Here is a 144179-nt window from a genome sequence, read left to right on the forward strand (position 1 = left end):
GATAATGTTTTGCAGTTACAAACTGATATTTTTGCATTATTTTGTATCTGGAATCGATATTTGTTAGAACAAATGGATGGGTAATACAGTTCCCCTGGCTAAACATATATTTAGAAAAAGAACAAGAGAAATGCCTGTTTTTGTTGTTAAATGTTAACTATCTGAGCCTTGTGTTGATTTAATTTTCAACAGGTCTTCATAATGATGACCCATGCAGGTACTTTCTGGGAAAACAAATATACTCCAAATCCAAAAATGCAACAGACACAGAATCTTAATGCAAAATAACTTTTCATGGTTGATCTTTTTCCTACCCTAGTAGACAGGTTGGTTTGTTACAGGTTTATTCTATGCCATATAAATCCTTTGGTGGGAGAATCATTTATTAGTATGTGCTGAAATGTTGCCTTTAGAATTACAAATGTTAGCACTAATTCTCCTTAGATTTATGTTTTTTGGTGATGAGGGAGTTTAGATATAGTAGAACCCCAGATTTACGAACACCTCAGGAATGGAGGTTGTTCGTAATTCTGAAATGTTCGTAACTCTGAACAAAACATTATGGTTATTCTTTTAAAAGTTTACAAATGAACATTGACTTAATACATCTTTGAAACTACTATACAGAAGAAAAATGCTGCTTTTAACTCTCTTAATTTAAATGAAACAATCACAGAAACAGTTTTTCCTTAGCTTGTCAAATCTTTTTTAAACTTCCCCTTTATTTTTTAGTAGTTTATGTTTACACAGTACTGTAATGTATTTGCTTTTTGCAGGGTCTCTGCTGCTGCCTGATTGCATACTTCTGGTTCCAAATGAGGTGTGTGGTTGAGTGGTCAATTCGTAACTCTGGTGTTGGCAACTCTGAGGTTCTACTGTATAACCATAACATGGGTAGTCTGAGTTTTTCTTTAAACTTTCTATGCTTACATGACTTGGAAGCTTCAGCAGAATGCTGTACTTCAGAGGCATAGTCTGTAAACAACTAAATGAGAGATTTTTCCACCTACATACCTTGGTACTTCTAACGTAGCAGCTGTGATTTAGGATAGCAAATATTTTACATAGTATTTTGATTAGACAATATATATCATCTTAAATTCCACTCCTATTCAAATCCTACTAGATGATTGTGTACAGAACCTCATTCAAAGCCCATTAAAGTCAGTGGAAAAAGTCCCATTACCTTCAGTGAGTAATCAAGCTCATAAAATGGAGCAGCTGAAGTAAGTAGTAGAAGCAGCAATACTAATTTTGTACAGTGCATTTGATAATGTTGCCACATTACAATAAATAGAATTCAGCTCCTGAAATGAAAGGCTTTTTTTGCACTTTTAATTAGGCAGTTTTAGTGGACTTCAAAATCAGTATAAACACAATGAAACATACTAAAGGGCAGAAAATGTTGAGATGTAGTTAGAAGAGAAACCCTAACTAAAACTCTGTCAATACTGGGAAGTGATTGACTGTAGTCTTCATCTAGAAAAGTATACCTGAAGGCAAGAATAGAATCTGCATAATCCAAAAATGTTTTGATGAGGAAGTTCAGGACTTCTTCCAAAATTTTAGGAAAGGATGGGAGTAAGCCAACCAATGGCCTGTTCCAATACTAAAGGAAATTGGGAAAAAAAAGCAGTTTAAATGATTGCATATTTGGAATTTTTCTACAAGCTGGGGGAGAGGGAGACTTGTATTTTCCACCCCCAACCAATCTTTCTACAGAAAGAGTAGTAAGGCCACTGCCTCTTAAGTATTTTTGGAAAATTTGAGTTGATGCCAGCTTCATGTCACACCAGCTTCTCTGTATGCTTGGGAAATCTCCAGCTGTCTACTGAAGGCAACTTTAGGACCATTTGTGCACCTGGAAGAATGTGGAAGACCTAGCAAGGCTGAAGATCTGTCTCAAGGTCTTTAATTTCATTGTCATATTGCTAAAGGAATCTATGCCATACAGGGGGCAGGGCTCAACATTTTAGGGGAAAGTTTCCTTAAGCTTTTTCTTCTTCCACTCAACTACCGTTGGAATGTTTATTTCTGTCTTCTCATCTGTGTGTCTCTCTCTAACCTTTCTTGCTTCCTGTATTTTTTTCTTCCCTTCTTTACCTTCTCTTAGCTTCTTTCATTTTCCCATCTCCCTCTGCTACCATTACTTCACTCTGTTCCTCTGCAAAGACAGAGAAACCCCATAACACAATGTACATGGGATGATGCTCTTTCATCATAGTGCTGTTCAGGTTATACCAGCAGTAACAGTTTAGAATTTATGAATTAATCCTGAATTGTTTGGGTTTTTTTAATTTATATTGATTATATGACAGGGAGGCAACCTCAATTCAGAGTTATTTCCCCAGTATACCCTTGTTTGAGTGAGTGAAAAAATTGTCTGTGAAACTGGGTCCAATTCAAATATTTGAAGATGACAAAGAAAAGGTCTTAATCTCTGTAGAATTTTAGAGCAACACTGAAATACTGAAGGTAAATTAGCATGTGTGATCTAACTCTGCCCTCTTTTGAGAATGCTTTATGACAATCCTTAATTACATATTCACTACTTTTTCTTACACATAACATAATATGCAATTTTATAACCTTAAATAGATATATGTAGCATCTTGTAACATTTCATTCTTGTATGTTTTCAGTACTGTCACTGTAAGAAGAGTGCCAAATATCTTGGTCTTTTAATATGAATTCTCTTTTCTCAAAGTATTAAAGATATGCACTTCAATAATTTTGTCAGCACATCTGTACTGTAGTCATTGTTAGGTTTAGTTGTAGGTGTCTGAAGATTTACTTAGAGGTTATCTACACAGGAAGGTTTTACCAGTTGTAGAGATATAACCTCCCATGCGGACACACTTATTCCAGTAGAAGACTGGAATTTTTCAATTTAGCTTAAACCCTTTCTTAAGTGACATCAGCTAAACAAACAAACAACCGGCAACAAAAAACACTTATATTGTCCACCTGAGAAATTCTATCAATTTAATTTATATCTGTTTAAATTCATATCTTGGGTTATACCAAAACAATTTTCTCAGGTAGACGAGGCCTTAAATGGTCCTTATATGTCAGCAAATTTTGACTTTTACTCTCTTACTGCTCAGTAAATTTGGGGGTAAGTACACTTTTCTGTGTACCCTTTTTTATATAAACAAGTTTCATGGACTTTGTTTTTCTGGTATACACAGAATAGGACACAGTGTAGTTAGTTATATATCCAAAGAAGCAGAGCTAAGATTATGCATGCAATTGGCATTTCCTAACTTTTGAGCCCTTTGCTGTGCAACCTTAATGTTTGATTATTATTGCTGATTATAGAATATAAATAAGACTTACACGTATTTTATATTGAATATCTTTTTATTGCACTGTATAAGGCTTAATGGATTATTTTCCATTTCTCATTTTTAAATTAAAAGATCCAGCTTCCTGTTTTCCTTATCTTGAGCAGTTGTCTATCTGAGCCCTTATAATTCCTAAAACAGCCTGTTGGAGAGGAATTTAGTAAAGTGGCTGAGAAATCTGACTTCTGCTTAATCTTTCATCTCACAAACAAACATTTAATCCTAAATAGCTGAAAACAGACTATTTTTAGATTCTAATTTAGACAACATTTCAAGATTTGTTTTGTCATAGCATGGTGGAAAGTTGGAAAGGATGATAGCCAACAGAAACCCTTCGGGGATACTAATCCATTAAGAATCATTCTGCATTATATATTTTAGATTTATAACAAGATGCTCTGGCTGATAACATGGACATTGGACTATTTTAAGTCTAGGCTACTATCTTATAAAATAAAAGGCTACCTCATGTATGCAGAGATCAGAAGTTTGTTACTGAAACATTGCAACCTTTGATGATGATTCTCTTCATCCAGTGGCATTGTATGGAAAATAATTGATAGAACCAGTAGAAATGCTGATGGCGCTTCAAACTAGGTCATAAGCTCTGTCGGCCAGTGTGGGCTTGGAATGTTACAGAGGAAGTTCATTTAGCTCCTTAACATGGACATGGGGAATAAATAACACTTTGTGTTGCTCTTTACTGATCCCGCTAATCTTTACTTTAGGGTGTTAATGGGTTCTGAAGAAAACCAATGTATTCATTCTCCAGGTGGAAAGGGTTGTTGTAACACTGGGCTTTGGAAGAGGAAGCAACGGGAGGAAATAGGAAAATCTTGCAGAGACCTCCCTCTCCTATCCTCTCATATCAAATCACCTTAGTATTTTTGCAGTGTTATGGACAATCAATCAAAATGTTTTACATGACAAATATAATTCTGGCTTTCTAACCTCTTTTGGAATTTTAGGTAATAAAAATAGCATTGGGGAGACTTAAATGGAGGAAATAATTGAAGATATAAAGTTAATATAATTTTACGGCCCTTTAATATCCCAGTGCACCTTAAAAATTACTGTGTGTGTTGATCTCATTACCACTGAAGTGTTGCCACATCTGAGGTACAACATTGCAGTTATTTAACAGTGCACCACAACATTATGTAATATTTTAGGACAAAAATGAAACAGAATATACAGCTGAAACTGTAGGTGTGGGATGGTTAAAGATTAAGTAGGCAGAAAGTAATTTCAAATGTTTATCTAACTGAATGCACACTTTGTCTTCCAGAGCCATGGTGTCATGGAAAGGGATATACTTCTTACTTACACTGTTCTTGGCGAGTTTTTTTGGAAGTATTTTCATGCTCAGTCCTTTTCTACCTTTGATGTTTGTCTCCCCGGCCTGGTATCGCTGGATTACTGACCGCATTGTGGCCACCTGGCTCACACTCCCAGTGGTAAGTGGCAATGTGAGTGTAATTATTATAGGGGGAGCTGTTAATATCCCTATATTTAAGTTGCCTAACACTTTCCTTTTTAAAGGATTCTTGTGAAGGTTTTTTTGTTGTTGTTGTTGTTTTTTTAAAGATTCTCTAACACCTCACCTAGCACCCAGCCTAGGTTTTAACTAGACCAAATTGGCACATATAAAAGGCAGTGAGCCTTGTTTACACCAGACTTTTAAAACAGCATAGTTAGCATGTTAGCAAACATCACAGTTTAAATCCTAGTCTAGACAAAGCCTTAGTGTGAAGTCTCCACCCCATTCCCCAAAAGAACTTCATTCTAAGCAGATGTCCAGGAACAATTTTGAACTTTTGTTCAACTTAACTAAAAATGAAGTTCTTCTATATCAGAGTTCATTGTATTATCCTGGATTTCGCTCTTTGTACCATGGGAAGATGGAAAATATCTCCCTTGTAGTATTGGAAAATATCCCCCTTGTACATATAGCATATCAAACTTTTAGTATTACTGTCAATGAAAATACAGTTCAGTTAAAGCTTCTCTCCTTTTTAGCACTTTTATCCTTTAGTGATTAATTCCCACTTTTCCTTTTTTTCTCTCCTCTATATCCCCCCCCACACACCCCCAAAGCATTGCAGCTGCAATCACAACAAGTGGATATCTGATCATGTGACTGTTCTTTTTTTTCTTTAATCTGTTTTGTGTTTTGAAAAAAAATGATTTGCTCAAGGATTGTATGAAGGGACATGGTGGAGTAGCTCAGAGAATCAAAGAGCATAGAGTATAATAGTCATTAACTTAAGTCAGTGATGCTGATTGGAAAAGTACTAGTGGAGTACTACTGAACAGGTGTGTTTTACCACAGAATTTATTAGAGAGGGTCTCTTTGGAGACAATCTGCTCCCATGTCCCAGGCTCCTAAGAATCATTGTTTGGTACATGAGGGTGACCTTTGTTGTTCTTAGTTTAATTCTTTTAGGATTTACACAAGCATTTTAATTCCGCCAGCCAAATTACAGAGGCAGATAACATCAGCTCAGCAAAAGGAACCTTGCCCCAGAAGTGACTTTCTCCTCAGTTACGCCCTATGTACATTATAGCTATAAGAGTCAGGGGACCAAGTAACAACACACTTTCCCCTGATTCAGTTACAATACTGAAAGTTACTGTGGACAAGACTGAACTGGGCTATAGCTGAGCTTAAACAATAAATCAGTTCTTTTGCTCTTTTGTGCCCTTTTCCCCAGTTTGTGTTGTCTTCTGAGGGCATTTGCACATACAAATGTACTATTTGATGTTCCTTAATTGTGAAGAGGCTTTTTTCCTTCAGGTGATAAACAGAATCTCAGGAGGTCTTTTTGAAATAACATATCTATCACTATTTTGCTGTTTCCAATGCATCCCTTTCTACCCTTGGAAGATTAATATATTTCTTGCATATAGATCAGTTTCAATTTTTTCTGCCTTAAAGTATTTGGGATGTTTTATGTGCAACTTGAAGTTTATTTATTCTTCCTGCCATTACAAGGATTATTACAATGCTACAAAATCAGGAACTAAAAATTAACAGCTGGGCAAAAAATAAAATAAAATGCCAATAACAGTTGAATAGTATAGGCCAGTTTAATCTTTTGTGGACATGTTGGAAATTCAGTTGATAGTAATAATGTCAGAAGTTTGACCCTGTGCTTGTCTACCAGATTTCTTAAAATAGCTAACAACAAACTGGGTACCAAATTTCCATTCAGTTGCAGAGGACAGTTAATATTTCTGTGTTTGGAAATCCATAAACGCTCCCAAGTCTCTGTAGCAGGTTTGCGCTGGACCCCCTTGCTGCGCAGGTCCTCTGTGCCTACAGGCCACTCACAGACATCAGCTTTGTGCTCCCACCAGTGCTCTTTATTCACAACTTAATACCCACCATCATCTAGCAATATATAGTCTGGCCTACCAGCTCCTGGGGCCTCACTGCTCCAGCCACTGATCAAGGAAGCTCATCCTCCCCCTGTGGCTTCTCCCTTTGCTTATTGTTTGCCCCCCTCTGCACTTCCTTCCAGAGAGTCTTTATAGTGCCTGGCTAACAAGTCCAGCAGCTGCTCCTCATCAGCCCACTCTGTGCAGGATTACTCAGCCTTTTCTAATTCCCTCCAATTAGGACACCAGTACTATTTGAGTACCAGGATGTGGGTGGGCACAAGCCAGCGCGCAGCTAAAAGCCCCTCCCCCAGTGTAAGAGGAGGAGCAACTGAATCTGGACTCAACTAATTACGGGGGACAACGAATGAAAAAATGGACGGGCGTGAAGGTCAAAGGGCTAAATGGAAGGAACTGGAAGGGAACACTGAGCAGAGAACCCCGGAGAGTGCCCACTGCTCCTCAAAGGTAGCCAAGGAGTCAGCGGATGCAGCCCAGAGGAACTCTGCTCGGAGATGTGATCGGACAGAGGAACGGAAGTAGGCGCCACAGTCGCAGAGGTGCTTTTCTTCCTAGGGTGTAGATGGCCATCTTGGCCATGTTGAGGAGGAGGTTGCCGAGGAGGTCCCACGACTTTGTGGGGCTGTGGATGGGGTGCGCGTAGATAAGTAGGTGTGGGGAGAAGTGCAGCCAGAATCTCAGGAAGAGGTTCTTCAGGAGCCAGAATAGGGGCTGCAATCTGGCACGCTCCAGATAGATATGTTCCAGGGTCTCCCTCACACCGCAAAAGGGACAGGTTTTGGGACGGTGGGTGAACCACACCAGGTACACACCTGTGCTCACAGCTCCATGAAGGAGCTGCTAGCCGATATCCTCGGCGGGCCATGGAACCAAGGTGGAATACAGGCTGGCCCGCCGGGGTCTGTCACCCTCGATATGTGGTAAGAATTCCCACCATTTGGTGTCAGGGCAGGACATGAGGGTGAGGAAATGGAGAGTGTGGAGCACAAGTGTGTGGAGATGTGCCTGTGGGTGCGGCTCAGAAGCGTGCCAGCTGCAGATCCCGCAGCTGGCTTGGGGTGTGCGGAGGAGGCAGTCAGGGGGGCTCATGGGGTAGGGGCCCGATGAAGAGGTCCGGAGGGCCTGGGGGTGACCGGCGGGCGGGGAGCGCCCTTCTTCAGGACCCACTCAAGGTAGGCTTGAATAGCAGAGGGCCAGGCTGACCTCACCTCCTGGAGTACACGCCGGGGGGTTTGAAGGGTGGAGAGCCCTAAGCGCCGACCCAGTGCTTCGGGATACACCCAGTCCCCCTGATCGTAGTCCAGGAAGTCTCCGATCTTGGTGATGCCTGCCAGGACCAGCCTCTGGCGCACCAAGTAGGACTCCGCCACCTGTACACTGAGATGGGAATTGTGTAGCAGGGGCTCCGTGAGGAGATCTGCCCCCTCGGCAGCCGCCATGGACCTGGTTGCAGAGACCAGCCTCCAGGTCCGGAGGTGGTCCTGGTAGGAGACCAGCAGCTCAGAGAGGTCTTGTGGAAGACCCCTTGGGTGGAGAAAAAAAAGCTGCCAGTCATATCAGAGCCCTCGGAGGCGACGGAGGAAGGTGTGCACCAGTGTGCTCCACGCCAGACTACCTGTGCTATAAAGGAGCTTCTGTAGGGCCTGGAGGTGGCTGCAGATGCAGTACAGTCCCTGTCTCCCTTCCTCAAGGGAGAGACTCAGGACCCCTACAGAGACCCAGTGCCGTCCTGGCCAGAAGAACTTCAGAACTGTCTTCTGGAGGTTGGGTAGGAAACTCAGGGTAGGGACCAGGGTGTTGAGTCGGTGCCAGAGCATGGACAAGATCAGCTGGTTAAGCACCAGCGCCCTCCCCCGCAGGCACCAGAGCAGTCTTATCCACCTCCGGAGCCGCTCAGCCGCCCTGCCCTCCAAATCCTCCCAATTCTGTGGTGAAGGATGAGTGGCAGAGAGGTACACACCCAGATAGAGCAACGGATGCATGCTCTACCAGATGGCCTGAAGCATGGGTGGGAGGGAGCTCACCCACCACCCAGCCCTGACCTTCAGGCCAGAGCTCTTGACCCAGTTGACCAGGGTGGAGGAGGCTGCCAACTAGATGGCTTGGCAGGCCTCCACCCGCACCAGGCTGTCAAGGTACTGGAGCACGAGGAGCACCTCATCGGCATATGCTGACAGCACCTCTGGCTCGCGGACACCGTTAGGACTCCAGCGGCAGGTGGCTGAATCAGCCTGGTTTCTCCCAGCACCCTGTCACAGTCTCCAATACTGACTGATATAGCTGCTTTTAAGATTTTTTCTTCCCCTAAAAAAAATCCTGTCCATTTTTAGAATAATTTTATGTATTAAAATTATGATTGAATGGCAGCTTAATATCTAGTAATAATGCAGTGTAGGTAGAAGTAGAGCTGAGCACAAAATTGATTTTTTTGGTTCAGGGACCAAACCAAAATATAACTTGGTTTGATTTGAACCAAAGCTGAATTTTTCTCACTATTTCTCACCAAACCTAACATGCAAAAACTTTGTTTCGGGTAAAATCCAATGTTTTGTTCAACTCAAAACGTGTGTGTGTGTGTGTGTGTGTGTGTGTGTGTGTATTTTTTTAATTAGCTACATTTCAAAATGAAAAACATTTTTTACTTTAAAAAAAAATCCACTTTTTTTGGCTGAAAACATTTCCCTACCGGAACAAAACCAAAACTTTTAGAATGTTTTTATTAAAACAAAATGTTTGTTTTTGAATTGAAACTTGAGCTTTTAGATTTGGGAAGTGGGTCCTTGTTTGTCCTGGTGGTTAGGGTACTGGGCTGGCATGTGGAAGACCTGTTCTACCTGAGTCAAAGCAACATTTTTCATCTCAGATCATTCTGAATCCCAGGCCAGTGCCCTAACCACCAGAATGTGAGACTGACCGTCTTTGCCCAATCTATCTAATGAAAACTTTGCCAAAATGGATACATATTCACAGGAGGTCACATGATCCTTTCTCAAGAATTCTCTTTTTTGGGATATATCTACATCTCCAGGTTTCAAATATTGCCTCACTTGCTGTGAACCCTTTCCATAAATGATTGAATTCCTGCTGTATCTGCTGCCTCAGGAATATGCATGTAGCATCTAAGTGCAAAATTTGCACTAGCTTCAAGAGCCACTCAAGGAAGGAGTTCTGACTCCTTACGATGGAGCATGGTCTTCATCCTGCATCAAATCCAGCCTTGTACACGTTCCTGCCCATGGACATCAGCCACCAAGTATCCACAGTGCCCTGTCAACTTCCATGCCTTGCTTGATCCCCCCTCCTCCAACCCTCCTGGTCTTTGAGGGATAGACCTACAAGCAAATCTGGAAAACCTTCCTCCAAGAGGAGTGGGACCAGTTCTCCTCAGAGAGACCACAGCAGGGTTTACCACACCAATGACCCCACACCCTGCAAAGTCTTCCACAGAGGCTTCAATCAGTCTCAGTACTGTGGAATCTTCTATATCTAAGTTCTCATCTGCTTCCAACGTATACAATGGCTACCACTCAGTACCGAAGCCCTCAGTGCCATTGAAATTTGGATGAGAGACTACCAATCCTCAGCACTCTGCTCAGTATACTCTACTTCTTCTGCAGCTTCATTGGTACCTAGACCATTGCTACAGCAGATTCTTGAACAATCAGTACAGTGCTCAGTATTTCATCCCTCTATGGCTGAGACTTACCAGGTCACCGTGCTGGCTCACCTAGTACTTCAAGAGTTCAGATTCTAAAGGGATCTGCTTATTTCTGAGGACCCTGAGTCTCTTCTATTGAGTTCAAGATTCCTGGTACCAGAACCAGCATTATTCCGATACTCCACCTTTCACTGAGTCTGCCTACCTCTCTGTGATACCAATTCATTCGGAAAGACGGGTGGTTCCTCCTTCATCATTTGTCCCTCCACTGGACTATGAATAGGAAGATTCTTCAGATTCCTAGATTTCTGGACAGGGTTCTGCTGACTACCTACATTTGGCTGTCTGAAATCCAACTTCTTCTTCCCCGGATGAAGCGATCATTCCCCACTATCTCACATTGATGATTTCAAACACTTTCAAGATCCAATGAAGAGGGCAGCACACAGCCTTCAGACCTATTAGAAGAAGTGCAGGAGACATCGCACAAATTGCTTGACATCTTGTAGATACCATCATCAGCATAGGTTGCCTTCCCTATAAATGAAGCACTATTAAAATCTTCCACGTCCATCTGGCAGACTCCTGCAGACTAGTATTATGTTCCTCCAGCTCCCTGACGGCTAAAAGACCAGACAAAAAGTATTATGTCATAGCTAAGGGCTCAGAGTTTTTATTTTCCCACACTGAACCAAATTCTCTAGTTGTGGACACAGTGAATGAGTGTCATAGGCAACACCATTTGAAGACAACACGCTATGAAAAGACCACAAATCCCTGGAGTATATGGATGCAATAGTTATTCTTCTGCTACTTTACAATTTCAAATTGCTAACTTTCAGTTGATTCTGGCAAAACACAGTCATATTTATTAAACTAAGTTTAGTTCTTTTATAGAACAGCTACCACGAGAATAGAAAGAACAATTCCAATCCATCATTGCAGAAGGGCAGCTCTTAACTAGAACAACCCTGCAATCATCTCTGGATGTAGCTTATCTGGCAACTCGTTCCATTGCTATGGCTATAGTAATGTGCAGGGCATCGTGACTTCAGTGCCTTTCAGTGGTCTAAAGTCATTCAGTGACCCCATGTATAATTCAGTGCATACTTTGAAGGGACTCCAGAGCAACCCTTCTCTTGCCAGATATATGTATATATACCTGCAAATAAAAAGGCTTATTTTATCTCAGGTGGCTCATAGATCACCCCCTTCTCAATTCTTCAGTTTCCATAAATTGTTAGAGCACCTAGGGAAGGAAAAAAAAACAGATTTCAAAAGGGATAATCTTCAACTGCTGCAGGAACTTTGATTCAGCTATCAACAGCCAAATGTTCCTTTTGACTCTTTGGTCAAGGGCCACAAGCATGCCGATTTCAGACTTTTGTTGCACCATCTTACCCCCATACAACTTTCCACCTTTTGGAAATGGTCTCTCCCATTTTCATATCTCAGGGGAGGAGATTACCTCCAACAGATAGGTCTTGGAGGTTATAACTTTGGGATACTGCATTCAGTTCCACTCCATAGCTCCTTCCCCATCCCTTTTCAGGGACCCCTTTGAAGCAAGAGGTTCAATCTGATCTCTGTTTAGGAGCAGTAGAACCAGTTCCCACTCAACACAAGGAAAGAAGGCTTTATTTCAAGTACTTCTCGGTTCCCAAAAATAAGGACAGATGGAGACCAATTGTACCTTGGTCAAGATGGTGACACTCTCAGCCTTCATTCCATTTCTGGATCCTGGGGACTACACAGTATGCATATTTTCATATCACAATAAAACCTTATCCCAAGAAATTTCTGCACTTCATGGTGCGGAAGGACCATTACAAGTATCTGGTCCCTCCCTTCAGGTTAGACACTACTCCCAGGATATTCACAAAACTCATGGCAGTGGTGGCTTTACAACTCAGTGGGGAATAATAGTCTTCCTTTCCCTTGCTGATTGGCTTCTCCAGGGATGTTCCTACATCATCAAATTGGCATTATTCAGTACTATGACTCATTAAACAGTCTTGGTTTCCAGCTCACCTTCATGAAGTCCTCCTTTCCACTGACACAGAGGATAGAGTTTACAGGGGCCATTCTGGACGTCACCACAGACAGAGCTTACTGCCAGACAACCGATTCCTTGCACAGTCAGATCTGATCACATGAGTTCAGATCACTCCTCAAGCTACTGCCAGATCATGCCTGCAACTTCTCAGGCATGTTTCTGCATGTACTTTCATCATGCTTCATACTCAACTGCATCTGCATTGCTTCCAAGTCAGATTCAGGTCAGTTTAAACACCCACCCGGGACAGTCTAAACAAGCTGCTCTGTATCCCCTGTCATATTCTACTTTCCCTTGAAGGATGGAAGAATCCAGAGAATTGTGGGTCCCATTCAAGTCCCTCTACCCACTCATGCTGGTTTCCAATGCATCCCTCCTTGGATGGGGAGCTCATCTTGAGGACCATACTATCCAGGCCCCAAGAGTCCACCTCAGACTTCGGTGTTCCAGAACTTGGTTGTCAGGTATACCTGTCTGTACTCATATCCATGATTTAAGAACAATCATTCTGCATGATGACAGACAGCAGGGTATTATATAAATCAGCAAGGGGGAAGCAAGATCTTCTTCCCTCTCCATGGAGGCCATGAAACTACAGAACTGGTGCATAGCCCATGATAGTCTGATCTTAGCAGCCTATATATTCAGTCTTCAAAACACCATAGTCGATGACCTCAGTGGGCACTTCACTCAAGAGCATGAGTGGGAACTAGATTAATCTGTGCTCAGACAGATTTCTTACCTGGAGATTTCTGAAAACCGATCTTTTCACCGCCACAGGCAAATAGAAGTGTGTGCAATTTTGTTCAAGGGGAGGCTTTAGTCACCAATCTCTGGATGAAATGCCTTTGTCTTGTCCTGGACAAAGAATCTCTTATACACATTTCATCCGAGGCTGCTGATCCTCGCAGTTCTATACAACATCAAATGGGACAAAGTGACAGACTCCTTGATTGCATCCACCTTGGATTGCATCCGAGACAGGTTTGGTTTCCTTACCTCCTTCTCCTCTTCTCTCGACCAACCATCAATCTTCAGCTCACCCCCTGCCTTCTTAGCCAGGACTCAAGGAATGTTCATCATTGCAACCTGAATGCGTTGTGGCTTGAAGCCTGGTATCTAGATGGTTCTCCGAGCAAGAACTAGCTTGCGCCACAGAAGTTCAGGAGGTTCTGCTGAACAGTACAAAAGATTATACCAGAAACACTTACTTCAGAAATGGAAAAGGCTTTACCATGGATGTATCACCATAGTTAGTCTCCTGTTGACTGTCACATCTTTAAGATATAAAAAAACTTACTTCTGAAGAGAGCAAGACTTTCTTTGAGTTCCTTTAAAATGCACCTACCTGCCATCATAACATTCCATTCTCTAGTACAAGGCTTCTCTAGTACAAGACTCACTCTGCAAAGTCAAGACTTACCAGAGTCTATTGAATCTCTTCTCTAATGTTAGACACCTACTCCCACCTGGGACTTAAACTAAATGTAAGTGTTTTTATGAAGTCACCCATCATTGAACCATTAGTGACGGCTCGCTTCTGAATCTCTTCATGAATACCACATTCCTAGTGGCTAGTAGGGTTGGAGAACTGGGATCTTTAATGACTGACTGATGTGCTGTCTTCTTCAAAGATTGTTTGAGCACATCCATTCTTTTTACCCAAAGTTACTTTGGATTTTCATATCAGTCAATTCATCTCCTAGTATTCTACCCCAAGACTCATCAGTCAAAACAAGAAGCTATCCTAACTTAGATGTGAGGAGAGCATTGGTTTATTATCTGGACAGGACTAGACCTTTTTGATCCTCTCTGAGGTTGTTCGTTTCTGTTGTGGACAGAGCTATAGGGGTTTCTGTGGCTACACAGAGGCTTGCATACCAACCTGTTATGTGGATGCTAATGTACCGTGCCTCCTAAGGTCATCGCTTATTCCATTATACTGTACTTCACATCTGTGGGCCAGCTAAAGGGTATGTCTGTTACAGAAATATGCAAGACTGCTGCATAGACTTTGATTCACACTTCCTTGAAACACTGCCTTGATTGATGCTGCCTTTGGCTTTGTAGTCCTTCAGACAGCCTTAGACCAAGTTCCAAATAATCTAACTCCTTCAAAGAGTGTTGCTAGGGAGTCACCTCAAGTGGAGCACCCGTAGGGACCCTACTCAAAGAAAAAGAGGTTATTTAACTTGTATAGTATCTGAAGTTCTTCGAGATGTGTGTCCCTATGTGTGTTCCACTACCCACCTTTTTTCTCTTCTGCTTTGCATTTTCATCTTCAGGCTTTGTGGAGCACCCGTAGGGACCCTACTCAAAGAAAAAGAGGTTCTGAAGTTCTTCGAGATGTGTGTCCCTATGTGTGTTCCACTACCCACCTTTTTTCTCTTCTGCTTTGCATTTTCATCTTCAGGCTTTGTGGTGGAGAAAACAGAAGGCAGTTCACCTGCATGGTCCTGTATATCCTTGGTACAGGGCAGGAGGACGTGTAGGATTCATGCATGCGTCGAATACACACTTTTACTGAAAATCTCTGATTGAAGGCAAATGAAGTGCATGCATACCTCAAGTGACAAACTCATAAAGAGACACATATTAAAGAATTCCAGTTACTACACAAGGTAGAAACTTGTCCTTTTGGCAAAATTTCATTTAGTGGAAAATGTTCCAACCAGCTCTACCAAGGTTTATCAGTTTCTAATCACTTGTTAAAATGGTACTTTCTTGGGATGTGGAACTCTGCAGTTGAACTGCTCTAAGCCCTGTAGACAGTGCTCTGACCTCCCAACCTTCCCTAGTTGCTTTTGCATGTTCTCTCCTTCTCCCCTTGCTCCCAACAGTTCCACCTCCATGGATGTTATGGTTTATAATTTAATGTATTGAGACCATATGGTTGGAAAAGTAAGGAATGCTTGCTTTGCACAGGAGTTTCTAAAACCACATGAACTTTTACCTCTCAAAGCATACAAAAGTTACAGATCTTTAGATAAAACAACAAAAATGTATGCACTTACTCCAGTGAATTTATGTTCACTCTTTAGTGTGAGTCCTTAGGTCCAGTCTGAGTGTCAGATGAGTAGGTATCACTGCTTCTTGCAGTCCTTCTGTTGTCTGGTGGTGGTAATCTAGGGAGAGAAACTCAACAGATCCTGTCCTTAAGTAAGGCTTTTATCTTCTCGGTCATGTGACTAATTGACCAACTTCAGAGTCCCACACAGCTGTATGGCTTGGAAATCCCTACCCCTGAATCCCACTGGGAAAACTAATTTCCTTAAGCCTCAAAACTCCTTATAGTAAAACCATTATTTTAGGTTGAATTTCTTTGGGAAGCCCATCATCGTTGATGACTCTCTTGTCCCTGATACCTCTGGACAGTTACATACACACTCAAAATGAGAGTCACATTCTTTAAAACGATTGATATAATGTCATGTGAAGGTCACAATTGGATACAGACATAAATCAATTAATCACCGTGATTTCCCATTCCCAGACTCATTTTCTGTCTTCATGTCTAGCCATTCTTGCGGATGAGGGTGAAGCATCCTATTATGTTGACCCTTCTGCCATGACAATGGCACATTCTAGAGCCCTTCAATGCTGTGCTATTATTAATCAGTCAGTCACTCAGATGATACATGAGGCACTTTCCCTTTCCTGCTAGAGAATTTTTGCCCTGCAATGCTCCAGACTCTGCTGGACTATATTTAGAATGTGCATTTTGATTCCCAAGTATCAGTGCAATACAATATTGGGTTCACAACTCATTTTAAAAAATTATTTTTAGGCAAAAAAGGTATTCATATCTGACATCTGGATCAGCCAAGAGTGGCTATTTGAGAAGTGCTGATTATTTATTCCATCTCTTTAATTAGGGACAATGGCTGACAGCTGTTGTGTAAAAACATGACTGACTTTCAATAAGAAAACAGTTAAGGAAAGCTTGTTGTTTTCTAGTGAAGTTGTGTATTAGAAAATTTGTCATTGAACATTTATTTCTGTTGTCAATGGACTTAACAGACTTCCTTCCTTCCCTCCCTATCTCCCCCCCCTCTACAAGTGGAAAGTCATAATAGCAAAATATTTCTTCTAGGCCTTGCTGGAGATGGTGTTTGGTGCAAAGGTGGTTATAACAGGTGATGGCTTCATCCCTGGAGAAAGAAGTGTCATTATCATGAACCACCGGACACGAATGGACTGGATGTTCCTATGGAACTGCCTGCTGCGATACAGCTACCTCAGACTAGAAAAAATCTGCCTCAAGTCCAGTCTCAAAAGCGTTCCAGGATTTGGTAGGTAATCTCCAGTTTTAATGGATAAAAGAACCTTAGTAATAATATACAATATTTCACTTTTCTAATACCACTGTAGCCTCATCTTCAAGTTCTATTTCAATGTTAAGAGCATCATTTTCCCACCTTGTACAAATGCACTTGTCATCATCTTGTTTTATCAACTAACATATGATACCAAAAAGGTGTGTGTGTCTGTGTGCGTAGTTGTGTGTTTTTTGTTGTGTTGGGTTTTTAAAGTTTCCTCTAGATAGGTCAGAAATCAGTGTCCTTTCTAATAGTTGTAGTTTTAACTCGTGACAGAAATACACTGTATAGGATAGGAAATAGCTTAGTTTTGTCCTTTTGTTTGTCACTGTTACAGTGATGTAGGCCAGAAACTGGTCTGGACTGAAGATACTGAGCAGAGAAATGTATTTCAAATGAGCCAAAAAATTGTCATGCAAGCAGTTTCAGAATAAATATGCAGGTTTTCTGAAATAAATAAAATGTAAAAAAGATATGTTTATTTTTTAGATTTGTTTGACATCTCACACAAAATTATCCTGTACAGGAAATGTATCAGATTTCTGAAGTCGAAAGAGTAACCTAATTTGTGATTTGCTTTTGTCAGTCCATTTACCTGCACAGATAATTTTTGGCAGTGGTGTGTATAGTTCTGGTAATAGTGAGTCACCTGCTGAACAGTAGAAGGAACTCTCATATCGTGCCACACCAAAATTACTTTTTTTTTTAAAATCATGATTTAAATAAAATGATTGTGAGAGCGCAAGGGACATTTTCTACTAATTTATATGAATTCTATGGTGGAGTAAGTTTTGGACCTAAATAAAATATTTATCTTTTAAGTTACAAGAAATCGGGATATATTTGATACATTTTGTACTCATGTATTGCACTACAAAAGATTTTTGAATTTTTTTTCATAATTTGAACAATTATTTGGAAGTAACTTAGAATGGCCATACTTTTACCTTCAAATGACAGCTGCACTTGCTTATTTGCTGCTGTGATATTTACCTATGGAATTTTAGGACATAGTCCATGTGTACAATATGCATGTGGATCCACAGTAATCTCCCAGTTAAAAGAACTGTATATATTTTTATAACATTAGAATTCCCTAAGCATACATTTAAAGGACAAATCCTGAGGTTGGAGGTTATCCATGCCTTTCAGGTTGAGGCCCTAATATAAGAGTAATGTTTCTCAGCGAACCAAAAGCCTAAGAGGCTATTAGGAAATAGCATTCAAAGTAGTTTTCGGCTCTTTTCTGCAGTGTACAAAAACTCCACACATCTAAATGTTCTTCTTCGAGTGCTTGCTCATATCGATTCCATTCTAGGTGTGTGCATGCCTCTGTGCATGGTTACTGGAATTATTTTCCCTTTAACCACAGGACAAGCTCCAGCGCCCCCTAGAGTCCCGCCAGCCCTACGCCCCCTCAGTTCCTTCTTTCTGCCCATGACAGTTGCTGGAACTGTTCTGCTTGCTTTTGCAAGTGTTCCTTTCGTACCCTAGTGTTAGCTAGTTTGTTTATCGTTAATTGTTCTTTATTAGTTAAGTAGTTGTAAATAGTTGATAGTTAAGTTAGGAATAGTCCCTACTGGGGCCTTTGCCCGGGAGCAGGGCATGTCCCCATCTCCGGTTTCAAGCCCTGTGTCTCCTGCAGCAAGCCCTTCCCTCCTAGTGACCCCCACGACAGTTGTCTAAAGTGCCAGGGGGAAGCTCACAGGAAAGAGAAGGGCAAGATCTGTAAGGCTTTCAGGCCACAGACCCAAAAGAAGAGGGAAAATCTGCCTGAATGCCATGATGATGGAGGCAGCACTAAGACCAGCCTCCGAGCCGGCATGATCTACCTTGGTGCTGAACACTGTGTCAGGACAAAGTGCCCAGTTGGCACTGGCCCCGCCATGGCACTGGACCTCTTCCTCTTCCCCATCAAGAAGGAAACAGAGGAAGCAGTGTTCAGATAGAGATTGCTCCCCTACACTGAAAAAGTCCAGGGAAGCGTGGTCGAGTGTGGGACCCATACTGGAGCAACCGGCTGAGGGTCAGCAGGAGAGGGGATTGCCGCCGAGAAGTGCGACCCCGACAAGAGAGCCACCTCCGACTCCTGAATGCAGAAGGGGGCCTCTTCAGATTATGATGCCATTGATGCCAGAGGCATTCCAGGCGACGAGGAACCTGATGGCTCTGCCTTTGCCACCTTTTCCTAGGCCCCTGGTGCCATCAAAGGAGAAGGCTTCAATCTCCAGGAGGAAGTCCACGATGGGCCCCCCGCAATGGCTGCATTGCTCCCCTGAACAGAGGTGTCCATCCCTGAGGACCAGGTCACCGCATAGGGAGTCATTATCACGGCACCGGTCTCTGAGGGGGCATCCCAATCCCCATCTCTGGGGCATTCCTCAGCAGTGGAACACCACATCAGAGGTTGTCTCTGTCGTTGTCACAACACCGATCATGGTCTCCAGCACTGAGGGCCCTGTGTTTGGACGGATGGCGCCGATCCTGTTCGTCCTCGAGTAGGCATTCGCTGGATCGGAGTCGACGCTGTTCCTGCTCCCCAGTACCGAGGAGTTTGCCCCTACCAGCACAGTGCAGAACCCAGTCACTGGTGAGAGAACCATCGCCTAGAGGGGGCAAACGACACCGTAAATCTTCAGTCTCAAGGCACTGATCTTCGATGCGGCACTGGTCCCGCTCATCCTCTGGGCATGGATCTTCGACAACCCAGCGCCGGTCGGGCGAGATCACTGTCCTTGCACTCCCCAACACTGAGGTGGTACTCGGGTCGGAGTGCTGCTCCTCCATTCTGTTGTGCCACACTACAAAGGAGCAAGCTGCTGCCCTCCCCATGGTCGTCCAGCAGCGAGTCAGTTTCCTCCGGGGAGGACGGGCAGTCTGCCACTTGATCGGGGCAGTGCCATCCTCCAAAGACACCGGAGCAAGTTTCCTGCCCTGCAGTTCCTGGTTGGCCTCCGGGCCAGTGGCTGGCACAGTGGCCATATTGGGGACGCTGGGAATTTCAGTGGCCTCAGGCCCTTACTCATATAGGTCCCATGGGGTGCAGTCAGTGCCAGTGGTGCCCCAGAGGGGGCTCACAAGTCGGCGTCAGAGAAGGACTCAGACCCTTAAGAGGGGACATCGTCAGTAGCTCCCCATCAACAGGAGGGGATGCCGCCGTGTCCTGTGCCAGCTCAGTTCTTGTTGTCTTCCCCAGACGAAGCAGTCGCGTCGGGGCCATCTGTGCCCCTGGATGATTTTCGGGCCCACCAGGAGCTCCTTAAGAGGGTGGCCTCGAATTTGGGTTTGGAGGCAGAGGAGATCAAGGAGGTCTCGGACAACCTTTTTGATGTGCTGGCAGTGGCAGCGCAGGCTGGGGTCACCGTACCTGTACACGAAGGGGTGCTCAAAGTAGTGAAGACCCTATGGCAGACGCCATCATCCATGGCCCCAACATCTAAAAGGGCAGAGAAAAAGTGCTATGTTCCCACCAAGGGATTTGAATATTTGTTCACTCCCCCTCCCTGGATTCCCTGGTGGTGGTGGCCGCCAACGAGCATGATAGGCAGGGCCAGTCTAGCTCAACTCCCAAAAATAAGCACAACAAAAAACTGGACCTTTTTGGGCGGAAAATTTATTCAATAGCAAGCCTGCAGTTTTGTATTGCAAATCAGCAGGCGCTCCTGGGTAGATACAATTATAATCTTTGGGACTCCCTCAAGAGTTTCAGGGAGATCCTGCTCCAGGAGCAGGCACTGGACATTGCCACCATCCTTGAGGATGGTAGAACAGTGACTAGCCCTGCAGGTGGCTTCCGATGCGGCGGATTCAGCTGGGAGGGCCATGGCCTTGGTGAGCTGTATGCATTAGGGCTCTTGGCTGCAGTCTTCTGGACTGTCACAGGAGGTGCAGCAGTCCATTCAAGGCCTCCCCTTCCATGTGTCTACTCTCTTCTCCGACCAGACTGACACCAAATTACACGGTCTGAAGGATTCGAGGGCCATGCTTTGTTCCTTGAGCCTTTATACACCACAGGCCTTGAGGCGTCAGTTCTGCTCCTAGTAGCACTCGCAGAGATACCAACCTCCTCATTTTACCCCCTATAGAAGAAGGGACAGAGATAGGGGGTCTAGGAGGCGCCGGGTGACTGCAAGTTCCAGCCCAGCTCACCAGCCAGGGCCTTCCAAGCGCTCTAACAGTCAGCACCAATCCTTTTGAAGGTGTGCCCAAGGATGGCATTCCAATCTTGAGACAGAATCCTCCTTCCTGTCCATTCCTCAGTCATCTTGCTCCCTTCCTGTCTGAATGGGCCAAGATAACATCGGACCATTGGGTCCTTGGCATAATCTCGGCAGGATATGTCCTGCAGTTTTCTTCCCCCTCTCTTCAGAACCCTCCCTCCCCGTCCCTCTTCAGGGACCCCTCTCACAAGCAACTTCTCGTATGAGAGGTGGAGAATCTTCTCGGTCTAGGAACTATAGAGGAAGTTCTGGCAGACATGAAGGGGAAAGGATTTTACCCCCAGTACTTCCTCATTACCAAGGTGAAAGGGGATCTCGGCCCATTCTAGACCTGCATCGTCTCAACAAATATCTCAAGAGACTGAAGTTCCGCATGGTCTCCCTAGCCTCCATCATCCCTTCCTTGGATCCAGGAGATTGGTATGCCATCATCAATGCATACTTCCATATCATGATCTTTCCTGGTCACAAATGATTTTTCCACTCCATCATGGTCTGCTCCCACTACCAGTTTATGGCATTACCCTTTGGCCTCTTTTCTGCCCTGAGAGTGTTTACTAAGTGCATGACAATGGTGGCTGCGCACCTAAGATGTCAGGATGTGCAGATTTACTCGTACCTGGACGACTGGCTGATCAAGGGCGGGTCTCAGTCTCGGGTCCAAAACAGCCTAGGCGTCATATGTACCACATGTTGCTGTCTGGGGCTGTTAATAAGCCAATAGAAATCAACATGAACACCGGTGCAGCAGATAGAATTCATTGGAGCGGTTCTGGACTCCACGCAGGCCAGGGCGTTTCTGCCCCAGCCTCGTTTCGAAGGCATGTCAGCCATTACTACTCACCTTCATGAGTGCCCCATCACAACAGCCAATTCTTGTCTGCAGCTGCTGGGCCATGTGGCGGCTTGCATATACGTAGTACAGCTTCCACGCCTAGGGCTCAGGCTGTTCCAGTCATGGCTGGCCTTGGTGTATGCCCCGAGCAGGTACTCTCTGGACCGAGTGGTCATGGTTCCCCCCTGCATCCTGTCTTTTCTGGGACGGTGGCAGGACCCTCCCTCAGTGCTACAGATCATGCTGTTCGAGGAACTAACCCCCTCGATCACATTGGTGTCGGATGCTTCAGATTTGGGGTGAGGGGCCCATATCAGCTCCAGCCACAGTACTCAAGGGGTTTGGTTGCAGGAGGAGCGAGAGATGCACATAAAAGTAAGGGAGCTATGGGCGATTCGCCTGGCTTGCGGGGTGTTCCTCTCCTTCATCTCGGGCAAGGTAGTGTGGGTTCTGACAGACAACACCGCTGCCATGTACTATATCAACAGGAGAGGGGAGGCCTGCTCATCGGCCTTTTGCAAGGAGGCAGTATGTCTTTGTAACCTTGCAGTGAGCCACAATTTTCACCTCATAGCCTCTCACCTTCTGGACATCAAGAACAACGCAGCAGACCACCTCAGCAGGTCCTTCTTACCCTGCCAAGAGTGGTCACTCCACCCGAGGGTAGCTACTATGTTCTTCCAGAGGTGGGGTTCTTCCCAAGTGGATCTGTTTGCGTCCAGTCAGAATAAGAAATGTCTCCAGTTCTGTTCTCTCTGTGGCCTTGAAGAGGGGTCACTGTCCGATGCCTTTCTCTTACAGTGTACGGGGGTTCTGATGTACGCATTCCCACCCATTTCGCTGCTGCACACAGTCGTACTGAAAATCAAGAGGGATAGAGCGGATGTTATCCTGATCACGCCGGCATGGCCTTGCCAGCATTGGTTCAGCATGCTGCTGGATTTGTCAGTCACCTCCTCTCCCCCCCACTGGAGTTGCCCTGGTGGCACTATCTCCTCTCCCAGGACCAGGTCAATTGCTGCACCCAGATTTAGAGTCCCTACATCTGACTTCATGGCTGAATCCAGAGGAACAGGCCTGTTTGTCTCAGGTTCAGCAGATTCTGTTGGGCAGTAGGAAGCCTTCCACTCGTGCTGCATACCTAGCCGAGTGGAAATGGTTCACCTGCTGGGCAACGTCCATGAAATTCCGCCCGGGCACTCATTGATTCAGCCTATTCTAGATTACTTGTTGCACCTTAAACTTCAAGGCCTGTTATTGCCTCATTGAGGGTTCACCTAGCAGTCATCTCAGCCTTTCACTCTGGAAGGTATCCTTTCTTGTAGCAATTACCTCAGCAAGAAGAGTCTCTGAGATTAGGGCACTTATCAGAACTACCATACAAAACCTTCTATATAAGGACAAGGTCCAGTTATGGCCTCATCCTGCTTTCTTACCCAAAGTGGTGTCTCAATTTCATTGTAACCAGGATATATTTCTTCTAGTGTTCTTTCCCAAGCCTCATGGCTCGGAAAAAGAACAGAGATGGCACATGCTTGACGTTAGGCGGGTGTTAACTTACTACATTGGACACACTAAGTCGTTCCGGAAGACTACACAACTTTTTGTTGCAGTGTTGGATAGGATGAAAGGCTAACCTGTCTCCGCTCAGTGCATTTCCCCCTGGATAACTTCCTGCATTAAGTTTTGTTACGAGCAGGCAAAGGTGCCTCTACCGGGTGACATCACAGCCCACTCCACCAGAGTGAAAGCTTCCTTGGCGGCTTTTCTGGTTCAGGTACTGGTTCAGGACATCTGTAGGGCAGCCACTTGGTCATCGGTGCACACTGTCACATCCCATTATCCCATCGTCCAGCAAGCATGGGATGACGCCAGCTTCGACAGAGCAGTGCTGCAGGCAAGCTCATCTGTGAACTCCGGGCCCACCTCCAAAGTACTGCTTGTGAATCACTTAGAATGGAATTGACATGAGCAAGCACTTGAAAAAGAAAAGACGGTTACTTATCTTGTAACTGTTGTTCTTCGAGATGTGTTGTTCATGTCCTTTCCGTTACCTGCCCCTCGTCCCCGCTATCGGAGTAGATGGCAAGAAGGAACTGAGGAGATGTAGGGCCGGCAGTGCCTGATACACCGTGGCATATGCGTGGGACTCCAGGGGGCGTTGGAACCTGCCCTACGAGTACTGCTAAAAGGTAGAAAATTCCGGTAACCATGCATGGAGGCGTGCACACACCTAGAATGGAAAGGACACGAGAAACACATCTCGAAGAACAACAGTTACAAGGTAAGTAACCGTCTTTACTCTCCAAAATAAATAGCAGTCTCTTGTTCCGTTACAAGTTCAGAAACAGTAATTTATTTTTAAATAACCTGGAGCTAACAACATACTAATCAAAGCAGGAGATTTCAGTTAGGGTGCATCCTTACACCATTATTTTGATGATTTGACTTTAATATAACATTGTAGCAGGATAGAAGATTCAAAGACTGCATAGGAGTACAAGGCTCCCCTGCTGAGCCAGCCTAAGTTCAGATGCTTTAACACTGCAAAAAGATGTGGAATACTTACTGCTGACACGTGCAAGCAGCCACAGGTGGATTTTGTTAGTTCCAATGGTAATGTAAGGGGGCAGAGAGAACTAATGGCTAACATAGAGGAGGTTCTGCAGGGAAATGTGAGGAACAGCCAAGTTTGGGAAGAGCTTAATTTAAAGGGTACAATTCAAGTTTTAAGCCAAACTCCTGGAAGTGGGGAATTTTGGACAATTCAGGGTGTGTGCCTATGTGGAGAAGGGGTTGGTCTGTTCAAAGCAGGATAGGCACTGCACGTCTTTCCAAATAGCTTGTCAGAACTCTCCCTCATTCCTCCCCATTTTACAAATAACTAGTTACTTTGGCATATTTTCATTAATGGATGATGAAAGACATATAAAAAGGAAATTAATACAGCAAACCAATGTGTTTAATGAGTTACGGCTATAATAGGGGACACTCCATGCAACCAAAACCTTAAAAGTAAGGAAATAAGAAGTTAGGTCTCCAACACCCTTTGCAACCTTCACATTGCCTATACTTTGGAGGTTGGTAACACACTCAATAAGGCATTCACTTCCATCTCAAACCGATAAAGAGCGATATATACCCCCATCTTAATCAAGCTCTTGTTCTTAAAGCAAAACCGTAACTCTTTCTTCATACTCTATTATACCAAGAAATTGAACTGCATGAGCTATACATGAGCTGCAGAAGAGGAACTAATGTTCTTTGTGTACATCAATCTAGAAAAGATATACTTTGCCATACTGTGCACCGCTTCCATTCACCAGTGCCCTGTAAGAAGCACAGGTCCAACAGAGGACACTCGCCTACCGTGCGGCCTATCGGAAAGGACGTTGGAAAATCACAACCCCAGATGCACTCGGAGCAAGGGTCTCTGGGGCCGTCAACTGCAGCTCTGCAGAGGACACCTGCGACCTCGGTGAGCGTGGAATCCCCAGCAAAGGACAGCGAGGTGTAAGCGCTGGATCTCCCCTCCATGCCAGATACATTCGAGGCGGCACAGGACCTGATTGCCATGACAGCACAGAAGTCCCCCGTCTCGGGGGAGAGGGTGCTAGACCTAAGACCTCTGGCACCGCAGGTTGCAGCACCATCTATAGGCAAGCCCCCAATGATATGGCGCCGATCGCCCTCATCCAGGCACCGGTCACCTACGCCTTGGCACCAATCACCCTCTCCTCTGCACCGCTCACCTGTACCTCGGCACCCATCGCCCTGTCCTCAGTGCCAGTCACCTGTGCCTTAGCATCGATCGCCCTTTCCGAGATACTGGTCACCCGCGCATCGGCACTGATCACCCTCTCCTCGGCACCGGTCCCCGTGCCTCTGCAACATTCTATGATCACATCTAGCTTGGCACCACCTTGGTCTCCGCGATCAGAATCCAGATCATTGGACTTGGAGGCAGACTCTGGCACCTCGAAGTGGAGTAGGCGCAGTCGGGGAGGTGACTCTACAAAGAGGATAAAGGACAGGCACTCCCCGTGGACCTTGGCCTATGCAATGGCAGATGCCCCAGCAGTGGCCGTTCTGGACTCCGAGGGCGTACCACCAGGCACAACGGTTGCAGTCTAGAGGTCCCTATGTGGTTTCCTCAGAGAGGAAGAGAGCCAAGCATCTGGCATCCCGGAGCATAGAACTCTGCCACGCACCAAGGTCGGTGGGTGCAGGGAGATAGTGCTGTTGGTGGAAGCTGGTGTGGTGCACAGTGCCAAAGAGGAACCTGGCACCAAAGCAGACTCTGACACCAGTAGAGAGGTCCTGGACAGGTAGGACCTTAGTGGCCAGGACATCACTGAGATTGATGTTGGACCCAGGGCCTCGTCTTCCTCCCCGGATGAAGCGGAAGTGGGGACATCGACCACCATATCCCCATGGGCAACATGTACCACCAAGAACTTTTGAGAAGGGTGGCTCAAAACTTAGGCCTACAGGCAGAGGAGGTCCATGAGTTGGTGGACCCAATGGTGGACATTTTGACACCAGAGGGTCCTTCAAGTATGGCATTGCCTCTAATCAAAACAATCCAGTACACAACAAAGACACTGTGACACCCTCCCCATCCCGTCAACTGACATTATTCTGTCATGATGACCAGGCCTTAGATGTCTCTCCTATAGACAAATAGTTTTAACTTATAGTTTTGAGGAATTGTGACATGTTGTCTTCCAGCAATTAGATCAGGAGCTGCTACACTTAATTACTTTAGAATTATTTAAATTATGAGAGTTAGGGAGTGTAAGCTGAAAAATGTACTCTAGTATGAAGCACTGTCTTTGCAATGCATCTGTTTACAACAGAAGCAGATACAAACCAGATTGTTTTCCTGAAGAGAAACTTTCACACTACTCTAAAGTTGTGTGTGAGGCAGAGGAATTAGAACTTTTAAACAAAAAGCAGACGACTTTGCCTGTAACTTTTTGTATGCCTGTTTTGAAATATTGACGTAATGTTTGGAAAACATTTCTGTTTCCTTTGCTGGATCATCTGGTAAAGACATATTATCATAGAAGATTAGGGTTGGAAGGGGCCAGAAGGTCATCTAGTCCATCCCCTGATCAAAGTAGGACTAACACCAACTAAATCATCTCACCCAGGGCTTTTGTCAAGCCGCACCTTAAAAACCTCTAAGGATGGAGATTCCATCACCTCCCTACGTAACCCATTCCAGTGCTTCACCACCCTCTTAGTTAAAAAGTTTTTCCTAATATCCAACCTAGACCTCCCTCCATAGCAACTTGAGACCATTGCTCCTCGTTCTGTAATCTGCCACCACTGAGAACAGCCTAGCTCCATCCTTCCTGGAACCCCCTTTCAGGTAGTTAAAGGCTGCTATCAAATCCCCTCTCATTCTTCTCTTCTGCAGAGCAAGCAAGCCTAGTTCCCTCAGCCTCGTCTCATAAGTCATGTGCTCCAGCCCCCCTAATCATTTTTCTTGCCCTCTGCTGCACTCTCTCCAATTTGTCCACATCCTTTCTGTAGTGGGGGGCCCAAAACTGGACACACTACTCCAAATGAGGCCTCATCAGTGCCAAATAGAGGGGAATAATCACTTCCCTTGGTCTGCTGGCAATGCTACATCTAGCCAGCTTTCCTCCATCTTATAGTCCATTTATCCAACCCATACTACTTTAACTTGCTGATACTGTTGCAGAATACTGTTGGAGACCGTATCAAAAGCTTTGCTGAAGTCAAGGTATATCACGTCCACTACTTTCCCCACATCCACAGAGTCAGTCATCTCTTCATAGAAGGCAATCAGGTTGGTCAGGTTGAATCCATGCTGACTGTTCCTGATCACCTTCCTCTCTTCCAAGTGCCTCAAAATGGATTCCTTGAGGACCTGCTCCATGATTTTGCCAGGAACTGAGGTGAGGCTGACCGGTCTGTAGTTCCATGATCCTCCTCCTTCCCTTTTTTGAAGATACACACTATATTTGCCTTTTTCCAATCGTCCGGGACCTCCCACATTTGCCACGAGTTTTCAAAGATAATGACCAATAGCTCTGCAGTCACATCAGCCAACTCCCTCAGCACCCTCGGATTTATTGCATCCCGGTCCCATGGACTTGTGCATGTCCAGCCTTTCTAAATAGTTTTGAAGCTGTTCTTTCAGCATTGAGAGCTACTCACTTCCTCCCCATTCTGTGCTGCCCAGTGCAGTAGTCTGGTAGCAGACCTTGTCTGTGAAGACAGAGGCAAAAAATGCATTGAGTGTTTCAGCTTTTTCCACATCATCTGTCACTAGTACCCCATTCTGTTAGGAGCCCACATAACTAGGGGATTTTAAATATATACCACAGAAAGTCTGCACAAACCGCACTGAAGAATAAATACTTCTGAAATGTCTTCCATACAAAGATCTCTACGCATTTTAGAAACATTAAGGACTCAAGTCTTCCAACAGTCCGATGTGATAGACATGTATTTATACACACACGCACACCATTTTACAGATGGATAAACTGGTGTGTGTGGAAGTTAAATGATTTTCCCAAGATAACACAGCAAATCTATCAGAGCTAGGACTAGAATTTTTCCGGACTCCCTTCCTTTCTTTTAGCACTTGACTATGCTTCCACTTCGTTGACCAACCTTTGGCCCAGTTACATCCAAGTATGGTGGTTCTGTAGTGGCCTGAACATGATGGTCTTGCAGAATGGAAACAGACGGAATCAATGCCTGCTCTGTGGGACCAAGGTGCAGAGTCACAGGGCATAGATTGCTTATTGTATAAAATGCAACTGTCAAGATAATACTGTCAACGTAATTTTAAAAATATATACTGGAAACAAGGGGTAAAAATAGCATTTTATGTATGACTCTGGTGAAAAGACTAAGGTAATGGGGTAGCAAGATGGTGCTCTACCACTAGACACCTAGAAGTGATACGAGCACTCTTGACTTATGCATTTTCTCTCTCAGCTAATTGCCGAGTTATAATTTATTAAAGGAATGGACCAAGTCAAATGAGAACTGTTCAATTTATTATATACCTATTAACTGTACATTAGAGATAAACTTGGTAAAATTATTTACCATAAGCTGATACTCTGTATTACAAAGATTGGAACAAGAAGCATTTCTTAATTAATGACTTACATGCATTAAAAAAGAAAAATAATTTAAGAATTGAAATGTTTGTGATTTGATTATTGAATTTAGAGCTGACACTAACTAGAAGAAACAGCTAAATGTCTGCATTGAAGTGGCTTTTCAAACCTATTTTTAACATTCTTGTACTGATAAAAACTTGAAGTAAATACAGAGCGACCTCTGTCTTCCTGTCTCAAAAACCACTCAATAACATTTTTTCACTATAACATTCTTCTGTTTGGCAGAGCTTGTTCTTTAAAAATGGCAAGTATAAAAGCTGCTTTTATTTTTAAATGAAAGAGATCCATAGTTGTTCAACATTTGTCTTGTAACTATTGGTGCAATGAAACAAATTACATATATAACTATTAATGAACCACTGTTATGATCAATATTTTTATGCACAGAAATCAGGCACTTGCAAGTGATTCCTACCAGTCTTTGTACATACGTGGTGGTATTACATCAAAGGCACCAACTAGCCATTGGGCTAGTCCTGTACAAACTTATAGTTACTTCTGTAAAGCGCTTCTGATTTGAAACAAGAATCAACAAGTGTGTGTGACAAATAATAGAAGGGAAAGAAAGAGAGAAGATGACTGACAGTGATAAGATCCCACAGTTACATAAGTTAGTTCTTTGCATAACTTCATATTTCAGAATCACTTATTTAAGGGGGAAACATTTTTGAATTGAGTATCAGCTGCCCCACAACTGAGTGCTTCTTGGTTTTCTGGGTTTCATATAGACCTCATGGAAGACATATCTTTTGAGGGATTTGAAAGCAAAGAGAATAGTGGCTTTATAGATTCATTCTGCGAAGACTTTCCATGCGTAAGGGATAGCTTGGAAGAAAGTATGGAGACATTTGAGAGACAATTGGTCAGCTAGTTCAAGACTGGCATCATTGAATGGAGGATGAAGGTGTGAAGTATGATAAGAAAAAAGCAAATAGTTAGAATGAGGCAGAGTTGAGTAGAAGCTTGAATGTGAGGATTAACTTGTATGTTGCTTTAAAAACGTATGGAGAAGAGAAATGACAGGATTTGAGCACAACTTGGATCTGTGGCTTGCTGGAGAAAGTGGAATCAGATGATTCCCTGGCTATGGATCTGAATGTTAATGTTAACAGTGCCAGAGAATAGGCAGAATAGAGAGGATTTAGGAAGATATGTGCTATTTTATATAGCACATTTAAAAATGTAAGGTTGTGTATCATGTTATAGTTGTAGTTCCTGTAGGAAAACACAACTTTTAATTTCCTGCCATGTTTTCTGGTTAAATATCAACAATAAATGTTGCAATAGACTTTGGCATTTAAAAAAAAATTTAAATCTGTTTTTGAGACCCTTTCTTAAAAATGTTCAGTCAACTTTAAAAAATGACTGGCTGATTTTTACCAAACTTCTCCCCTCTTTGTGCCCCATTCTCTCCTCTCACCTCCTCCCCTCAAAAAAAAAAAAATGTTTGGACTTAGAACAAGCATGAGAAATTTCATCCTGAAGTATGTTTTGTCCCTGTCCCCCTTCCTCCTTGAAAATTATGTTTTGGGGAGGAAAGGCACTTTGAAATTAAAATGTTTCCTCAGCCGTAACTATAGAATTGTTAATGTAATGTTGTGTAACTACTGGAGAGTTATGTAAGCTTAAGTTGTTTTATTTCCCTCCACCCCCACACAGGTCCCCAGAGCAAAAGTACACTTCCTATATACAGTATATTTCTCCAATTCTGTAGTAGCATTTCCTGTCCCTTGCATGTGTGATCATGTGTCAGACTACATTATGCAGTCAAGCCACAATAAAACCAAGATAGGTGTGAAACATATACTATGAGTATATGCATGCTACTTAGCGTAGCAAAAAACAAAGGTTAAATGTCTTTAATTAAAATTACCCTGGATTTGAAACCAGTATCTATCTTTTGAGCCACAAAAAGCTGATTAAAAAGGGCACTGTGGCCAGCTGCTGCATGTTTCTACGATGCTAACCAGATAGCAAGCTTGAAGGAGGGTTATATAATCTATGTTGGTGAATGCTTTTGAGTACATTTGTGAGTTGGCATTAGTTATCAGAAATGTCAGGTATTACAGGCATAGTATTTGTTTTGGTGAAGAAATGGAATTTCATTGGTTTGAACTAACTTCCCTTTTTGTCTCTGTTCCATATTTTTCCAATTATCTTTCTTGTGAACTTAAAAACCAAAAGGCAAGCTTTTGCTTTTCCAGTAATATAAATATTGACTTTTCAGACTAGCAAAATTCCTGTTGTCCAGAAGCCCCAGACAACCAAAAACAGTACCAACAACTAAAATGTATTTACTGCCTATTAGACAATATGTTGAACTAAGCTTTACAAGTGACTGAACAGAATGTCTCATCTCAGACTTCAAATGAAAAGGTTCTTCCGACTTGTTTATTTTTAAATACCACTTATCATTTTGCACATTATTGAATTCCTCCTATAGGTCTGCCCATCCAGTTTCACCCCATACTACACCTTGTGTGTTTTGCCTATTATATATGTGTTCTCCCTCTGGTGCAATATGGACACACTTGCCTTCACATGACACAGACAAGAAAACCAAGTTGGCAAATTTTCACCTTGCTTATTTTTAGAGTGGGTTTTCTGTCTCTTTTGTAGACTGTACTTTTAAACTGCAGGCAAAGATCTAAAACCCTCCCAGATCTGCAGAACATTTTGAGTTTCAGGCACAGCTAGTAACATCCACATAACTTCCAGGGCCCAAGCTGCCTGGAGGAATTGGTGGGGAAGGTGTAATGGCAATTTTTCTCCTTTCTCCCTCCAGCAGTTAGTGGGACTAGAGCTAAATCTCTGCTAGTAAGTTGCTGAGTCGAGTAAGTATCAGTGAGTCTCCGAAGAGGGCTCTTTCTTTGCCTCTAGTTTCCCTCAGACTCAGTAGCTGTGAGAAATCTTGGTCTGAATAACTCAGACCTGACAAGCTAGTTTCAAGACTCATGGTACCACCCAATATAACAGTTTAATAAACTGAAGTTTTTGTATCAGTTGATGCAGTGGTGGCAGTTGCTGAACATTAAATGTATGAAGTGTGTTGGCTGGAATAATTAGGTAAGAGTGAAAACCACAAGAAGCAAAATAGCAACATTTTTCTTTCATTAAGGTGCCTCTTTCCATTTTGTCCCACCAAGCCTATTACTGCCTCAAAGGGCATATATTCCCAGTTTTGCATATGTTGGGTTTGTTTGTGTGCTGTTGGTTTTTAGAACTTGGGAGCAATTTGAAACTCCCACTTTCTTAGTAGGGTTGACCTATAAATGGCCAGATACAACTTGCAACGTCTTATCTTGTAATACTCTTCCTCCTTTTCATTTGTTGTCACTTTGTGTCAAAATCAAATCACACAGTTGATGTTAGTCACTATGTTGGTCAGTGACAGAAAAGTGTAATAATGCAAATAATATTGGGCAGCATTTTGTGGAGCAATATCAATTAGTTTTTCCCTCTTCTGCACATTGAATGTCCAGTTTTGGTATCAGTTTATTTGATGTATAATATCATATACCAGAAGTGTGAAAAATCCCCTGAGACATGTAATTAAACTGACTTAAGTCCCTGTATACACAGTGCTTGGCTGATGGAAAAATTCTTCCGTCGACCTATTTACCACTTCTTGGCGAAATGGATTACCTATGCCAATGGGAGAACCTCTCCTGTCGGCATAGGTAGTGTCTAATCTACACTGAAGCACTATAGTGATGCAGCTGCAACACTGCTGCTGTAGCTCTGTATTGTAGACATTTACTACAGCAACAGAACGGGTTCTTCTGTCACTATAGTAAATTCACCTCTCTGTAAGGTGGTGACTAATTCTTCTGTTGAACTTGTGGTGGCTACACAAGGGCTTGGGTCGGCTTAATTACATCTCCCAGGCATGTGAATTTTTCATACCTCTGAGCAACTTAGTTAGGCCAATTTATATTTTTGGTGTAGACCAACCCATAATCTTAATGTGGGTGACAAAAGGGGAATGGCATATGTAGGAACCCACTTCAAAACTGTAAAGGAGGGGGATGTATTTTTGAATTTGTGCTTGAGAAGTGCTGGGAAACATCTGAAATATTTGCACATACTAGCAGATATTATTCCTTTTACAGCTGTAAACAAACGCCATTTAAGTGACTTGCCTAAAATCACAGAGAGAATGGTGGAGCTGGGCATGTAATCCAGGAGGCTGATTCCTAGTTCAATTGTCTAAACCAGTGGTTCTCAACCTTTCCAGACAACTGTACCCCTTTCAGGAGTTTGATTTATCTAGTGTACCCCAAGTTTCACGTCACTTAAAAACTACTTGCTTGCAAAATCAGACGTAAAAATACAAAAGTGTCACAGCGCACTATTACTGAAAAATTGCTTACCTTCTCATTTTGTCTATATGAAATTTTAGTTTGTACTGACTTCACTATCCTGTCAAGTATGGACCCTTTGTGGCATGTGCAATATGATGCTGTTACAAAAAAGATGGCATTTCTTATGAAATGCCATATATTTGCATGCACAATTTTTCTTCAGTACTTGGGAATTAAAAGTTTAACTTCATGGATACAAGCAAATGAAAAACATGCAATGAAATGTTACTAAATATATGTATATTGTTAAACTTACTCTAGGTTGGGCAATGCAGGTAGCTGCCTTTATTTTCATTCAGAGGAAATGGGAAGCTGACAAGTATCACTTTGAAGAGATGCTGGATTATTTCTGTGATATTCATGAACCACTGCAACTCCTCATCTTTCCCGAAGGAACTGATCTCACAGGTAAATTAATTTTTGTTTCCTCTTGAATGTAATTAGATAGAAATTCTTGTGTATTAAGGAAATAGTTTCAAAATGTAAAAAAGTAGCATGTGACTATTTATTCTCATGAACATTACGTGTTAATAGATAATCTAGTATACCACTATGTTTTAAATTAATATTATATATTACTTAATTTGGGGTTTAACCAATCTTTCTGTATTAAACATTCCTACTTCAGATGAGTTTGGTAAACTCCTGTTAAAATTTTCAGTGCCATTTGGATGTAGGATACTTCAAACAGGAGAGCGTGTTTTTTAAAGTCTGACAAGATTGTGAGGCCTTGAGTAAGTCACTTAGCCTATCTGTTCTTGAGTTTTCTCCACTGATGGGGTTAATAATTCTTATCTCCTTCGTAAAATGCTTTCAGACCTAAGGAGGAAAAAGTGCTAGATAAGTGCTTATTACATTACTTTTCTCTGTCTAGTGCTACAGGAAAAAACTGCATCAGAATATCGGATGTAGTTGTTCTTCTATGAGTGCTTGCTTATGGCCATTCCATGCTAGGTATGTGTGTGCTGTCCTGCACAGTTGCCAGAGATTTTTCCCTCAGTGGTATCCATTGGGCCGGCTCTGGCGCCCTCTAGAGTCACATACATATGTGCCAGTATAAGGGGCACTGCTAGCCCTGCGCCCTCAGTTCCTTCTTAGTGCCCAGGATGATTGCTGTAACGACCCTTCTTGCTGTGGCAAGGCTTCTTTCCCAGTGGTTTTGACTCTTTACTCATATTGTGTAGTTTTTGCACTCAGTGTATATAGTTCTTAGCTAGTGTTATTGCATATAGTAGTGTGAATAGTCGTCCTCGTTGTTAAGGGAATAGTTGTCCTCATCGCTGGGCGTGCCCCGGTCCCCAGACTTCAAGCCATGTGCCTTTGGTGACAAACCAGTGCCAGTGAGTGACCCGCACTCTAGCTGTTTAAAGTGTTTGGGGGAAACTCACATTAAAGACAAGTGCCATATATGCAGGGACTTCAAACCTCGCACTAAGAAGGACAGGGACATTCAGCTGAAGTCTTCTCATGGTGGCAGCCCTCAGACCAGTCTCAGAGCCTAGCCTATTCAAATCAGCACCAAGCACTTCAACATCCATGCAGTGTGCTCCTTCGGCATCGAGCTCTTCCCAGCATCATTCACCATCTCCAGTGCTGAGGAAGAAGCACAAAAAGCAGCACACTGAGAGAGGGCACTCACCAGTGCAGACGAGGGACAAGCAGGTAGAAGCTAGTATAGTGAGACCCGTGCTGGGCCACTCTTCTGCCCCCGAGCCAGCAATGGCACCATTGACTCCGCTAGGGTGTTGAATCCAGTGCAGGACATGCTGCCGACTCCTGGAAGCGGCTGCAGTATCAGTGGTCTGATGGTCTCCTTGACCTCAGAGGCCTTCCAAGTGGCAAAAGACATCTTCATTCTTCTGGTTCTGCTGATGCTTGAGGGGGCAGCCACCAGCCCAGGCAATGGAAGCCAGAAGGGAACAGGGAGCATCGAGCTCCTTCCTGGCACCGCCACCCATGGCTCCCTCTTGGGTCAAACCAGCCATGGTCCCAGCGCAGCAGTCACCAACTTGTCATCAGCTCCCAGACCCCTGGCACCATGTGGACAATTCAACCATGGTTCCAGAGGGAAAACTCCTCCTCAGAATCCAAGGGAGAAATTGTTGCTTTGCCCAGGGCACACCAATGCTATCCAGCCTACATGCCACCGGACTTCAGCCCTGGCCCTGCTCCCGGCACCTGGCAAGCGGGCCACTGGTCAATTCAGTGGCCATACTGGAACCCCTGAGGGTTTCCCTTGGTATTGGGCCCCTCCTCCCACCTCTCCTCGGTGGCTTTGGTGAGGCAGGCCCCCCTCCCCTCCGGTACCAATCCCAGAACCAACGCCCAGGAAATGGCTCCGGTGGAGCTGGAGGAAGAGGAAGGAGCCCCTCTTTTGGAGCAAGCCTCCTCCACATCATCCCCAGATGAAGCCGTTGCAGGTCTCAGTAACCTGCTCCGGCAAACCTGGGGCTAGAAATTGAGCAGCTCAAGGGATCTAATTCAGCAGCTCCCTCCAAAGTGGCCTTGCCCTTCAGTGAGGCAGTAATAGGACAAGTCAAGGCCCTATGGCAAATGCCTTCTTCTCAAAGAGGGCAGAGAAAAAGTACTCTGTACCAGCGAGCGGGTTTGAATACCTGTACTCTCAAACCCCTGTGGAGTCACTGGTGGTTGCTGCAGCAAATGAGCGAGATAGACAGGGTCAATCGAGCACTACCCTGAAGAGTAAGAACAGAAAGAGACTAGATCTTTTCAGGAGGAAAATGTATTCGACGGGTAATGCTCCAACCAGCAAGCATTGCTCAGGAGATACAATTTTAATCTTTGGGACTGCTTGTCTAGGTGTAAAGATTCTCTGCCACAAAAAGTGAGACAGGAGTTCATGGCACTCCTCGATGAGGGTAAGAATGTGACCAGGAAGTGTGTACTTCCTATATGCTGCCTATAGGAAGTGTACTTTTGCTTTGGGGACCTGGAGTGGGGATAAAGCAATTTAAGCGTACATAATGGTCCAGTAGTCACACAACATTACATTAACAATTCTCTTTTTTTATCTTTAGCCAACACCAAAGCTCGCAGTAATGAATTTGCTGAAAAGAATGGACTTCAGAAATACAAATATGTCTTGCATCCACGAACTACTGGTTTCACTTTTGTAGTAGAACGTCTAAGAGAAGGTAACATCTCTTCGGATACGTATTTACTTTTCTCATAATCTCGGGAAAGCAAGATAATTGACTTTAATAAACTAGCTACTCCAAAACAGTATTAGAAATGCAATAGATACCCAATATAAGATGACAACTTTCTTGTTTTCTGCCATGATTATGGTGTTTGCAGTGTGATGAGATTAGAGGCAATCTTGTGTTTATAAGATATTAATGTAATTTAGAACATTCACAGTGAGACAAGAAACCACTCCCTTGCACCATAGTTTTTAATACTGTAGATTGGTTAGTGATCCAGTGCAGGAAAATAACTCTGGATATCCCTAAGTAAGGCTAGCCTTAATGTTTGTACCTATCCTTAACCCTGGGGGTGGATTATGAATAATAATATTTATTTGCATTGCAGTAGCACCTTGGGGCCCTAGTCAGTGATCACAGCTCCACAGTACAAACACATAACAAGACTGTTTCTTGTTCAAAGGCCTTCTAATCTAACTATGAAATGAGATGCCAGGTGACTACTATAAATAATCAAGGGGAGCAGAAAACAAAAGACCACTATGAGCAACATAAGCAGTGGATCAGAGCACACTATTGTTGAAATTTTAGTAGGCATCTTAGGTTTTTGCATACTTTGCATGTGCTTCGTCTAACTTGTAGTAGTATGTAGTTTACTGTTACATACACTATTTAAAGGTTTGATTTGCTTAAAACGTCCCACAATTATGTCTTTCTTTACTGTATTAATACTATTACCTTTGGATTCTTTTTAAAGCAATATTTTGAACTTGAAATCTAGTCAATTAAAAATTTAAAATAATTTCAGATTCTATACTTTGCTCTGTAGTCACCTTGCCAATCCTTGTGGTTTCAAGTTATTTTCCTATCTTAAAAAATTGTTTTTCTTTCATGTTGCTGTGTAAAAGATGTGCACAATCAGGGCAACTGATTATAAAGGAAAAACACTGAAAATGATGTTATACAAAGTTCTATCAGATGTACAACATGGGAGAAGAACTTGAAAAAACTAGTTTTTCTTTGATGTTTCAGATACTGTCATTTTAAGCGTTACTTATGTTCAAACAAATGAAATGTGAAGTTGAAATATCACTCCAAGCTGGCTATTAATATTACACTCTCATGTATCTGTAAGTACATCTACAGTGCAGCTGGGAGGTGTAATTCCCAGCCCAGTTAGATGTACATGTGTTAGCTCTGAGCTAGCATGCTAAATAAATAGCAGTGTGGTTATGGCAGCATTGGGGATGGCTATGGGTATCCGCCGGAGTGCAATCCCTTCTGAGATCCTAGGTATGTACTTAGATGGCTAGCCCAAGCTGCTGCCCTTGCTGCTGTGTCATACTGCTATTTTTAGCACACTGGCTAGGTCTGAGCTAGTGCATGTATGTCTATCCAAGCTGAGAATTATACCTCCGAGCTGAAGGGTAGATGCACCGTGGGTGGGGGTTAAGGGAGCTGCTCAGCCATTAGGTAGTCTAACCTAATATTTCCAGTTATAAAATACTTATTTTCAGTTGCGTAGAATGGTGAGGAAAATTTAGACCACCTAACATTAAGGTGCTAGCCCTTTCTTACCTGTTTCCACACAATTGTAATGTATAGTAGTTATAATAACCCCAGAAATAGATTTGCATCTTCATTATTTCTGGTGATTGCGAACTGAAGGATGATGTGCGATTTTAAATTGGGGAGGTGGTGATGGAGACTTAAACATCATGTTTGTCTTTGAAAATAGTCTTGTGCCTGGATAACTACTTTAATGCCCCATGGTTTTCCTGTGAATAGATTTTGGCTCATGGCAGTTTTCCATTCCTCAGGCTGAAATGCTTTCACTTCAGGCATAAGTATATTATTTAGCTTCAGAATAGGTCAGTGAAGAGGGGGAGAAATGTCATGAAGTTTAATTGCTTTTTTAACTTTGAAAAAATTAATTTAATTTGGCAAGGACCCTGATTAATATGCTTTGCAAACTGTATTATGAATGAATTATTTGTTATGTTATAGAAATAGCTGTTTGTGACTTGCGTACTTGGAGAAGAAGCTGAAATAATAACCCTCAGGAAAATGTTGCTCACATCCTTTTGTATGAGTTTGGGTCTTAATGTGAGGTTTTTCTGAATTGTAATATGAGACAACTTACTGATGCTAATTAATAGCATTTTATGTGCTGAAGGTGGCTGCACCCCCAAAATAATGTGAATGCACTTTTTCCAGCATGGTCCTAACTTTCAAACTCTCCTGGTTTCCCCATATCTCTCCTATGTAGCCGTGACTTAGCTCTGCTTTATCTTATGTGCTCCCCATGGGAAACTGTTGCTAGTGTGGTTTCTGACTCCTTGCTTGGATTATGGGGAACCAAGCGAATCCAACACAACATTCCTTAGCTGCACCAACAGTAGGCTGCCAAGTGAGATTGTTCCAGCAGGGCAGCGTCCCCTCTGATCCTGAATGTGTCACCTTTGTTACATATCCCAATTCTTTTGTAGTTACAGGAAGTGACCTTGAACTCACACTCAGATCCAGACCCTCATATAACCTGAAGATTGCAGATAATTAACGTTTGGTTTTTGTCCTGATCAAATTCCAAGAGGAGGGAGACATCTTGGTTATACTACTGTTTATATTACTATTTTCCTCAAGTAGTAGTAATTCCATTCCTGTAAATTTAAGTATACCCTAGAGTAAATATAGACAATTAGTGTGCATTAGTGCATAATTAATGGTATATCCAATAAAGTGGTGACAGCAATTACTGTTGCTTTTGAAGCATAAGGAAGACTTAAATTTGATTCTGAATTGATTCTTAGAGAAGTGTTTTCAGTTTTCTGCTGCTACTCAATAGTAATTATAAGCAGAATGATATAGTACAACTTTAGTCACTCTTTTTCTGTGCATCTTAAGAGAAGATGCAGTTGCAGAATTAGGATACTGAAAGTACTGAAGGAATGCTGAGAATATATGTCCTGTGTGCTGCTAGTTTTAATTTTACATGGTGACTGTCACATGAAGATAAATGAGTAAGGTGGCAGCAGAAAGTTTTATGAGAAATAAATAGGTGGAAAAAAGAAGTTTGGAGTATAACTAGAATATACGTCTTTCTCATATTCAAATAAAGATAATTCTCACCTTCAAATAAAGAAAAATCATCTGTATCCTGGTAGTAATAACAGTATTCTTAGTTATGTCTGAGTCTCAGCAGTAGCTAATCCAGGTTTGTTGTAGCCTGCAAGAATCTTTGTTATGAATAGCACTCAAGATGATATATTAACTTTTCTTCCTAAAAGGCCATATCTGGGAATTGATTCTGCAAGATGCGGAGAACTCTGGACCCCATTTAGCAAAGCACTTAAGCATATAGTTAAATTTAAGCATGTAAACAATCCCATTGCCTGTTCATGTGGTTAAAGCACATGTCTGAGCATTTCACTAGATGGGGGCCAGAATTCTCAGTACTATGGAGGATCCTTGTTGAGTGGACTAACCACTGAAATACTGTCTGCCATATTCAAAACACAGTGGCTAGAAAATTCAAAACAGCAGAGGAAAGCCCATTGGTCCAGTGAAAAAATTGATGCAGCAGCCTTTTTATTATTTTCCTTCAGTCAACACTGCCAGGTTTGATATTTCTAAGAAGTCTGTTTCATGAATTCTAAATTAGGTTAAAAATGGAATTTTAAAATTACAAATTTCCATTTTATTAATCCAAGATGTTACTAACAGAAGAAAAGGATTTTCTTTTACAGATAAATTGTACTATTTTTCATCTTATATGTACTGTTTGCCTTTTGTAATTCACTTGACTTGCATAATAAAAAAGAGTAGTCAGGTTTACTTTTCATTTTAAAGTTCTTGCATAAACAATGCTGGAGTATTTGTTTTATTTAAATCCAGATAAAACTATTTACACAGAATTATATTTTAATAAAATGAAGATATTTCTATGTGTTTTTGTAAAACCTTTTTAATCAGAACTAAATTTTGAGCCTAAAGTACATGACAGGCAAAATGTTGAGGTAGGAACTTTAAAACTGCTCAGCGCTGGACTACATCTGCTCCTATTGAAAGCAATGTGAATTTTACTGTTGATTTCAATAAAAGCAGAATTAGGCCAATGCTTAGTATTTTTGAGAATCCCAAGCACGTGTTGTGCTTGTGTGTGAGAGCAAGAAAATCAGCTCCTAATAGGAACCATAATGAAATCTGTAACTGATATTTCATTGTAAGCCCCAGTTTTGGGTCCCTTCTAAATTGCTCCCAAAAGTCCTTCCTGCTAAGAAGCTTTGAACGGGTGGTCTATCTGAAGAATATTTTGGAAGAACTTGGATTGAGTCAGAAAAATTTCTCTCATAAAATATGGAATTTTGAAAATGAAATGTACAGAAATTCATTCTTTAAAAAAAAAAAAAAAAAAAAGAATCCTTTATAGCGCTCTCTTTCAGAAACTACTTGACGTTTTGTTTTGTTATTCTGCTTCCAAGATCTAGTATGTGGGGCCACTTCTGAAAAGGTAGAAGTATACTTTTGAATATAGGTTATTGGGTCCTGTTGTTTTGTATAAAGCTTGTCTAAAGCCAAGTCACATTGAAAGCTCAGCTAGCTAAAATGCTCAATTTCAAGGAGATTGAAAGTCATAATAGTTGATTTTGACTTCTGTGTTGTCTAGTTTCATTGAATTACATGTATTATCTTGACATAACATCTATAATTATTGTAAAATAGTCTGTCAGAATAAAATGGCTGTGCACAAATGTTTTCTTAAAACAGCCAAATGGTTTTTAAATACTTTCTGAAAACTCAGGCAATTCCCAGATACAGTTTAAGACATAGTTCAGGATGGAAATAAATATTATGTTAAAACATCATTAGTATATAGTCATTATTAAAAATATGAATAGATAGTTTATGGTTAAGTTTTACAAACAACCTTAACTGACAGTGCTCATCCTTTACCTGTCCATCAACAATCCCTCACCACCATAACATGTTCCTCACCACATTTCAATACCATAGACCCTCAGTTATCAAACATTAAATATAGTAAAGCATAAAGATTCATAGCTGATGGGATTACCTCAGGATTTCAGCTTCAAATTTTAACTCTGGTTCATACTATAACTGACATGAACATGCTACAAATAAGATCTTCCAACTTCCAAAAACGCAAGAGATCAAATTTAACAAGTGCCTCCTTCCACTTCATCTGCTTGTCGACAGCAAGAAACATCAACATCTCACCTATCTCCCTACAATCAGTTCAAAACCAAATTCATTTTCAGACAAAAATACTTTTATCTTGTATACATAAGCACTCATATGTTCAGAAATGAAAGTTGGTATCTTCTGGTGTCTTCACCTGAGCAATAATTTAATTGCCTTTCAATAATAGCACTGAATGCCTACGTATGAAGAAAAGTGTTCTTGCCCAATATATTTGGATAATTATATGCAGAATGTGACGCCAAACGTCTGCACTGCAGTTAAACAGCCCCTAGCCAGCCATGGGTTTTTAGTTTCAGTGTAGACATAGTCTTTGAGCCAAAACCTAAAAACATCTCTTGTAAACTTGCCCTTAACTTAAATAAATCTTACAACTTTATCTAGTACAGGTAATTGTTAATAATTCTGGGTCATTACTTACTAAATAGTTGTGACAACTCTGTTATTGTTTATCTTGTATGGTGTGATGTGGAGTGCTCAACCAACTTGAAAGCATATGCATACAAATGGAACCTGACTGATAATCACTATATTCACTTTCCAGGACGTTAATTTAAGGTGTTTATTTTAACATGTAAAGTCCTAAATAGATTGTCTACCTGTCTGTGGCACCGCCTCCATATATTTATGCCATACTTCAGTCCATGGTCAGCAGAGTCATTCAAGCAGGAACCCTTTTGTAACAGAGGAATTACAGAAGGTTGTTCCCATTAAGCGACCCTCAGATTTGGAATTCACTAATAGGACTTTCATGTCTTGAAACAGCCAAAATATTCTGACCTTCAGAATATGGTGCAGAGCCTGTTTTCTTACTCAAGCTTTTGGAGAGAGATGAGTATAAGAAATGTTATTGAGGGCATGATGGTGCTTTAATGGGAAATATTAACTTTGTCTGTGGATATAGCTCTAGATAGTCATTTTGTGATTTTAGAGAAGCTTCTGGTCTTTGTTTCAATATGTCAAAGGCAGAGAGCCTAGGATGTAAGACAAAATTGGAGTGCATTTACCTTTTAGAATGTTAGTTTTAAAAGGAGTACTATTACACTTTTGGATTTCTGTATATTTCAGGAGAAAATGCTGAGAATGTATATAACATTAAATATTTTTCTATTTTGGTAAATATCCAAGGTTTATTTTCCCTCCAAGTAAATATTGGATGGGGCACATAAAACTTGATACCACAAGAGAAGTCGGTATTTGCTTATTGAACAACATCTTGTGAGGTGCGAATCACTGAAATCCACTAATTACAGCAGGCACTTGGCAGTTTGCAGGGCTATGCCCATTTTTATGTACAGATAAATTAAGGCACAAAAGGTGTGATCAGATCAACGTTCCACAGCAGGTTAAACTTGGGAATTCTGCAGAGAGAGATTCATTGTTCAGTGAAAGCTGGGTCATTTTTTACGATAAACAGATTCCTGACTCCTGAGGTGGTGGTATCCTGACCCCAAAACTCCCATTTACTTCAGTGAGGCTAGGATTTTACCACAATGTCCCACTCTAACCACTAGATATATGTATGTGCAGGAGAATTCCTCAGTATGGGCTCTGGCCCACTCATGGGAACTGGTCAGTTTTTGTAGAAGCTGAAATGAGTCTATTTTGAAAATAAGAAAGTGCAAGTGGATTCATGAGAATTTTTTAGGTCCCCTGTCTGCTCAATCCAGCTTCAAGTAGAGTTTTTCCTGAATCCAGCAGGGTTGCAGGACTAAGCAAAGTTTCCCCTGAAGTGACTCCCAGCCACTGCCCAAAAGGCAGAGAAACTCCCCTCTTCCTTCTCTATTCTCAACACTCCTTGTGATGGTAGCCATGCAGCATTGAGTCACTAACAAGAACAATGAGAAAAGGTGTTCAAAGGTTTGAGAACTATTAGTGTACAGCATACAAATATTGCTCTGAATAAATATTCCTCTATAATTTCCAAGTAGAAAGTATTGCATTAGAGCTGTAGTGTATGTCATCATAATTGGATTGATGCATATTTAAGTGCTGGAACTGGGGCTGTAAATGGTATTGCCTTTGATATATAAATATCTGCATGCAAATTGGAACTTGCACGCCTGTTACGTCTTCTGTTTTAGTAGAAGACTAGTAACAGATTAGTTCATAAAAAAACAAGGACCTTGTTTTAAAAAAAAATCAAATTATCATTAAGTATGTCCATGAAATTCACTAAAGTGGAAAATACAAAGCAGACTGTTGTGCTTTATTACAAACATTGAAAATTGTCTGAATAATCTGAAGAATAGGAGGATTTAGCTTTCCAGGTTTGCCAGTTAACTGTTGATAGTTTTTATGTCTTTCTAACAACTTTGTTAAATTTTATTGATAGCATATTTTGCATTTGGTACTGCTACTTGTAAATTAGATTGCTTTGGCCTTTAACACAAGAAGAATTTAATAGTTAAGAAATTGTCTTGAAGCCATACAGATTTTTTTTTAACTAAAGATAAGAATAGCCATCCTGAGTTGAAAAAGGTCCATCTACTCCACTTTTTTTCCTGACCATTTATTTTTAAATGGAGACCACAGTCACTATTATTAACCCAAGAAGAGGTAAAACAAACTGATTTGCCACCTGGCATTTCAGTTACTCACAAGTTATGATTCGTACATAAAGGAAGTCCAAGAGCATTGCTTCAGGAGGCGTATTTTGATTGATTCTACAATGAAATCAGTACCCGCTATTTCAGAGGAAGGTGCCAGAAACTGTCACAGGATGACACTGGCCCTTTAAAAGGGAGCAGGGTCAGTGCACCTGGGCTGATTCTGCTCACCAGATTGGCCTTTAAAAGATGGTCCCCCGGGCCCTGGGAGAGAGAGGAGATAACAGTGAGAGAAATCCAGGGAGTAAGACCTAGGAAGCTGCAGAAGGCAAGAGCAGCAGTAATGCCAGGGTCTTCTGGGAGAGGAGGCAGTGAGAAAATCAGAGGTATTGTTCTGAAAAAGGGCCTCCAGGAAGAAAAGCTCTGAGTGCTGGTGCAAGAGCAACAGGACTGCCAGACTCCCCTGGGGAGAGGAGGCAGTGAGAGCCTGAAACTGGTAAGGGGAAACATCCCTTGGGATTGGGTGAACTGAAGAACTGTGGTGTTTCTTTGGACAATAAAACTGCCTAAAAGAGACTGTGGGTGTGACAATAGATCTTTTGCAAGATAGGGCGAAGCCCTGCTTTGTTACTCTACTGTAAGCAATTAAGGGATAATCAGTGCACTGGAAAATCTCTCCCCAACCCCCAATAATTAGAAGTTGACTTATGCGCTGAAGCATGAGGTTATATCTTTCAAAAATCTTGTTTTGTTTTTGTTTAGTATTTACTGTTATAACTGGTTTTACTTGTAATCCATATACTGTCTAAATCTTTTAGGAATCCAGATAATCTCTTATTCTCAATTATATCTTGTGTGGGAAAACTGTTTCTTTCCTTTTAGCAGTTTTGAATTTGACACCTCTTTAAATTTCCTGGAATATCCCCTTCTTGTATTATGAGAGGATAATTAAAAGTTTCTAAACTACCTCTTCTTTACTGTCCATTAATTTGTGTAGTTTTATCCTCTCTACTCCTGTCTGCTTCCTTTCTAAGCCAGTCTCAGTCTTTTCTCACACATTTCATAAGAGAGTTTCCCCATATCCCTGTTCATTCTCGTCACTGGTCTCTGAATTGCCTCTGTTTTTGCTGAATTATTTTTGAGAGCTGAACATAGTACTCCATTTGAGGGTGTAATATTGATTGATATGACTTTATATTGTCAGTAATATTTGCAGTGTATGACTGAAGCCCTTTTCACATTTCTTCTTCTTGCACACTGAAGGAAAATAATTGTCTGCTTGACCACAGTTACTCCATTTTAGTTTTCTTTAGTGTTCTGCTTTCTGCTGAAGATTGCCCACCCCCTCCTCTTTTGCTCTTACAGTGCTTATTTTGTGCCAGGGTCAGAGAAAAGTTTCCTAGAAGAAGCAAGTAGATAGCCCCAACTGGTTTCTGCTAGTTATACAGCCTTGAGAGATAGACCAGGCAACTCTGATAGATAAGCTGAAATCTTCTGATAACGTGTTTTTTGTTATGCATACCTTTATAATTAGAAGAAGTAGAAAAGTGTAAGCCAATAGCAATGGTAGTAATAATTTTGAATGTACCTATAAGCATTAAGAATTTATGCATATGTAATTCCTTTGTCTATGTTTGTATAAATATGCAAAAGAGCATGCCTTCCGGGTCTCACACTGACCACTTGCTGGGAAGTGTCTGACCTCTGCAGAAATAAAGTTTGGAGACTGCCCAACTACCTGCGTGGATCTCTTTTTGGTGCAGGATAAACGAACCTCAATTGGAATCTTTTTCCAACAACACACATTTTAGATGCTCATCAGAAGCTTTGTAGACTTTATTGTAGAATCAATCAAAATACATCTCCTGAAGCAATGCTCTTGGACTTCCTTTATGTATGAATCATGGCTTGTGAGTAGCTGAAACGCCACGTTGCAAATCAGTTTCTGTTTATCTCTTCTCGGGTTATTAATAGTGACTATGGTCTCCATTTAAAAATAAAATCAGCATTTACCAGCAGTTACCACACTAATATTTAAGACTGTATATTCAGAATAAACACTATATATGTATATATAGTAATGTTGATTTTTTAATTGCTTCATCTGGAGGTCTGGGAACATTACTAGTCAAGTCATGTAAAAGTGGGCTGCTTGGTTGGCTGCAGCTGAGGTCAGGAAAACTGATGATTAATCTCTTAGAAAGAGAAAAGATTTTTTTCCTCTATGCCTCCAACTTCATCCTCTCTTCAAAATATTAACAAAAGGCAGGTTGTTTATGGCAGTTTATGCTATTAGGAGGGTTGGCGTGATCAGTTGAATGGGAGTAAAGGTATGTAACAATTCTTGTATAACTTTGGTCAAGGCTTATCTCTTGTGTTAATTAATCTTGATATTCACCTCAGTATAGGTCATCTGTTTCAAAGATTGAGTCTGTCAGTAAGTTTTTCTACAGTAGCTGTCATAGCGGTATAGTAAGATGAAGTACAGTAGTATCTTTAAAATAAATGAATACATACCTTGGCTTTCAGCATCCCATTGGGAAGTGGACCCTCCAATAGGTTGCAGAACATCAGTCTTTTTTGTGAGTTTATTTACAGCAACACCTTATTGTCTGACTCTGTCCTAATGAAGTTTACTAGAATGTACTCAAATTAGTCTTAAGGAGACATTTTGACAAATAGAGTAGCTATTTGCTGTCAGGGAAGACAATAGATGAATCTTCCACAGCGTTCAGCTTTGTTCATTTTTCCCCTTAGTAGGCAGCTGCTACTCTATCATCTTGCAGATTGATGGTGGTAGGATACAGTGATGGATTGAATTATTGCTGGAGTTGAGATTATTTCAGCTAAATGGAATAATAATACTATGGTAGAAAGGATATATTTCCCCCAGTATCACCAGAAAATCTACCAAGACTTCCTTTGTATTGAGCTTTGATCATTATTAAGGCAAAACAATTGTTCTTCTAGTGCTTGCTCATATTCATTCCATTATAGGAGTGTGCACGCCTCCATGCACAGTTACCAGAACTTTTTTCCCCTCAGCAGACCCCGTAGGGCCAGCTTCAGCACCCCCTGGAGCCCCACGCACATGCCACGGTATATGAGGCGCTGCCAGCCTTACGTCCCTTCAGTTCCTTCTTTCCGCCTGTGACAGATGCTGGAACTGCTTTTACTTGCATCGCAGGTGCTTCATTCCCCATTGTTTGAACTTTTATCATTGTTTGTATTAATTAGGTAGTTAGATTAAGTAACTGTTAATAGTGGTAGTTAGATACTTAGGGTAGACCTGTCAGGGACTTTGCCGAGACCGGGTTATGCCCCGTTCACCGGGCTTCAAACCATCTGCCTCTTGCGGGAAGGCTTTCCCGCTAAGCGATCCCCACAACAGCTGCCTGAAGTGCTTGGGGGAAGCCCATCATAAGGAGAAGTGCAAGATCTGCAAGGGTTTCAAACTAGGACTCAGAAAGACAGAGAACTCTGCTTGAAAACCTTGCTCATGGAAGCAGCGCTCCGGCCGGCCTCCGAGCCAACCCGCTCCAATTTGGCACCACGCTGCAACTCCAGCATAGAATAAGAAGCGGAAGTAGCGCTCAGAACATGGTCACTCCCCCGCACCATCCAAGCAGGTGGGGTTGAGCACTGAACTGCACCAGGGCCGGACCACGGAGACCCACTTTCCAGAGCCAGCGTTTCCAGTCAGGGAGCCACCCCCGACTCCTGGGAGGAGAGGAGCCCCTCTGCACTTAGCAGCACCATCGACACCAGAGGCCATTCAGGTGGCAAGAGTCTTGTTGGCTTTGCCTCTGCCACCTCCGCCCCGACCTCCACTGAGGGAGAAGGGGCCAGTGTTGCAGGGGAAGCCTACGCTGGGACCCTCTGAATGGCTCAAGAGATCCCCAGTGTGGGGAGGAAGATCTCTGGCAGGCCGGTTGCCTAGAGTGGAGCAGCGCTGCTCCCCTAGAAGTCATTCCAGGTTGGGATCGTCGAGCCGACCTGCATTGAGTGGGAAATGAAGTCGCTCTCCTGACGCCGGTCTCGATTCCCGACACTAGGAGATGTCCACCCCAGGAGATGGCAACAATTGCAGTCGTCTGCGGGGCACCGCTCCCTAGACAGAACCTGCTGTTCCTGCTCTCCAGCACCGAGAGTTCGCCCGCACCAAGATGGTGCTGAACCCAGTCATCAAAATCCGACTCGGCACCAAGAGGCAAGCGGCGCTGCAAGTCCTCATACTGAGACAATGCTCTGGAACTGGTCGCGGTGTCAACGTCTGACCTCGTCGGCGTCAAGTTTGGCGGTGTTGAGAGGACGCTCTCCAGAGTGACAGAGCACCTGAGGATTGGGGCACCGCTCCCCTCCCCTCTAGCTCAGTACTGTACAGTGGGAGCCTCTGAGACAGCCCCACCATGGTCTTCTGATTGTGCCTCAGTGTCCTCCCTGGGGGGGTAGTTGCCAGGCGAGTCACCATCAACAAAAGGTGCCAGAGTCCCCCAGTGCAGATAGCACCCAGATGGCCTCAAGAGCAGTGGCCTCCCCAATGGCCGTATTGGGGCCACTGAGGTTTCCCAGTGGGACCAGGACCATGGTCCATCAAGTCCTCTGGTGTGCAGTCAGTGCCACCGGTACTGGGGAAGGGCCACCATTTGCCCTTGGACAACGATTCGGATCCACAGGAAGGGACTTCTGTGGGGACCGCTCGTCGATGGGAAGGGGTGCCACCTCCCGCTGCGCCTCTCCAATCCTCCTCCTCCTCACGGATGAAGCAGTCTCCCAGGGTCACTCAGCGCCCCTGGATGATTTTAGGGCACACCAGGAGCTGCTCAAGAGGGTGGCCTCTAACTTGGGGCTGGAGGTGGAGAAGCTAAAAGAGACGTCGGACAGCCTTTTTAACGTCCTAGCAATGGCTAGGTAGCCCTCCCCGTCCATGAAGGAGTGCTCAAAATAGTGAAGGCCTTGTGGTAAACTCCCTCCTCCATAGCCCTGACATCTAAAGGGGCTGAAAAAAAAATATTACACCCCAGCCTAGTGGTTTGAATACCTGTTCAGCCACCCCTCCCCTGGGACCCTTTTGGTGGAAGCTGCCAACCAGAGGGATAGGCAAGGGCAGCAGGGGTCTACACTGAAAAACAAGGATAATAAAAAGCTTGACTTGTTTGGGAGAAAGATTTATTCCATGTCAAACCTACAGTTTAGGATTGCCAATCAGCAGGCTCTCCTGGGCAGGTAGAATTGTAACCTTTGGGACTTGCTGAGATGCTTCGCTGCTGCTCTGCCCCAGGACCAGGGTACCACAGTGGCTAGAGTAGCTCCCCAGGCATCCTCGGATGCAGCTGATTCAGTGGGCAGAGCCATAGGCTCCGCCATCTGCATGCACAGATGCTTGTGGCTCTAATCCTCTGGGCTGTCTCAAGAGGCCCAACAGTCCATCCAGGACCTTCCCTTTGATGGATCAGCCTTGTTCTCGGACCAGACGGATGCGAAGTTGTACGGTCTGAAGGACTCAAGGACTACGCTCCACTCCCTGGGCCTTTACATGCCGCAGACCTGTAGGCATCAGTTACGTCCCCAGGGACAGCAGCAGCAGAGATATCAGCCACGACTGTTCACGACCTATAGACAGCAGGACAGAAATAGGGGGTCTAGGAGATGCCATCCACCCCCAAGTTCCTCCCTAGCCTCTCAGCAAGGGTCATCTAGGCAGTCAGGCAATCAAAGAAGGCCCTTTTGATGGTGCCCCCAGGAGTGGTGCCCCAGCCTGTTTCCTGGATCCCTCCCACCCCTTTTTAAACTGCCTTCCAGTCCGAGTGGGCCAAAATTACTTCGAACTAGGTCCTTGTGTCTGCAGGCTATGCCCTCCAGTTCATTTCTTCCCCTCCCAACAACCCTCTGCCTCCGTCCCTCTTCAGGGACCCCTCTCATGAGCAATTCCTCATTCAAGAGGTAGAGACCCTCCTCCACCTGGGAGCAGTGGAAAAGGTCCCTCAGGATGTCAGGAAGAGAGTTCTACTTGAGATACTTCCTTATTCCCAAAGCAAAAGGGGGTCTAAGGCCCATATTAGACCTGCATCGTCCCAACAAATATCTCAAGAGACTCAAGTTTCTCATGGTCTCTCTAGCTTCCATAATCCCATCCCTAGATCCAGAAGACTGGTATGCCGTCCTCAATCTCAAGGCCGCATATTTTCATATATCTATTCTCCCCAGCCACAGGCGCTTTTTTCACTTCATGGTGGTCGGCTCCCACTACCAATTTACATCTTTATCTTTTGGCCTGTCCTTGGTGCAAGGGTGTTTACCAAATGCATGGCGGTGGTGGCTGCACACCTGAGGTGAAAGGGGATACAAATTTTACCCCTACCTAGAAGATTGGCTAATCAGAGGCAGGTCCAGGTCCAAGTTCAGAACAGTGCGAGCCTGACATGCGCCGCTTGCTGCTGGCTGGGCCTGCTGGTAAACAAGCAAACGTCCATGTTAACTCCTGTGCAGCGCATAGAATTCATTGGCGCGATCCTGGATGCTTCCCAGGCCAGAGCCTTCCTGTCCCAGCTGCACTTCGAGGCAATGTCCTCCATTATTGCCCACATGCAACAATGCCCTACGACAACAGCCAGACATCGCATACAGCTGTTAGGACACAAAGCGTCCTGCACCTATGCGGTGAGGCTGGCTTGCCTGAAGCTCAAGCCACTTCAATCATGGCTGGCATCAGTGTACATTCCGAGAAGGTACCTTCTGAATCGGGTGGTACAGTCCCCTCTCCCCCAGGTCCTAGCCTCCCTAGACTGGTGGAGGACCTCTCGGGCAGTGTTAAGGAGTGTTCAGTTCAAGAAGCTAATCCCCTCAGTTACCCTGATATTGGACACCTTGGACATACGGTGGGGCGCCCATATCAGCGCCGACCTCAGCACACAGGAGGTCTGCTCGAGGGAAGAGAGGCACCTGCACATCAATGTGAAAGAACTGCGTGCCATTCACCTGTCATGCTGAGTGTTCCTCTGCTTCATTGCGGGCAGGGTGGTACAGGTGCTGACAGACAATACAGCAGCCATGTACAACATCAACAGGCAGGGGGGAGCCCGTTCTTCAGCCCTCTGCAGGGAAGCTATCCCATCTATGGGACTTTGTGGTGAAACACTATTTTCACATGATAGCCTCTCACCTCCTGGGAGTGAGGAACAATGAAGCAGACCACCTCAGCAGGTCGTTCTTACCCCACCACGATTGGTCTATACACCTAGAGGTGGCGTCTATGATCTTCCGGAAGCGGGACTCTCCCCAGGTGGACCTGTTCACGTCAGCGTGGAACAAGAAGTGCCCACAGGTTTGCTCTCTCCGTGACCGAGAGGCAGTATCGATGTCCGACTCTTTCCTCCTGCAGTGGTCAGGGAGCTTCATGTATGCGTTCCCACCCTTTCCCCTCCTGCTCAGAATCCTGCTGAAGATCAAGAGGGACAAAGCTGACATTATCTTGATCGCGCCAGCATTGGTTCAGCATGCTGCTGAACCTCTCAATCGCCCTTCCTCTGGAGCTCCCGAGACGGTACAATCTCCTGTCCCAGTATCACGGTCGCCTGTTGCACTCGAACCTGGACTCCCTGCACCTCACGGCATGAAGGCTTTGAGGCTGAGCGAAGATGAGCAAGCTTATTCTGCGCAAGTCCAACAAGTCCTGCTGGCTAGCAGAAAGCCTTCCATAGAAGTCGTGTATCAGGCTAAGTGGAGACGGTTTACCTGCTGGACAGAGTCCCAGGGTATCCCGCCTAGTGTCTCGCCAATACAGGCAATCCTGGAGTATTTGCTATAGCTAAAGCTCCAAGGACTGGCTGTGGCCTCCCTGAAGGTTCACCTAGCAGCTATATCGGCCTTCCATCAGCCACGAGAGGGGAGTTCTCCCACCCGATGACAATTAGGTTCCTGAAAGGGGTGGAGAGGCTCTATCAGCAGGTCTGTGACCCAGTGCCTCCCTGGGATCTCAACCTGGTCTTTTCACATCTCACAGGGTCCCCCTTTGAACCCATGGCTTCATGCCCTCTGCTACTGCTTTCCTGGAAGGTGGCCTTCCTGGTGGCCATCACCTCGGTAAGGAGGATCTCCGAGATTAGGGCGCTGACCTCAGAGCCCCCTAAACTGTATTCTATAAAGATAAAGTCCAATTGAGGCTGCACCCAGCCTTCCTGCCCAAGGTGGTTTCCCAGTTTCATTATAACCAAGGTATTTTTCTCCCCGTGTTTTTTCCCAAATCACACAGGGGAGGAGAGAAAGTGGCACTTCCTAGATCAAAGACAGGCCCTGGCCTTCTACATTGAGCGCACGAGATCGTTCCAGAGATCGACGCAGCTCTTCATCACAGCAGCAGACCAGATGAAAGGCTCACCCATCTCCAACCCAGCGCATCGCCTCGTGGAAAACTTCCTGCAGCGAATTCTACTACAAGCAGGCAAAGGTGCTGCTTCCAGGAACCATCACAGCGCACTCAATCAGAGCTCAAGCTTCGTCTACAGCCTTCCTAGCGAGAGTGCCTGTGCAGGACATCTGCAGAGCCGCCACCTGGTCGTCAGTACATACCTTCATGTCCCACTACGCCATTATCCAGCAGGCGCGGGAAGACATGGGCTTCAGCAGAGCAGTGCTGCGGGCAGCTCATTGGTAACTCCAATCCACCTCCAACAAATTGCTTGTTAGTCACCTATAATGGAATGGACATGTGCAAGCACTTGAAGAAGAAGAGAGGGTTACTTACCAGTAACTGCTGTTCTTTGAGATGTGTTGCTCATGTCCATTCCATGACCCCCGCCCCCATCCCCGCTGCCGCAGTTGGCAGAAAGAAGGGACTGAGGGGGCGTAGGGCCAGCAGTGTTTCATATACCGCCGCATGTTCTCCAGAAGGCACCGAAGCCGACCCTACAGGGTCTGTTAAGGGGAAAAAAGTTCCCGTAACCGTGCACGGAGATGTGCACATACTATAATGGAATGGACATGAGCAACACATATTGAAAAACAGCAGTTACTGGTAAGTAGCCCTCCCATTCAGCCACAGTTCTCAAGTAGAGAGGAGGCTAAATGCACTTTCTCAGTGCTAAAGATAATTGTAGTTTCAGTTGGAATAAGGTGCTTACACATGTCTTCATTAGATCAATAGTGCCTGTAGAAGCTAATGGTGCTCATCCTAAATGATGATTCCCCTATGCCAGAGGTTCTCAAACTGGTCCATAGACCACTGATGCTCCGGAGACCAGGCTACTGCTAGGTGCTGGCTATTCTCATTTTCAGCTGCTAAATTGTATTAAGACTGCTACAAGTATATTGCATACTTCTCCTGATATCACTTTTTCACATAAATAATTTCTGTAGTTGTTGCGAAGATGTTATGTAACCATGAATGGGAAGAAGGATGTGATAATATTTCATTGAAAATGATGTCCACACTGTGAAAAAGTTTGAGTCTTTGTACAATGAATATTTCCCCAAAAATCTGTATCCAAGCAAATACTAAAATGAATGCATTAATAATCTTATCTACAGCAACGTTTGTCTTAAGTATCGTGTTAGTGGTTTGTTTTTCTATCCTCCCTTTACTCTCAATGCATGGAGAAATTAGCCTTGTGTTATCCATTTCGGAGATGACTCACATCCTTGAGTTTGACAATCCATTTGCAGAGCTCTACTGCAGAGATGTTGAGGGCAATGGCACATTCATGTTGCCTGAATGTTGCTATGGGTACTGGAATTGAAAAGCCAAAAACATAGAGGGCAGGGGAGCTTGGGAAAAGGTTACAATCAAGTATAAACTTTTTTAAAATAGATTTTTATCAAAACAGAAACTTCAACATAAATTCAACTCTTTACCTAGTTCACCACCTCATACGGAATCTGAAATATTGTCATCTTCTGACTTTTTTTACCAATCTTTTTCTGAACTTCAGATAATTTGTTAGTGCTGGAGTGCAATAAGAAAAATAAGGTCTTTTTCAGGGTGTTCTCAGCAAAGACTAGTAAGCATGAGAGCAGTTTTCCATACTATATGTTGCATAAGCATGCTTACTATGGTGCTTATGTGAAGCACAGTGCAATAGGAATAATAGTTTATATTTATACATCACCTTGACTTCTAAAGTAAAGTGTTTTACGGACTGTGATGGCATATAGTTTGTGCATGAGTCTTCAGCAAACATTCATCATTCATCTTAATTTCTATTTTCTACACAACGGTTTCTGGTTATGAATCAGAGGATTGGAGTTTATATATGTTTTACTAGTAAAGGGGCCATGCCATGTTCTTTGTCTCCCCCAGTCTACATTGTTAAAAGCAAATGCTCACAATTAAAATACAGATTTCTATTTCCCATTAACATGTTTAGACCTGTACAGAAATATTCATATTTTTGTTTGTATTGCTAATCATTGACCTTGTAACATAATATGTTAAGTGGTTTCTGTGAGTTATCAAATCGTTTTAGGACTTTTGGTCCAAGGAACATTTTGTTTGATTCATCCCAGTAGTCAATTACTAATTATACCACACATAATGCAAACAGCTCAGTGTGTGTGTGTGTGTGTGTGTGTGTGTGTGTGTGTGTGTGTGTGTGTGTGTGTGTGTGTGTGGTTGGTCTGTTTTGGGGGACTGTTTTGTTTTTTTTTGTTGTTTTTTTTGCGGTAGGTTACAGAGTGTAAAAATAACAGCCAAACCAATAAAAGATTAACTCTTTATTTAAACGGAGGTCTTACGAACATAGTTATAATGGTAAATGAAAATATAGTAAATTCTACTAAAAAGTGTGATCATATTGTCACCAACTCCTGTTTCAGATGCCTTGATGGTTTGTTTGGTTAGTGCTAGCTCATATGATGCAGCTTGACACTTCCAGGAATACCTAGGATTGTACTTCTTAAATATGATCCTGTCAAAGTACAGGTATTTATAATGCACAATAATAGCATTCTGTACAGCTGTGTAGAGGGCAGTGATCTACAAAAGAGATGCTTAAATCAGACCTTAAGCAAAATGAATACATTATATTAATAAGTTACATATGGACCTAGTCACATACAGGAAAGCTATAATAAGAGTATAGTTGTTTCACCTAATAACATGTTTGGCCTTGTCTGCATTTAGCCTTTTCTTAATTTCCCAAAGCAAAGTTAGACAAAACTGGTTAAAACGCTAGGTACAGTCTACAATAATGCAATACAATAATAATAACAATAATGTAATACAATTAGAAGATGATGGGTCAATTTGTTTGCCCTGCCCTTTGAGGCATTATCTCCTGACTCACTGCTGACCAAGAAGAGTGGAACATTCAGAATAATGGCTGTTCTGCCAAAAGACTATTAACCTGGGCCATTATAAGCTAGGCAGAACCATTCTCCTTAGTTATGTGGCAGTTTTTCTATGTGAGTGTATTGATGCCTTTTGAGTCAATGACATTACATTTTTTACTAATGAGTTTATATTTCTCCTTCTCCATGAGTTGGTTAAAAGACCACACAGTACTGTTCTGGAATAGTCAACAAATGACCAGAGCCTGGCAGTCCTAGAAGCTAAAATTAGGGTGGGGTGGGAAGGAATTAAAATTCCAATCACACCTATCCACACGGGCAACAGAGATGAAGAAAGAAGAAGAAATTAAAGTAAATGGGACGTGTGCTCCTATATCTATTAGGTGCTTTTGAAAAATCTTTCCCCCAAAGGAATCCGCATCCACGTGTTCTCCAGGGTCACGCATGATGTCCCTTTTGCTTGGGATCTCCACATGACCCAACCCCCACTATTCGTCAACCCCCACCTTTCTGAAAATGCCTTTGTTCCAAAAGTCCTATAAACTCCAGTGTTAATGAATTAGGAGACTGAAAATTAAAATGCAAGCACAAATCAGGGAACAAAGGAAGGCACATGCTCAACTGCAAGTTGGATCCAGTTTTTATTATTTCCCATCCCTTGTTTATACTTCATTTAGATAGCAAACTCTTCAAGGTGTGGATTTTGTTTTCATATGTCTGTAAAGCACTTAGCACATTGTTGGTATGAATAAAATATAATTATTTGTATTGTGTAGTGGCAAGAGATAGCCAACAGTCCAGATCAGAGTGCCAATCACAACCAAAGACGTAGAATTTACAGGTCATTAATATGACTTAATGGTAGAATCTGCAGCACTGCAAATATTTAATAAACCTTTTAATAATAAATTCCAACTCATACTGAGAAGCAGTGGAGATCCATCAGCATTTATGATACCTGTGGTGTTAATGAATGCAGTTGATTTTCCCCATACACTTTAAAATATATAAATATTTCCATTTCATAATAGCAATATGGGAGTGCTTTTCCAGGGGATTACTTGTAATTGGTATGAAATGGACCAGATCTCAGAGCCTACAGAAATTCCAGGCTCCAGTATGTGATGCTCCATCTTCAGTCCAAAAGGTTGGTAGTCTCCAGGGCTTCACTTCTTTTAAAGGTAAAATGAAAAAAGAAAAAAAAAAAGTTGAACATTTAGATTGCATAGTTAAGCATTCAAAAGTCAGAAATTTCAAAAGTTAAGATTGAACTCAGTTCTCTTGTGTTGCACGCATTTGAATAGTCTTTAATGAAATGATCGTAATCTTTTTTTTAAAAATACTCTGCCTGACGTAAATAGATCAGCACACAAATACACACATCATATTTTGTAGTACTAAGTTGCTGGGGAAAGGTTGTGTGGTTTTTGTATTTGATCATGTAGTGAAGATTGGTATCATGGGGGGCAGAGTTAAGATTGTGCTTTCCATTTTACTCTGATGTTCCTTTCTTTGGAGTGATTAATTATGCAGCATTAATGTTCCCTTAAGGTAAGTTTGTGTTTAATTTCCTAAGGCATTAAAAGTGAAAAGTAAACTTAGATGGAAGTGTTTTAAATCTTCAAGGCTTTGGAGCACTGCTGTCTTCCAAAAAAACAAAGGGACCAAGCAGAGTCCATAAGATGGAACTATTTCCATGGCATTATATGGAAATATTTAGATAGGGCTGGATTTGAAAAACAAATTTATTTCCCACCTATGGTATAGCATGCGATTAAGAGGCTTTAGGTAGATTTGGATGGGAATTCAGTTCAGTCTGAAAATGCCAGTTCATGTGAAACCTGAAATGTTTCATAGTAACATATCAGGTTTGAATTTTTGATGAGACAAAGGCAGCATTCCAACAGAATCCTGCTTGGTTTCCTACTAGCCTTCTAGGTTGGGGAACCAGGACTTCCAAAGTCCATGGCAGCCCCATCATGGGAGACCCTGGAGCTTCCCTGCCATGTGGAGCCGAGAAACTGAAAGTCCTGGGATGAGTTTCCAGGGTCTGTGGTTCTAGGGCAGACCTGCCATGTGGAGTGCTTCAGGCCACAGACTCCAGGGCTTCCAGACTGCCAAGCTAGCTGGCTTCCTGGGCTTTGCTGACTCTTGCAGTATGGCAGCGCAGGAAGGCATCCTGGGATCTCCAGTCCAGGACAACCTGCAAGCAGGGCTACCCTAGAGTTACAGATCCAAGAAGCCCTGACAACTTATGAGTGAAATTGACATGATTCTTGTCAGTTTCATGCTGGCCAACACTAATAATAGACATGAAACTGACATGTATTATGTCAATTTCACTCAGCAGCTGCTGGAGTTGTTTCAGAAACACTGTGTCCATGTTTCTGAAACAAAAACATTTTAGAATTTCTGGTTCATGGGAAAGTTGCTGGTGAGTATTTGCTTCAGGTTGGGGGGCTGTCTGTAAGCAAGGTTAGGTCTCCTCCGATGGCTTGAGCAAGTGAGGGATCATCTGCTAGAATAGGTTGTAGATCCTTAATGATGTGTTGGAGAGATTTTAGCTGGGGTCTGTAGGTGATAGCCAGTGCTGTTCTATTGTTTTCTTTGTTGGGTCTGTCCTGGACCCAGGGGAAAGAGTCCCTCAAAGAATTCCACTGGGATTTCAATAATTTCCACCCCACCATCAACCTCAGCCTGGACCAGTCCACACAAGAAATCCACTTCCTGGACACTACAATACAAATAAAGGATGGTCACATTAATACCATCCTATACCGAAAACCAACTGACCGCAATACATATCTTCATGCCTCCAGTTTCCACTCTGTATACATTACACGATCCATTGTCTACAGCCAAGCCCTAAGATACAACCGGATTTGTGCCGATCCCTCAAACAGAGACAAACACCTATAGGATCTCCATAAAACATTCTTAAAACTACAATACCAACGTGGAGAGGTGAAGAAACAAATTGACAGAACCAGACTGGTACCCAGAAGTCACCTACCTCAGGACAGACACAACAAAGAAAATAACAGAACACCACTGGCCATCACCTACAGCCCCCAGCTAAAATCTCTGCAACACATCATTAAGGATCTACAATCTATTCTAGCAGATGATCCCTCACTTGCTCAAGCCATGGGAGGCAGGCCTATCCTTGCTTACAGACAGCCCCCCAACCTGAAGCAAATACTCACCAGCAACCATACACCATACAACAAGAACACTAACCCAGGAACCTATCCTTGCAACAAACCCCATTGCCAGCTCTGTTCGCACATCGACTCTAGTGACACCATCACAGGTCCTAACCACAGCAGCCACAACGTAAGGAGCTCATTCATCTGCACATCTACTAATGTAATATATGCCATCATGTGCCAGCAATGACTCTCTGCCATGTACATTGGCCAAACCGGACTGTCACTACGCAAAAGAATAAATGGACACAAATCAGACATAAAAAATGGTAACATTCACAAACCAGTTGGAGAGCACTTCAATCTCCCAGGACACTCTGTAGCTGACTTGAAAGTTGCCATACTTCTACAAAAATCTTCAGACTTCAGCGAGAAACTGTAGAGCTGGAACTCATATGCAAACTTGACACAATCAAACTGGGTCTGAATAGAGACTTGAAATGGTTATCTCATTACAAGAAGTAATTGTCACTGTTCACACATTCTCACCTTCTAATCAACGGTTGTGAATAGGCCTCATCTGCTCTAACTGAATGGACTTTACTAACACCTACCCTCCCCATTGTTGTTCCTTACCCTTGGATGTATAGATATACCCCCATCTGATTTCTATTTCTTGCATCTGACGAAGTGGGTTGCAGCCTACGAAAGCTTATGCCTGCAGAAATTAAATTTGTTAGTCTTTAAAGTGCTACAGGACGTTGTTTTTTCTTCACTATGTTGCACTGCTGCTTTATGGTAAAAGAAGTCTCATCCTGCCTCCTTCTGCATGGAATTTGCTATGCAAGTAACCAAATGCCACTGTTGAAAGGAACGCTAACATGCTTTAAGCCTGAAATTGGATGCTTTTGCTAGGATTTTCATTTTAAAAAAATAAAGAAAATTCTAAGTAGCCAATTATAAATAAATAAAACATGAACAATATGTTGGTCAGACTTTTTTTCACAAGAGCAACAAAAGCTGTTGAAAAGCACATGTATATTTAATTCTGTCTGTCAATCAGCACACACACTGTAGTTAAAATGGAAAATTTTGTAGAGCTGAATGATAGCACTAAGTGGATTGGCATTTGCACATAGTTTTCCAGTGGTTTGGCTCTGCTAATAATGCAGAACAGGATATTCTCCAACTAAGTCAGTTTGTAAAAAAGGTTTTCATTAGCATTACAATGATCTATGCTGAGAACTAAACTTACTTGCTCATTAGAAAAAAAAATTTTTGGTGTTTAATATAACGTGGTTAAAGAGGGTATGTATATGTGACTGTTATTACAGGAAATGTTTTTATGTATAGTGCAAGGATAAAAAATCATTCTCATGCTGTTCTTGTAATTCATAAGATGTTATTTTTAGCTCTGTTTATTACAAAAGTATGTTCAAAACCAGATAAATACACTAGGGAGGCTGGTTAAATGGAAATAAAGCATACTTTAATTCCTATGTCTAATTCTTAAAGTCTGATTTTATTTTTTTTAAATTGCGAGCGTCTTAAAATGCGACATACAGAATAATCCATCTCATATTTATTTTTCAGACTACTATGCCTTGGTAAAAAAGGAATAGCAACAACAGTTTGGTGTCTTACAGTTCTGTGTGCAAATCTGAGCAAAGATAGCAAATGTTCTGATGTATTAGCCAAGGTGAAATGAGATTGCAGCTGTGTGGTTTGGGAAGCACTAATGCTTATCAGCAGAATTTGAGAGCTACAGCAGATTCTCTGGATGCATCATGCTTAAGATGATGCGAATTAATGGGTAAAATAAGGAACTGGATGCCTTTTAAAAAAAAATGTCCCAGACAGAGTATTTGAGATGAGAAAAATCCCTATTTGATAGCAGTCAAGCCAAACCAAACTTCAGAACAGAATGCTCTATTCTACTAAAACAGGGATGGTCATCTGGCAATCTGCAGTAGATTTGAGATTTGCCGCCTCCTGCAGTGTGTCCCTTCCAAGCCACAAGTTTAAAGTTTAGCTTAATGTCCAGCTGCCTTTGTGCTAGACAACGTCTCCCAATTGAATTGCTGTGCATTCTGAAGTACAAGATCTTGGGTGATTCCAGATTTTCCCTTGGGACACCAATAGGATGTTATGAGGGAGCCTCAAGACTTAATTACTATTCCTACCTACCTACTAAGCCAGAAGTCCTGATGTATCTTAATGTGGTCCTCCCCACCAAGTCACTTCTCACTGCCTACCACACTCCCTGACTTTTACCTGTGGAATGGGCCATCAGCTGGGGGAGCAATACAGCAGTGTACAGATAATCCAGGAAGTTTTTGGAGAGTGTTGGGGACAACTTTTTGGTACAAGTGCTGAAGGAACCAACTAGGGTCTGCGCTCCTCTTGACCTGCTGCTCACAAATGGGGAAGAATTGGTAGGGGAAATAGAGGTGGATGCCAACCTGGAGAGCAGTGACCATTAGATGATCGAGTTCAGGATCCAGACAAAAGGAAGAAAAGAGAACAGCAGAATATGGACACTGGACTTCAGGAAAGCAGACTTTGATTCCCTCAGGTAACTGATGGGCAGGATACCCTGGCAGGCTAATATGAGGGAGAAAAGAGTCCAGGAGAACTGGCTGTATTTTAAAGAAACTTTATTGAGGGCACAAGAACAAACCATTCAGATGTGCAGAAACAACAGCAAATATGGCAGGCGACTAGCTTGGCTTAATAGAGAAATTTTAGGTGAGCTTAAACACAAAAAAGAAGCTTACAAGAAATAGAAACTTGGACAGATGACTAGGGAGGAGTATAAAAATATTGCTCAAGCATGCAGGGGTGAAATCAGGAATGCCAGAGCACAATTGGAGTTGCAGCTAGCAAGGTAACAAGAAGGGTTTCTACAGGTACGTTAGCAACAAAAAGAAGGTCAGGGAAAGTTTGGGCCCATTACAAAATAGGGGAGGCAACCTAGTAACAGACGATATGGAAAAAGCTGAAGTACTCAATTCTTTTTTTTGCCTCGGTCTTCAAAGACAAGGTCAGCTCGCAGACTACTGCACTGGGCAGCACAGTAGGGGAAGGAGGTGAGCAGTCCTCAGTGATGAAAGAACAGGTTAAGGTTTAGAAAAACTGTACATGCACAAGTCTATGGAGCCAGGTACAGTGCATCTCAGGTGCTGAGGGAGTTGGCTGATGTGATTGCAAAGCCTTTGGCTGTTTACTTTGATAATTCATGGTGATTGGGGGAGGTCCCGGATGATTAGAAAAAGGCGAATATAGTGCCCATCTTTAAAAAAGGGAAGAAGGAGGATCTGGGGAAGTACAGACCAGTCAGCCTTACCTCAGTCCCCAGAAAAATCATGGAGCAAGTCCTCAAGGAATCCATTTTGAAACACTTGCAGGAGCGGAAGGTGATCAGGAATAGTCAGCATGGATTCACAAAGGGCAAGTCATGTCTGACCAATCTGATTGCCTTCTATGATGAAATGACTGGCTCTGTGGCTGTGGGAAAAGCAGAGGATGTGTCATACCTTCATTTGAGCAAACCTTTTGATATGGTCTCCCACAGTATTCTTGCCAGCAAGTTAAAGAAGTATGGGTTAGATGAATGGACTATAAGATGGATAGAAAGCTGGCTAGATCATCAGTCTCAACGGGTAGTGATCAACAGCTCGATGTCTAGCTGGCAGCTGGTATCAAGCCGAGTGCCCCAGGGGTCTGTCCTGGGGCTGATTTTGTTCAACATCTTCATTAACAATCTGGATGATGGAATGAATTGCACCCTCAGCAAGTTTGGATGACATTAAGCTCGGGATAGTGGTAGATATGCTGGAGGGTAGGGATATGATTCAGAATGATCTAGACAAATTGGAGGAAGTGTGTGCTTATTGCCAAGAAGGCTAACAGCATATTGGGCTGCATTAGTAGGAGTATTGCCAGCAGAAAGAGGGAAGTGATTATTCCCCTCTATTCAGCATTGGTGAGGCCACATCTGGAGTATTGTTTCCAGTTTTGGGCCCTCCACTACAGAAAAGAAGTGGACAAATTGGAGAAAGTCCAGTGGAGGGCAACGAAAATGATTAGAGGGCTGGGGCACATGGCTTATGAGGAGAGGCTGAGAGAATTAGGCTCATATAGTCTACAGAAGAGAAGAATGGGGAGGGGGGATTTGATAGCGGCCTTCAACTCCCTGAAGGGGAGTTCCAGGGAGGATGGAGCTAAGTTGTTCTTAGTGGTGGCAGATAACAGAACAAGGAACAGTGGTCTCAAGTTGCAGTGGGAGAGGTCTAGGTTGGATATTAGGAAAAATTTAACTAGGAGGGTGGTGAAGCACAGGAATGGGTTACCTAAGGAATTGGTGAACTTCCATCCTTAGAGGTTTTTATGGCCCAGCTTGACAAATCCCTAGCTGGGATAATTTAATTGTGGATGGTCCTACTTTGAGCAATGGGTTGGACTAGATGACCTCCTGAGGTCCCTTCTCTCCCTAATCTTCTATGATTCTATGATATGACCTCTCCACAGCCGCAGAAGATGGAGCTGGTTATGGTTTTCTCATTCCTTATCCTCCATTTCCTACACCATTCTTGTTTCCTTTTTTTAACCTAAGACCAAGAAAAAGCATTTAGGCAGCCAAAAGTGCACAGAAAATAGCAAAGTGAACAAAATTCCAGGACTATTAGAGATTTCTTCTTCCACCAAAAAGGTGTCAGTCAGTGAGTGGTGTTTCCTTTTGACTCTGAGGATCTAGAGAATCTCATAGAAAAGGTTCAGCATGCCCTAAATCAGCCAGTAATCCCTAAAGAGTTCCTCCTATATTTGAAGAAGTAGGAGTGTACTTGGATGGTTATAGCTATTGAGACAGATCCTGGAAGGAGAAAAGCTATTTGAGAGAGTATGGTTCTATCTCACTGAGGGATTTGAAGTTATACCACAAGATATGGTCTTAATGCAGCTATTACTGGGTGAAGTTCTATGACCTGTTATGCAATAGGTCAGATGATCATAACTGTTCCTTCTGACTTTAAAATCTATGGGTGAAATCCTACCCCATGGAAATCAGTGGGAGTCATGACATTGACTTCAGTTGCTCCAGGATTTTATCCTGTGAACATAGGGAAACCCTGATGGAGTGAGGAGGTTGGTAGGTGAATGTGGATTAAGATAAGTGACTTTTTTATTATGCCATTTGTAGTTATCTTTTAAAATACTTGTGTGTAACAAAATGGACATTGGTGTGGTTTACTTTTAATGTGGCATGGTTTTCACTTACCTGAACCCAATGTGTATGGGCTCTGTATTTTAGCAAGGCCTGTCATGTTAGTGAGATATCCTGGGACATCAGACAATGTGGGAGCCAGGTAACGTGACTTTGAGGCTAACTAAAATGAAGGAGATAGGGGAAAGTCAACATTAAGTTATTTGTGCTGAATCCTCACTTTAGTCTTGCTGAAGTAGTCATTCTGTGGATATTTCTGTAGCGAACAAAATGTACATGCTTTATTTGCTTATCTTCTTTAGATATGTGACTTAAGGAAAAGAGTATTAAAACAGAGAAAAGGTGGGAGTGTGGGTAAAACTGCAACTCATCTATTGAATGGAAACTTAATGTTAAGATCATCTTATGTTTCACTGTTTGAAATCCAGTAAGAGTTCCAGGAGCTAATTACCTAGCAATGGTCAGTGACATGGAAATATATTAAATATACATAGATGGCTCACCATGAATACTTTATGCATGCAAAAGAACAGTCTAGTTAATTTCTATACAAGTTTATATAAAGTTCATACAAGTATGTTTAAGGTAGCAGTATAATAAACAGACAAAGCAATAAAATTGCTTTGCATTAAAATAATAGTACAAAGCAGCAAAAACAAAGAAATCAAAGTTGACGTAGACTCTTTCTCTTTAACTTCCCCTGTTCTATGTAGGTATTTTAACAGGTGGTGCGTGCACTAAGATTGCAGTCTTCTTTGAGACATCTTTGTTATTTAGCAACAACTAAACAAGTTAGCTCTTTGGAAAGCTTAGTTTAATTCCTTGGTTGATGATCTGTTCTGATTATTGCAGTGATCCAACAAATTATTTCTTTTCTTGAGATATTAATTACTTAATGGAAGCCTGGTAAATAGTACCCAGATACCACTGATTGGCACCAATATACATGCTTGCATTGTAATTAAAATACATATGTGGTAACTAGTTCATTACTAAGGGTTTTTGGGATCAATTAGGACGACTCTACCAAGGAGCAGAGAGGATTTTCCAACTTCTAGGAGTAGAGTGGGTTGAGAATTAGTTATGCATAGAAATCATGAATGTCTGGCTGTGAAGTGGCAACGGAGGTTGTTTAAACTCAAGGTCAGGCTGAGGATATGGAGGAACCACAGTGGATCACTGAGCAGAGAAGCAGATACAGAACAATTTAAACAAGGAGAAGGAGTCAGTCTGTCATCCTGGGGATTGGAGATGTATTCTGATGCTTGATAGTGGGGAAGAAAGGGAAAGGATGAGGAGAGGTGGTCAGAAGGAGTTGAGGCTCCATTGGGAATTGGGGGAGTTCTAATTTTATTCCTCTTTAGCCCCTCACTACCGAACACTAAGAGGATTCTAAGTATCCTTTTCCAATCTTTTGTTGCTTCATATAAATTTAATCAAATTCAAGTGTAATTTGTTTGTTTGCAAGAAGTCCAAAGTATCTCTACAGGAGAGTTACAAATCTAGATTGAGAATTTTTAAATTCCTTTTGGAGCTGTTCATCTCTCCTGTGCGTACTGAGGCAGTTTCTAAAATGTGTATTAATGTGTATAACAAAAAATCTCTTATAAGAAGTTACAGAACAGATACCTGTGTGTCACATTTGCAGTTGTGTCTTGACCTTTTAATTTTGAAATATCAATACCAAAAGCATTTAGACCAATGGCTGTCAACTTGTGGATTGTGACAAAGTGCTCAGTATGGAACTGCAAATCTGCTCCCATTCTTTATCTCTGAATTAGATTTGTTTAGCCACGGATCAGATGCCAGAAGCTTCCTATAAAGCAGCAATTGTCCAGCTGTGGAACATGTACCACTGGAGGCACAAAGCCTACAGTCAGGTCCCTGTAAAGCACTACAGGAACTGAAGTAAGGACTCTGAGTACATTTGAAAATGACCAAGTGTGAGAGTCTATACAATGACTCATTAAGGATGAGGAGTATTGATTGATACCATATTATAGACTAATTGCTTCTTACCTTTAATAATGCTTATGCTGCTTTCGAATTACATATGCTATTGTTGAGCACATTGTTTTCTTACTACTATGTAAAGTGCAAAGGAGGAATGCCCCTGTCATAATGAACTCTCATGTACAAAGGTTTTAGGGCTTGTCTAGACTTACAGTGCTGCAGAAGTGCAGTTGCACCGCTGTAGTACTTAGTGAAGATACTACCTATGCCAAAGGAGAGCTTCCCTCATTGGCATAGATACTCCACCTCCCCAACCGGCACTATCTGCACTGAGGGTAATGTTGGTATAGGGATATTGCCACACCCCTGAGTGATGTAGTTACACAGACATAAGTTTATAGTGAAGACCAGGGCTTAGACTAACAACAGCTTTAATACTCATAACTATGGCAAAATACAATTTTTTTTTAATTTAGTCAAAGCCCAGATCTTGTATGTGAAGTTTAAGCCCAGAATGAAGAAATGACCTAGTTATATAAACACCTGAGAAACAGTTTAACATAAAAATAATGACCTGAACTTAACTGTGTGGTTGCTATTGAGTGCTGCTTTAATAAATAGCAAGAAAGGTACGAGCTAGTAAATGTTGGACCAAGTTGGACTCATACCACAATAAGCAGATTTTTGGCTTCTAGGCGAAAGGCTAGTCCAGGACTACTGTGGTGAAAACTTGATATATTCCCTCTTAAAAGACAGAGAATCTGGCCTCACCTTGCACCTTCCTTCAGCAACCATTATCAGCAAATCCAAGAAGCAGTTTCCTTCAGACCCCTCCCTTTGTGGCATGTTGTGTTGCAGAGAGGCCAACAATGAAGATGACGGCTGCTGCCGTTCACGAATTGTAGCACATAGGCACAAAAACCATTGTGAAAGAGAGGCTTTATTTTCAGATCAAATCACGAAATCCGGGCTCGTGGACAACTTTTATTTCTGGATCACTGTACTGATTGTTGACATTACACTGCACGAACTGAATCTAACCATCTAAGGCCAGTTTGTCTTGCAGTATGAAATGTCTTTTCATAAAAAGAATGTGAAGAATTTTTTTGCTAATAATGTGTTATCCCTTTATGGGTAAAGCTGTTTTGTCCTCTTCCAAGACCAATGCAGCTTTCACTTGTTCCAGTAAGGGATTGCTACTTGCACAGACTTTCAGGGCAGGGATAAATTGGTGTAGCTCTACTGCAGTCAGTGGAGATTTGCTGATTTATACCAGTCAAGTATCTGGCCCTCAGATTTGCATTCCCTTGCCTATAACAAGAACATTAGGAAACAAAAACAAACATTCTAATTTTACTATCCAGCTCAGCTTTAGAAAAACAAACAAATAAATAAATCAGGAAACAATGTTTAAGATATTCAGTGTTTGTTTCTAAACAAGTCCCACAATTTGGGAGGGAGGATTACTTTTTCATGGAAGAACTTTGTGTAGGTGAATCATGTAGCAAGACATGCGGCCAGATTTACAAAGGTATTTAGGCACCTAAAGATGCAGGTAGATACATAGTAGGATTTTCAAAAATGCCTAAATTGGTTAGGCACCTAACTCCCATTTACATTTCCCTTTTAATAATCCCACTATCTGCATCTTTAGGTGCCTAAATACCTTTGTAAATCTGACCGATGGAAAGTGAAACTATTTTATGCTTCCTTTTTTTCATCTACCTTAACTACATCCCTGAAATTGTTGGCATTCATTGATGGCTCCAGTCTGTTGGAACAGGTTGCTAAAACTCTAAAGTTTTATGTGCATTAGTCAGAGGAAAACATGACTGCATTGCAAGTCAGAATAAATATTATGTTTCAAACTTTGCTATTTCTAAATTGCTAGTATCATTGTAAATATATGACTTGGGAACAGTTGAATGTATTCCTCATTCATTTCTTTTATCAGGGCAGGCTTTTTTCTGCCTCTTACTGAAGTTAACAAAAAGAATATGTTAATCTTAAACCGGAAATATATAAAGTAAAATGTGGTAATTTGTGGCAGTCTTTAGTTCCACACTATCTTATTTTTAATCTCTGCTTCATATTGTCCAGTCCTAATAACGTGTAAAAGGCATATTCTTGCTTATACGTAGTTGTATTTTTAAAATCATTTGCAAGTAATGTGTCAGCTCTTTTGGGGGTATTTTTTTATTTCTTTTTTGTATAGTAAGCTGTGGAAACTGCCAGGAGTAATCAAATGTTCTGTTCTCTGGAACTGTTAATCCAGGTATCAAAACCACTTAACCTGAAATTAATAAGCAGATAACAATAAATTGTACTGTTTGCTGGGCACTGTTATGAACACAACACAGGGATGCTTTTGATAAAATCATGTAAACCTCACATGGTCATTCTCAGGAAAAAGGGAACAAACACTGTCAAATCAGAGGAAATGACTGTTTTTCTTGCTACAACTGAACTGTTCAGTATAGCTAATTACAGTTGAAATTCTTGCAAAAATCATCATCCTATGAGATTATATAATATCCGTTCAACCCATGAACATTTTAACAGAACTGTACAAGCAGTATTGCTGTGATTGCAATAAACACTGTGGAAGCAATGGACACTTTTTATTTTACCTATCTAGCTCCATGACCCAAGGAAGCAGGTGCCTCTTCCAGGCAAAAATTGAATTACCCATGTGTATAATCAATCAAAAATCATCCTCTGAGGATCTTTACAATCTTCTAAAAGTAAACTCTTATTTTTACCTACCTACTGTTATGTTTATGATTCTTATTCTCTTGGAGATTCAAGAAATCGTATTGTTTTATGCTGACCAGTATAGTTTATTTGTAAAGATGTGTTAAGTTTGGACTCTTGAACAAATACAATATATTCTGTTGTTATAGTGGAATATAAAGGGAATAAATAGGTTTTTGAGAGTGACAGAGAGAGAGAGAACTTATGCCCTTATGTAAAATGGCTATAACCTTTCTCCTCCTCCTCCAGTTTTGAAAAGCTATCCACAATTTTCTGTTCTCCAGTGAAACTTGGCATTAAAGCCTCAGCCAGCAAGCTGTTTCCCTAAACCAGTTTAAGTCAATTCAGTCATTTGAATAGTTATTACAAGTATAAGAAATATGTCTAATATACAGCTTCCCATATATAGAGATGTTTTTGGAGAGAAGGATAGGAAATTGTTTCCTCTGTTTAAACTCTTTCCCTTCTCTGGGAAAGGTACCTAAGTACCTGTTAACTTTAAACATATGCTTAACTGCTTTCTTGAATCAGGGCCTCTCTTTTTATCTCTTCCCCTTCCTTTCCAACCTCCAGGATCTTGCTAATTTATTTCAAGACAAAATTAACAGAATCCAACAGATTCTCTTCGCCCTGTATTTCCTTTCCTTCTCTATTGACCTCACCTCCACTTCTGAGTTCAAATTTTCTCTCTAAAATATCTGTAAGACCCTATGCAATGGTGATTACTTCTCTCTTCCTCCTCCCACCCTCATCCCATTTAAATGTGCTTAATGCTTTGGAGTTGCACAGACTTTGATTCCCAGTTCTACTCAATTTACAGACACTACAATCACATGTGAATGCAGTTTCAGCATCTGATTTTTCTTTTAAATCAATTTTTTTGTGTTCAGCTCTTCTAGCTGTCACATACTGGGTTCTTCAGGGAAGACAGTAGCTTTGAGGCTCTGAAACAAAGAACATGAAAAATGTACCGGCTTTATATAAGTCACTTTATCTCATCACCATGCTATTAGGAAGACTCCTGATTCCTTTAAAGCTGTTTGTGCATTCTTGATGTCTTTCATTTGTCCAAAAGATGTTTTCACATATTAAACTGCCCCCTCAACCTCTCCTTTTATATTAAGGAGTCTTGTGGATGAGCAATATAGACCAAATATAAGACCAAGAATACATTGTCTTTCCAAACTTGATCACGTAAACATTCTGATATGGGGAAAAAACATTGTTTTAAAGCAGCTAATGGTACACTACAAAACTCCCCTTTTCCCAAACATCTTAAAGTCTTAAAATTAACCAACTTAAATACAAATGTGCCCACGTAGATGACAAGTAAAGTTTTATTAGTTTCAAATTAAACAATATAAAAGACCCATCTCCTGGTCCAGGAACCGTGCTAGAAGTTTAAAATACAGGTCATACCCATGAAAACAAAATAGCAGCACACTGCCACCCTCATAAAGCAAGTCAGCAAGAAAAACATTGCAGAAGAAAATTCCCTACTGCTCATATCCTCTCTTCCCCAAATGCTTCTTCAAAAAGATGGATTTTGCAGCCTGGCCAGAAGGTCAACAGACTGGGGCTCTTTCAGACTAGAGGGTGGGGAACTGAATTTTGAAACTGAGGCCCTTTCACAAAGAATGTCCTGCTAGCAGATCTCTTAGCATATGTCAACACTGCAATTAAAAGCCTGCGGCTTGCCTACCCGGGCTAAAGGGCTGTTTAATTGCAGTGTAAACTTCTGAGCTCAGACTGGAGTCCAGACTCTAGGACTCTCCCACCTCGCAAGGTGCTAGAGCCTGGGCTCCAGCCTGAGCCCAGAAATCTGCATTGCAATTAAACAGCCCTGCAGCCAGAGTCCTGAGAGCCTGAGACAATTGGCATGAGCCAGCTTTGGGTGTCTAATTACAGTATAGACATACTCTTATGTAACAAAGGAAATCTTGCTCAGGTGCCTCCCCTGATTATAATTATAATTATGACAGTATGCATCATAGAGACTGTGTCCCAGGTAGGCTGGCCCCCAAGCAACTTATGGTTTTATAGGTCCTCACTGACACCTTAAAATCCACCCAAGAGGGAAAAAACAGCCAGTACAGATCCTGGAGCACAGGTGCCACATGTACATTATGGAGTATTTAACATGGTGGGTTTTGTGTTTGCTAACTTCAGTTTCCAAATAGATACAAGGTGTAAGACCATGGTAGAGCCTATTGTTTCGGTCTAATCTAGAGATGACAAGAGGTATTGATCACAGAGTGGAATCTGCATCTATGATCAAAGATTGCAAGGTCTTGGCCAAGCATGTATGGAAGAGGCACATTCTGGTCACTACTACTATTTGATTATCGAGAAACAAAGGAATAAAAGCATTTATTAATTGACATTTCCCTATAACAGCTGCTAAATGCCCAGTAGAGGCTACCAAACATATGAAGAGCTTAAACTCTTCCTGGAAAGATCATGAGACCTAAAGGCGTTCGGGAGAATGGCTAAGATTTGAACCAGTTCTTAATTTTTACAAACTGGTTCAGCCATCACCAATTACAGCCCTGCAACAAAACTGACAGTTCTGCTTTTTTTGCCTCAAAAGATTTTAGTTTCTTGTCTTCCTCTTCTGTTTCTTTTGCCTTACAAGGGACGTTAGTATTCATGTACTGTCCGTTTGTTATTCAATCCTGCTTTTTCTGAGTTTAGCTGTAGAGGGTTCCCACTGTAGGTATATTGAAGGCTATCACTCCAGGACAGAGGTTATGAAAAAGGGTGTGACTTTTCCAGGACAAATTTAGCACGTGCACATCTTACTAAATTTGACACATAAAATATTCAACTTAATATTTCACAGAATGGCCAGCTGACCCTCATTTGGCTTGTACTGATGGATGCCCTGAGCCTTTGCCAAATACTTTTGGTATTATGTCCTCCAAAAAATGTGTTCTAGTCTATTCAAAACTTGAAAATGGCCTTTTCTCCTCTCTTCTCTCTTTCCCCTATCTGCAGCCATGTCTTTACTGACTTTTGTCTCCTGTCCATTAGGCAAAAGTGTTCCACGTCCGCATTTCCCAATGGTACTTGGAATTAGTAAAATGATGGTTTTTAAAAAACTTGTCTTTGGGTGTGTCACTTTAATAGTGGCTTAGCATAAAATTATTTAGGACTATAAACTGCCTATTATGAAATATACACGGAGTATAAATTTGCCAGGATGTATATGTTTGCAATATATGATCCTGCAGGATTCTTAACTGTTTGGTTCCTGTTTATGGACTGAAGTATGCCATCAGTGAGAGGAGACCAGTTGGAGGCTGAGTAATGTCACCATTCTCTGCTATAATTTAAATCATATCGCAAATTAAACTTTGCCTCTTAGTTCAACTTCTGTGTATCCAGGTAGTCTGGTTTTACAATTGAATATAGATCCAGTTAGTGAGAGTTAAGGATTTGATTAGGAAATAATTTTTAATCAATTTTTTTAAAATTGTCATTACATGACTTTAAAAAAAGATGAGAAGGCTTTTCTGCCTGCTTATAGAATTTAAAAGCAATGGTTTAGGATTCTTTCTAGCTTTTCAACAGTAAAGCTTGTTGAGAGACCACCAAACCCGGCAAAAGATAGAACTTTTAATGAGAAAGTCTTTCAAAATTGCACAGCTAATTTGCATGTGTAGTTACTATGATTGTACATGAAAATTCTAGAATTGTGCACACAAATAGCCAGTAATATCTAACTGACCCATTGTGCACAGTTACCCAAAATCCATGCTTAAATATAGTAATTGCATATAGAAATTAGGTGTTAAATTATTATTGTATTTTATCATATGTAATTGCATGCATGCATCCTCAAATATCTAGCACAATATATGAGAATAAGATTTACACAGTTTAATGCTTCTGCCATTAACTTTCATCTCTGTATAAGTACACTTCAGGTTTTGTAGAACAGAGTTCATTGTGAATGACAGGAAAAACAGAAATGAAAGATGTTGTTTAAACAGTGCAAATGACTGCACTGTACACTGCTGCTGGAGGCATGATTTGCAACATATGTAGGCGTAATCGCACTACCTTTAATCTAGCTAACTCACTAAAAATAACAGCGAGGACTTGGTGGCAGGGGCTAGCAATGCATACCCAGGGGTCCAGGCAGGCATGAACAGTCTGCGCTGATGCCTGCATAACTGTGTCCTCATGGTTAATTTTAGTGAGCTAGCTAAATTAAAGCTAGTGAAGGTACATCTACAGGAGCTGCAAATTATATCCCTGGATGTACTGTAGACACAGTCTAAGCAGAGGTAATATGTTTATCAAGACAGTGGTGACTGTCCATGTAAATGCATGACAAAGTTTCAAATTACTGTTTTTCAAAAGTGGATATTTGACATATACTACTGCTTTTTCCCTTAGGTGCTAGTTGAGAGCACATTTTTCCATTTTCAGGTATTCAAGTCATTTAATTTGATTTTATTAAAATAATTTCCTATTTGTAGATACAATTATGATAGCTTTAAAAGTATTCCTCAAGCATTTAGACCCTAGTCTAGGAACTAGATCTGTGATTGGGACTTTGCAAAGATGCAGAGGGCCATCCATGTGCTTCTGAATCCAGGATCAGGGCATGGACAAGAAGAATTAGGTTTGGGTTTTATATAATAAACTTACTTTTAGTTTCATAGACATAGAATCATAGAAATGTAGGGCTGGAAGGGACCTCAAGAAGTTATCAAGTCCAACCTCGTGCACTGAGGCATAACCTAGTAAACCTAGACCATATGTCCAGCCTGATCTTAAAAATCTCCAATGATGGGGATTCCACAACCTCCCTTGAAAGCCTATTCCAGAGCTTAACTACTCTTATAGTTAGAAAGTTTTTCCTAGTATCCAACCTAATCTCCCTTGCTGTAGATTTCTTGTCCTACTTTCAGTGGACAGTGAGAACAATTGATTTCAGTTCTTTTTATAACAGCCCTTAACGTGTTTGAAGACTATTTTCAGGTCCACCCTCAGTCTTCTTTCCTCAGGAGTAAATGTGGCCAATTTTTTAAACCTTTCCTCATAGTTCAGGTTTTCTAAACCTTTTATCATTTTATTGTTCTTCTCTGAACTATCTCCAATTTGTCCACATCTTTCCTAAAAGTATGGTACCCAGAATTGGACACAGTACTCTAGCTGAGGCCTCACCAGTGCCAAGTAGCACAGAACACTTACCTCCCATGTCTGACAATGCGCACTTAACACGCCTCTGAATATTAGCCTTTTTTGCAGCTGCATCACTTTGTTGACTCATTACGTGGTGCACTAAGTCACAGATCATTTTAGAGATTAATGATTGCACTGAAACACTAGGGTGATTGATACCATATAGTATACATGTTAAAAATTATGATATGCTGTCCTGTAACATAACATCACAATTTCCAAGACTGCCTTTGAAAAAATAATCAGACTATAAACAGAAGCTTGTTTAACATTCCTAGCTTTTCCTGCCAACTGAAGGACCAGAAATGAAAAGCCTGAGAAATTGCCACACACAAAGATTTTTAAATCAAATAAAATACAAAAATCAAACTGTATTTGAGGCACAGCACAATTTCTTCTTGGAGGAGACAAGATAGCATGACCTTGATTCAGCTCCTTCCATGAAGCCCTCATCTTTATTTTTTCTGCATCTAAAATTCTTTGACTTCAGTAGGAGTTGTGCTTATATAAAGGGTGTGGAAACAGGCTCTGAAAGATTACAGAAGGTGGTGTTTAATCCATTTTACTTTCGCCCCAATAACTCTCAAATGCAGATATGGCAGAATTTGAAGTTGTCGCCCCTCTTGTTCAATGTACATGTAAGAATATTGAGGGAGATTGCAAACCATTATGGGCTGCAGTATCCCTACTAGTTGGATACCTCCCAGCCTTGTTTCCTTTCCATCCAACTCACACTCTTGTTTCTGTGCTTTCAGTGCTGAGATTTGGAGTTGGATGGGAAGAACTAGTTGTGATTGAATTTGCACAAAATTAATGTGATGTTGGGGGTGGCTGGATTAATCTAGAAGAATGGAATAGGATTGTGCCCACACTTTCAGTTGGAGTTGGGAAGGAATGCTGCTCTTTTCTAATATGATCTGTGACATGGATGCTTCTTGGATCTTTCACTGCTTCTGGAGATGTAGCAGCAATTGCTCTCCATGCCTACCCCTCTCCCCACATCTGTGGCTAGTCAGGAGTTTGTGACCTTCCTTCTCAGACATAGGTCTTGCCATGTTTATTCATGTCTTTATCACCTCCTAGGCTAGAATACTATAATATGCTCTACTTGGAGCAGCTCTTCACAAGCCAGGAGAAGATTAAACTGGTGCAGATGCATTGGCATGTTTTGGGTATGAGTAACAATACACCTGATTTTTCAGACAGATTGAGCCCTTATAACTCCTAATGAAGTCACTGGGATGTTCAGCACCTCTGAAAATTAGGCCTTGTGAGCAAATAACACTAATGCCGAACCTCTGCTCTGGCTATGTAACTTGTTCCAGATATGATTCTAGATGATAAATAGTAAAGAAAAAATGTTTCCCAACCCAAGATCCAGGTGCACAGTAGGTTTCTCCCATATTCTTAAAGGTCTCCACCAGCATCATTACTTTGATGTCAAAGTTGGAATCTAGTGCTTGGGAACAAATGTATTGATTCATCTATTTGAAGAGTGAAAAGTAATAAAATGTTTCAAAGACATTTAAGAGCAATGTGCTGTATACTGAGGTTCTGTTGAAGCTGAGCACTTCAGAATATGTGGTGGTTGTGTGTTTCCATCAGTTGACCTAGTGTCGACACACTTTCTGTGCCTAAAAAGACATTTATGGGTTATACAGATGCTAACTTGGATTTATGATTTCCCTCTTCAGCTCTGTGACACAGGAATGCTTCTTCATATTGATACATAAAGGAGTGCATCTTGCAGTTAAATCCCATATTGGGACTGCTGGAAATTTGAACAAGAGCTTCTGCTTTATCATTTTCCATAGTATATAATGACTTTGTTTACATGTTGAAAAATGTGTAGGAGGAAAGAAGACTGAAGTCCCTTTTTTGACTTAAATATTTTTAAAAAGCTGCTTACCAACCTAGACATGTTTGCACACAGCAGTATCTTCTCATTTAAATTCAATCATAGTCACAAAACAAGCCTGTCTTAGACTAGCTGAGGATATAAACTTCATTTTCATCTCATTAGGCCACCTGGAAGCAGCAATCACTGAGTAGTCCTGACGTCAATGGTGTCTCTACTTCATTAAAATGTTAATTTCCTGGCTTTAATTCCCTTTGTAAAACGTGCTGCTGCAGGACACTATATGCAGATTTATTCTGAACCAGAGAAATCTGTATGCCATATTCCTTTTTATTGCCCTAGGTTTCCTTGATTGCGAAGTTGCTATTTTTAGCCATTCCGATTTTTACAAACTGTTGTAAAAGTATATTTGTCAGACCAACAAAAATGTAAATATTTTTAAACAGTGAGCCCTTTGAGACTGTATCAAGATTCATGAATTCAGAATGCCATACATCTAATGGTATTTGTCCCCTCCCCCAACACTTTTTTAAAAAAATGCTCAAAGAATGAGACAACTATTTTTACTGGCTAACCAGTTCAGACAACAATGGATCATTAAGGAAAAACCAGTACTGTAAATCAAGGATCAACATAGGTCAACTTTTAGCTCTGCATTCTTGATATAGGACCTATTGATGTCTGGACAAAATGGTGTCCTCAGACTTTCAATTTCCAAATCCCTCTTGACAACATATATATTTTTCTTTGTCCATATTTAATGTCTTTCTTCCTTTATTGCTTAACTCTGTAAAACAATTTAGGATACATTTTTACTTTTATAGCATATTTCAAAGTTATAACTCATGGAGCTAGCTCAGATACTTGTGACAGAAGTAAGCTTCCAATGCTGGAGAAAGAGGAAAAGTAGCCACACTTTCTTCTGTCCTTCTCCCCATATCCCTCAATACTGAACACTTTTATATATTTTCAAAGTGGTGTACAAACTAATTCCTTTCAGTATATCAGTTATGTATCTAGATAAGTATTATACTTTTATTAAAAATGGTAACATTGAGACGTAGATATTAAATGGTTGTCCAAGGCAACTCTGTCTGAAACAGGATTATTGGGGGTTTTTGGTTTCTAATTCAGTCACCAGATCATTCTACTTCTCATCTAGTTCTCTTTAAAGTAGTTGGCACAGGGATATCTCCATTGGGACTGCCACATTTTCACTGCTCCAAAAAGCTGCCAAAATAGCCTTTAAGAGACGATAACATTAGAGAATTCAGGAACTACAGTAAAACTGCTGGACAGACCATCACATGATCCACTCCAAACTTTTGTTAGTAATTTGACTAGTGATCACAAGTCATCATCTAAACCAATCAGATGGCTCAATGTAAAGTGATTGCAAGATGACGCTAACGAGCACAGCTCTATAATATTACAGCAGCTTTGTCTGACCTTGATGACTTGACGACTAGTGCTAATGTAAACAGTGAGTGGGCAACTTTTCACAACATGGTCTACCAAGCTGCTCTTGCCACTTTGGACATAGCAAAATGACATCATTGAGATTGGTTGACTGAGAATGATCCAGAGATTCAACAGCTACTCACTAAAAACCATGAGATGCATTGTTAAATTCTTGTATCCCATGTCCCTGTAGGCACAGATATGACATCCAGGAATCTGTGTCATGACATCCAATCTAAGCTTAGAGACATGCAGGATCAATGGTGAAATGCCAAGGCAGATGAAATATAGAGCTATGCTGACCATCATAAGATTTCTATGATGCTTTAAAAAACATATATGGTCTTACACATACCACTACTGTGCCTTTGAAGAGTGTTGATGGCCTAACACTGATCACTGACAAGAAGAAACCTTTCAGAGGTGATGACAGCGTTTCAATGATCTTTTGAACACACCATTCAACATCACAGACAAGGCACTAATAAGGTGATCTGTCAACATGTAATGACAACATGGACACAGCCCCATCTCTTGACAAAGTCAGTACTGCAATCGGTGCCATGAAAAATTGCAGAGGTCCTGGATCTGATGGCATTCCTGCAGAAATATTCAAGTATGGAGGTGAGATCCTGCTGAGGTGACCACATGGACTATTTCTCAATATATAGAATACTGAAGATGTACCACAAGACTTTAAAGACACCACTATTGTCACCATATACAAGATTAAAGGTGAAAAGTCTGACTGTGGTATCTCACTGTCCATTACCAGAACGGTTCTGACCAGCGTACTCTTTGATCATCTGCTAAACAACATTGCTACTTATGTGCTGCTGGAGTTGCAGTATAGTTTTAGACCAAAGCAAGGAATGGCAGGTATGAAATTTGTAGCTTGTCAGATGCAGGAGAAATGCAGTGACCAGCAAAATGTCCTTTACAGTGTCTTTATTGACCTGGCTAAAGCATTTAATACAGTCAGTAGATCTGGGCTTTGGCAATTATTACGTAAGTTGTCCAGAAAAATTCACCAACATTCTGAGGCTATTTCATGATGAAATGCTTGGATATGTCTGAGTAGATGGTGTTCTGTCTGACCCATTTCCTATTGCTAATCGTATTAAATAGGGCTACATATTTCATGCACTTTTATTTTTTTCTATGTAGTAGTGGTCGATGATGATCTGAATGCAGTTTCAGATCCTCTGGAAAATTATTTAATTTGAACAGGCTGTGATCTTCTGCAAAGGTCTTTGACACGATTGTTCATGAGCAGCTGTTGTTAGGTGGAAATAATAGTTATGTTTATGTGACCTTCTTTCGGTTGTAAATAGGATAAATAATAAGGGAAAACTCCATCTTGGATTTAGAATCCATTTTGGAATTGGCCTCAGACAGTCAGGATGCTAGCACTTGGCAGTCTGCCAGCAGGTGAAGTCTGCCCAGTGACAGCAAAAGGCAGGAAAATCCCAGCAGTGGATTGGCTAAGATCAGCCCCTGGGAAGTTATTTAAGGCAGTGAGTGCCAGGGCAAGGGGCTGCCCGTCTGAGTGGTAGCGTGGCTAGGTACCGGTATTTTGCGCGGCTACGGACCGAGGACGAGAAACAGATGGGTCTAGGAGGAGAAGCAGACAGGGCTAGGATGAGAAGCAGATGAAGCACACTTACCTGAAGAGACCCAGGTCCAGCGAAGGAGATCGTGACCAGCACTGCCTGGGAGGGAGAGAAAAGAAACTGTAATTACTATCGCAGACTGAGGGGACCAAAGGGGTTGTGTTCTAAGGTATTGGGCCTGGGGTTCACTCCCCCATCCTGTCTCGACACCAGTGTTTATTATATCTGTGTTAAGTGGGAATAGTGTTTCTGACACGTCCCAAAATAAAAGCTGTTTGGTTGCACCTTACTGTGTATCAGTCTCAGTCAATTCACCCGGTGACAGATCTGGTAATTAGGTAAAACGAATCAGGGAACATTTTGACTAACACTGTATGCCAATGACTGTGTTCTAGAGGCACCTATTGTAGAAGATAGACAGTTGATTATGAACAGATTCCTAAAGTCTGCAGAACAGTAAAGGCTGACAATCAGTCTGAAAGAGACAGAGGTCACGTATCAACCTGCACCAGGGAAATCTCACACGAAAGCAAACATCACCATCAGCTACACACAGCTGAATACTGTTACAAATCTACTGAATAATGTTACAACAGACAAGGATCTGACAAGTCATTATCAACAAAGCCAGTTCAGACTATCAGGCAAAGTCTGGTAGCAACACGATATTAAGATTCAAATCAAGCTAAATATCTATAAAGCCATTATGCTGTCCACTTTTTATGGGTGTGAAATTTGGGCCTGCTACAGGCATCACTTTAAATTTCTAGATAAATTCCATTTACAATGTATTCTGCATCAAGTGGCAGGATAAAGTTAACAATAATGAGATTGTGGAACATAGCCATACTACAGGGATTGAAGCCATGCTTAGCGCTTCACTGTTATGCTGGGCTACTCATTTATTGAGTATGGATAACACTAGAATGCCCAAGCAGTTGCTATATGGTGAACTGAAAGTGGGACACTGCATACGAGGTGTCCAGAAGAAACGCTTCAAGAACATACTGAAACAACTTGAAACAGTGCAACGTTGACAGCTGAGTTATCAGCAATTGACAGATCACACTGGCAGGCAGGAGTCAACAATGGGGTGACAGAGTTTGAGATTATCGCCATATGGATCTTCAATCACAGAGGCTGAGTCATAAACAGAGGCAAACTCAGCTGGCACAGATTATAATCCCTTCCTCATCATCAAGATACCTATGCACTTCATGCAGAAAGGACAGCCACTCGCACATCGGTCTTTTAGCCACAACCATACTCACAGGATATAAAACCATCATCAGCATCATCATAGGTCATGAAGGATAACAACAGCAAAACAGTAAACTAGACAACTTTTCCATTGTTATCAAAGCACTGCCTACTTCCCATGTCAAGGGAGGATGTGAAATAATTGAGCAAAAAAATCTATCTGGCGTGTCACTGAATAAAGGATAAGACTTTTTGTTTTGAAAGTCAGTGCAAACCCATGGACTCTTGCCAGCCTCATTCCATCTTGGGGTTATTGCACACAAGGTCATTTCATCATAAACACTGTCATAACTCAATGTACTAGTTTCTTTAAAATGCAAAAAGGTGCCAGGGTTTTATTCTTCTGATAGAATTATTCCTTCATTATCAGACTTGAGAAAAGAAATGCTGTGAAGACCTCAAGTTCATAGCACTGCTATGCTAGAAAAATATTCCATTATCTAGTCTCTTTATATGAGACGTTTGCTATTGCAGCAGCATATTCACCCCACTACAGCTAGGTTTTGATTAGATGGTATTTGACGTATAATATATTTTAGAAACTGATCAAGAATTTCTGTTATTTTGGTATGGAGTCCACTTAAACACACAATACTATGATATTTGAACAGAAGTTATTAGAGTGTTAAATGGATTTTGCTGTCAGCCTTGACATTTGAAAGGCCATTTTTAAGATAATATACCATAACTAAAGTTGCTCTAACCACTTATCAGTTTTTAACTCTAGAGTGATCCTGTTATGAGAGAAGAAAAATATTAGAAAGTCCCTCTTATATCTACTTTCCCCGCTTACAGGTTTCAGATCTAATGGCCAGTGGTATCATGGTGCCTCACAATCCTTGTTGCCCCTGGGAAGCGTCACATCCACCCGCTGGACAAGTTTTCTTTTGTAAAACTAAAAATATCTAAAGCATGGAAGACAATTGACAGGATAGACTACTAGATAACCTAAATAGGACATTTCCATCTCTAATTCCTAAGAACTAAATTAAAAAAAGTCCAAATTGATTTCACCTATAGTTAAGGTCCTACTTGAATTGTGGAATGATTGTCAAATGCAGTTCAGCTGCAGACAAGACATGGAAAATCATGGAAAAGTAATGGACCTCTATTAATTGCAGTAATTTGGAAAAGCCAGAGAAGATCTATTTGTTTAAGAAAACTTCACTGGAACAATCTAAACACTTAAGTATTATATGATGCCTGATAACTTTTTTGATAACCAAATATTTTGCTGCAACTATTTTACAGTCAACACATGGGGCTGATAGTGGGAGCCCCACTGCTGTCAGCTCAGATAAATGGGATTCTACTGTAGTAATGGGAAAAATGTGTGTGTTTCAAACTTCAAAACTTATGCAGATTGGGGGCTGTGCAAAGTAAGATAACTAAAATCAAAATTGCAGTGGAAGCCTAATATTATGGAATCAGCAATTTCCACAACATTGCAAATTAAACAGGGCCTTACCTATAGTAATTTAGGGGGTTTATCTATGTGTATGCTATATACATTTGCTATTGTGTTAAAAATCTATGATAAACATGTTGCTATTAACTATCTTTAGAGGTTCTGGGGTCCCAAGCCAGATAGGATACAACCCCCATCTGGACTCAGAGATGGGAGTTTATAGCAGGCATTTTCATTAAACACAGTGAAGTTTTCAAATTCTATTCAAAGATGCCTCTAGAACAGTAGTACCGAAAAGTTGCCCAAGTGAACCAAGCTTGCTAGCTTGGTATATTTCATATACAAACCTCCTCCCCCCCCCCCCCCCCCACCCCCAAAGTTCATTAATCATGATTTTTAAGCCAATTTCCTGATGTGGGGGAAGGGCTTGTTTCATGATTTTTGAATTTGCAGAATTCACATCACTGCAAGTTGGTGAGAATTCATTTGTTAGTAGAAACAATGCTATAATTTAAGATGAGTGTTTCTTACCTCACAACATCTTTCAGTAGCACACACATAGCAAAACTTCATAACTTCACATACAATGATAGCATGTGCAATCTAACATGATATTAATGCTCAACAGATTAAGACTTTTAAAATGATACCTTTCAAGGCATACTTTGTACAAAACATATTATATGACAGTGATGAAACTTGGAGTTCTGGGGTGTTGCCTTGAGACACTGTGTGTCACAGATCCCCAAACTATTAATCCTGCAAAGTCAGCCAGTGATCAGAGAGTTGGGATTGGTTCTTTCTGTCTTGTGCATCTTCACCAGTAATTAAAATTTCATATTCCAAATTGTGCCCTCAATTCCACCCTTGGCAATTCTTTGTCTTCAGTGAGTTTGAAGAAATGAATTTGAGTCCACCCTTCGCTCTTCATTTGCAACTTAGTTAACAACTGTGTGCATGAGCTAGAATAGAAACCAGCTCATCCTGCATAGATATTTTGGCTCTGTTGTGCCAACAGGAATGAAAAGTAGTAAAAAGTATTTGTCACTGAGGACAACAGTTAAAATTTTGAATATACATAGGGATCCAGATATGCATGTTGAATAGGTTTCATTTTTGCATGGTATCTTTTCAGAATAGAATCTCACTTCAGTGTTTGTATCTGTAGCATGTATGCCTCTAGCTCTTCTGTGCCCAGTGCTGCTATGTTATCTGCTACCCACAGCACTCATAGATAGAATAGCAGTGAGGGACTAATGCCATATCCAGATCTTCCAGCTATCTCCTTCCACTGGAGGATGAGATTGCTAGGAGCTGCTGTGCCACCTGTGGATTCCTCCATGCTGGGGGGATCCTAAGGCAGCTATATCCTCTAGGTTTATAGCTGGTTTGCACCTGTGGACAAGCACAAAGCAGTTGTAGCAGGGGCCCTAGGTTTTAGGGAGGAAAATGAATGGCTAGCCACTGACCTTTTTTAAAGTTTAAAAAATGTATACGTATAGGATTGTCAGTGCCATTTACCAGCAATGATGGGGGAAAACCTTCAGCACCAGACTCTATTCATCTTAGAAGTTCCAACTTGTCAGACTTTTTTTTTTCTTTTCATTTTTTACTTTTGCATTTTGTTTTACTTTCCCTGATGAGCCTAGTGAAAAGCAATTGTACTAAATAAAGCATGTGTCTACAAAGCAATATATCACAATTAGGATTCCATTACAGTTTAATTAGCCATTCCATTATTAAATTGATGTCTTTGGCTTCCTCCAGGTCTCGGTCTAATCTTGAAACAAATTCTTCTTTGTGGACAAATACTAATCAGTCATGATTAAAGAGTATTCATTGGAGCTGAGGCTTTTCATTAAATGCTTTTCTGATTAAGATGGCTCCCCCAAGTATCAGGCTGATTGAATTAATTTAATAAGATTTGTGCACTTATGTATCATAGTCTGGTAGAAATTGTTTTAGCACCAGAAGATTAGGAACAAGATCATCTCTCTGTCCATCCTGTCATGGATTTAAATGTCTTTTATCTGCCATGTTACATAAATTGCGCTGTAATATGTCACTCTGTATTGTCAGGTAAGTATACCATATACCTAGTTGGTCAAATAATATATGGAGTAGCAATGCTGGCTGCACTGGAAAATCAGGGATTGTCATTAGCATATCTTTATAGAGTTAAATGTTAAGTGATTTTAGAGGCTCTGTTCTGTTGACTAGTTCAGCACCAGAAGTTTGCGAGTTAATTGAAGCTCAAGAGTTTCATCTGCCTTAAACGGATTTAATTCAGAGAGATACATAGATATACATATTTGTATGTAAATGCAGTTCAGCTGGGAACTCAAGCCTAGTAAACACACATCCTTATTTAGAGGCACTTCTAATGGAAGAATGTGGAATGTGTTCAGAACAAAATGCTTATACTGCATTTAAAGAAGGTGATGCAAAAAGATAATCTGTTTTTAATATTTATAATCCGAGAGAGAGAGAGAGAGAGAGAGAGAGAGAGACATAAGTCTAATGATTGATCAGATACCAAAATTATGCTCTGTTTTTTCATAGTTGTGGGTGCTGTTCTGCATTCTTCTCACTATGCTGTAATGAAAGCAAGCAACTGTGTCCATGGGATTTAGAGCAAATTGGTGAAAGATGAAATTCAGCAGATTAGCTCAAGACATTGGTGGAGGCAGTCAGTCTGAACATTTGAGGTGGCCGCTAGCAGGTGGTTTCTTTTCACATCTACTTCTTTTTCTTCTCCTTTAGCAGTTCACATATTTGTTCAGTATTTTGATTCCGTATCAGCCATATTTTTAACTGTGGATCCTCTCTGAATCTGAAAGTGTTTTTTGTTTCTTTTTACAGTAGAACCTCAAAGATACGAACGCCTCGGGAATGGAGGTTGTTCGTGACTCTGAAATGTTCATAACTCTGAACAAAACATTATGGTACAGTACCCTGCACTCGGTGTCTTCCAGTTGAGGCCTGGGAGAGATCTCTGCAAAGGTGGCACCTGGAAGCGCTGCCTGGTTTGCAAGCAGCTCCCTGCCCTATTCCTGTTTCTTGCCTTTGGGCTGAACTGAGGTGGCCTGTCCTGCCTTTGGCACTACAAGCCCTCAGCTGCCTCTATCCAGGTGTTGCCCTGCTCAGTGCACTGCTTGCCACGCTTCCAAAGGAAGCATGTGGCAGGGGGTTGGTGTGAGCCCGCTTCTAGCGCTCCTCCCTCCCCTGCCTCTTGCACTCCCAGAGGTTCTGGCAGGATCCAGGAGTGCAGCCATGGGCGAAGCTTGGGCCACATCAGTGCACACATTGTGGCCCTTTAGAACTCCTCCAGAGCTCTGACTCCCACTCCAGCTCCAGGCCAGGCTTTGGCTGCAAACTTCAGTTCCTTGCAGCATCAGCAGCACCCTGCAACAGCTTTCTTTCCCAGGCTCCTGGATGTGTCTGAAAACAGCTTCCCTCTCCCAGCGGAGTGGGATGGGAGGGGTTGAAACAGCACCTCTGGCTTACAGGAAACAGTGCAGAGCCCAAGCTGTTTCTGCTCTGCATGCCAACCTTTAAAATGCAATAGAGGCACAGTATAGTATTTGCTTTCTTTCTTTCTTTTTTTTCTTTCTCCTCCGCTGCTGCTTGATTGCTTACTTGTGGTTTCACATGGAGTTCTGTTAACCGGTCAGTTCGTAACTCTGGTGTTCGTATCTTTGAGGTTCTGCTGTATTTATTCCAAATGCAATGCCACTGTAGACATCCTCTTGCCAGTGATACTGCAATTGAGGCTTGTGAGCCGCAAGTGATTATTTAATGCTTTGCAGCACATGATATTAAAACACTGTGATTGAATTATTAACCAGCCTAAGTTATTAGCCAATCAGGATGTGTTTACTATGTTTATTTTTAAAATGTATTTTATTTTATGTATTTATTTTCTATTGTTTATTGTTTACTTATTTGTTTGATTATATTTTACTTATTTTTATTTGTGTTTGTTAAATCTTAATTTTATTGTTTGTTTATTTATGCATTTCTTATTAAATTATTATTTTATTTTGTATAGTGTATATATAAAATATGTAAATTATAGTTATTTATTATTTATATTATATTATTTTGTTATTTAATTATTTTTATTTATTTATTGTTTCTATTACTTTTATCTTATTTTTTATATTTATTTTCATTTTTACTTTTTTATTACTATGTTGTGTTTACCAATTGTCGAATACTTGAATACTTGGTCAGTCATTTTGCTGTGAGAATAAAATATATATATATATTATTTATTATATATATATAAATAGTAAATGAAATAATGAATTCACACTACTGTGGCTGTTTTGGGTAGTGTTGATCGCTGATTTGGCTCTTGAACCACTGAGGTCTGAGTATCACTGCTCTAGCCCATCTATAATAATTTGCAGTACCTAAGTTTCCTGCTGATTCAGGATTGTTTTCCCTTGGGTTACCGAAGGCTAGATTGATTATGGGTGATGCTTGGGATAGTCAGTGAAAGAGGGCATCGCTTGAAACAATGTAAGGTCACTGGGTAGTAAAAGAGTACTCTCTAGTGGTTGACTTGGGATAGAGCTGAAAGTTTAAAGCAAAGGATGAGGTGTTAAGAAGAGATAAGAGTTTGGCTGGAAATCTAGATAAAAGAAAATTCCAGAAAAAAAAATCCAATCTGAAGTTCATATCTGGAGTCTTCTAGAGAATTGACTTAATCATACTAGAAGGCTATAAAATCTAATTCTGGTGGTTGTTTTGCTTATTGTTTCTGTTTCAGTGCTGTACTGGACAGTATTGCACTATTCAGAGTGACATCCTTCTGCTGATGTGTTAAACTACAGTTCCTTCTGTGTGTCTGATGAAAGTTAAAAATTCCTTGCCCCTTTCTGAAAAGAATAGTGTGACTCTTGTGTCCTGGTCAATATTTGGTCCATAATTTTACTGAAATGCTAATTACCAGGATCACTTTCTTCTGAAGGTCTATACCGTGTTGCTTTTTTCCCTTTAATCCTCTGTTACTGTGTCCCCCTAGCTTTCAGTAACTCTGCAACAGACAAGGAACAAAATAGGTTAAAGGGTCCATCCCTGAAAAAAAACATGTTTCTGTACATTAGATACATTTAGGAAATTCTTAACCAGGATATGACTGAATCTCAGAACTGTAAAAGGTAGCTAGCTGTATCTGAAGAGAGTGGTTTTGGAGGAGGTAAGAGAAAATTAATTCAATTTTATTGACTGGACAGAGAAATCAGAACAAAGTGTAGTCTATTTTAGTATGTATATTTTAATTGGGAACAGTAAAAACTATCTTCATTCTGTAGTAGAGTGTGACGATCTGTCTTTCATGCAGTGGAAAAAAGGTATTGTTAAACAGTGGAAATGGTCTTTGATTTTAAACCTGGTTAATACGGCAGTTAAATTTTTTAAAAACAAAGAAAAGAGAACTTCATCGATCTGCGTATCCAGCCTTTTACAAAGCAAAGAATTGAGCTTTACCGTTAACAGTGGTCAGACAGAAATTAAAGTGGAACTCTTAGTTCTAGCAAGTGCATAACAATACCATTTAATTACCCTCCAGTGACCTTTACTGTCTGTTTTAGTTCCAAAGAGTGATACTATTAAAGTTTTGTGAGCTTACTTCAGGATACAGGATTGTTTGTGTAAAGTCAGATTTCCTTACCCTTGCAGAGGGGAAAGAATTGCAAATGAGTGGTGGACTTGATCAGCCAACCACCTTTTAAATCAATACCATAAAATAAGAGAGGAATAAAGTAATGCCCTTCACATTATTATCAGAAATTCACAACATTAAACTAAGAATAAGCTTGAGTTGTTTATAAACATCAGAACCTTAGTGATTAAATATCTATATCAATCCTTTATCATTCTTTAAAAACAGTTTGTTTGTGTTTTACAATACTTGCATTTTAAGAAAATACCCTGAATGCCAAGTCTAACTTCTTTATTCAACATTTTCATCTTTGTATATTTGTTCTTCCACAGATGTTTCTGTTAGAATGTATTAGTAAATCTGGGGACTCTTTGCAAGGATTTTATTGCAGTAACGTAAATGTCAAAATTATACTTAAAATAAAAATATTCGTATCTGAGTTTATGAGGGTGTTTGCCAGGTAATTTATATTAAAACTTATGAGAGTTGGGCATATGAATACCAGTTCTTCAGTATCTGATTATTCGTCCTTTGGTAAAACATCACCTTCTGTATTAATATAGAACATTCCACAGTTAGTTTGTGTGATATGTATAGGGATATACTGTGTTGTTAGAGATGACAATGTAACATGGCTATGAAAGCTTTTAGCTTACAAAACCTTATCATATATATGTATGTAAAATAGACATTCTGCATAGGAGGCTGGGAAAGAGTAAGTACACATCATGAGGGAGAATAAATAAGGTATTTTGGGGCGCTGTCAAACGATTAAAAAAATTAATTATGACGAATCATGAGATTTAAAAAATTAATTGCAATTTATTACAGTTTTAATCGCAGTGTTAAACAATAATAGAATATCATTTATTTAAATATTTTTAGATTTTTTCTACATTTTCAAATATATTGATTTCAATTGCAACACTGAATACAAAGTGTACAGTGCTCACTTAAATTATTATTTTATTAAAAATATTTGCACTGTAAAAAGATAAAAGAAATAGTATTTTTCAGTTCACCTCATAGAAGTTCTGTAGTGCAATCTCTTTATCATGAAAGTGTCCCTTACAAACGCAATTTTTTTTTGTTACATAACTGCACACAAAAATAAAACAGTGTACAATTTTATAACCTATAAGTCCAGTCAGTCCTACTTCTTGTTCAGCCAATTGCTAAGACAAACAAGTTTGTTTACATTTACATTCCATACTGATGACAGGTTCTGCTCAATAATGAGCCAGTTCAATCATAAATTTAATTAATGCATTATTTTTTTAATGAGTGTCATCTTCACAGAAGCATGTCCTCTGTAATGGTGGCTGAAGCATGAAGGGGCATATGAATGTTTAGTATATCTGGTGTGTAAATACCTTGCAATGCCAGCTACAAAAGTGCCATGTGCCTATTCTCACATTCAAGTGACTTTGTAAGTAAGAAGTGGGCAGCATTATCTCCCAAAAATGTAAACAAACTTGTTTGTCTTAGCAATTAGCTGAACAAGAAGTAGGACTGAGTGGACTTTGTAGGCTCTAAATTTTACAGTTTTGTTTTTGTGTGCAGTTATGTAACAAAAAAAATTCTACATTAGTAAGTTGCACTTTCACGATAAAGAGAAATTGTACAACACTACTTGTGTGACATGAATTGAAAGAAACTATTTTTATCTTTTTTACAATGCAAATATCTGTAATAAAAAATATAAAGTGAGCACTGTACACTTTGTATTGTGTTGTTATTGAAGTCAATATACTTTAAAATGTAGAAAAACATCCAAAAATATTTATAATAATTTAAATTGGTATTCTATTATTATTAACAGTGCAATTAAAACTGCGATTAATTGTGATTCATTTTTTAATCAAGTTAATTTGTTTTGAGTTAATCATTTGAGTTAACTGCAATTAATTGACAGCCCAAGTATTTTTGTTATCTGGGATTGACAAATATAGCTTACAAATGATGGAGTATAGATCAGTGAGTTAGTTATGCCTGGTCATCCTTAGTGACAGAAAATAACATTCCTTTTATCCTCTCCCCAACACACACCCAGATGCTCCACGTGTTTTATTTATGGCTCAAGCAGCTCTGGCTTTGTGATTTATAGAATAGCACTTCAGAGACAGGGACGGAAAGGATAGCATTGCTCTGAAGACTAAAGTGCAGCTCCCAGGTTGGCACTCTCATAAATGCAGCCACTATGTCAATGTGCTCCTCAGCACAGCAGCCAGCTTGCCACTCTCCGTTGAACTGTTTCCTTCCATTTGCTCTTAAGTGTCTCTTTTTAACACAGCAAGGTACATTTCTAAAGGCATCATGTATTTGCAAAGTTGACAATTGTCAGTGCATGGTCTTGTGGGCAGGTTGACTGTGGTATGGGTTACAGTCTGGTCCAAAGGCCCAGATTCTGGTAGGAAAAAAAAAGGAGTAGGTATATTTCTAACACATTAATAGAACAAGTGAGGTAATGCTCAACAAATTGAATTGAGTACTGTAACCTAGCATTCTTGTTTGTTCTGTAAATAGTAGGTGAAAGCCACTTTAGTTGGACAAGCAATCTCTGCAATTACTACAAGCCAAATCTTTCATGATTCTGTATAGCTCTAAAGTGTACCTCGGTATCTATTGTTCTATAGTTTGACCTATTGCTAAGAGCAAGCAAGTTCAGTATCAGTTTTACATTTGATATATATTCTACCTTGCACTTGCAGGATGATATACTTAACGATCCATACTTAGCTTTCTTCTTCTTTTTCCTACTGTGCTATGTTCCTATAGTAGAACTGTATTATACTGTGTTCCTATTCTTGGTTTGGGATTTTTTTGAGTGATGAGAGGAGGAAGCTGCCAAACATTACTAACATGAACGCTACACTCACATTAAGATAGAAAGTAGCAATGACTTTTGAGGTCTAACCATGTTATTTGTAATCATTCTTAGGTCTGGTCTACACTACAAAGTGAAGTTGACGTAAGCCACATTGCGTTGATCTAGTTGTTTATGTGTCTACACTTACATTTGTCTTCCACCGATGTAAGTACCCTGTTATGGCAATGCAGTAACATCACCTTCCTAAATGGTGGTAAGCCATGGTTCATGGTTGACTGACGTCAACGTGATGTGAGTGTAGATGCTGCTTTACCTAGGTTGATCCGAACAGTCCTCCACCAGACATCCTACAGCACACAACATTGACTGCTCTGGTCACAGTTGTGAACTCCACTGCCCAGGGGTTATGGAGACCGGAAACCATTCTGCTTCTCTTTAAAATCGCTAATATTGTTTGCTTGTGCCCAGCTTACCAACTGGTCCAAATTGCTCTATCAATGTAAATGTCAATGGTAAATCAACATTGAATGGATTGTTTCTAGTAGGATCCTGTAGGGATCAATTCTTGGCCCTATGCTATTTAACACTTTTATCAATGACTGGAAGAAAACATGAAATCATCACTGATAAAATTTATAGATAAGACAAAAATATGGGGAGTGGTAAATAATGAAGAGTACAGGTCAGTGATACAGAGCGATCTGGATTGCTTGGTAGAATGGGCGCAAACAAACAATATGCATTTTAATGCAGCTAAATGTAAATGTAAGCATCTAGGAATAAAGAATATAGCCATACTTACAGGATGGGGGGACTTCAAAGTCAGTGAAATTTCCTTTCTTTTTTTTTTTTTCTGACTGGCTTCAAATAGAAGTAGTTCTGATTTACATATTGCTAAATCTAGTGTTTTACTGAAAGCCTGAATGCTGCTTATATTTGTTTAACATAGGAAGCAGGCACAAAGGAATGCTGATAGCCGAGGAGAATTTGGGATGTAGCGTTTTGTCTTTTGTTCTTTGAACATCTAGTCTGGAGACATACAGTTGCAGTTCATAATAGTCACATCTATAAATGTACAGTTCCTCTTCTTTACCAGTAGTGAAAATAGTCAAAACTTTCCATACTGCAAGAGAACAGGCCTCATTTCTTCAAACTCCTTCCTGTCAGCAGGTGGGAACATTCATCTTCAGAGCCCATTGAATAGGTTAGCTTGACCACTGTAGAGCCTGGGCTTGTACACAGACTTCCTGTGCTCTCTGAATCAAGGCTAGCATTAGTATTCTGCCTTTCTTGTTTGCTTATTTGACTGCTACATTTCTACAGAGAACAATCCCAATAACTATTGAGTTGAAAGTGGTTTAGATTAACCCAGACTGCCATTGCTGTTTCAGAAAGATGCTTGAAATTATAAATCCTCCAAAGGATTATACTACACATCAGTGGTTGTAAATCCTTAAAGTTGCTCCCTTCAGATTCTGTGTTTATAAAGGAAAATAACCTAAATTCTTTCAGCAGCCAAGAGAGTAATATTTTCCAGTAAGCAGTTTTTTTAATAGGTTTTGTTTTATACTCAACACCATGTGTGGTTCAAAGTTAAGACTAACAATCCTCAATCAGATATTATCAGATAGCAAGTAATCTCACTCTACTAGTTTCCATCTATGTTTTGATTATGTAACTGATCAATTTGTTCAAGGGAATGCCTCAAAATGCTTGGACCAGCTCCACTTTTTGAATCTAACAGTCATATGTATTTATTTTTATTGAGGTAGTGCCTAAAGATCCCTATCTTGGGATAGGGACCCCAGCCCCAAAAAAGAAAAAAACTCAGAGATCTTGTGACCCCGGTTGACTGTAAGCGATACAGTGTAGCGCCCTGCAGCCATATAAATTGGAATCAATGTGACCATGTATCAAGTACCATTTTGTGATGTAACCAAGTTTGGGATAGGATCTGAAGTATCACGATCAATTCCGGTCAGGGAGGCAAAGTCTGTGTAATGCTATATGTGGCTGAAACTGAAAATAGTGACTGGTAATGTAGGGGCAAATAACCGCTAAGGTCCTCACCTGGGTTGAAGATAGGGAAACAGCCACCAATGTGATTGTTTACACTAGAAATAGAAGTCTGCACAGCATTTGGATTCAAATGTTAAACCTCTACAATTTTGACTAGTTCTATTCCAGTTTTTAGGCTTGGGCCCACCTCTAATATATTGGCTCATTGAAGATCACTTTGGGAAGAGAACTTCTATTCAGCATAGTCATTAGAGCTCTCAAAATACCTGCTATAGCAAATCTTTTACTTTGCAATGACCAGCTGGATGTTGTTCACTTACAAATATACACAAAAAATGCCTGTAGTGGTTATCTGAGTCACATCTGAAGAACTCCTCTCAGTGCTCCAATTCCCAATTGAGCCTCATACCACACATAATAGGTCCGTGGAACCTATATGTTTGCATTGTTTCTGGACCATGTCATTTGAGGGCTCCTCCCTAAGAGCTGAATGTCACATAAAGCAGCTCACAATATAGTGACACTGTTGTCTTGACAAACACATTTGAGAGAAGTTTAAAATATTTAAAATCCTGACTTTGTGTTCATGCTAAAAAAGTATTCCCTAGAAGTCAAATGCGGACTAACATTATTTAACACAGATTTAAATGTAATTTTATTCTGCCTGAGATAAGTTTGTTTTCCGGCTAGTAAGAGGCTCTTGGTTATAAGGATTTAGAAGAGAGAGATTCTAATAGAGCATCTGGGGTAATGAAAGAAAAAATTCCCTATTTTCCCTCCCTCATAAAAACACTTTTTTTAAAATAAAGCAAGCTAAGTTTTACTGCTGATGCAGTAACTTTGGCCCCGAGCCCAGTTGGAATTACTTGTGCCACCTTTAACAACTTTTGACTCTAAAACCTAAAGCTACTGACTTTGCACTGCAATTATTTTAAGAGAAATGTCTCACACTGGTCAGTCCTGGAATATGAACAACTGTTAGTGGAGCATGAATATATCTCAAAGAACTATTTATAAAAAGAAACATAACAAGGCTTTCAGGATGTTTTGCAGCTTAGTGACTGTTAAATAGTTGGAGACTAAGATAGGTGTATTACTCAACTGTTTTGTCTTTATTAGCTGTGTAGGAATGATTACAAACAAGCTTTCATAATCAATCAGCATCTCTGTGCTGCAGTTTCTGTCCCGGTGCACTGAGAACAGCATTGCTAACTGGTAATAAGGAGTCTCATTCCCATTATTGTCTGAAAGGACTCTGAAAGCTGCTGAAATTGAAGACTGTGTCCTTGTCAGTTAAATACCTGTCCACCAACTTTTACTCTCACTGTCTTGGTTATATTAATTTAGGTAGTTGTAAAAATTAGATTTCAATTGTGAAATGCCTGTTTGGTTCCCTCTGGTTCTCCCCTCCCCCTCCGTCTAGTAATAATATTTATGATGATTGGAAAAAGGCAAATATGGTGCCCATCTTCAAAAAGGGAAGAAGGAGCATCCAGGGAGCTACATATTAGTCAGCCTCACCTCAGTTCCTGGAAAAATCATGGAGCAGGTCCTCAAGGAATCCATTTTGAGGTACTTGGAAGAGAGGAAGGTGATCAGGAACAGTCAGCATGGATTCACCAAGAGCAAGTCATGCCTGAACAAACTGATTGCCTTTTATGAAGAAGCGATTGGCTCTGCAGATGTGGGGAAAAGAGTGAATGTGATATACCATAACTTTAGCAAATCTTTTGATCTGGTCTCCCACAGTATTCTTATCAGCAAGTTAAAGAAGTATTGGTTGGAAGAATGGACTATAAGATGGACAGAAACCTGGCTAGATCATCGGGCTCAATGGGTAGTGGTCAAAGGCTCGATTTCTAGTTGGCATTGGCAGCCAATAACAAATGGAGTGCCCCAGGAGTGGGGACCAGCTGGGACCAGTTTTGTTCAGTATCTTCATTAATGATCTGGAGGATGAGGTGGATTACACCCTCAGCAAGTTTGCAGATGACACTAAGCTGGGGGGAGTGGTAGATATGCTGGAGGGTATGGATAGAATGCAGAGTGACCTAGACAAAATAGAGGCTTGTTCCAAAAGAAATCTGATGAGGTTCAACAGAGAGAAGTGCAGAGTTCTGCACTTAGCACTGAAGAATCCCATGCACAGCTACAGAATGGGGACCAACTGGCTAGGCAGCAGTTCTGCAAAAAAGGACCTAGAGGTTAAAATGGACAAGAATCTGGATATGAGTCAACAGTGTGCCCTCATTGCTAACAAGGCTAATAGCATATTGGGCTGCATTAGTAGGAGCATTGCCAGCAGATCTAGGGAAGTGATTATTCCCCTTTATTCAACATTGGTGAGGTCACATTTGGAGTATTGTGTCCAGTTTTGGGCCCCCACTATAGAAAGGATGTGTACAAATTGAAGAGACCAGCAGTGGACAACAAAAATGATTAAGGAGGTGGAGCATATGATTTAAGAGGGAGAAACTGAGGGAACTAGGCTTGTTTAGTCTGCAGAAGAGAAGAGTGAGGCGGGATTTGATAGCAGCCTTCAGCTACCTGAAAGGGGGCTCCAGGTAGGATGGAGTTAGGCTGTTCGCAGTGGTAGTAGATGACAGTACTAGGAGCAATGGTTTTAAGTTGCAGTGGGGGAGGTCTAGGTTGGATGTTAAGAAAAATGTTTTCACTAGGAGGGTTGTGAAGCACTGGAATGGGTTACCTAGGGAGGTGGTGGAGCCTTCATCCTTAGAGGTTTTTAAGGCCCAGCTTGACAAAGCCCTGGCTGGGATAATTTAGTTGGGATTGGTCCTGCTTTGATCAGGGGTTTGGATTAGATGACCTCCTGAGGTCCCTTCCAACTCTAATCTTCTATTATTCTCTGATCCATAGCCGCATAAAAGTAAAGAAGGATCTTCAGAAGTTATAAATGCCAGTTTTCTCAAATATGCTTCATTAAGCACAGGCAAATGGTCTGAGTTACAAACAAGTACTCATGCCTTATTCATTTATTTTCACATTGGAAACAGTCTTAGGGTTAAGAGCAATATGACTTAATCCACATTATGGCTTGCACTTGAAATGTGGAAAAGCAGGTGAGTTAAGAAGGAATTTACATTCGTTGGGGGGGCAATCCTAGCTTCTGCCTGTCTAATTTAGTTACCTGCCCACTAGTAACAGCAAGCTGCAGTTTGATGCAGTTCCCATCAATGACATTCTGCCAATGCCCCACTTATCAGGCCACTCTGCTATCCTCCCATACTAATAGAGATGTGGACCATCTTCTAGGGCAGTGGCTCTCAACCTTTTTTTCCCCAGTACCAGTCGGGTTAGGTCAAGTACCACTATTCCTAATCCGAGTGGTACTCAAAAAAAAAAAAAAAAAGGAGAGAGCTGTACTCTCCGCCGAATCTTGCTCACCATTGCACAAATTTCAGCGGCAGGATTTATACCACAGGGACATGCGGAGCCGGCCAGGTTGCCTGTACGAACCGGCACCCGCCGCCTAAACCCTGCAGAGGGAAGGAATTTCGGCGGCAGCAGGTGGGGGTGGGGGGGAATCCACGGCAGTAGAAAATGCATATTCGGCGGCAGGGGGGAATTCGGCGGCAGCAGGGGTGCAGCCGTGGGTATGATACGCGTCTTCAGCGGGGGGGTTCGGCGGCGGCGGGAGGGAACGCCTCACGTACCACCAAGCCGTCCTCCGCGTACCACCGGTGGTACGCGTACCACCGGTTGAGAACCCCTGTTCTAGGGTAACATGATAAGGTGTAGGATGTAACATGCATAAATGAAACAAAGCTCAGCAATATCTACCTGTTTCTTTTCTTTTACTCAGCCCTACTACTGGTCTTCTCCTGGATTATCCTGCCTTCTTTAAAAATTAATTCTGATGAGTTAGAGCTTAGTTTCCCCACCTTCATACATAGTCTCTGTCCCCTTTCTGGTTGCTCCTATCTGTCATTCCTTTTTCTTCTTCAAGTACTTGCTCATGTCGATTCCATGTAAGGTGTGTGTGTGCCTTCCTGCAGTGCTGTCAGAGATTTTTTGTCTTAGTAGTATCCATAGGGCCAGCTCTGGTGCCCTCTGGAGCCACACTCTTACAGTGGTATATGAGGCGCCGCTGTCTCTGAGCCCCTCAGTTCCTTCTTTCCTCCCGTGATGGCTTTTGAAATGGCTTTCTCGCATTTGCAAGTGCCTAGTGGTTCTTTTCATAGACAGTTGTTAATAGTTCTTGTAAATAGATAGTTAAGAAGTTAGAGATAGCGATCCCCAGGTTTCAAACCGTGTTCTGTTTGCCATAAGGCCTTCCCGCTTAATGACCCTCATGACAGTTGTTTAAAATATTTAGGGGAAACACACGTGAGGATAAGGGCAAGATTTTCAAAGGCTTCAGGCCACGGACTAAGTAAGACAGGGACATTTGCCTGAAAGCCTTGTTAATGGAGGTAGCACTCAGACCGGCCTCAGAACCCTCCCGCTCAGACTCGGCGCTGAATACTGCAGCATCAGTGTGGAGTACCACACCAGCACCAATCCCTTCTTGAGGCCTTTTGCCTTCGCCAGTGCTGAAGAAGTGGCAAAAGAAGCAGCACACCAATCAAGGCTGTTCCCCTGCGCCAAAGAGGGATAAGAAGGCAGGGTCGGGCAAAAGACCCGCATTGGGGCAATCGCCTGCTCTGGAGCAGCTAGAGCCAGCCTCTCCTCCCAGGGCCGCAAGCCCTTTGAGGGAGCCACCACCAATTCCTGGGAGTGGAAGGGGACCCCTCCACCTAACTGTGCCCTCAATGCCAGAGGCCTTTCAAATGGCCAGGGACTTGTTGGGCCTCCCAGTGCCTCCCACTCTGCTGGCTTTACCTTTGGCAGTGGAGCCAATAAAGGCACCCATCCGTAGAGGTAAACCTGCCATGGGGCTGCTGCAGTGGTCAAGTCAGCTGGTGCTGTTCCCCACCTCAGCATCAGTCCACAACACCTCGGCCAAGATTTCCGGCACCACAATGAAGGTCTCTGCTGTCACGACCCTTGCCCCTGGCACCATGCTCCCAGTTCCTGACCCAGAGGAGAGAATCACCAGTTACGTATCACCAGTCTCGATCTCCCCAGTATTGGTTATCGTCCTTCTGGCACTGGTAACATGGCAACAGTCACCAGATCCTTGGCACCGATCCCCAATACCACATGGCCTGACAGCCCCTCATATGCCACTCTCTTGGCACCACTCTCCTCCAATGCAGCATCGCTCAGTGGCATCCCATTGTCGTCACCATCTCTCTGGAACTGCTGTCCAATTCCTCACTGCAGCTGACAGGAGGAGCCACCATCAGCTCCATCATAGTCCCCAAGGGAGGAACTGTCCTCCTTGGAGTCAGAGAGAGAACCCAATTACCAGCCTCAAAAATGCAGGTTGGCAGGCATGCCACCTTTCAGTGCCATCCCGGTAGCGGGTGCCTGACTTCAAGGACAATCATAGAAGATTAAAGATGGAAGGGACCACAGGAGGTCATCTAGTCCAACCCCCTACTCAAAACAATGACCTATCTAGTGGTCATAGTGGAACCCCTGGGGGATCCCAGTGGCACCAGGACTCTCCTCGTTCAAGTCTTCCATAGCCGTGTCCAGAAAAATGATCCGCAGCATCAATCGGCCTGTTGCGGGACCCAGACTCGGGATCCAATACCAGCACCAAACTGTGGGAACCAGAGGTAAACAGTTCTTTTGAAGAGGAGGAGGAACCACTTCCTCCCCTGGCATTACCATCGTCCTCCTTATCCCCAGACAAGGCAGTGGCCAGCCCAGCTCCCCCGATACTGCCAGATAACTTTTAAGGCCACCAAGAACTCCTTAAAAGAATCATGTCCAATCTGGGCTTAGAGGCTGATGAGCTCACAGAGCCTACAGACAGCCTTTTTGACATTCTGGTGGCCACAGCACCGGCTAAAGTCATATGGCCTGTGCACCAAGGGGTGCCGAAGGTTGTCAAAGTCCCTTGGCAGACCCCATCCTCCCTGCTGCCAATACCCAAAAGGGCCAAGAAGAAATATTATGTTCCGTCCAAGGGATATGAATACCTATTCTCCCACCCATCTCCTGGATCCCTGGTAGTGGCTGCAGCAAATGAGTGGGACAGGCAGGGATAGGCAAGTTTGATGCCTAAGAATAAGGATGCTAAGAAGCTGGACTTGTTTGGAAGAGAGATTTATTCTTCTTCGAGTGATGGTCCCTATGTGGATTCCATCGTGGGTACGCGTGCACGTCATGCGCCAGAGCCGGAACTGTTGAAAGCAGTGTCTGTCAACCCACATGCATGCCTCGCGTTGCCCACAGTGCACCTGAGGTCTGACATGTCTGCGTGGATCAACGCCCCCTCAGTTTCCTCTTACCACAGCATGGCTAGAGTCGGAACATCATCTTCTCCTGAGACCTGAGTAGCAAGTAAATGTTTTCATTATTAGCAGTTAGAATAATCAGTAAATTGTTAGTAAGTCGTTAATCTAAACAAACCAGAAGATAGAATTAGATAGATATCCCAGTTCGTTTCCCCACCCTGTTTGTGTGGGGAGTATGGCAAAACAGGCAGGCTTTAGGAGCTGCTCGTTGTGCCCACAATCCTTCTCAGTAAGTGACGAACATTGGCGCTGCTTATATTGCCAGGGAGAATCTCACATTTCTTTGCAATGCCTCATCTGCCACTTCTTCCCGCTAAGAACGCAAGAAGCGAGACAATTCAGACTTAGAAAATTCCTTATGGAGGAAGCTATGCGTTCGCGTGCACACCAAGAGGTGGCACATATGGACCTGCTGGGGCATCAATCTGCACCGGTGATACCAGCGTCACTAGCCACATCAGTACTGGCAGAGCTATCGACACTGATGAAGTCACGTAAGAAGAAACATAGTCATGGGCACAACAGTGGAACCCCGAGAGGGACCACCTCTAAATGCCGTGTTCCCTCCTCGAGCCACAGTCAGCCAGGAGAGAAGTTGCAAGGAGATTCAGAGGCTCTGGCGCCCAAAAGACTTAAAGCTGACAAGAAAACAAAGCATGTTGTCAGCCTGTCCACCTCTAAAGCCTCCATGGAATATGGACCATCCACGAGTCCACCAGACCCAATACCATGCACTCCGGTATGCATTGACTCCCACATAGGAATTCTTGAGACCTGTGGAGGGCTCTGCTCACAAGGAAGGGGAGGTTACTTACTGTAGCTGATGCTTCTTTGAGATGTGTGGTCCCTATCTGGATTCCATCTTGGGATGCACATGCGCGCCATACAACAGAGCCGGAACTGTTGACCCGCATGCACGTCTTGCATTGCCCACGGGGTGCGTCCAAGGTCTTATATGTCTGCACGGGTCGACATCCCCTTAGTTTCCTCTTACTCTTAGGCATTGAGTGTGGAGTGTGCTCTGATATGAGGTGGAAGCTGAACTGATCAGAATGAGTAGCATTACTTTATTCAACGAACGTTCCAGTGGGAGATATGCTGGGAAGAAAGTGCACACCTCTTGCAGCGGTCCGCTATCGCCACAAAGAGTTTTGGCAAGTTTCTGAAGGGGCGAGTGCATTGTAGGTAAAAGATTAGCGCCTGTCTGACATCGAGGAAGTGTAGGGTCCTCTCCCTGGTAGAGGAATGTGGCTTAGAGTAAAAAAACAAGGAGGTGAATAACCTGGTTTGAGGTGAAATTGGGAGGCTACTTTATGGAGAAAATTGGGGTGAAGCCTCAGTGATACTTTGTCCCTGTGAAAGATGGTAAAAGGAGGGTCTGCCATCATGACCGCTAGTTCACTAACTCCCCGAGCTGAGGTAATATCTGATACGTTTCTGTGCTTTAGGCATGCTGAACCTGCCTTTGAAGTACCCAAGTCATTTCTTCTGAAGTAGTTCTGATGTGCTTTTGCCCATGATATATTGGGTTAACAGAGGTTTAGTAGCCTAACATTTGGCTGGGAGTTAGGAGACCAGGGTTCTAATCCAAGTCACTGTGCAAGTCTTTTAGCCATTCTTTGCCTCAGTTTCCCCATCTGTAACATGGGATCAGTAATGTTTACCTATCTGTGTAAAATGTTTTGAGATCTGCACTATATAATTAATACAGAACCAAAAGCAGGCACTTTGCAATACAGGTAAGACCTGGTCTCTGCTCTGAAGGTCTCCTTTAATGTTAGACATGATGCAACAAAGTAAGTGGGATGTTTAACAAACTAGTAGTGGGAAGTTTTATAAGAAAGCAGAATGGGCATCAGTAAGATTACATGATTTATTCAACAAAGGCTCGTATACAGCATGGTACAATAAATAATTATTTTAAAATAAAACTAAATGTCACAGTGTGTGTGTAATATTATCTATTATTTGTGTCGTATATAGATAGTTAAAAACATCTGCATCATGCCCCGTAGAAAGGATGATAATGGCAAACTGATTGCTCAGTGGACACAAAGTGGAAGTGATAGGGAGATGGTTGGAGATCTGTTGTGTCTTCAGTTATAGTGGTATTTCTTCCTTGGTGTAGCATTTGCATGGTAAGGGTTCTGTTGGGTCCATTTCTAAGTTGGATTTGAATTGAGCAGTGGTGTGCAGGCACTCTTCATTTATGGCCTTTCCACTGATACAGACCTGGTCATACTTATTGCACTTATGGACAGCCTTCATCTTTTTTGGTTTCTTGCTCAACTATTCTGCTCTGAGACAACCAACAAAATAAAAACAGCAACTGCAAATAAATTACAGTGCTGGCAGAACTTAACTTAAATGTCACGTCGAGTGCACTGGCACCTATTTTTATATCAGTTCTAGACTAACGAAGTTTGCTTGATCAAATCTAAAAAGAATGTTGTCTGGTCTGAAGCTGCTGTGTGAGAGGATATTTGGAATCATGCAGTGTTCTAAAAATTAGTACTAATGCACAGATACAGTAGTAAAACTCTTTTAACAACATTTGTCTAAATAAGTGGATTGATTTGATCAGGCATAGCGATAGAAGGGTTGGGTCCTTTTGTCAATGTCCCCCTTTAATTGCTAATCCACAATTGCTTTTAAAACTGCATTCAAATACGTAGCTATACCCAGTTTAACCAAATGTCTGTTGATCTCCCAGGTTTGTACTTTGCTGTGGGTTCTCCAGATCTGGAATGCCATGAAGAGCCATCAGCCTCTTGCAAAGGCTATTTCTAGCTGGCACTCAGAGCACTGACTAGTTACTTGTAAAGGGGCTGTGTTAATTGCAGTACAGTCCCTGCAAAGCTTTCCCCATCCTCTAAAATGCAGTAAAAGGACTCCTGATTTAACTGACTTCTGATATTTTTTCTGATATATATTGGTATGCACTCCCACCTCCCAAGACAGTCAGTAAATTAGTGTTGTAGTTGAGGCCTGCTCTGAGTCAAATTTTAAACTAGTTTTTTGCAACCATTATAGTTATTGTACAGTGTATTACAGTTGGTAGGTCAAAGATGATGTAGTGATGAATATTCTGCAAAAGTATGCAACAACAGAAAAACACAATGAATGAAACCCTGTTTTGACTTGGAAAAGATCAAGCATGTGTATCCTAATCTCATTGAAATCAGATTTTATCCTTTTACCCATTCTGTTTTAGAATCCTGGATTAATATTTCTTCAAATGAATGTTATTTTGCTTTTACAGGTCTTTGCTGTAATCCAGAGATAGAAAGAAAACAGAAAGTGATTAGGAAATATTGACCTGTTAGCCTTAAAATAGCCTGTATTTGCTAATGAATCTTTGTGAATTCTGCCATGATTTTGAGTTTTCAATTGTACTCTGAAGCTCTAATCAGTGGTAATTGTCATGGAAACTGACCATTGCAGTGTCTGTATTTATCTTGTTCTCAAAAATATTTCTTGTAGGTAATAACCTTGATGCTATCCATGACATAACCGTGGCATACCCTCAAAACATTCCTCAAACAGAGAAGCACCTTCTGAATGGAAACTTCCCGAAGGAGATACATTTTCACGTCCAGAGGTATCCAGTACAGACTCTACCAGCTTCCAGGGAAGAGCTGCAGCTCTGGTGCCAAAAGCGTTGGGAAGAGAAAGAAGAGAGACTCCAGTTGTTCTATGAAGGTGAAAAGTACTTTGATGTAACAGGGCGAAGCATAATTCCACCTTGTAAATCTGAGCTCAGGGTCCTTGTAGTTAAATGCATCTCACTTCTGTACTGGACGTTGTTCACACTAGCTGCGTTTGTGTTGCTGTACTTGTACAGCTTTGTGCGATGGTATTGTGTGACCATGGTTGTCATGTTTGTTGTGCAACAAAAAATATTTGGTGGGTTGGAAATAGTTGAACTTGCATGTCATCGTTATTTTAATAAACAACAGAATGGATATGGCAGGAAAACAGAATAACAAGTCGAGTGTTTTTATGAGAGAGGGAGGTAATGGATGTTTTTGAGATTTATCACAGACTTTGTAAGCAGGGAAGCATTTTTGCATGAGAATTGTAAGTCTTTTCTTACTACTGCTATTATTTGTTGAAGACATTTTGCACTTATTCTATGAAAAAGAAAAAAACTAGTTATTGCTATGTGTGAAAATGATAGTTTTTATCTTTGAATGTAATTTTTATATTGCTCTTGCAAGCAGTTAGCATTGTACTGTACTATGAAATAACTTGCTGGATTATTTACCAATCATTAGGATGTTAATAAATGTAATGTACACTGAACTTTTTAAAACTGCAGAGCCAAACTGTCCAGCTAAGGGAGACAGATCTGTGATTCCTGTACAATCACATTGGCATAAACTAAGCACCAGACTTGCTCATTTAGTGACTAACGTGTGTGCGCACACGCATGCTGTCCTAACATTTTCACATTTATCTTAAACCCTTTCCCACACACTTCCCCCAACATGACTGAGCATACTGCTACCCAACCTGTCCTAGCTAAAGAAGTGAGAAACTAGATGTGGATTCTAAGTTGGGGGTCTCATGTTGTGGTGCAGATTGGAGCCGAGTGGATGACCTTATCTGACTCTAAATTTATTTTTTTGCAACACCTACATTGCTAGGTTTTTCTCCCCCACTATGCTGTACTGCTATCACGTATGTAATTGCCCTTATCTGTGGGAGACTTGCACGTACTGTAGTACTTAGAGCTGGTCATTCTGCTGAAGCAAATTCAGCTGTGTGCATGTTATATTTGCGAGACATCTGTCAGGTGTTGGTAATTTCTCCCTATAGAAGAAACTCGTCTGAAAACAACACATTTTTTTTTATTATTATTTGAAGCTGCTATTATGGTTTTTAAAATGTTTCCTTAATCATTTTAATCTTTAATGTCTACAGTAGGAAGACTGCTTTTTCTGTATGCACATTAGTGTGACCCTCTAAAATTCAGCCAAGACAATAGTTGGTTATCTATAGCTACATGGTAAGAGAAGTGTTTCAGCCTGTCACAACACAGGAAAATCCAGCTGCGCTATTTCTCTTCACAAACACAATATTCTTCTTGACTGCCCAATCATATCATTCCTCTTCCACTCAGACCACTTCTCTGCACAGTCTTTCACTTGTTAGATCTCCCATTGAAAATGTATCCAAGTCCCTCTTCTTTTATGTGATATTGCTGGAAAGTCAGAGAAATCAAAGGTTATAAGCCTTTCAAACCCTTACAAGGTGCTGTATTTTTCTGATGTGATTTGTTCCTTGTCACATAATAGGAATAGCATTCATGGCAGCAAAGTATATGGAATAAACAATTCCAGTGCTTAAATTCCTCTGCTTGGCTCTGGCAGTCAGTCTCAAAACAGTGTATTGCTTTGTGTGTATAACACTGCCACAGAATACCCTTTACTTACTAAACTCTTTCTTCTTGCTGCACAAAAGACTTCTGCAGATGCTTGTGCAATATCAAGGTAGTCTGCTTCACTATGCAGAGTTATATTACTTTGAAATATAGATATGTGGAATGAAAAGTTTGTCATGTACAAACTTGAACCTCTCAAATATTGGTTCATCATTGCAGACAAATCAGTTTTCTTTCAAATCTCACTACTAGGCATGTTCTTCAATGTGTTTGAATCTAGGGCCATTGTTGGATGAAATCGCCTATCTATATTTAACTGTCCCTTCCAAGGTGACAGCTGTTTTTAATCCCTGCTCATAGTGACTAATTAGTTATTATGCACAAGTACTTGAAGCCATCTGTTTTACTTCATGAATTTTTTAAAACCCTTTTTCTTTTCTAAAAATTACTTCTAATTCAGGGTTATGTCTCTTAACAAACTTCCTCTTGTTATATTTAGAAATGCATGAATAAATAGCTTGATGGATGGCATTGCATTGTCATGAATGCAGCAGAAATGGAAGCACTTTCTGCACTGGGGGGAATGTTTTTAATGTAGTTCTACTATTGCAAAAATATGGTCCTGTTTACATTTACATACCATAGTTTTCTTTAAGATAACGCTCAATTTTGGTTCAACTCCCTGCACTTCCAGCTATTTCACATCCTGCAATGGGAAAAAAAATCTTTTTTTGTCTAATTTAAAGGTGACCTAAAACGGTCACCAAGGTTCGGGCTCTTCATTCACACCTGTAATAACAATGATTGGCCTGCTCTTTGAGCCGTAATGCAGGGCCTGAGTGAGGACTGCAGGACGCAGACTTCATATCACTAACATACAGACCAGGTGCATTCCTTTCTGCTCTTACATGAACTTTGGCCTGTCATAAAGTGAATCGGAAACCTAAGATGGAGTCTTGTTCGTTCAGTAAAGAACAAATTTTTGCTGTATTTTTTAAGTCCATGATGTTAAAGAGTTGGAATCTTGAACAGTTATTTACATAAAACTGTAATGGATAGTGACCTTTAAAAGGATGCTATATATTCCATTGAGGCCAAATTTGTAATATACCCTTAATGTGGGAAACATCCTCCAAATTGTAACCTGAACTTCTCTCTCTTTCATGTGTTCACCATAGCCACAAGTTCAGTGGCGTGTAAATACTACATGTTAGGATTGCCTGACCCAACAATGCAGGGCAGCACAAGTTAAGTAAAAACCCCGCTTCTCACAAGCAGAATTGATGTCATTACTGAGGCTGATGTACAAACATGGAAATTAACCCAAAAGCTGCATTTATTTTCAGATCAATTAGAGACATAAGAAGAAGAAAAATGTTTGGAGCACATATAATAAAAAAGGAGAAAGTTGACGGGAGGCAGGAGACACCTTACTCAATAGATCTGATCAGAAAATGGGGGAAACACTTTGGGAAAGTGTTCATTTTTCCCTTTTTATTGAAATTTCACTTTTACCTGATCAACTTCCAAGAGACTGTTTTTTATTCCCCCTTGTTTGTTTAGTTGAAACTCCACACATAAAAAGTGCTAGATCACTCTCTTTTCAGCATCTCTTTCCTTTGAAATGTTTCCATTGCTGCTGGTTTGGAAGGCTCTGGGAATCAAACACACTGATCTTTCAAGGAAAGCATATTGGCAGCAAAGTGGCCTTTCACTTCATTAGCACAATTTCTCAGAGCTACTGTTCTCTCTACTCCCAATAGCTATGCCCTTGTGTGTTTTACAGTCACTGTACTGGGTTAACATGTCTGTTAGATCACACATTTCTTGAGATAAATGATGTGCTTAACTTGCCTTTAAGGATGCTGTTCATTTTCCTTATTCAAATGTTCCCTTATCAGAATTGTGGGTAGCTTTCTTTTTGCTCAGACAGAAGGTTGAACTGCTCAGACTGCATTTGTCACCAAATCTTTGCATCAGACTGAGACATTCATCTTTTTTGTGTTGAACGTTCATAATACAGGAACAATGGGTCTATAAGGTGTTGTGTTGCTCTTACTAAATGTAGTCTGTAGTTCTGTGCATTACACCAATCTCAATTGTTTCCAAAAAGGAATCTGTTTTTTATAGCTTCATTTTATAAGTACGTTGTATGAAAACAAACACTGAGATACAACAAATTTACAGAATAGCCTTAGTTTTCAAAGTCCACCATTACGTTAGACTGTTTTAGCCATGTATCTGTTACATTCTGTATAGCAACAATAAATTCTTAGAGCATTTACATGTTTCATTTCAATGTTTTCTTGGGCATAATATCAGTTCTATTGTGTGAAAGTATTCCACATTCATCTATAAGGAATAAGCCTCTCCATTCCTACAGCCTTTTATTAATGGCAAGTGATTGCTTATTAAGGGACTCAGTCAACAGGGTATGGCTGTTGGGATATTTCATTATATTCTTCTTCAGTTAATAAATATGAAGCTGGGCAGAGATGTGATCTCACCTAGAATCTTCCTTTTCACTTGTTGTGTCAACCCGACACAAATATATACAAAGCACCCAACAAGCACAGCTCCAATTTTTGAATTTTGTTCCCAAGACTGAGACAGCAGCTGTGGTCTGGAAGAGCATGCTGGGTATTGGCATACAGATAAGCATCCCATTTTAGATGTATCCTATGCATGAGAATTCAGTGTGTTTTCACTATGGGATGTTAAAAGGGTCCGTGTTATTGTTACCAATAGCATTAGGGACCAAAAAAAAGTCTGATAAAAGGTTCTAAATTTCTTTTAAAAGCTATTTTTAATTAGTTTTAACTCTTAAATTAATTAACCAATTTACCTGTAAATTCTCAGAAAATTAATTCAAAGAGTAAGCGCTTGAGGTGGATACTGTGTTCTTTATATGAAACAAAAGGGGTCGAATCTCTGCTTTAAGCGCAAAACTCATTCTTAATTGCAATCATGACTGACAATTCCACAGTAGAGGAGTCCTGCCCTCCATATCGCCTCCCCCCCCCTTCCGCTCCCCAAGTAGCCATATATCAGATAGAAAGTGGAAGTGAACGGGTACCCTCCTAGCTATTTTAAAAACAGGTATAAAATCTCATGATTTAGGATTTTTTGACAAGTTCAGAGCATTCAAATAACTCAACAAAAACAATTGCTGCTACACTGTTGAAAGGGTTGTCTCATCTGAAAAGATATTGCTATCTCCCTTCCAGTCTAGCAGTTAGGATCCAGTTTCAAATAACATCTTGGGTACTGTAGATTATCTGCTTCATTTGACATTCAAGAAAATTGATGTAGCCATAGGTACCATTTTCCACAGCCCCAAACCCTTTTTACTTTTTAAAATTCCTTACTGCCAATTCAGTAGCAAATGAATCTTTTAATCCCCAAGAGCATCAGCTCTGACGGAAACTGGTTAGGTGAGAAGTGTTTTCCAGGATAAAGATGAATTTTAGAGTTTGGTCTCTGTGCACAGGAGTTTTTTGCTTTCCAAAGGGGGATGAAAAAATTGGTTCTCATTTGTTGCCTAACCTCAGGTAGATGCAAGAGCTACTGATAGCTGAACTCCTACAAAGATTACGGTTCGTGGGCGTCCACATCAATCTCCATCTTGGTTGGAAAGATTGCCTAGACTGGCAGGAGTTGCAGGATTAACAATCTGCTGAGACTGACAACTGCCCTGTATTTAAGTATCAACAGCTAACGGGACTTCAGTAACATTTTTTTAATTAAACAAAAAACTTTGCCACAGCATAAAATATGAAAAAGGAAACTGACCCTTTACGTATTGCAAGGCATGCGAATCATAGAATATTAGAGTTGGAAGGGACCTCAGGAGGTCATCTAGTCCAACCCCCTGCTCAAAGCAGGACTAACCTCAGCTATATCTTCCCAGCCAGGGCTTTGTCAAGCCTCAGCTTAAAAATCTCTAAAGATGGAGACTCCACCACCTCCCTAGGTAACCCCTTCCAGTGCTTCACCACCCTCCTAGTGAAAAACTTTTTCCTAATGTCCAACCTAGACCTCCCGCCCTGCAACTTGAGACCATTGCTCCTTGTTCTGTCATCTGCCACCACCGAGAACAGCCTAGCCCCATCCTCCCTGGAACCCCCTTTCAGGTAGTTAAAGGCCGCTATCAAATCCCCCCTCATTCTTCTCTTTTGCAGACTAAACAAGCCCAGTTCCCTCAGCCTCTCCTCATAAGTCCTGTGCTCCAGCCCCCTAATCATTTTTGTTGCCCTCCGCTGGACTCTCTCCAACTTGTCTACATCCTTTTTGTAGTGGGGGGCCCAAAACTGGACACAATATTCTAAATGCAGCCTCACCAATGCTGAATAGAGGGGAACAATCACTTCCCGTGACCTGCTGGCAATGCCCCTCCTAATGCAGCCCAGTATGCTGTTAGCCTTCTTGACAACCAGGGCACTTCTGACTCATATCCAGCTTTTTATCCACTGTTACCCCCAGATCCTTTTCTGCAGAGCTGCTGCCTAGCTCGTCGGTCCCCAGTCTATAGCTGTGCATGGGATTCTTCCTTCTTAAGTGGAGAACTCTGCACTTTTCTTTGTTGAACCTCATTAGATTTCTTACCTGAAGGATCTCTTACCTGTTCTTTTCATTCCTCACTGCTAGCTCAGAATTGTTCCCTACAGTTATGTTCCTGAGTGCATTGCACTCTTGTTTTAAATGATCCAAGAATGGAATTCCCACAATTTCCATTGGGAGACTGTTCCACAGCCTAATTAATTTCATATTTAGTAAAATTTTACTAATAATCAGCCTAAATTTTCCTTTTTAAATAGAAATATAATCCTTGGCCCTACTTTGTAATAGTTTTTACTATGCCAAGTGATTCTTTTCTCGCCTTTGGTCAAGTAGCTATAGACGGTTACGTTTCTCCTTCATCAAGCTATACATATAGAGGTGCTGTTATTGAAATCACTGTCAAAACTCGCAGTGACTTCAGTAGGAGTTGGGGATAGGCCCTTAATTTTTAAATATATTTATTCATAAATAGGGCTGTCAATTAATCGCAGTTAATGCATGCAATGAACACAAAACAAATTAACTTGATATTTAAAAGGCTGTGATTAATCACCATGTTAATCACACTGTTAAACAATAATAGAATAGCAATCTAAATTTATTATAAATATTTGTGAATGTTTTTCTACATTTTAAAATATATTGATTTCAATTACAACATAGAATACAAAGTGTACAGTGCTCACTTTGTATTATTTTATTACAAATATTTTCACTGTAAAAAAGATAAACAAAAGAAATATTAAATTTCAATTCACCTCATACAAGTCCACTCAGTCCTACTTCTTGTTCAGCCAATCACTAAGACAAACAAGTTTGTTTACATTTACGGGAGATAATGTTGCCTGCTGCTTTTTTACAATGTCACCGGAAAGTGAGAACAGGCATTCACATGGCACTGTTGTAGCAGCGTTGCTATGTATTTACATGCCAAATATGTTAAACATTCATATGCCCCTTCATGCCTTGGTTTGTAGGCTCTAAAGTTTTACATTTGTAAATTGCATTTTCATAGTAAAGTGATTGCGCTACAGGACTTGCATGAGGTGAATTGAAAAATACTATTTCTTTTGTTTATCTTTTTTACAGTGCAGTATTCTAGAAGCAAGTTCACCAGAACCAGTGCAAGAGGGGCTATCTGACCCACCCAGGGTGTAATACTGTGCATGGGAGTTGTGGGCAAATGCTAACAGGCCTGGGACTCCTAAAACAAGGATTGCTCACAGACACAGCAGCGGGAGGTGAATTAACTTTCTTCTATTCCTGCCCTGAATGCTGCCAAAGTATGTGTCAGGTTAGTGGGAGCAGATCCTGAGCTGGAGGAAAGAGAAAACTTGTGGAGAGATCAGTGCTGAGTGCAACATTTCTGGTGACCAGAACCTGTGGGCCTGAGTTACCATCCTATTTTGTCTGTCAAGAGGAGGAGAATAGGTCAAGAGTAAGCTTCCCCTGGTCTGCAAGAAGGAGAACTAACCCCTTGGTCTTTTAGGCCCAGGCAAGACAAAAGCTCACCCCTGTCCCAGCTTCCATTCTCCATCCCCTACCCATCAAAGGGTGAGAAAAGATGCCTTGCTCCAATTTGTCTCCATGGACAAGAATACATGGGGGGGAGGGGGAGGGAGAAGATGGATGGAGCAGGGAGTGAGATGCATTGTGGAGTTAGAAGGAGAAAGCACAAGCGACACTACCTGCCATGTTCTTCAGTGACTGGACTCTGGAATAACAGCCTGAATTATTTTGTTGCCCTTACCTGCCTGCAGTGGTTCCTGTCCTTCAGTCACTTTCCCTGCAGATCAGCCAGTAAGAGGAATGCTTGATGATGAGCAAAAAATACTATGTGGGTTAGAAAAATTATTAACAAAATGAAATAAACATACAATATTTAGAGCTACTGAAAAAACAGTGTGAGGAGAAGGTGGATGAGATAATCAGCTGCAGGGGAAGATGAAAGGAGTCTAATTCTGCATCTGGCCTTGGTCTTGGCTGTGGCTTTTCTTCTTCTTTTTCAGCCCCAAATTTCATTGGCCTCTTTAGAGGAAGAGAGCTGTAGCAGACTGAGCACAGGCCTTCAGGCCTGCAGAACCACCCAAATTCTAATCCCAGTTCTGCAATTGACTGTGTGGCATTGGACAAGCCACTTCGATCCTGCTTCAACAACACACTTAAACATATGCATTCTGTTAAGTATGTGCTTTAATGTTTTGCTGAATAGGGATGGACTTTAACCTGTGCTTAAAATAAAGCACTTGCTTAATTGAGGCCTTAATCTCTCTTCCTCAATTCCACCATCATTAAAATGGGGACAATACCAATTCCAGAAGGGTGGTGTGAGAATTAATTAAAATGTTTGAATGCAGTGAAGTTCAGGTAAGGATTAGAATTGTTTGTCATGGCAGTTCAATTTTTAGGCCTAACAATCGAGGCAATGTCCCTTTATATTTGTTCCTTTTATCCAACCTCTTTTATGGGGTTGAGAGGAATAAACTTTAGCCCATTACACTGTTCATATGTGACTTGGAAACAATCTTTAAGCTGCAATATTATTAGCAAGATCTGGAAAGAAAATGTCAACAGGAGAGGAGGCAGGGGGCCATGCTATTCTACTCAATGGAGACAAAGACAAAGTGCTTCATAATTTAGTAGGTCTCCACACAAACAATGGCCAGACTGGGTGTCTGATAGGAAAGGCAAGTTACAATAATGTATTGACAATTAATAGTGTAAATGACCGATAAAGGCAGCACCTTGGCTGGTCATAGTTAATTATCCATGTACATTTGTGTAGCAAGATTTTAAAAAATGTCATTGGAAGATTAACTGCACCTAACTTCCCCTTGAAATCTCAGCTGTGGTTTCATCTCTCAATGACTGGGCAAGAGTACAGCAGTTGTATGAAGTATACAGGCTAATGCTGAACGTCAGGAAACCACCAGACTGGAAAAAAGTGACTTCTGCTGTACAAAGGTCACTCCATGATTACACCCTGGTAAGAACTGTTGGTGGCCCAGTGCAATTTGAGTTTTGGGGCCTAGCATAGCTTAAGTTGCTTGCTGGACCATTCTGGCCTCAGCAGCCTGATACCTTCCCGTTGGCAGAGACAAATAGGAATACTGAGTAAAACCTTGCAGATGTCTCAGTTTCTGCATACCACAGCACATGATAAGACAAAATACATAACATGTATCTTGCAGCTGCACATAGATAATGGGGATGGGGATGGGGATGGGAAATATAAGTTATCTTGAATGGCTGGGAGTACATTTTTCCACTGCCGAAGGGGCTTTTTTTTTTTAATCACCCTCCTATTACCAGATGTTGTTTTGACGATCCCAATTATTACGATGAGAATGGAATGTAGTTAAAAGTGAGAACCCAATGTAGGTGATAGAATATATAATAATTAATAGAAAGATAATTAGATGAAAGTTGGGTATAGCGAGGTATAAAAAGTCATCACTCGGACAAAGGGGTGTGCTCCATCAACACCTGATTCCACGGGAGGTGCTGCCGGTCGGACCAGAGGATCCACTGACTCCCTAGCAGGGCCTCTGAAGAAAGCTGTTCCTGTATACAGCCTTCTGAGTGACTGCTTAGCTCTCCAGGTTTAGTGAGTATGATATATTGTAGTTAATTTTAGGTTTTGTATTCAACTAGCATATCTATAGAAAACCTTGCACAGTAAGCCTTATTTTCCACTTTTTAAAAATAGTTCCAGAGGCGTAGCCGTGTTAGTCTGTATACAGCAAAAACAACGAGAGAGTCTGAGAGTTAAAGTGCCACAGAACTCTCGTTTTTTCTTAAAAATAGTTTCCCTCGCCGTGTTGCTACATGAAAGACCCATGTAAATAACGGAGGAAACTAACTAGTCACGAAGTAACAAACTGAAAAACAGAAATATGTATCTTTCCCTTTAACCTCTTTTCCCTTCCATTAATAAATAGGATTTGGATTTCATTTGGTGTCTCCCCACCAAATTAGTGAGATTTGATTGGGGTTGCTCTTTGGGTTTTGTATAGCAAATACACTTTTATTTCTATAGATATATAGCCTATGGCTTTGAACTAGGCAACATAGTATAGCGCAGGGATCTCTGAATCTCAGCCTTGGACACATTTGAGTTGTGGTGCAATAACCCTTCAAACAGCTATTTAATTGCTGTATCTGCTTGGGAGAGCTTTTTTGTTAAAACTTCAGCATAACATGTCTTACCTAAAGATCTGTTTCAAAGCCAAGGCAGAGAGACATGTCAACATCCTCCTCCTTTCCTGTGAAGGTAGGTAGGGGAGAAGCCCAGCTTCTCAATCAAGTCAAGATTCTTCAAGATTAAATCATGGGTTGAAACTCTTACTAATTACGCTGAGGCTGGGATTTCACCTCTAATCTCCAATCCCAAGCAAAATGCTCCTTTAGGAAGCAGTAAATACCAAGAAGGACAACCCTGCCAATCCATTACCTATTACCAGGGTGAACTGATTGAAACAATTTTTACAACTGCTGTCTGCAGCTTAGTCCTTTACTTGTCCCATGTTTTTTTGCTTCTAAAGATCTCTGAAAAGGATTGTGGTGGCTTTGGACCAGCTGCTGGAGATTAGTTGTTTAAGCCGGTGTATCCTTTGAACAAATGACCCGAGCGGCCAGTTAATCATTGCTGAGACCAGGACAGTGACCTCAATTAATCTCCTGTATATAGACAAGCCCGGCATGCAAAACACAGTTTTGCTTGAGGGTGGACCCCAGAATTTGAACCCATGCGTGGAGAGCCTCTGGTCACATTGTATTGTAGCCTTCAGAGGTGATGGTGTTAGCAATAGTTCCTGAGGAGGGTGGGAAGGAGTATTCTCTTCCTTGTGCGCTTGCATCTCAGTAGCAATCCTACAGAGCTATATCTTTTCTTGAGGCCAGCCTCCAGAATAATTTTCTCCCTTTTTTTCTAAGGCACATGTACTCAGATGGACACCTCTAGAGTGGGAGCTTTTCTCTTTGTAATTTGTGTATACGCTGAAGCTCAAACAAGCTAACACAAGACAATAAGAGCGGAAGGCATTTAAAGTTTTACTAGATTTCTAAAAATCTTCTTGAGCCCAAGAATGTAAAATGGGCCCAAAGATCAGCCAGGACCTGTAGCTATTTCCTACGAAATTGTCAACGTATGCTTTTCTTGGGGTGGGGCAGGGTTTATTGAAGAAGGAAGTGGAGTTGGGCTTGCTGCTGCTGAAGGAACTTGTGGTGGACTTGTGGTGAAGCTACGGGACTGAGACTGAGACGATCCAGATTCAATTCCTGACTTCCTGTGTGACCGTGGGCAAGTAACTTTATCTCTTTGTGCCTCCATTCTCAAACAGAAACATTGGGATTATGAGTTTTCCTAGTGCACAGGAGAGTTGGGAGGATAAACGCATCTTTGTGAGGTGCTCAAAGCCTTCAGTGACAGGAGCCCTTTAAGTGCCTGGACAGCTAAGGTTGGGCAGGTATTTTAGGTGATCTCTGTAGTGAATTGTGAGCCTGGGTCAGGGCTCTGAATTCATTGCCTGTATTAAGTGTATTTAACATGAGGGAAAGAAACCCTCAATAGTTGTTGTTGTTGTGAGTTGTTTATATTCCAATAACTCCTAGATACTCCCTTTGGGAAAGCAGTCCCATTATGCTAGGTGCTGTGCAAACACAGAGTAAGAGGCGGACCGTGTCCCAAAGAGCTTCCATTGTAACTGGACAAGACAGAAAAGGAATGTAATAAATCAGCAAAGTGATCTGAGTGATGGACGGAAAACATCCTGCTGCTTCTGTGTCTTCATTGTTTGTTTATGAATTCCTTATTAAACAGTTCCTCAGCCAGATATGTTTGTTCCATTGCTGAAGCTGTCTCTGTGCAGGATAAAGGATCCCTGGCCTACAGTGCTTTTTGTTCTGCTTGTGGTTAATGCTTTGGTACTATTTTTGTTTTAGAGGGAAAGGAGTCCATTTCTGAATTGAGGATTAGTCACTGGGAACTAGATTATCTTTTTTAACCTCTTCAGCAAAGCTGTGTCATAGCTAACTGTGATCTCATAAGGATCTAAGGGAAAACCTGACCTCAGGACTGTTCTGACATCACAGTCAGCCAATATACTGTATGAGGGTAATAAAGAACAATGAACAAGCAAAGGGAAAGTGTGCTATTTTTTTCAGTCTTAACATTACAGGTGGTGAGTTCAGCAGCTCTTACAAGCTACGCAGGCTTGAGTCTGGTCACTGCTTGGATGGAGTTCGCTAAGTGAAAATCCGGGATGCTGCAGAAAGTGGTGTTGGTGGCCCCAAAAGAGGCAATATTCCCTCTAAATCAGTATGAAAAAAGTTCCCCAGAGTAGTGTTAGGGAGCAATTGTGGTGCTGTCTTTCGGGGAACGCCTACACTGCAATCACCAGGTGTGACTGTAGCTTGTGTATACCTGAGCTATCTGTAATCTAGCTAGATCATGTCCTGGACCAATGAAGCTGCGGCAGTATGAGTTTCAGCATAGGCTAGTTCTGTGAATATTATCCAGGGTTCCCAGTGGGGTGGTACAGCCAGATTCTAAGCCACTGAGGTTGCGCATTTGTGCTGTAACGCAGCTGAAAATGCCCCAGAGAGAATTCCCCTGGCGTAAGGGAAGTCTCTGAGTCATCTGTGCCACTTCCAGGACCTGCGCCTCTGGCCCCATCTCCCTCAGCACTGAGGATAGATGGGGATGGCAGAGCTCCTCTCCATCAATCCTCCACTGGCGTAGAGTCCAAGCCCTTCACCATTAGTATAACTTAGAGCTGTTTGGCAACAGCTCTACACAGAGTCGGGGTAGGGCTGGGCCTTGGAATTTGGGGCACAACTTTTCCCTCCACCTCTCTGGTACAGAGGAGAGAGAGTGTGCCCCACAGACTAAATAGACAGACTAGATTGTTAGTGCCAAGAGTCTTCAAAATCAGTCAAACTGTTACACTCTTTAGGTGGCTGGGAGATAGTTTTCTTTGAAGGAGGCTTCAAAGTGTTACTTTCCTGTCTCTGTCACTCGCTGTATGACCTGGGACCTCAGCTTCACCATTGGGGGTAATGATACTTCCCTACTTCACAGTGCATTTGTGAGGTTTGCTGGCTTAATGTCAGTAAAGCATTTTGAGATCCTTAGACAGAAAGTGTTATAGAGGCAGGCAGTATCTTTCTGGTGCTAGCTGTGTATTTTACGCTTGTCCAAGCCACTCAGTTTGCCTATGTGTTTGTAAATTATTACAGCTCTCCTTTAATTTTAGCTGCATTTAAAAACAGGAAGTGAAATCTTTGCCTAGCAGAACTAGACGAGACGGGTAGATAGAGAAATTGTATTCCCAAACTCTGGAGAAAGCATTTCACCGAGGCATGTGGGGAACCCTAAATATGTAAATAAATAAATGCTCAATATTGTCCCTGTATGACACTCAAACTGCAGTGTTTCCATTTTCCATCTTGCTGTCAGTCACCCACTTCAATCAATCAGCTCATAGAACGCATGGTCCCATTCCAGAATGAGCTCTACTGCGCATGCACAGAGCAGAAAGATTACTGTGATGGAGTACTTCCCGAGATGCCAAATTTACTGAGTCATTAATTAGGTAAATATGACAGGGAGTCATAGAAAGTGTAAGGTATTCAAAAACGAGTGAGGCACCACTTCATACCCTTGGCATAGATACTTTCCATTTATATTCCCCTGTATGTTGCATAGAGTACAGATCGAAAGTCAAATATCCAGCAATTGGGAAAATGTTAGTGTCTCAAATTGAATCAGTATAATGGAGAATTTAAAAATGGGATTATCTCCCAGAAGGACATTACCTAGTGCTGTAGAGCAGGGGACTAAAAGTCAGGACAACTCTGTATTCTGTTCCCATCTCTGGTTCTGATTTGTTTTGGGGTCATGGAGAGGTCACGTAGGTGCTCAGCACTGCTGAAAAATGAGGCTCTTAACCTCTCTGTGCTTTATTTTGCCCTTTTATGAATTGAGGATCACACGTTCCTTACATGAATGTTGTGAGTTTAATCAGTGTTCATAGACATTTGTAAGCAGGGTCTGAATGAGCTCTTCTTTGACATCTAGTGATGAGCGGGGGGAAAGGACTTCAGGAGCTGACCCTGTTTGCAAAGGCAAACCCACCCTGCCTAGCTGCTCAGCATCATGGGGCTGCTTTGCCCAAGTGATCACTATTGGCTGGTGCTGGATCACAAGTAACTTTGTTGTTGGGGGCAGGGCTACTAAAGGGTTGTTATCCTTGTTGTGAGAATCAAGGGCAGCAGAACTGTGCTTGGCATATCCTGATTGAGGGACTCATCCTCAACTAAACTGCACTCGCTAGGCAGGGAACATGGGTGCCAAACCCAGTGGAGCTGAGAGAGGGTGGTGTGGGCCCTGCCTAAGGGTCCTAGACACCATTTTACCCTTTCTCTCTCCACTGTGTAAGAACAGTGCTGATTAAGACTCAATTGAGAGTCTTGTTGCAGACCCACAGATTTGAAATCACTGATAACCAGGTCTAAGCATTAGACCTGCGTGGGGACAGTATCTCTGATGCAAGAGACTGTCCAGTCTGCACTAGCAGTGATGGTCCTCCACCAACAGCTGAAATCAATGAGCGCTGTGTTAAGTGGTGGGACCTCAAGACATCCCAGAGCAATGAGCAGCTGGCAGAGGGAAGCAGCAAGCAGTTGGTGGAGCAGCAAGTGGACAGCGGAGCAGCGGTGAGCATACGGTGGGGCGGAGCAAACCGGCAGACGCCAGAGCAAGCGGCCAGATAGCAAAGCAAACAAGGTGCCTTTCCCCCCACCACCACAGGATGGGAGGTGAACTCCGCAGATGCAGCTCTGAACTCTGGGTCTTCACTGACCAAGGAGAACAACTGTGTGTGGGGTACGGTGAAGGGAGGGGCACGTTAAAGGAACTTCTGGTTGCTGGACTTAAGAACCTGAGGCAAAAGGATACTGCCCAATGAACTCTGGGGTGGGTGTTTTGCTCATGATTTTATGCTTATGGATCCTGCTTGTGGCGTTTTCCCCAGTTAATGCCAGGTTACTTTCCCTCTTTCATTAAAAATTTATTTTCTACACTGAGACTCTGCTTGCGAGAGTGGAAGTATTGCCTGTAGAGGCACCCCAGCGGTGGTGTGTAATTGTCCCAGGTTACTGGGTGGGGGCTCAAGCCAATTTTGTGTTATATTGTTGAAAAGAAACGCTGAGATATTGAACCCAGCCTTTGTTGCTGCCGATTCCAACTGGCAAAAGGGTTACACATTAAAGAGGAAAAATAGTCTTGTGATTAAGACACTCAGGTCTGGGTTCAATTTCTAGCTCTTGCACACACTTCTTGTATGACCCTGGGCAAGTCAATTAGTCTCTGTGTGCATCAATTCCCCAACTGTCTAGTCCATTTAGATTGCAAGCTCTTTGAGACAGGATGGTCCCTTGCTATTTGTATATCACCTAACATGACAGGACTTGTAGACGCTACTATTATATAAATACTCATAAAAGTACATAAAAGTAGTCATAAAAGTACTCTAAGCTCCTTTGACTATATTTCTATTTAATCTCTAATCAACTTTTCCATTTGGGGAAAGACAGAATCACAGCTCTTTAAAGGTTCTCCAGGGCTAAATTCGATGCAAAGTCCTGTGTACTTTCTGATCTTCTTACAAAACTGTGACTAAGCAAAGCAAGGAGGTGATACTGTTACATTGTACAATTCTTGGGGAGGCCCCTAGATAGCAACAGAACTCCCTTCAGTATTATCTTGTTTTCTGAAGACAGTCAGGTTTCCCATCTACTAAGGCCATGGAAGTCTTTAATGTCTCAAACCTACATCAACTGATTGCATGCGTATTTGCAAGAAAAGTACAGGATTTGCCTAATCCCTTAGGAACATAGGATGTGCCATGCTGGATCAGACTGATGGTTCATCTAGTCCAGTATCCTGTCTCTGAAAGTGGCCAGCACCAAAGAAAGGTGTAAGAACTGAAGTATTGTTTTAATAGGTCTACTGGAGATACTGGTATGGTGACTATGTCAGTGTCACAGTGCCTGCTGCTTCGTATCTCAGAGCACATCCTCAGTGGAAAGCCTGTAGGTTGTATTTCTTCACCAGAGCACATACTGCTGAGAAACCTAAATAGAAATGGGAAATGACGTCGTGTTTAGGATGTGGTAGCACTGGGTATGATTAATTTCACTTAGGGACCATGACGGTCTTTGATTCATAACAAACATATAATTCTTTTTAAAAGAATTAGCACCATCTGTGCTCCTTTCTCCTAATGTTGTTGACAGGAAACTCTTCATTTTAGAGCATCCTACATCTTGCTGTGACTTGATTTAGGTAATGGTTTTGGGTGTCTGTCTGTCTACTTACCTCCTTATCCTGTTACATTGAGAATGCCCTATAATCTACAGAAACAAGATGGGTGAGAGAGACAGGCTTTCGAGCTTTTGTCTCTTTCACCAACAGAAGTTGGTCCAATAAAAGAGATTATCTCATCCATCTTGTCTCTCTAATATCCTGGGACCAACATGGCTACAACTACGCAGCATGCTATAATCTACAGTACTTTTGACAGCTGCTCAGACCAGTTGGAAGAAGCCACATGAAGTGAGAAGTCGGATCAGATTGCATTTGAGAAAATACCATAGTATGAAGACTAGTACGGCCTGTTTATCTTGAAAGATGTAAGGCCTGTAAGCCAGTATCTCAGCTTCTGCCAGGCACAGAGATATGATCATATACCAAGAAAATCAAGCAGGAATTTGTCATCCCCTGAGAAATTATAAGGAGGAAGAGTGAGGAGTGCACTGTGACCACATGCAGCCTAATAACAGGAACAGGGATCATCTCAAGGGAGGATGTTGAAACCCACAAAAAGCAATATAGGGGTGAGAAGACAAAACACCCAGGGATCTGGGGAATTACCAGGTGGGAGACATGACACTAGCTGGGATGGAAACAAGTCTTTGCCCAGCCGATTGGCAGAAGGTAAAGCCACCAAATGCAGGGGAAGCATCTGCTCAAAATGCTGACCAGAATAGGAGCAGTATGGACCCCTGAGAAATGCCATGTTTTATCTGGCCCAAGCTCAGATAACCCCTCGCTTAATAAGGGCCTGCTTTGAAGTGCACTAGTCAATGAAAAGACACTCAGTGGATCAGGCCTTATGACTCAGTGCTGCCCATGGACCAAGAAAGAATCCAAACTGCAGGCAGTGGCTCACAGTTGCAGGGGCATCTCCATTATATCAGAGAGAGACACCAGTATTGGGCTTATCCAACAGCCACCATGAGCAATGTTTCAGTTATTTCCCACACAGAAAGGTATTCAGGGTTGGGACCATAGGAGCTTTTGGGGCAATCAGAATGGCCGGAAGCAACTAATCAATGATCTCTGTTTAGTTTGTGGTGGTGGTGGTGGTGATGATGATGAGTATTGCAGTTGTTCCCAGGAGCCCGTCATGGACCAGGACCCCATTGTGCTAGCTGTTGTACAAACACAGAACAAAAAGCGCACACACCCTTTACAGTTTTATGCTGTGCTTGGGCAGTTCCTAGTGTCTCAAATGTTACCTTTTAAGCTCCCAAGTATTGTGCATGTTCAGCCACATAGACTGGGCCAAATTCTGCCTTTGATTATACTTGTCCAAAGCCATTGATCTCCGAGCTGTGAGTGAAAGCAGAATCTGCACTCTGGAGAGTTGTTTGCGAATCTTTGCTAATTCTCTAAATCTCTGTAAAACACTGTACATTCTTGTTCTTCTGTCAGTAATTTCTTTACCCATCTGAGCTCAAATGCCACTTAACTAAATTCAACATCTTGCCATAGGAGACAAGCTGATGTGTGTATTTATTAAAGATGGTTCAGATTTTAGTTATGCAAGATACAGGGCAGCACTAAGCCATTCATTGCAGATGTGCAGTGAGTCCCTTGAAACAAACAGATTAAGGCTAGACATATTATACTACAGTTTTGGTTAGTTATCTGTCACGGACCAGCTGATATTAGACACCTCAAATGCTCATTGCTAATTAGGTTGGGAGATACAGCAGAAAAGAATCCAAACCTTCACCCCAAATTCTGACTGAGCAGGAACCTCAACCTTTTTTGAAGTTTGGAAAAAAAATTATAAATTTTTTAAAGAATTTAAGAAAATCAGTCCTGCCTCATGAGTTTCAGGGTAGAAGGAAGCCCCCATAAATGAGCAGTGGGGACCCTCCCCAACTGTGATTATTATTGTTAATTAGTGCCCAACAGACTAAGGGCCATATTGTGCTAGGTGCTGTACAAACACAAAGTAAGAGACGGTCCTTGCCCCAAACCATTGAAAGTCCAAATAGAAAGATGTCAGATAGAAATCATAATAGCAAGATTTGTGACCAGCCCAAAGTCACACAGAGAGGCTACAGGTAGAATTGGGGATTGAACCCAGAGAGGGAGAATTGTTCAGTGCTTAATGCTCTAGCCTAGAACTTGGGAGAACCTATTTCAATGCCAGGCTCTGACATAGACTTCCTTTGTGATCTTGGGCAAGTGACTTGGCCCCTCTGTTCTCCATTTGTACAATGGGGGTGTTAGCTTTGCCCTACCATGCAAGGGTGTTGTGAGGATAAATGCATGAAGATTGTCAGTTGCTCAGATACTATGGTGCCAGTGATAACAAGGATTCTGAGCTGCTCTATTTTGTTTCTGAAGTGCAGCACTGAAAACATTGCATTGCCACCATTAATTGAAAATAGGGGAAGAAGTGAAATAAAATTAACTACATTGGTAAGAAATGGGGTGGCAGCAGTAGGCCATAACATTAAGATGCATAAATTAACAAATAAGTATATATTAAAGAAATAAGGTGATGGTTTATACTTTAAAAGTCTAGTAATTTTAAGTGTGTGATCAGCTGTGGCGCACAGCCAAGGACAGTTAAATGGCAGTTCTAAACAGTTCAGCCAATGACTTATGTGTTGGTAGGTAGGGTGTGGATTGAGGTCAGGTAAAGATCACTCCAAAACTACAGGGAGAGGTCAGTCAGGCACGCTCAATCCTAAACTAGGTGAGGGTCACCATAACATCATAGTAACATCCCATAATTCTTAAAACTTGTTGTGTAACAGCTTTGATTGACAGCCATATTTAGCAGTAGGATGGGACAGAGCAGAAAAGGAACCTGAGACAGAACAGAAGGAGCCTTAAGACAGAGCAGAAGGATCCTTAAGACAGAACACAGGGAAAGAGAAGCCTATGGAGAGTAAGCATGCCAGCCATAGTATAGGATATAGAATAGTGTGGTGAGGCGTCTGCCCTGCACTGGCAAGGAAGGAGTTAAGAGGGACCTTGGAGCAGCAGCCAATGGGAAGAGGCTGCGGGATAGCTAATCAGGGTAGGGGAGCCCAGTATAAAAGGGAGCTGCCACGCAGAGCAGGGAGAGTCACTCCTAGGAGCTCAGGGAGGAAAGCCTGGCTGCCCTACAGGCTAAAGTAAGACAGCAACCTGGACACAGCAGTGACTGACAGCCGGGGCACTGCATGAGCTGGAGGCCCTGATACATGGGCAGAAGAGGTACTGGAGCTGTGGGGAAGAGGCCCAGGGAAGTCTGTTAAGGAGTTGGGGGAAGAGACAGTGCAAGGTCACTGCACACAGGGTCCCTGGGCTGGGATCCGGAGAAATGGGCAGGCCCAGGTCCCTCCCTGCCTCTCCCAGACTGCCAGTGGAGTGGTGGTGGTAAAGTAAGTAAGTGAAGTAAGTGGCGGAGCTGGGACTGTCGAATCCCCTGTGGGGGGAACACGGATCATGGCTCGGCCTGAGGACCAAGTCTGGAAGAAGATGCTGTGGGTCCTGACAGCGGCAAGAAGGACTACCAGGGAACCCCAGGGAAGAGTGACAGAGCACACCCGTGGACGTGGGAGTCTACTTGAGCTAATTCCCAGACCACCAGCTGGAGGTGCCATTCCAGCGGGGAGTGCTGTGAGTTCATCACAAATAGAAATAGGGTTAATGAATGTGTATGCTTGGGATAATAAAGTTGGATGTCTGGGTGTGTATATTTGTTATTGTGTATAAAGTTTAAGTTTATTAAGATTGCTGTCAGAGTCCTGCATATGACTGATCACCATGTGCAGAACAAAATCAATGAAGCCATTCCAACCGTATAACATTACGGTCTTGGGGACTTTAACTTGTATACCTGTACTAAGGGATTTATGTTTGTTTTAATTGATGATTAGCTTAATTGTATTAGGAAAGATTGGTTATACTAAATAAAGAAAATACTTTGTTTTGGAAAAATTACTGCCTGGGTGTCAATCCTTTGAGCGGAAGGTTTTATCCGTGTCTTCCCAGGGGTGAATAGATCTAGTCTGTTCTGGGGCATTTCTGAAGGACATAGGGAAAGCCTGGGTAAACCCTGGCAATTTCACTAGGGCAGGCCCTGTCCTTCGCCATGAAGGAAGAGAATAATAGGCTAGCATTTGAGGAACCTGCAAGTAAGCAATAAAAGGACTACTCTGGGATCCTTGAGTCTATTCATGGGGTAACAACATATAAGCATCTAAGATAAATATTCTAAATATCACCCCAACACCTTACCCACAAGACCATCCTTCCTCTTCACTGTGGGAGTCTAAGGCCATCCCTGGCTGCTTCATAATGTATTAATATTTCAGCAAGCTGTACTAACCTTGAAGACATTTAGATTTCTCCCTAGGGCTCTTCCCCACTCTTTTTTGGGGAGTGTTCTGCTCTCCTACTTCAGATCTCTTATTTGCTAATTCCTATTCCAGACAGAAGAAAGGGGAATACAGGCAGAAAAGGTGGCATATTGCAGATGGGTGTTCAGGAGGCTTTCCTTGGCTACCTGAACCTATAGATCTCTCTTGCTCTGCCATTGTTTGCCCATGATCTGTACTATTCATGTGTATCTCCTTCAATGCCTGCTGAAGTCAGTGGGAATCTTTCCATTCATTTCAGTGGGTATCGGATCAGGCCCTCATTGCTGTTTCTAAGGCTGTCATCAGCACCGTACCTGAGCAAGGTAGCCTATGTTCTCAATGATTTCAAGGACTGCTGAGGGTGTGCCTGCCAGGTCTGGACTGTACACAGTGCAGCAGCAGCCCTGCTTTGCACACCTTCATTCGTTATACACCAAAATTGAAATGTAGGGCCTGCGAGGTTTCAATGCCCTTCCATTTCCCTTCACATCCACAGGTCTTGAGGCTGCTCAGCAGCTCACAGGATCAGGCCTGCAAGACCAGATCCTTTTCCCCTGGAGTCAATGAAATTGTTCCCTTTGAGACTTGAGTGAGAGCTGGGTTGGTCCCAGAGCAACTAAAAGAAAAGGGTTGACTCAAAAATAGCTGCAGAAGCTGTTCTGTAGGGTGCATATTTCTTGAGCAATGTAATTTATTCTGAGGAAGGGTTGTTTTTGGCAGCATTCTCTTGGCACATTTTGCTGTTCCCTCTAGTTCTCTCTGTAGATAACACAGTTGTCACAGTTGTTCTCTCCTCCCTCTTCCAACCCTCCCGCCACACTTTCTCAGCACAAAGTCAGGAGGCATGTTCCTTTCTTATTATGGTTGCTGAATTGGCTTTTTATTTTAAACACCAGGCTACAAAAGATCCACCTTTATCATTCGCCTGCAGGCCCTGCAGCTTCATGTCTCCAAATGAAGCAACTGCTGATCATCAAAGGGATGTGACCGTCACGAATGCAGAGGGAGAAGTGGATGCACAATGAATGCGCAGCTGGCCACAGTTTCCTTCTACAATGGAATGTGAATTCCAAGAAGATGCCTCAGCTTTTATGAGGGTGTCTGACCTAAACCACAAGAATTACCAGCTTGTTCCTCTTTCCTGAAAAACGGTGAGGTAAGGGCAATAGAATCTCACCAGAGAAAAACTGGCAGGTTTTAATCCTAGTACTTAAAAAAATAAAAATAAAAATGGGGTTACTAAAATTCCTGCTGGAAAAAGAGATTATACAATATGCAATCTTATTTTCTATTTCTAAGCTGTATTTCAATAATCCCCTTTTTTAATTTTGCAGCCTACACACTGACGCAGAATTTCTTTAGTGCTGACAAGCCACCTTCCTTTAGTCAATGTCGGTGTAAGGCGATGCCTGCGGGAAATTAATTCTGATGAAAGATTGGATCTAGAACCAAGCTTGCCCCAATCCGGTATCTTCGGATCTGGGATTTTGGTTCAGTCCCATTAAATAGAGAGAACGGCGAGACACAGAGTTTAGATCTTTATTGTTTGAAGGCATTCATATCTGGATATTGATTTTGAACCAACTGCTCCTGTCTACTGTACGTACAGTGATGAATGGACGTATGAGGTTCAGTATGGTTGAACTAAGTACCAAACAGTTTGTTGGAGCTGCAAAATTCACTTCTAAATTTTTTTAACAAAAGTTTTCCTTGTAGGTTTTCTCATGCTTTCATCTAAGGATCATATTGTAAATACAATGTGAGAAGATGTGGCCATGCCTCACAGTATTTTGGGGCTTTTGCTTTTGGTTCTGGCTGTGGCCAGAATCAGGACTCACCAGGTCCACATGTCAATCAAAAAACAATGAGGGAAAGACGTTATCCCAAATTTCCTACACTTCAAAGACACTTTGTTTGAGTCTAGGGTGAAGGTTCAGGGAGTCTTCTGATTTCATCCAAACTAGCTACTTATTTTAGTCTAATAAGTGGCATTTATATAGCACCAGCCACTGTAGTATCTAGGCACTTCACTCCTCAGTGCTCTTCTAGTTTCAGCATATTGTGCTTTATTCCTCCCTCCTCCACCCCCGCCCCCCTCCACTTTCTTGAATGTCACTTAGTTAGATACAAGACTGGTGGAACATCAGATCTGGTCAACCTAGGTACATACAAAAAAGACAATTACCATGATAAAAATAAGGGTGGCTGAGCTGATTTGGAGAAACCCTGAGGAAAGAATATCACTCTACTGTACTACAATATCAGAGCAAAATGTTACAGTTTAGGCTAAAGAGTACAGTGCTTTGGGCCAATACTCTGTATGGTCTTAGTCTCATCTGTGTGGACCCTTGATGGACACCCAGTGCGTCTTAATAGGCTGAACAGATCAGGAACAAACAAACAAACTGGTATTAGGGCAGGTTCAGCTGAATGCCTCAAATTTGGGAAGGGATTTCTATTGGATCACTTAATCCATTTTTTGGCACTGTGACACAATAGATGTCCTTTATGTGTCCTTTATGTGTCCTTTATGTGACTTTGCAGCTTATTCTATTGTCTAGTTGCTCTTATAGTTTAAAATCCCATGGTATATTAAGTGTAGCAGATGCTCATGTATCAATTACACATCCCTCCTTCAGACTACAGGAGCTAGAAGGTAACACTATCATGCCTTAGTTGGGAGGGTATGCTATTCACTGCTCAACAGCAGTGTCTCCGGAAACTGAAGGACCGATGTTGGTAGGCTTCAAAGAGAGGCTCAGTCAGGCATTCTCAACTAGGAGCATGCTGGGGGCTAGACTACAGGGCTACCCAGGGTGGAAGATGATGGGAAGTATTTTGAGAGTCCCTCAGTGATACAAAGGACACCTTGTTGTGCCAGGAAAATCCTACCTCACGTATAGGATCTATTATCTTTGCTTTCTTCCAGTGAAACCCCATTGATCCATCACATGAAAGGACACCACAAACCCACAACCAAACACCCTTATCAGCCAATAAAAATAAGTAGCTACATATTTCAGTCAAGGCCAAAGTGTACTGTAGCCTAATTAAAAATGATGATATATATTGTTTTCCTGTAAGTGGCCTTCAGCTCTCCAATTGCTCTTTCAGGTATCTAGGACAAGAACAGCAGGTTGGAAACTGAGATGAAAATGTTGAGGCCTGTCAAGCAGGAGGGTCTATGGTCTCAAGAGCAATTGGAACAACATCAGAGAAGCCAAGGGAAGATTATGTTGGAATGAATAATTGTTTCAGAAATGTCAGTGTGCCTTCTTATGCAGGCAGGCCTTTGGAAGGTAAGAGTCCAGAGAACAGGTGGTCAAGTGACTTTGCTGCAAGACTTTAACTCACTCTGCTGAAGAAACATCAAAAAAGCCATCAAAACAATTTCTCTGTGAATTAGACAGTGTCTGCACAATTCATAGCTAAAGGCACCAAGCAACTTCACTGAAATGGAGCCAATTTTCTCCTTGAAAGTACTAAATATAAATCTTTTACAGGTATCCACCGGCAGAGCTATTTTTTTTCCCCTGCCAGCTGTTGAAAACCGTTTCTGTGACTCCATACCCATGCCTTTCCCTGCTATGATGCAGCTATTGTGCAGAGCTTGAAAGCACAGATTTTATTGCCTGTTGGAGCACTTGGAAACTATATGGCACACAGGAACTCCACACTGCCACTTTTTGCGGTGGAGGAAGTTTCCAGCTAGTCTGCAAGCAGGATAGAACTGGTCAGTGAGTGCTTCTGTTACTGACTCATGCCAACACAGCTGAAGAACTTTCTACTGGCTCCACATAAAATGTCACAGGAAGCTTTGGAGATCATAAAACAAAAACTACTGTGGTACACTGGTGTTGAGGTACCTGGTATAAAGAAATGAATAAAGGCACACTATCGATATGTTCCATCTCATTTCGGCTGTCCTCACATTTATTAGCTTTGTGGAGATGTTATAGTCTAATGTGCTGGCCAATAATGTGTACCACCGGCTCTTGGGAGATGGTGAATATGTCATCTCCTAGTGGTAAGAATTCAGAGAAAGTTAAATCCTAACTGGTGAATGGCAACGCTAATTTCATTTTTTAATTAAATGCTGGTTTTTGTGGGGGGTTGTTGCCATTAACCAGGCAGGGAAGGGCCAGGTCCAGATCATTAGTCCCCGTCCAGTGTATGTGATAGAGCTGGCATAAATACACATTTATTTAATTAGCAAAAGTTAATGGATTTAGATCTTCTCAGCCATGTTGTTGGGATGTGTACACTATGAAGTTGAAATCACTTACTGCATTCCAACCAATAATTCTTTAAGATGGTATGGAGCTAGATTCTGATCTCATTTAAACTCTAATAAAGCAGGAGTATCTCCACTGAGGTCTGTGGAGCAACACTGATATAAAACCAATGTGAATGAGAACAGAATCCAGTTCCATTTGTTCTGAAAAATGAAATCTGTACTAGAAGCTAAAGTTCTGGTTACCAGAACTAGAGCTGCTTCCATAGCCAGGGTGTTGGTCACTTTACATTTATGCATCAGTTTATTTAGCGTTTCAAAGTGAAACTGGCTCTGCACTTCCTATAAAGAAGTAGGTGAAACTCCAAGGGTTTCCTGTCAAACCCTGTGCAAAATCTGAGCGAACAACTGGATTACTGAAGCATTCTACTCCCTGTCACCGTGGTTACCCACATCTCCCCATGTTCCAGTCCATCAAAAATGTAGTTAGTAAAAATACTTTCCTCACCCATCCAGCGGACTGTGTCATAGAATCATAGAAGATTAGAGTTGGAAGGGACCTCAGGAGGTCATCTAGTCAACCCCCCTGCTCAAAGCAGGACTATCCTCAGCTAAATCATCCCAGCCAGGGCTTTGTTAAACTGCAGCTTAAAAACCTCTAAGGATGGTGATTCCACCACCTCCCTAGGTAACCCATTCCAGTGCTTCACCACCTTCGTAGTGAAAAACTTTTTCCTAATATCCAACCTAGACCTCCCCCACTACAACTTGAGACCATTGCTCCTAGTTCTGTCATCTACAACCACTGAGAACAGCCTAGTTCCATCCTCCCTGGAGCCCCCTTTCAGGTAGTTAAAGGCTGCTATCAAATCCTCCCTCATTCTTCTCTGCTGCAGACTAAACGAGCCTAGTTCCCTCAGCCTCTCCTCATAAGTCTTGTGATCCAGCCCCCTAATCATTTTTGTTGCCCTCCACTGGACTCTCTCCAACTTGTCCACATCCTTTTTGTAATTGGGGGGCCCAAAACTGGACACAATACTCCAAATGCAGCCTCACCAATGCCGAATAGAGGGGAATAATCACTTCCCGCAATCTGCTGGCACTGTTCCTACTAATGCAGCCCAATATGCTATTCGCTTTCTTGGCAACCAGGGCACACTGCTGACTCATATCCAGCTTTTTATCCACTGTAACCCCCAGGTCCTTTTTTGCAGAACTGCTGCCTAGCCCTTCGGTCCCCAGTCTGTAGCTGTGCATGGTATTCTTCCATCCTAAATGCAGGACTCTGCACTTGTCCTTGTTGAACCTCATCAGACTTCTTTTGGCCCAATCCTCCAATTTGTCTAGGTCACTTTGTATCCTATCCCTACCTCCAGGATATCTACCACTCCCCCTAGCTTAGTGTCATCTGCAAACTTGCTGAGGGTGCAATCTACTCCATCCTCCAGATCATTAATGAAGATGTTGAACAAAACCGGCCCCAAGACCAACCCCTTGATCATAGTCCTACTTTGAGCAGTGGGTTGGACTAGATGACCTCCTGAGGTCCCTTCCAACTCCAATATTCAATGGTTCTATTCTATGATTCTATGATCACTACCCGTTGATCCCGGTGATCTAGCCAGCTCTCTATCCATTTTATAGTCCATTCATCCAACCCATAATTCTTTAACTTGCTGATAAGAATACTGTTAGAGTCTGTATCAAAAGCTTTGCTAAAAAGTCAAGGTATATCACATCCACCGCTTTCCCCACATCTACAAAGCCACTCACCTCTTCATAGAAGGCAATCAGGTTGGTCAGGCATGACTTGCTCTTGGTGAATCCATGTTGGCTGTTCCTGATTCCTCTCTTCCAAGTGCCTTAAAATGGATTCCTTGAGGATCTGCTCCATGATTTTTCTAGGGATTGAGGTGAGGCTGACTGGTCTGTAGTTCCCCGGATCCTCTTTCTGCCCTTTCTATCCTCATCCAAGTCCCCACTAAAGGTGCATTTCTCTTGAGATGGCCATGGGGAATCAATAACATATCTGAAAACACCATGTTGCATAAATTGCTAATAAACAAAACACTTTCCCACACTGGTTTCCCAGTGTGTTTGGTCTTCTCTCTGCCTGTCTTGACATTGTCACCTCTTTGGGTTAGGGATTGGCTTTTATTCTGTCTTGCAGAGGTCTAAGCACATTGTGAGCACTTATCAATTAATAACAAGAGTAATAAAGATAACTTTGCTGGGTCAGTCTAGTCTTAGATATCTGGTATCTTGTGCTCACCTTGTGCTCACCTAAAAAGGGTTCAGCTGGTTACTAAACTTTGGGTCAAGAAGGAATTTCCACCTGAATTGTTGACCTTGTGATAGGGGCATTGCCTTTTTCTGCAGCAATGAGCATAGATGTAACAAAAACAGCTACATCTGGCGAGTGCGTCCCATGGGATCAGTCTCCTGTGAGGATGGGGTGCACTGGGCTGACTTGCTCAGTGGCCTGGTATTTTCATTTGTGGGCTGCCAATTTATGCTCCAAAATCTCAGCCTTTGTTTTTAGGAAATGATGTCTCCAGCCCTTACAGCTGAGAATATTGACCTCAAATGTGAATTAAGTGCTATCCACAGTGTTGCCAACTGTCAGGGTTTTATCAGGAGTCTAATGGTATTTGAAGTCTTTCTTAAAGCGCAAGGACCTGCAATATGTGAATATCTCAGCAATTCAGACTTCAGTTTTTTTTTTAAAAAAATGAGTTTCTAGTCCTTGTGGATAAGCTTGAAAACTCAACCCTTGAAGCCAGAAGGCAAATACAAATTACTCAAATCATTATTGGGGGTGGGGCTGTGTGACACACTGTAGCCCAAAGAAGCACACTGTAAACCCCATATTCATCATTTCTGTACGGTTTTAATAATTCATATTAAGCATGCCATGTAAGATATCTAATGGAAGGTCATAATCTGCTAAAACCCATTGTTCTGTCAACATGTGTATCACTAGTATATAACCAGTTATGAGATTTTGCTGTTTTTGGAAAATGTTATATAGGCTCGTTAGTAACAGCAGAGGAGGCATTCCCACCCAGGAGGGGCTCAGTAGCCATCAGCCAACAAAGAAGTGGTAAACAAAGGATTTACAATACGACAGTTGCACAAGATTATACAGTAGCAATTGCTCATCTTTATGCCTCACTCATATGGGAGGGATTAAGCAACCTTGTGGCTCAGCCGAACGCACCGGGACCTGCCTGGACTAATGTCTATCACCACATGGTCTAAAGAGATAAAATAAGGAACAGAGGCTGCATGCCTTGTCCTTTCTCCTCTCCCATCCACGCTGAAAGCAACAGGACTGCTGGCACACTAAGATACTAGACCCAGACTTGGGAGAAGCCAGCATACTGAGAACTGGAACTTTCAAGTGGATGAGAAAACTGTCTAATCTAGAGGTCTAATGCGCCTAATGTTAGAGGTTTAAGATTTAGATTGCGTGTTTATCTTTATTTTCTTTAGTATCTATCTCTAGTCTCTTTTGCTTGCCACTTATACTCACTTAACCACCTTTCTGTATTAATAAACCCGTTTTATATTCTTAACTAAAACAGTGTTTCAGTGAAATGTTTGGAAAAATCCCCACTCCGTTAACAAAAGTTGGTGTATGTCTTCTCTACGCTAAGAGTGGGATGAATTGGGTGATAAACTTACTAGTCAGACTTCTGCCAGGGCAGGACAGGGCAAGGAACTGGGGCAGACTGGCTGGGGCCTTTCTCTGTGAGATTTGTGAGTGGCTCAGAGAGCATTCATGTAATCTAGCTGGGTTTAGGGCTCCATCTACTGTTGGGCTGCGTGATAACAGCACCTAAAGAGGTTTGCTGTTTGTCACTAGCAAAGTAGTGTGGGCAACAACCCAGTCTAGGAAGTTAAGGGGGTATAGCCCCAGTACCAGGTTGTACCCCAGGAGGACCCGTCACAGGCTGACCCATGATTTTGGAACGTTTGAGGTTGGCAATTTTGAATCCTTTGCAAGGATATCTGTCTAAACCTGCATGGAGCCTGAAATGAGAGCTTTAAGAGATGCAAACTGATCAGTTCATCTTGGTGGGTTGTTAACTCTGAGACCTAACTGTGATCATCTAAATGGCAACATCATTGACTGTTTCACTGCTGATCAAAGGAAGAAGAGGAACAAGTAGGTTCCAAAGATCTATTATGAGCTGGATCTCGTGGCATCTCACATGGGTGGGCTTTGGATTGTGGGCAGAATTTAGGAAAGTACAACTACTACCTCTCCCCCCGCACCACCACATTCAACCTCTGCCTCTGAAGTGGAAGCACCTTGGTACATCTCATCTTCTTTGCCTTTGTTACAGCCATACAAGCATTTCTTTTGTACAATCCAGATCTCCCTTATGTAACTTTAGCACCCTCGTGGCCAAGGTGGAGTCTACTCTGCAGGCAGCTCTGGCCAAGAAAAGGTGCATGCAGGAACGCAGCAGGGAAAGTCCCTTTCAGCTCAGGGGCACCTGTTCCAGATCCCCCGGAGTGAACATGCACATACTGGAATAGTACAGTGAGTATAGGAAAGGGAAATATTTATTTACAGAGGGATGAATGGAGAAAAACAACAAGGAGAAAGCTAGGGAGAGTGGTAAAACAAGGTTACATTCAACACAAGACCCCCACAGTCTCAGTGGTACCACAGTCTGAAAGGGCAGACACCAACCAATACATCTGCACTCAAAAGTTCAGGAATTCTGGGTAAAGTTCCAGTCTGATGGTGAGTCTTGGGTGCTCCTGGTTGTCTTCGGTGCCAGTGAACTCTCCCCAACAAATCCCTCCAGTTCCCTCTTCTGCTGCTCTGTGCAAATCCACACAGAGCAACAACCTCCCCACTTAGCTAGTTACAACCTCCCTCCTTAGTCCCAATGCAAAGTTACAAGCCCCAATACTCACAGCCCCATATAGCTCTGGGCAGCAGTGCTACTGGGTCCAACTCTGGTTTGTTCTTCTCTGGTGATTTCCCCTGGCACAGTGCTTCTCCTGGTTCCTGTCCTGTGGTGTCCCCACTCAGCCGCTCTGTCTCTCCCAGGCTTCGGGTAGGTTCTTGGCTGCTTCATTCTGTAATGGCCTGCTCACTGTAGCCTTCTGTCTGGAGTTGTAGACACACACACCTTGGCAGTCTCTCCTCACCCCTCCCTCAAACAGCATTTAAAGGGGCCATGATCTCTAAACCCCAAACACTTAAAATGTACTATTATTTTAAAAAGCATATCTCATTCTGTTCCTAGTGAAGGCAATGGATTTTTTACTTTTGCAACAATAACAGGATTGGCCCATTGCCTTAAGTTCTTGTTCTGCTGCCTACATTTCCTCAGGAAAGTGGAGAGCCTATTAAAAGGACAGGGCAGTAGAAGCCAGCCTGTTGGGGCTGCATGTGGAAAGAAAAACACAGCCTCCCTCAGAAAAAAAGAGGCAAAAAAGGAGATTTGTGTTGGTTGGGTGAGTTTGATAGTTTCAAAAAGCCACAGAGTGCAAAGGGGAAAATACAAAGGGAAACCAAACTACAGACACTTTGTATAATGCCAGGAATTTCCCTTTCTTTTCTGGGGAAAAAGAAGCATGTATGTAAAGTGTTAGGATTTGCTCTTTCAACAACTGAGTCAAATGCCATCTAACTTACACAGAGCTACACAGAGCGATGAAGGACATGCAATGACCATGTTTTATCATTCTTCTCTGGGATGTAGAAAGGGGGAAGAAAAAAAAATTGACCCGATTAATGTTCTTTGTGCTCTATAAGGCACTAAGGGCTTATTCCAAAGCCCACTGAAGTCAATATGTACTCTTATTAACTTCAGTGGGCTTTGTGTCAGACCCAAAATGAAGACAGCTCCTGCTGTGAGCAGTTTATGATCTAGCAGACAGACTCAGGGGGGACAGGACCAGCTAGGAAGTGTAAAGAAGGAAATAAATTGGATAATTATTTTCCCAGGGATTATCTATTAGGACCACGTGAGTTTATCTTGCACAATCACACTCCACCATTGGCAGGCAATTTCTTTATGAAGGAGGTCTTGTGCTTAGAGCACAGGATGGTGAAGAAAAAACATAGGTTCTGTTCCTGGCTCTGCTACTGACTCCCTGTGTACCCTTGGCAAAGTCACTTCACTTGTTCATACCTCTTTTTTTTACATCTGTAACATGGTCAGAGTCTGGAAACAGGATGATTTTTTATTATTATTTTTAATACCTTATTTCAAAAGAACACAAAAAAAATGTTTCCCATTTTGAAATGTTTCTTTCAGGTGTAGTTATTGCACTGCACAGTCAGCTGTCTGTAGGCCAGGGATGTGCTGCCAAAGTGTGCTGCTGGTCTGTTACCGCTACAGACATGACAAATGACAATGCTGTGTGTCTTGAAGCTGTATCAAAGAGTTCCCAAATGGTAAGTTTTTCTGACTTGGAGTCTTGGTGCAGCCTATCATATAAGTAAAATCCAGAAGAGATTCAGATTAGGCTTTACACTAAATTCAAGGGTGTTTGGATCAGGAGTCATAGTCCCTCTGCGGTTTAAGTGGTGCACAGAGCTTGGGCTGAACAGAGGTGATTTTCACCCCAAGTAGGCAGAAAGTGGATTACTGGTCTCTGAAGCAGCTAGAATTAGACCACTGTCAGAGGCAGACCCAGTGAGATCCCAGATGTTAGAGATGGAAAAGAACTTTTAGGTCATGCAGTCCATTCCCTGCAAATATTGACTGACACTATAGTTGCATTTCAAAAGTATAAATATCTTCCCCATAATGTGTCCCACTGGAACCACATTGGCTTTTTTTTGCTGCCATATTGGGTTGTAGTCTCATCTTTGATTTAACCTTTCAGATTTATTCGTTTTTAGGCTTCCCCTACCCACTGAATCCCTGTAGTCTAGATTATTTTTTCCCCAGGTGCATTTGCCCATGCTGAATCTGCATTTGGTTTCTAAATTTTCTAGGACTCTGTGCAGTGTTTTCTATCATACTAGTATTTCCAATGCCTCCTGTCCTCTGTAGAACTGGTCAAATGTTAGTTGAAACTAAATCATCTGATGAATTTAGCCTTTTTTTTTTTCATTTGAACATTGGTCAAGAACCAATTCTGAGCTCTTCAATTGAGTTCAGGGCCAAAACTAGCCATCAACTGTCCCCTGCAAGATTTTCCTGTATATGCCCTCTCCCCCTTACTGTTTATGATTCTTTCCCTTCTTCAGCCACATGCAGCAGATAATCTTTATGCAGCTGACTGTGGCTCTGGTGCATGCCTGGCAAATGAAGAGCGGGTGGGAGGATATTCAAGATGTTTCCAGTGTTCCTCAGCTCCAGCAATTGTTTCTAATGGGGGAACATTTACTGCTGGAGGACTGTTTGACTTCTGCACCTGTCTTAATGCTACAGCATGCTTATTGGCTCTGCTGATCACTGTGCCTGATACCAAGGCTGTGGACAAGCTAAGACAACAACATTCTTACTTTCCAAACAAATCTCTCTCTCTCAAACATACACACACACACACACACATACCTAAAGAACCCAGCATTGAGCAAGTAGACATTAAACACAAAACTAAGAATTTCATTTGTTGGTCCACAAAGGAACCCGCCTGTTCTGCTTTCCTGGAGGCAATTATTACAGTTATATTTAATTACAGTTGCTTCAGTTATTTGCTGCTATTATCATGGGAATTTTTAAAAAAACAAATAGCCTTCTCAACATACAAGATCTTTAAGCATAAAAAGAGGAATGCCACTGTTGCATATTTCCACATGAGTCACCACCGATCACTAACCAACTCCATAGGTTTGGGTAATCAATTTTGTTAAACCCTGCACAGAATTCTTGTGTTTTAAGTGCTCAAGATGCACACATTAAACCTTAGTGAGCTGCAAATCAGGGGTACCGTGTCTCACTGGTATCAACACTGATCACAAAGTGTCCAGAATCAACAATTGGCGTCCCTGGGTGGGCTCGATCAGCTGTGAGTGAGATGATCTTTGAGGCGTATGGTGCACAGGTTTCTCTCACTGCTTGTCAGCAGGGTAGCAACCTGTCTGGCACGGTTCTCCGTGAAGCTGTATTTGTATTTGGCTTCAGGAATGTGTTGTGATTCAGGAGGTTGAGGGGTTGCCACTCCCGTTCTCCTTTCGCTAGAACCAGTCTTGGATATAGAAGCTTTTGTGGATAATCTGGGTAAAAACCCATGGTCTATAGGAGCATTTAAGGGTAAAAGAGCATATGCAGACTTGATGCTCCAGCAGGAACATTCACAGAGACAAAGTCTGATTGTAAGAAAAAACACTTCACCGCTTTACATGGGCTCGTTTTAGTATCTAAAACCCTTACTGAAGAGTTAGTGAAGTTAGCCAAAGAAAACAAGGAGCTGCATGAACAATTAATAGCATGCCAAGGTCAAGTACAGAAACTGAAAATAGAGTATGAATCTTCAGTGTCCCACTGTCTTACTCAGGCTAATTTTCTCTCTCTCTCAGCACGATGCAGAGGATTACAAAGAGGAAGCTAGACAGTGGGAGGAAACAGCTCATATCTGGGAAGCAAAATGTAAGGACACACAAGCTGCAGTACGCGTTGTTCTGGAGGAGAAAAAGGGGGAAACTGAGGGCCAGTCCCATGCAATTTGTCAGCGGCAGTCGTCTCAGTGTACAAATCAATTGGCTGCTGCTCAGGGAATTATTGCTGCCATGCAGGCAGATGGAGATTGTGACGGTGCAGCGAGTGATGGTATGCAGGATTTTGATCTGTCAGCCCTCTGTTATGCAGCAGCTATGTGGGATAAGAACAAGTCAGATCAGAACATAGACTATCCTTCCCCCTATGCTCCTCTTAGGCAGATAGTAAAACAGCTGGCTAAGGGAGATATGCCGCAGGCTACTGTGCCCATGGCTTCTGTGATTGTAGAGACCAAGGAAGAGACTACTGAAGAGGGGGAGGAGGAAACCACCACTCACACTACCATCCAAGTGAAAAAGAAACTGAGACCTGAGCAAGCGCAGGCACTGAAAAAAACTTTAGGAAACATCACCCCTGAGAATGTGATTGTCTGGTTTGCACAGCTTACTACAGCGCCTCGGTTAAATTATAGTGATTATGCTTTGCTCTAAAGGGAATGTCTCCCTTCTTGGGACTTCCCGTGGATATACAGAAAGGAGAAAGAGCACAGAGAGGTACCCTTACGAGGAATGTTTTTGATGTAATAGATCCTGGCAAGCACATTGGGGTACGTTTTCATTTGGAGCGACAAGCCCTAAGGGAACGCCCTGATGCTTACTTACAATGTAAAAAGATCCTATGGCAAGCTATGGGCATGAGGAGGAAGGTCAAAACCTTATGAACACAGACTTTCCAACTCGTTTCATAGAAAGACTACATCTGCAAGTAAAAGTTGCTTTGGGTGCTCTGAATTTAATAGCTATGACGTGGGAGGCACTGTTACAGAGAGTTCAGCAAGCTCAGTTACTTGTGAGCCAAGTCTTCCCTGATAAGCACAAAGTGAAAGCTACTGCACAGACAGGAGAAAAAATGGCTTCTCAGGCCACCTTTCAGAATCAAAGAAGCAAAGAAAGGTGATTTAATCCCTGAGGGAATTAACAGAGGGTGCGGCTGAGGACAAGGCCATGGGAGGATCGATCCCCTGTGCTGGGTACTGTGGAATCGAGCTCTCCAATATGCCCCTAAAGCTCTAATTGATGGCAAATCATATAATCAGCTGGCTGAGCTGATTTGTCAGAAGGAAAGGGAGTCTCACACTCTGGAGAAATGTGTTGATGCGGATCAATGGCGAACCCCACCTCCTGAGGGGAAGCCCTCGGAGGCATAGGGGTGGGGCCGGGCATCCCTGAATCCCCTGATATATGCAACACCTTTAACATCTGATAAATGGGTATGACGCACTATCTGGGTGGATTTTGAACAGGGGGCGTTGGGACAGCATATGCTTGTAGATACTGGTGCCTCTATTTCATTGACTGATGACCGCTTAGTTCCTGCAGCAGTCAAGTTAAAGGGATATCACCGGCAGAGGCTAGAGGGTTTTGAAGGTTCCAGCACAGATATGCCCCTCTCTTGTCCCCTTACTTACACCATTTTAAGGACAACATGGACAGGGATTTTTGGTTTGGCATATGCTGGAGAAGCAGCTATTTTGGGCATGAATTAAATGCTTAAGATGCAGGCTCTTGTTGAGTTAGCTAACTGGGTGTTGTGGATTGGACTGGGAATTCCTAGAATTGTTGCAGCTGTGCACAGGGTGGCAGCTCTTAAAGCACCAGAGTCACTCTCAGTTACAGCAGAACAGTATTCCCTGGATGTTGCTAACATAGTACAAGCACACCCACAAGCCTGGGCCAAGAATAAATTGGATTGTGGCCGGGTGAATGCCTGTGTTCTTATTGTAGGACCTGATCCACCACCCCAGAAGCAGTAGAAATACCCAAAGGAGGCTGAGGAAGAATTGTTACCCATGATTACTTCTTTCTTGCAACAAGGAGTGCTAGTGGAAATTAATAGCATAAACAACTCCACCATATGGCCAGTCCATAAAGGGAATAGGAAAACCTGACTACATACTGTAGCTTACAGGGCTTTGAATACATGTACACCCAAGACAGCCCCTGTAGTGGCTAAGTTACCAGAAGTGATGGCTGCAATAGGTATGGGAGCTAAATGGTTTTCAGTGTTGGAATTATCAAAAGCATTCTTTGCTATTCCTCTGCATCATGACTGCCAGTATAAATCTGATTTTACTACAGGGACCATCAACTCACTTTCATGCGTGTTCCACAAGGGCTACACTGTTCTCCCATGATTTGCCATGCCCATGTTATTAAATTATGGGATAGGTGCACAGCACTGATGAATGTTATCTCTTATGTGGGTGACGTTCTCATTTGGATTGTAACCCAAGAAGCTCAGCTGCTTTTGCTTGATGAAGTAATCTTCCTGATTGAGCAAGCAGGCTTCCGAATTAATTTGGAAAAAGCCCATCTGTGTCAGCAAGCGGTATGATACCTGTATTCAGTGTTGGGACAAGAAGGAATTACTCCTGATCAGCAGAGAGTGGAATTAATTTGTAAACTACCAGCACCCACTGATGGCTCTGCATTGCATTCCTTCTTAGGTCTTACAGGATGGCTCTGCAACCATGTGGAGAATTTTGCCTTAAAGGCATAGCCACTGTATCAACTACTGAGGAAGGGAGTACCCTGAAAGTGGGGCCCAGAACAGGATCAGGCCCTATTAGAACTGAAGCAAGCGGTGATCTCCGCCCCTGCACTAGCATATCCGGATAACACTAAACCATTTGTGTTGCAATTAGCTCATTCCCCAAAGGGAATAGGAGCTATTTTAAGCCAGGAGGGGAATTCTGGTCAAAAGCCTTCGCCTCTTGAGTACTGGAAGGGCCAGAGATCACTTTTACCCTTGTGAAAAGAGATGTTGGCACTGGTATGGGCCTTGGGGCACTGGCAATACCTTACTGGTTCTGCCCCAATTATTTTGCGAATGGCCCACACCTCTCTTAAGTACATAGTATCTGGGAAAATTAAAGAAGGGCATGTATCCAGCCCTAGATTGGCTAAATGGACCACAGTTTTAATTAATAGAAATGTGGAAGTCCAATCACCTATGGCTTCCAACCAGGCCCCATATGCACTGATAATTGAGGGTTCTGAGCGTAATTGCCCTTTCTCTTTGATAGAGCCGCCCTTCTTAATGCAAGACCAATAGAGTTTACAGGCAAAGGGAATTATAGAATATCACAGTATAATTCCTTTGGGATGCCATATAATTTTGCAGGCCACTGGATAACAACAGATATGGAAATTAAATATATGTTGTAAATAATTGATACTAATTGGGGTCTATAGATCCTGTTTTTGTTTTATGTTTTGTTTGTAGATAGTTATTACACAGATCCAAGATGGTACACGGAAATACACGATCAAGTGATCTACAGAAACACCTATCTGAGTGTAGTTGTACATTGTACTCCCAAGCCCAGAGAATACAATGTTGGGGACTTGGTGTTAAAAGAAAATTATAAGAGCCAAGTACTGGAGACCCCAAAGGTACACCTTGTGAAAGTACATTTAGGCATACAAAATATTAACATAACTCACCTACATCCCCATTGCACACTGTCTGTAACACCCCTAGTACAAGAATGGCTACACTGGATGGACACCTGGGTAACACACAATGCTAACACATATGCACCTTCCAAGCAAGACATTGGAGGAGATATTTTGGGAGGTATAGGAGCATCTGCAGGAGTGCTGAATGCAATTAATGAAGAAGTTTTGACAAACAAATTAAGCATCCTAGGCAGAAGCCTTGGAGTACTATCAGATCCCATAGTATGCACACATTCAGCTTTGGGATATGGAGGAAAGTTACTTGGCGATATATTAGTACCCTGGGAAATGAACAATGAAAAAGCACGCCTGAGTCTATTAAACCTCACAAAAATTATGATAAGTGCTACCTCCAAAGCTTTAGGTTGCATACAAGCACAACTTTGGGCTCAAGGAATAGGCCAAAGTCTCATCCGACAAGGACTTAGTGGAGTCCTGCCTGATGAAATAAAAAAATTGATTTGGGATGATGCCACCCCCCAAGAAAGGGCCTTAAATCATTGGTGGAAAATGTTAAATTTCACAGTAGATGCCCAGGATCAAGTGATCACAGCGTATGTAATGACACTATCTGCTGCTCACATCATAGACATACACAGAGTAGTTCCCCTAGGTCTCAATGTAAAAACTGGAGTGTTATGGCCTATTGAACACCTGACATGGGGATTGAAAGAAGGAAATGAAACTCGACTGGTTAGTTTACAAAGCTGCACACGTGAAGCCGAATTGGGATATATTTGTGAAGAACCACTGACACAATTTATGTACCCTTGTAAGAAAGATGAATTAGATGGAATTGTCAATATGCTTTTTTACCCAATAATAGCATTAATTCTACCATTGTGTACATCGAACAAGGTTGTGTGTGTGTATGTACGCAATGTACCCAAGTTGTAATTAATGGAATTTATAAAAAAGATGTTAATCCTGCCCAAAACAACTGTTATTGCAATGTTGCTGTACTGGCATTGTGTGATGTAGTTTATGAAGTCTCAAAGAATATATTTCAGTTATTAACAGTAGATATTAATGTTGTAGAATATGTTCAACCTGTGATATTGGGAGTCAATACTGATTTGGTACAAGGCATGCTAGCACATTCAAACATCATAACCCTGCTTACACACATTCAGGAACAATTGAAGACTGTAAATTTGATAGTTTGGGACTAAAGTAATTGAAGTCCTAGATGCTGCAAAAGCTGCCACAAAGCACAGTTGGTGGGAAACCCTATTGGGATGGTCCCTCACTGCCACTGGGATTTTAAATCTAGCCCTGCATCCCATTGTGCTCATGTGTGTATTGCAGATAGTTTCTCTGATGGCTGCAGTGGGACTCTTTTGGTGGACTAGAAGATCCCTAAAGCGATTCAATGGCCTAAAAGACCCCCGCATACGAGTGAGGCAACGTTCTGCGATATACCCTGCCAATGAGAAGACACTAATCGTTCAGACCCCAGCTGGAATGCCTGAAACCATTGTTGGAGGTGTGTATCAAGGAGTCATCATGGTGGCCTATTAAGTTATGACAGACACCAAGGAGGGGAATGTTGGAGGCCCAGTACAATTTGAGTTGCTTGACCACTGTCCTATAGGCTTAGCATAGCTTCAGTTGCTTGCTTGACTATTCTGACCCCTGTAGCATGACATCTTTCAGTTGGAGACATGAATAGGACTAGTCTGTAACCTTATAGATGTCTCAGTTTCTGCATACCATGGCACATAATAAGACAAAATACAGATACTGTATGTTTGCAGCTGCACATAAATAACAGAGATGGGAACAACAACTATCCTTGAATGTCTGGGGGTACACTGTTTCATTGCCAAGGGGCATACTTTTACTACGCCCCTCCTGTCACCAGATGTTGTTTTGACGACCCCAATTATCATGGTGAGAATGGAATGTAGTTAAGGGTGGAAACCCAATGTAGGTAATTAGCATATATGATAATGAGAAAGAGATAATTAGGTGAAGGTTGTTTATGGACGGGTATAAGAAGTCACCACTTAGACAAAGGGGTGCACTCCATCAACACCTGACTCCACAGGAGGTGCTGTCAGTTGGACCAGAGGATCCACTGACTCCCTGGTGGAGCCCCTGAAGAAAGCTGTTCCTGTATACAGCCTTCGGAGTAACTTCTTAGCTCTCCAGGCTTAGTGAGTATGATATATTGTAGTTAATTTTAGGCTTTGTATCTAGCTTGTATATTTATAGAAAGTCTTGCACATTAAACCTTAGTGAGCAGGGAACACAACACACAAGCAGACTGGTGGGGGTGATGGCTGGCATATACTTTGGTTCTTTCCCCAGCTTCCAAGCCTCCTGACTGTCAGCTGGGTTATTTCTTGGAGGCTTCATGACATATCAGGTTTGAGGGTGGGGTCTGACCAATAAAAGGGAAGTGTCCTGGTGTGTAAATTTGGTATTCCCTGCCTATGGGACAGAGTAAAAGAAAAGGCAGAGATGACTATGGGATAATATGATAAGCAGGATTACACGATTGTCCTTAATGGAGTGGGCATAGAGCACCAGGAAAATAGCCAAGGCCAGAGGAGTAGGGAGAGGCAGAGTTATGGCCTGCCTTAGAGGTGGTGACAAGATGGCTGGAGTCTGATGTGATAGAGCAGGGGGGAGCCAGAGGAGGGATTCAAGCAGGGGGGTGATGCAGTCAGTTTGGTGGGCTGGGAGAATAACCCTGGCAACTACATTTTGCATAAATCATTGGGGAGGCGATACGAGAAGTTGTGGTAAATCAAGGCATGATTGAGGATTACCGTTTTTGGTCTCTATACAGAGAGAAAAGCTCAGATCTTAGAGATAAAGCCCCCTTGAGAGTCAGTAAGGCCAAATCCTTAAAGTCTGCGCTCAGTTTTTCAGTTATTACTCAGGTAAAACCCCATTTTAATGGGAGTTTGCCAGATTACAAACCAAATAAAACTTCAGAGTCTGGTCTATTAGTAATTCTATTTTACATTGCAGCGTTTTGAATGGCAGAACTCAATGGTATGTTTTTATAAGGACCTTTTTCTGTTCAGCAGCTAAAATTCTTGTGAGGTCTCTCTAGTGTTTTCATGTGTGTAAAGCTAGTGGGACAGATTCTGACCTGTGCTGAAGTCTAGTTGCGGAAGGGCTGTTAGGGCGTCAGTTATGACTCCTTAATCTTCAAATTTTCCCAGCTCCGGTGCAAGTTAGAGTATGTTGCTGTAACTGATAACAGTTGGCAATGATCCCTAAAGGACTAGACACCAGCTGTGCAATAGTGAGTGGAGCATCTATCCTCAGCCAGCCTGTCTGCTACCCTGTCATGCCCCTTACTCTGAGAGGAGGGAAGATTTGGCATAGAAGCTGGCTTTGCCAACATTATGGCTGCTGAGAGAGACCCACACTGGAAGAATCCTCAACCAGCCAGTTGTGGCCAGATTCTGGATTCTTTATGTCACTTAGGCAGTATCAATGGGACACAACAAGGACAACGAACTGGGCTGAGCTGTGATCAGCAATATTATAAAATAGAAGCCAAAACTAAGATAAAGCACACCTCTCTGTTTCTCCTTATCTTTGCTTGGCAAGTGGTCCAAAAAGCCAAGAAAACATACAGATCTTCTGAGATCTGTTATCTTAGCAAAACCTATTGCCCAGAGGTAGGATACTCTTTCCTTCTTCCCATCTTTTCTATTCTGACCTGTGCACATCTACGTCTAGATACATTTAGCTGATCTGTGTACTGAATGGTAATGAAGTGACATCACTATGGCAACAATGTTGATTTGCTGGTCCCTTAGCAACCTGATGCAAGATGATGTAAAATGTGCACTTGTTTCCTGTGCTGGCTGATCTCCTTTGATGTATCTATCAGATTTGGTTTAGTGGGTGTTTTTCCTCTTGGCTGTGCCATGACATCAGAAGCATGAAGTTTGGTTTGTGTGTATGTGGGGGAGGGGGAAAGAGTAGAGAGGGCTTTCTATAAAAGTTTATTTTCTCTGCGATTAGTTCTGATCCTAAATGCTATTGTGCTTAGGGTCACTAATATACCCAGATTCCCTTTTAACTCTTGATTACTTTTTGTCTTTTGTTTATTGTGATTATTTGATGTAAAATAAACCAGAAGCAGAGTAAAATTCTTAATTACATTAGGTAGGTTTGTCTCAAAATGTGTCTCTTGTTTACTGTGGAGAAGTAGAGAGTAGTGGACATATTAACACTGTTATTGTGTTTGGGACACTTATAAATGAGTCTCATTTTCTAAACATCAGCATTCTGATGAAAAGCTGCAGTCTGAATTTGTGTGTACTATTACTGCAAATGGGATATTTGCATGCACAGATGGCCAGTTAAATGCCTGATTAGCCATTTGCACAGGTAGCCAGCACTGAGCATGGGAGATTAAAAGAAGATAAAGTCTAGTACAGGCTGCCAACTAGGGCAGCCTGTACTAAGCTCCTTTATTTTCAGTAGAAGAAGCTAATACTTTTAGTTCAGCTGGTCACACATTCAAACTGTTGAGGACCTACAGATCTAAAAACATGCCTCTTTAGCACTTGAACGAAAGAAGTAACCCTATCCAGAATAAGAAGAATGCATAATTCTTCAGCTTGACCACCAGAGGGAGACATGATTACATGACCTCAGCCAGTGTATTACAGTCTAATACACTATATGCTTTTGCACCTATTACGTGGCATCTAAATTTTGAAAATCTGTCCCTCAGAGTCTCGAGTAAAATTAGAAATATAACAAGTGATGATCTTTATAAAAATCT

General features: G+C 41.9%; 1 protein-coding gene across 1 annotated transcript; it reads left to right on the forward strand.

The window, feature by feature from the left end:
- Positions 1-4639: 4639 nt before the first annotated feature.
- Positions 4640-106021, forward strand: LCLAT1 (lysocardiolipin acyltransferase 1). The gene is made up of 5 exons (XM_067564814.1): positions 4640-4804; positions 16557-16755; positions 33638-33784; positions 36415-36531; positions 101843-106021. The coding sequence occupies exons 1-5, from the start codon at positions 4640-4642 to the stop codon at positions 102343-102345; spliced, it is 1131 nt and encodes a 376-aa protein (XP_067420915.1). The 3' UTR covers positions 102346-106021.
- The last annotated feature ends 38158 nt before the right edge of the window (positions 106022-144179 follow it).

The sequence above is a fragment of the Emydura macquarii genome, unplaced genomic scaffold, assembly GCF_026122565.2.
Source record: "Emydura macquarii macquarii isolate MOO-44397 ecotype Brisbane River unplaced genomic scaffold, CSIRO-AGI_Emac_v2 contig_2676, whole genome shotgun sequence".
Taxonomy (NCBI): Eukaryota; Metazoa; Chordata; order Testudines; family Chelidae; genus Emydura; species Emydura macquarii.

Coding starts and splice junctions, on each gene's coding strand:
- LCLAT1 (XM_067564814.1), top strand. CDS start 4,640: ATGGTGTCATGGAAAGGGATATACTTCTTACTTACACTGTTCTTGGCG. Junction 16,756..33,637: donor CAAAAGCGTTCCAGGATTTG/GTAGGTAATCTC, acceptor AACTTACTCTAG/GTTGGGCAATGCAGGTAGCT. Junction 36,532..101,842: donor AGTAGAACGTCTAAGAGAAG/GTAACATCTCTT, acceptor TATTTCTTGTAG/GTAATAACCTTGATGCTATC.